Source organism: Heloderma suspectum, chromosome 6, assembly GCF_057233095.1.
Source record: "Heloderma suspectum isolate Gila_16-S chromosome 6, 16-S_ref, whole genome shotgun sequence".
Classification (NCBI taxonomy): Eukaryota; Metazoa; Chordata; class Lepidosauria; order Squamata; family Helodermatidae; genus Heloderma; species Heloderma suspectum.
In genome coordinates, this window is record NC_139463.1 from 125,036,694 (window position 1) to 125,159,850 (window position 123,157).

At 50.9% G+C, this 123,157-nt stretch overlaps 5 protein-coding genes across 38 annotated transcripts; 1 reads left to right on the forward strand and 4 right to left on the reverse strand.

Annotated features, from left to right (window-relative positions):
- Nucleotides 1-1,676: 1,676 nt before the first annotated feature.
- Nucleotides 1,677-8,252, reverse strand: NEDD8 (NEDD8 ubiquitin like modifier). Of its 5 annotated transcripts, none has more exons than XM_084806565.1 (5): nucleotides 8,196-8,252; nucleotides 7,742-7,808; nucleotides 3,309-3,356; nucleotides 2,454-2,536; nucleotides 1,678-2,200 (listed from the first exon to the last, which is right to left on the reverse strand). In XM_084806565.1, exons 2-5 carry the CDS (start codon nucleotides 7,745-7,747, stop codon nucleotides 2,110-2,112), a joined length of 228 nt encoding a protein of 75 aa, XP_084662691.1. In that variant the 5' UTR covers nucleotides 7,748-7,808; nucleotides 8,196-8,252; the 3' UTR covers nucleotides 1,678-2,109. The 5 variants fall into 5 exon arrangements, 4 of the variants coding, with proteins under 4 accessions (XP_084662690.1, XP_084662691.1, XP_084662689.1 ...); XM_084806563.1 differs by having other exon boundaries at nucleotides 1,684-2,200; nucleotides 2,454-2,551; XM_084806564.1 differs by lacking the exon at nucleotides 7,742-7,808 and having other exon boundaries at nucleotides 1,677-2,200.
- Nucleotides 8,253-9,052: 800 nt separating this feature from the next.
- On the forward strand, nucleotides 9,053-20,535 carry GMPR2 (guanosine monophosphate reductase 2). 20 transcript variants are annotated; one of them, XM_084806579.1, is made up of 11 exons: nucleotides 9,053-9,535; nucleotides 9,878-9,972; nucleotides 12,581-12,676; nucleotides 15,733-15,852; nucleotides 16,206-16,289; nucleotides 16,470-16,643; nucleotides 17,282-17,363; nucleotides 17,696-17,802; nucleotides 18,183-18,225; nucleotides 18,350-18,509; nucleotides 19,776-20,535. In XM_084806579.1, exons 3-11 carry the CDS (start codon nucleotides 12,590-12,592, stop codon nucleotides 19,969-19,971), a joined length of 1,053 nt encoding a protein of 350 aa, XP_084662705.1. In that variant the 5' UTR covers nucleotides 9,053-9,535; nucleotides 9,878-9,972; nucleotides 12,581-12,589; the 3' UTR covers nucleotides 19,972-20,535. The 20 variants fall into 20 exon arrangements, with proteins under 20 accessions (XP_084662705.1, XP_084662718.1, XP_084662703.1 ...); XM_084806592.1 differs by having other exon boundaries at nucleotides 20,225-20,535; XM_084806577.1 differs by having other exon boundaries at nucleotides 9,053-9,306.
- On the reverse strand, nucleotides 20,488-25,916 carry TINF2 (TERF1 interacting nuclear factor 2). Of its 8 annotated transcripts, none has more exons than XR_014783980.1 (11): nucleotides 25,754-25,916; nucleotides 25,083-25,313; nucleotides 24,684-24,785; nucleotides 24,448-24,549; nucleotides 23,943-24,053; nucleotides 23,069-23,168; nucleotides 22,840-22,993; nucleotides 22,713-22,750; nucleotides 21,940-22,001; nucleotides 21,374-21,518; nucleotides 20,488-20,611 (listed from the first exon to the last, which is right to left on the reverse strand). XR_014783980.1 is itself a non-coding variant. In XM_084806567.1 (11 exons), exons 2-11 carry the CDS (start codon nucleotides 25,308-25,310, stop codon nucleotides 20,503-20,505), a joined length of 1,080 nt encoding a protein of 359 aa, XP_084662693.1. In that variant the 5' UTR covers nucleotides 25,311-25,313; nucleotides 25,754-25,916; the 3' UTR covers nucleotides 20,488-20,502. The 8 variants fall into 8 exon arrangements, 4 of the variants coding, with proteins under 4 accessions (XP_084662693.1, XP_084662694.1, XP_084662695.1 ...); XR_014783981.1 differs by having other exon boundaries at nucleotides 21,361-21,518; XR_014783982.1 differs by lacking the exon at nucleotides 25,754-25,916 and adding an exon at nucleotides 25,403-25,441 and having other exon boundaries at nucleotides 21,361-21,518.
- A 2,973-nt stretch (nucleotides 25,917-28,889) lies between these two features.
- Nucleotides 28,890-73,184, reverse strand: TGM1 (transglutaminase 1). The gene is made up of 15 exons (XM_084806593.1): nucleotides 73,078-73,184; nucleotides 54,202-54,423; nucleotides 53,193-53,384; nucleotides 46,456-46,707; nucleotides 44,155-44,273; nucleotides 43,943-44,050; nucleotides 42,248-42,422; nucleotides 40,893-41,031; nucleotides 40,682-40,785; nucleotides 39,674-39,762; nucleotides 38,565-38,718; nucleotides 37,021-37,302; nucleotides 35,467-35,627; nucleotides 33,768-33,904; nucleotides 28,890-30,522 (listed from the first exon to the last, which is right to left on the reverse strand). The coding sequence occupies exons 2-15, from the start codon at nucleotides 54,416-54,418 to the stop codon at nucleotides 30,087-30,089; spliced, it is 2,565 nt and encodes an 854-aa protein (XP_084662719.1). The 5' UTR covers nucleotides 54,419-54,423; nucleotides 73,078-73,184; the 3' UTR covers nucleotides 28,890-30,086.
- A 9,180-nt stretch (nucleotides 73,185-82,364) lies between these two features.
- RABGGTA (Rab geranylgeranyltransferase subunit alpha) lies at nucleotides 82,365-117,201 on the reverse strand. 4 transcript variants are annotated; one of them, XM_084806598.1, is made up of 17 exons: nucleotides 117,029-117,201; nucleotides 115,390-115,450; nucleotides 114,825-114,935; nucleotides 113,333-113,454; nucleotides 113,041-113,228; nucleotides 111,315-111,512; nucleotides 95,256-95,339; nucleotides 94,535-94,617; nucleotides 94,350-94,451; nucleotides 92,189-92,294; nucleotides 92,031-92,082; nucleotides 87,807-87,895; nucleotides 85,619-85,707; nucleotides 84,834-84,950; nucleotides 83,921-84,034; nucleotides 83,505-83,592; nucleotides 82,365-83,371 (listed from the first exon to the last, which is right to left on the reverse strand). In XM_084806598.1, the coding sequence occupies exons 2-17, from the start codon at nucleotides 115,390-115,392 to the stop codon at nucleotides 83,223-83,225; spliced, it is 1,695 nt and encodes a 564-aa protein (XP_084662724.1). In that variant the 5' UTR covers nucleotides 115,393-115,450; nucleotides 117,029-117,201; the 3' UTR covers nucleotides 82,365-83,222. The 4 variants fall into 4 exon arrangements, with proteins under 4 accessions (XP_084662724.1, XP_084662721.1, XP_084662722.1 ...); XM_084806595.1 differs by having other exon boundaries at nucleotides 116,877-117,098; XM_084806596.1 differs by lacking the exon at nucleotides 117,029-117,201 and adding an exon at nucleotides 116,744-116,896.
- Between the last annotated feature and the right edge of the window lie 5,956 nt (nucleotides 117,202-123,157).

Genomic DNA, 123,157 nt, shown 5'->3' on the forward strand with positions numbered 1-123,157 from the left:
CAGCTGAAATCAAGAAGTCCTGGACTCATTGTCTAAGACAGCCTTCCCCAACTGGGCCACCTGCAGATGTGTTGGGCTATGGCTCCCATGATCCCCATTGCTGGCTGGGGGTGATGGGATCTGTAGCCCAACACATCCAGAGGACACTAGGCTGGTCTAAGACAGAAAGGGAGAACTTGGCCAACCTCCACCAGGCAGTTCAACAATTGCAGTGCGCCACGGAGAAGGCCCCGTCACTTGTGCCCACCTGCCACATCTCACGGGCAACAGTTTTAGCATTGTACCATCTTTCTGCGCATTTGTTATCGCTTTTATATTATAGTCTGCCTTTCCTCTGAAGAGGTCATGGCAGTGCTATGCCTGATTCGCCTCCTTTTTATCTTTGCACTGGCCCCATGAGTCAGGCAGAGTGAAAATGACAGGCCCAAAGTAATCCAGTGTGCTTCATAGTTGGATGTAATTTGATGCCAGCCCTAGTCTAATGCTCTATAACCCAGCCTTCCCTGCAGCATGGCCAGGGATGCTGGGAGTTGTAGCCCCAACACATCCGGAAGGCCCCAGATTGAGGCTCCCTGAGAATCCAAGGAAGACTTCATAAGCTTTGCCTAATAAATATTTCACCTCTCCAGCATCAGTACGTTTACCTCCGGCAGCTCTGAATGCAGCAATTCGAGCAGCTGAGAACAGGCTTAGATCAAAGGGCCAGCCAGACTTGTGAGTCAGAGACTTCTGAGAAGTGTGTTGGAAGCTTAAGCAGAGGAAGGTGTGCTGGTGAACACACTGCCCGCCTTCCCAGAAGGGGCCCCCCAAGTTAGCCCTGTACTGGGAAGGCTGCTTTCCACAAAAGCCGCATTCCATGCCTTGAGCCATACCACCATTAGCCACAAGGAGAGTGATGGCACAAACGCATCATAGCCTATCAGTCTGTGCAGGTAGCTTATCACAGTCCGTGCAGAGCACATCGCTTCAGATGGCTCAGGCAAGTGAGCCAAGCTAGACACTGCAAGGAAAAGGCCTTCAGGAAGTCCAGGATAAGCAGTGAAGCTTACCTGGGGGAATTCCGTCCGATACCAAAATATCGCAGCCAGCCCCTGCCCCTATCTCCCCAAAGCAGGGGTGGAGAACACCAGGTCTGCCTGAAGGCCACACCCATTTTCCCTGGCTTTTGTGTAGTCCCCCCCCTTCTAAAAGGTTGAAATGCCTCTCTGAAGGCTGAGTTACTGACTATAAGAGAATTCAGCTACTATAATGCTATTATTTGCATTTTTGCCGCACCCCCTTTGCCTTTGATCCCACCCACCACTGGACCATGCCCTGGGAAGGCATCTCTGAAGTTGAATTTGGCCCCCGGACGGAAAGAGGTCCAACACCCCCACCCTAAGGGAAACTAGATTGGAGGCACAGCTCCACTACAAATGTCTATCAGTCAGATACCAGTGTAACAGTCATGGCTTCTCCCAAAGGATCCTGGGATCTGCAGTTTAGTGAAGGGGCAAATTATGAGCCCTACCCACTCCTTCACAGAACTACAGGTTCCAGGTGAAAAGGAATGGGTACAGATCCAGTTCCAGGCTAACACATTCTAGGACTGAACTTTCTTGAAGGCTCTGGAGAAGATCTCCCTTCCCCAAAATTATAGCTGAGGGATCCCTCAAAAAAACAACAGACACACAAATCCAGAGTCAACACATCTCACAAGGACCCACAACGGTTGTGAAACACTTTTATTTAAACATTTAGCCATTCCAACGGAGGGGAAGAGACATCTGAACAACAGTGACAAAAAAAACACACAGCCGATGAGTAAGAAGCATTTAAGAAGCCGCCAGGGTGGAAATGCAGGAGGAGAACCAGGGCCAGTGAGGTACTGCAGAACCCCTATTAAGTTAACCTAGGACACCCACTCCTAAGAGCGCCTCTCCCAAATGACAGCTTGTGGAAGATCCCGGAAGGCAGCGGCCATTCTTCCCGGAACCAGGAGGAAGAAAGCCCCTGGGAGTGTAGTTACGTACAGCCCAATTGCTTCCTGCACGTCAAAGGTTTGATCTGTCCTTTGTGGGGGCTGGGGGAGGGTTGGGGGAGAGGGGCACACTGGGGGTGGATGCTCCATCATCGCAGGCCTCCCCCACGTAGTGCTAAGACCAAGTGAAGCACAGAGCCGCCCTGGATCTTGTAGTCAGCTGCAGTTTTCTCATCATTCCTGGGAAGAGACAAAGGCTGGGGTTAGGGTCTGCAGCCGCTCTAGCTGCGCCAGGCCTATTCAAGGAACCGGGCACATAATACACCAGGGCATAGTGTGACTGTCCATTTGAAGGGGGGGATTCTTGCAAAAGGAAAGCCTCTGTCCTGTAACGCACCGGAACAGGATATGCTTCTATCCTAGTCGCCCTACGAAGACGGCGTGAGTCTCCCACAATGCATCAGGAGAGAGCCACCCCTCCCCTCCAACTCACATCTGCTTGCCGCTGTAGATGAGCCGCTGCTGTTGGGGCGGGATGCCTTCTTTCTCTTCCACGCGCTCCTTTATTCTCTCCACCTCGAGGGGACGGGGCGGGGGAAAGAGACAGAGAAAAGTCACCGTCCACCCAGAGCAGTTTGCAGCTTCAATCGGTTGGATGCAGTCAAGGCACAGCGAATGGCGTAACGTTTACACCTTCCGACCATTCTTGCTGGGTCAGTCTGGCTGAGAAACAGCAACTTCCCCGTAAGCTCTCTAGCTGAGGAAAGAAGCAGGCCGCTTGCCTGCCTTTCACTCCCCTTTGCTGCCCCCAAGGGCAAAGGAAGCCTGCGGGGAGTCAGGCAGCTCAGCTGCTGTGATGGCAGAAACAAGATGGCCGTCCAGCAGATAAGAGGCCAAAGCAGGGGCAGGCCACCTAGTACCCACCAGAAATTTGGGATGACAACTCCCATAACCCCAACCACTGGCTATGCTGGCCAGGCATGATGGGGGTTGTAGTCCAACACATCGGGAGGGTGCCGGATTGGGGACGGCTGGCCCAGGCCAAACAGAGGACGGTGCTGATACTGGCTACACACCCACCACAGGAGGAGCTGATCCTAGCAAGGAGAAGCTAAACCGCCTTCCCCCCACAACTGAAGTTATCCAGGGGGTCGGGGAGAGGAGGGGGTCCACAACAGCACACATCAGCCCCTCATACCAAGGCAGGGAAACTGACCCCTTCTCTGCACTAGGACAGCCAGGCTCCTCATCGCCTCCTAGAAGCACAGGCCCTCCTAGGGAGCTGTGTGTTTTAGAGAAAGGCAGGAAACCGAACCAGCAGCAGCTACATGTTTGCCTGAGGATTTACCTTGTCCGTGGGCTCTATGTCGATCTCAATCTCTTTCCCAGTTAGCGTCTGAAACGAAAGAGAGAGGCCTCAGCACAGGCAGCCACAAGCCCCCCCAGTGCTCGAGGAGCCGTGACTTTGTGCACCCAAGACAGTTGAACATGGCCCTCGGCCAGCGCCCCAACTTGCCCCGAGCCCTCGGTCCAAGCGCCCCTTCGCGGCACAGTCCGCAACCCTCCCTCAAGGGATCGGTGGAAGTGCAGCAAGCAAGCAGGTCTACTGACTTCTCGCCACGACTCAGCTTCCTCCTCGGCATCCAGGCTGCAGCTCAGCAATTATCCCCCCGCTCCAACCATAAGAAAGGTGGGACTGAATACCATTTGAGAGCAGGCGATCCTTCCTCACAGCCTTTCACAAACTCACATCAAAGCCACCCCCGCTCCCCATTTCCCATTCTGCATTAAGATCTCAGCTCTTAAGCGCCCCCCTCCCCGTGCATGATTGATTATAACCCTCCTCTCTGAACCAGAACGTATTGTTTCCTTCTCCCAACATGCTTCAGCGTGAGGGCTGAAGATGGTATTCCAAAATGCCCCCTTGCCAGCATCCCTGGCTCCTTCCACTGGGCTTAGCTGTCCCTTAGATTTGAAACGGGAGCCAACTTCTCTCCACCATTCTCCATCCTCGCTACAGATCCGAGGGGGCGGGAGGCTGGCAGCTTCTCCATCACACACTGGGGCAGCAAAAGAACATGGGAAGAGACAAGGGCACCGCACACCATTGCTGACATCCTGGACACAGCTGCTTGCAAGCGAGTCCCTTCACATCAACAGAAAATGGCGGCATTAGCATTTCCCAGAGCACAGGGCTCTTGGAGCACGGCCCAAACATCAGCAAGCCTCAGGGTTCACACAGTGACTTGGCAGCAGCCCGGCAAGGGGAGGAAACGGCTGCAGGTGCTGCCTGCTGTGCAGCGGCCACGCCAAGGAGAAAGGGGGCAGCAGCCCTGGTTTCACCACACTTCACTTGGGGATACTCCTAGCATCTCAGGCCATATCTGTGGCTAGACTGTGTCTTTCCAGCTGTGCCCTCTCGTCAATGAACAGGGTCGTGTGTCCCTAATTCATCCCAGGATAACCTCTAGATTGGATTGGTGCAATGCTAGCTATGCAGGGCTGCTTCTGAAGACAGTCCAGAAGCGCCAACTGTTACAAGATACAGCTACAAGAATGTTAACGTGCGCAGGCTGCTAGGACCACAGGGGTTGAACTCGATGGTGTTGCAGGCCCCTTCCATCCCTACAATTCTGTGATAGGATGATCAAAGGCCTGGAGCCACCCCCCTATGAGGAAAGGTTACAACAGCTGGGAGTGTTTAGCCGGGAAAAAAGGCGGGTCAGGGGAGACAGGATAGAGGGACGTGGTGTGGAGAAAGTGGGCAGGGAGACATTTCTCTCTCTCACAATACTAGAATCTGGGGTCATCCTATGAAGCTGAATGGTGGGAGATTTAGGACAGAGAAAAGGAAGGGCTTCTTCACACGGCGCACAGTCAAATTAGGGAATTCGCTGCCACAGGATGTAGCGATGGCCACCCATTTGGATGGCTTTAACAGGAGGTCACACAAGAAGGCTATCCGTGGCTACTAGTCCCGATGGCTAAGTGCTACCTCCAGTATCAGAGGCTATATGCCCATGCACACCAGTTGCTGGGGAACTTGGGTGGGAGGGTGCTGTTGCGCTCGTGTCCTGTTTGTGGGTTCCCGGTCGACAGCTGGTTGGCCACTCTGTGAACAGAATGCTGGACTGGATGGCCCTTGGTCTGATCCAGCAAGGCTCTTCTTATGTTTTTAACACCAGTTCTAGAAGATCTACAATGATTATTGATTTGTTTCCAAACGCAATGGAAGGAGCCAGCACTTGGCCTAGTTCTCTCTATTTGGACCCCCGCCCCCATCTTCCCATGAGTTCTTCCCCAACACCATGCAGTGAGTGCTCCATCTGAAGTATAGTTGGGAGCTGCGAGACTTAAGAGTCTTCTTGGTGGGGGCACCCCAGCTCTGAAACTCCCTGTCCAAGTAGCTTTACTTGGCATTATCCCTTCCAGGCTTCAGGTGACAGGAGAAAACACTTCTTTATTATTTTGAAGTGCTTTTAATTAGATTTTTAGATGGAGCCTTCTTTTTTTATTCCTTGCCCACTCTGTTTTCATTGTATATATATTTTATTGTGTTTTACTGTAAACTGCTCAGAGGGCTTTGCTGTACAGCGGTACATAGCACTGAATAACATAAATGCACAAGGATTGAAGAAAAGCAGCATTAGCGACAGTACTAGTTATGCAATATTAGGGGTTGCCACCTTCTTTCTGAAGTCACAACTCCAGGTCCTCCTGTGCCTTAAGCAGGTGTAGAAGTCCATAAACATATTATGAATATGCATAATGTTTTATGATGCAGTATAGTGCATTACATTACAAAATATGCCAAAATACATACATTCTGTCATTCCATTAAATTTTGTCATTCCATGGAGGGAGCAGTCCTATGGCCCCTAAACAGCGTCGGGGTGGGTGGGTGGGTAGGAGGGCATAGGATTTTTTGGATTCGTGGATCTGAGGCTGGAGGCAGTGCTCTGAACTTGAACACAGGAGTCTGAGCTCCCTGCCCGCTCCCCTTTGCAAATGAGAGCATGGAGAGGAGGGAAAGGGGGAGGTCCTGTGTGTGTGGGGAGACTGGGGCAACTGGCTTATGAAGAATCTTCTGGCTGCCCCAGCTTCCTTCCGCCTGGCTCCACAGAGCCCCAGCTAGACAGGCAAAATCATCCATCTAGTGAAAATGCAGGGCAAGAAGAGCATGGAGCGACAATTGCCACCGCCCTCCTCCTGCCCTGCATAGGATGATTGTAAGCCTCTGAGTTTGGGGGCTTATGATAATTGAGGGCACAACCCATAGGACTGCACCCTAAATAATGTACAAATCCCCTAAAATGCTTAAAACAATTATCTTCAGCGATTAACTCCAGAATTCAATGTTGGATTTCCAGGTAAAATTGGTGGGGAGTTACAACTCAGTGTTTACTCCACAGTTTCACAGCTGGTTGTTCGACACCAACTTTTGAGTCTGTCATGCAACTGTGGGGTAAAAATGAAGTGGTGAACCGCATCAATTTCAACTGCAAGCCCAACACTGGGCTCTAGACTTTTCACTCAGAATACTATTTCTGATGAGAGTTTTGAAAATGCAGTTTTCATTTGGGAGTTTTGGAACTGCTTTACCACTGCCTTTTAAACTTTAATTTTATTGGGCTGGGCCCAGATTTGGTTATACTCAGACTAGACCCATTGAAATCAGCAGGACTTAAGTTAGCCATGACCAATTTAAATCCCACTGATTTCAATGACTCTAGTCCAAGCATAAACAAATCTGGACACAATCCATTGACTACTGCTATGTTCTATTGTGCTTTTATGCTATAGTTGCAAACCGCCCAGAGATTAATTTTCTAACTGAGAGGCAGTTTAGAATGCTAGCCTCATTAACACTTTAATCTACTGTATCAGCGTAGTCTACTTTTTTGTGAACTTCCCAGAGAGCTTGGGCTATTGGGTGGTATAGAAATAAACAAATTCAGTGTCTGCTACCTTCTCCCACTTCCCATCTTAAGGCCGCAACTAAAAGCAAACTCCAGGGCTTAAATCTGAGTCAGCTTTTTTTCCTCCTGTCTACTAGCTCTTGCTTTATTTACCATTTAGCCTGACTTCTGGAGGACTCAAAAGCTTCCACACTGTGACATTTGGGTCAGCCTAAATAAAAGTGCTGGACTATAAGGAAGGCTGAGCACCGAAGAATTGATGCTTTCGAACTGTGGTGCTGGAGAAGACTCTTACGAGTCCCCTGGACTGCAAGGAGGTCCAATCAGTCCATCCTAAAGGAAATCAACCCTGAGTGCTCATTGGAAGGACAGATACTGAAGCTGAAGCTCCAATATTTTGGCCACCTAATGCGAAGAGAAAACTCCCTGGAAAAGACCCTGATGCTGGGAAAGACTGAAGGCAAAAGGAGAAGGGGACGGCAGGGGATGAGATGGCTAGATAGCATCACCGATGCAATGAATATGAACTTGAGCACGCTCCGGGAGAGAGCGCAGGACAGGAAGGCCTGGCGTGCTGTGGTCCATGGGCTCACAAAGAGTCGGACACGACTTAATGACTGAACAACAAATAAAGCTGCTGCCCTAATTCAGGGGTAGGCCTGGCCCCCGATCCCTGGCCATTGGCCATGCTGGCTGGGGCTTATGGGAATTGTCATCCAAGACACCTACAGGGCACCAGGTTTCCTCCCCCTGCCTGCAGTGGTTAGTGTCGGGCTGGGACTCATGAGACCTGGGCTCCAGGCCCCACTTGGCCGTGACGCTCACTGGGTGCCTTCGGGCAGTCACCGACTCTCAGCCTGACCTGCATGTCGTTGTGAGGATGAAATGAACAGGTGCAGGAGGAGGAGCATCTAAGCTGCCTTGGGCTCCTTGGCGGGATGGCAGGATGTAAACACAAACAGACAGACAGAAAGTAGATTACCACATGCTATTGCTGGAGTTATTACGCGAGGGCAGGAATGATAGGGCTCGACAGAGGCCTGTGGCCCCCGAGCGAGCCGAGGAGCGCCGCTTTTCTCCCTGGCTCGCGTTGCGCGGGCGGAAGGCAGCCAAGGAGGGGGCGCCCCGGCACGGCGACGGGAAGAGCTCCGCCCGCCTGACTCCTGCCCGCCGGTGGCGCGGGGCCTCTCCCCACCCCGGGCGGGCCGGGCCGGAGGGGCGCCTGCAGCCGCCCACAATGCCCCGGGCCGGGCCGGGCCGGCGCTGTCCCGCCGTGCCTTGCGGCCGAGCGGGCCCCGCGAGGCCCCTTCCCTCACCTTCACTTTGATCAGCATCGTGACCAAGCTCCTCGCTCCCTCAGCCGCGCCGCGCCCGACCTCCGACCTCGGAAGCAGAACCGGGGGGCAGCTTGGGCGGGCGGGGCCTTTCACTCGCTCGCTCGCGCCTTGTGACGTCACTTCCGGCGCCCCCCACCCCCGAAATTAAAGGGGTAGCGCGGAAACGGCTCGGCAGCTCCCCGCGGAAGAAACGGCGAAGAGGTTCAGGGCTCCGAATACCGCCCTTGCCTCTCGTCGGCGATTCAATCCCTGCTCGAGGAACGGTCCCAGCGCCCACTTTTCCTCCCCCCCGCCCCCCTCCGCAGTGCACCATGGGAGATGCGGTCTTCCACACGGGTGGCCTTCTGTTACTGAGGGCGACGGGCGAAGCTTCCCGTGAGGCCCGCGACTCCTCCGCGGCCTTTCTTTCATACTGTGGAAATTAAACTCGGTACCGACGCGCATGTGGTTTCCCCCTATATTCCCATTCCTACGCAATCGCTCGTAAATACTTCTACCGGACATTGGGCCTTGTCAATCGGACTACGTTGCCCGGCAGGTATTGCGGCAGAACACGTCCGAACGCTGGGCAGTGTACGGCGCGCGGGCTGCTGGGAATAGTAGTCTTTCCGTTCTCGTGCGGGAAGCCTTCAGATTTGATTGGTTGGCGGGTTCGTCGGCACGCGCGTGACTCGCCATTCGATAACATCAGGCGCGCTGCTTTACGGGAGTTGTAGTCATATTAGTGCGCTTTGCCATTATAGGGAGGCAGGGCCAAGACTACGTCTTCCATAAGGCACTGCTCGGAGTAAAACGGGGGCGGGGCGGGGCGGGGCGGGGCGGGGGAGGAGCCGGGTAGAATCATTCGCTGTAGAAAGGAGGCTCGCGCCGGCCGCTCCCCTCTCTTCTGGCAGCGGGTAGCCACGCACAACCGGAAGTGTTGGCAAGGGGACGGGGGAGAAGCGGAAGTGTTGGCAAGGGGACGGGGGAGAAGCGGAAGTGGGGTGCAGCTAGGGCCCCTCCCATTAGCCCCCCATAAACCCAACATTTCTGATGCGAAGAGCACCTTCTCAGTGATGAGTGGGTTGGGGGCCCTGGACAGCGGCGCAAGGTTGGCATGACCTGTGCTGGCATCGTAGCGCAGCGTCGCAAAAGGGGGCGCGCGCTGGGGTTGCCGGGACCCAGGTAGGCTGAGATTCTATTTGCATCTCAGCCTATGTGGAACGGCATCCAGCTGGTGTTGGGAGAGGCGGCTTCCTCGTAAGCGTGGCCGAACCTCGAAGCCGGATGTGTGCTTGCGCAGAAGTATGAGAGTGTGGTGGCGGCCTTGGAGCCAGAAGGTAGCTGCAGGGATTTGGAGCAAAGGCGTAGCGAAGCAAGGCCTCCTCGCTAAAGTCTCCACTTGTGTTGGGGTGAGGGAGGAGCTGCTGGCAGATTGAGGTGGCACAGATATGCAGCAAACCTAGCGATGACAACGCAGGTCTTAATACGGGCAGAGGAAGTGGCAGGTCAGACGTTTGCGGTGGTGTGTCTTAAGCTGATGGGAACGGAGACAGGAGAGTGGGTGGCAGGTTTAGAGGTACTATTGGAGACTGGTTGTAGAGTCAGGAAGCGGTTGATTGGGAGCAGAGGTTCAGGTATGATGCGAAGATGGGAGGTATAACGTGGAGTGTTTTTCACAGTGGCCTGAGATGAAGCACTGGAAGAGAGCCAGAGGCTGAGCACAGGCCAGACCCTAGCAAGCCGTGCTCCCTGGAAGCAACTTAGTTCACCAACGGTAAGAGGGCTTACGCTTTAATAACAAAAGTACTACTTGTTACAAGGAAGGCTATCCTTCATCTTTTACGTTTTTAATTCCTTGCTGTACTAACGTAAGAGTCAAATAGTGTTCAAAGAATAAACAAGTGTGTCATTCATTACCTTTAATGAATGCCAGTGACAGGCAGGTAGTTGCCCCATAGAATTCCACCCCCAACTGGCAGGGTCTCAACCACTGCAAGCATTTCATTGTTCTTTTACTAGCCCAAGGATAAGGATTTATGTATTGCTTGCATTTATATCCTGCCTTTTTCTCTCTTGCAAAGAACCCAGGGCAGCTTACATCCTCCTCCTCTCCATTTTATCCTCACAACAACAACCCTGTGAGGTACGCTGGGCTGAGTGTCTGTAACTGGCCCAAAGTCACCCAGTGAGCTTCCATGGCCAAGTGGGGACTAGAACCCAGATCTCCTGGCTGCCACTCCAACACTCTCTTCACTACACCACACTGGCTCTCAGGAAGGATTGACTCAAAGGAACACAGACTCAAGATGCAGTTTAACTTTTTATTGGATGCACACAATTAAAACACTGTACAATTGAGCAGTTGTCCTGCTCTAAACTGACTCCTGGCTCTTTGCTAAGAAAATACAGGGATATGTACAATAGAGTAGTCAATTTAGCAGGTAAGTGTCAAGCACAGTTTTACCAGTCATGTTGGGGGTTTTCCACAGCAAGTTCTGATGTGCAGCCAAGATGAAAAGCTAGGAGCTCAATCAGGTAAAAACACAGTCCGAAAACAGAGTCAGGTCCAGGGGTCCATAGCACAGAGATCCAACCACACAGCACCAAGGAGAAAACAGGATACCAAAACCAGATGTTGCTTCCAGCAGCTCTCCAGTTACAAGTGGGCGCTGATATAGCTAGTGTTACCAGAGCTCCACCCAGGGCTCAGCTGCATCACGTTATAGGGGTTGCTCCAGAACAGTCCCTTTCTCCTGAGGAGCCCTCTTTGGTAGCCAAACACTTCTTAAAGGAGCCACCCTAGGCTGCCTCTTCAGGGACTAGGTGGCCACTTGGCAGCCCTCTCTGCCTCAGCAGTTGAGTTTTCTACCTCTCAAGGAGGAAGAGCTGAAGGCCTCAGCCCTGAAGGGCCAGGACCATCTTGGACAGGGCCAGGCTCTCTGAGGCAACCTGTTCTCTGGGGACACCTGGCTCTGAAGGGTCAAGCTCTTCCTCTGAGGAGGAATCCCCAAGGAGAGTCCTGACCATAATCACGTCCAACTGAGGGGGAGGTGAGATGTCTTAGGCACTGGAGAAGTGTAAGTGTGGTCTTCAGAAGGCTCTCAGCCCCTGGATGGATGGACCAGGCTGGACCAAGACCACAGGCTACCATTGGGCCTTTTATACCTTTTCTCGCCAAGCTGACCCCTTTGATGTACTCCAGTGACGCAAGTGATAAGAAGTTGTGTACCACTTAAGGTACAGCGTGGATCCAGGCTAGGCTAGGCTTCACCCACCCAAACCTCTCATCCTGGCAAGCTGCAACTGGATCATAACCAGGAGGGCAAGGGTACGGAATCTCTCTTAGCTCAAGGGCCGAATTTTGGAGAAGCTCTTGGGGGCCACGTTCCAGTGGTGGGTGGGGCCAAAGGTGAAGGGGCGGGGCTAAAATACCAAACATTCCTTCATATTTTAGCAGAAAGCTCTTTCTGCCAGTCATTAAGCCTTAGGAGAGGCATTTCAGCCTTGTAGAATAGGGGAAAAAAACGCACAAGATCTGGGAAATCACCAGTCGGTAGTTGGGGGAAGGAGTGGGGCCGGGGAGGGGCATTCTGCAGAACTCCAGGGGGCCAAGTAGGTAATAGTAGGTGATGCAAAGGGTAATGAGGGAATACTTACTTCTATGAAGAGTAACATACATTCAGGAATGGTGCTGCCTGTGCCAGAGGGCATGTGCTTATCTTAGGGGCTGTGATGTATTTACCCTGTCATCTGAAGCCAATCTGTGTTTTTCAGCCCTTGACATCTGATCGCCGGAGCCCATGGCTTCCTGATGCAATATTTGTCCTAAACTAACTCATCTTACAGAAGACCTCATTCACTCTGTTTTCCACAGCAAAAAAAAAAAAGTCCTGATGAATATGGATCAAAGCAAGCCTTGCAGGCTGGCGTTCCTAAGGAACTAAACCCCATAATCTTGGTCCTGATATCAGCACCATCCCTGGGGTTTCTTACACCGTTCTCTTCTCCTAGTCTGCAGGGCAGGAAGGATTGGCTGGTCTTGAGCGAGGTTTTCACAGCAAAGAGGTCAAGGAAGCCCACGCTACAGGGCCTTCCTAATGAGCACAGGATAGAGAGGACCCCAGTGTTTTAGGCCATTGGCCATCCTGGCTGAGAATGATGGGAGTTGAAATCCAACACCTCAAGAGGGCACCAGATTGGGGAAAGCTGTTCTAGGGGAGACCCTCAAAAGTGACCCTCAAAAATTCCATTGAGAGCAACTGGCCTCTTGGGTTATTTAAGTAAAATTGTTGTCTACTGATTGATATTCACAGCCCTGGGCAGAACTGGGTAGGATTTATGCCCCAGAGTTCCCGGGGTTGATCCCTTTGGTTTTCTTCCAGGGGTCCAAGATGCCGCACATCGATAATGACATTAAGTTAGACTTCAAGGATGTCCTCCTGAGGCCCAAACGGAGCACGCTCAAGTCCCGCAGCGAGGTGAGAACAGTCCTCGGGACTCCTCTGGCAGACCTACAGCCTGTCTCGTCCAGCGTCCTGTTTCCACAGGGGCCAGCCCAAAGCCCCAATGAGGAGCCCACAAGCAGAGTGTGAGAGCAATAGCACCCCCCCCTCATATTTCCCAGCAACTGGGATTGGGAGGGGTATGCGACAGCACCCCACTACCACCACACGTCTCTGCCTGGGCTTCCTGTCTCTGAGAGTTTTCCTCTCCCGTTGGATTGTAGCACTAAGAAACATTGTAGCACTAAGAAAAAGCAGCAACATCTATTTAGGGGCTTCACCTAGAGCAGGGGTGGTCAACTTGTGGCCCTTCAGATCTTGTTGGCCTACACCTCCCATCAGCCCTAGCCAGCATAGTCAATGGTGAGGGATCATGGGAGTTGTAGGCCAACAAACATCTGGAGGGCCACAATTTGCCCAGCTGTGAGTTACAGAGCGAGCATACAAAGGTGCCTTAAGCGAAGGCTTCATTGGGTAAAATGCAACATAAGTCCTACTTAGAGGAGACCCATTGAAATGAATGGGACTTAAGTTATTTATTATTAACTATAATAATAGCCCAATAGCCAAAGCTTCCTGCGGTTTACAAAGATCAAAAACACTAAAATACAGTATACAGAGATTAAAAGTCATTTACATTAAAAACACACGAACAGACAATATATACAAGAGAACATATATCTAAAACGACTTCAAACAAGCAATCTCAAGCAAACAACCACAAGACAATCCAGGATTGATTAAACTTATCATATGCTGCCAAATGCCTGGGAGAAGAGAGAGGTCTTAACCTGGCACTGAAAAGATAGAAATGTTGGCACTAGGTGGGCCTCAAGTAAGTTAGCCACAACTTACTTAAGTCTCATTCATTTCAATGGTTGGGAGTTGGAGGCACTGCACTGCAGTGGTTCCGCTCCTACTTGGATGGCCGATTCCAGATGGTGGTGCTGGGGGATTATTGCTCTGTGCCATGGCAATTGTGCCATGGGGTTCCACAGGGCTCTGTTTTATCCCCTATGCTCTTTAACATCTACATGAAACCGCTGGGGGAGCTTATCCGCAGGTGTGGGCTGAGGTGCCATCAATATGCGGATGACACCCAGCTCTACTTCTCTTTCTCATCAAACCCAGGTGAGGCAGTGGCTGTTCTGAATCAGGGCCTGGGCACAGTAATGGACTGGATGAGGGCCAATAAACTGAAACTCAATCCAGACAAGACGGAGGTACTGTTAGTGGGTGGTTCGTCTGCCCGGCTAGGTGATATTCAACCTGTTCTGGAGGGGGTTGCACTCCCCCTAAAGGATCAGGTTCATAGTTTGGGGGTGCTCTTGGATCCAGAACTGTCACTTGAGGCACAGGTGGACTCAGTGGCACGGAGCACTTTTTATCGGCTTAGGCTGGTATACCAACTACGCCCTTATCTGGACAGAGAGAGCCTAGCTACAGTTATCCATGCTCTGATAACTTCTCGTCTGGATTACTGCAATGCGTTATACGCGGGGCTGCCTTTGAAAACGGTCCGGAAACTTCAGCTGGTCCAAAATAGGGCAGCAAGATTGTTAACAGGGATTGGCCTGCGAGCTCATATTACGCCAGTACTTTTCCAGCTGCACTGGCTGCCAGTCCATTTCCGGGCCCGATTCAAAGTGCTGGTATTAACATTTAAAGCCCTTAACGGCTTGGGGCCAGGTGATCTGAAGGATCGCCTCCTCCCATATGTGCCTGCCTGGACCTTAAGATCATTGTCAGTGACCCTCCTCCGTGAGCCCCTGCCAAAGGAAGTGAGGCGGGTGGCTACTAGGAGGAGGGCTTTTTCTGCTGCGGCACCCCAGCTCTGGAATGAGCTTCCTAGCGAGGTTCGCCTGGCGCCTACATTGTATTTCTTTTGGCGCCAGGTGAAGACCTTTTTATTCTCCCAGGCATTTTAGCATTTTAGCTTTCTGAACTTTTAGCTTTGCTGTTTTAAATCGGTATTTTAAACTCCTGCTTTTTGCTAGGTTTTATTGCGGTTGCATTGTTCTATTGTGGCTTTAATGTTCTATATATTTTAAATTGTTTTACTGTGTGCTGTTTGGTTCTAATTTTTGTGAACCACCCAGAGAGCTTCGGCTATTGGGCGGTATAGAAATGAAATGAATGAATAAATGAATTAATAAATAAATAAATGGGTCTACTCGAAGTAGGACTTACATTTAATTGTATCCGTTGGTCCATCCAGCCCAGTATTTATTTAATTTATATCCTGCCTTTCTGCAAAAAAGAAAAGAAAAAAAAGAAGGTGCTCGAGGTGGCTGACGATAAAATCCAGATTAAAAACAAAGTCTTAGTTAAAAATGTAACATAAAAGCAAATAAATTTCAAACATAATTGAAAGGAAAGGTTCCTCCTGTGCAAGCACCGAGTCATTGCTGACCCCTAGAGGGACGCCGCTTTCGCTGGCGTTTTCATGGCAGACTGTAGCGGGGTGGTTTGCCATTGCCTTCCCCAGTTGTGACTACCTTTCCCCCAGCAAGCTGGGTGCTCATTTTACTGACCTCGGAAGGATGGAAGGCTGAGTCAACCTGAGCCGGCTACCTGGGACCCAGCTTCTGCTGGGATCGAACTCAGGTCATGGGGAGAGTTTCAGTTGCAATACTGACATAATTGAAAAGACAGCCATAAAAGAAATGAACAGCACCAGCCAGTTAAGGGCGCAATCCTATGCATGTTTAGACAGAAAAAGGTCCGACAAGTCCCAGCATTCCCCAGCCTGAAGAAAAACGTATTTGCCTGATGGTGCCAAACGACAGAGAGGGAGTGACCCTAGCCTCCCCCGGCAGAGAACTCCAGCGTCTGGGAACAGCCACCAAGAAGGCGGCATTAGCCGCTCTTGTCTAGTAGCAGCTTGTCAAGGCTCCCGCAGAGGCCTTTTTCGGAGAGTTTTGTGGGCACCATTGGTGGTCCCCGCGGGCACCGTGTTGGGGACCCCTGACCGATGCGGTCTTGGGGGGCCATGTCATTCCCAAGGCTCTCTGTTTTGCCCCTTTTTCTAGGTGGATCTCATGAGGTCCTTTATATTCCGCAACTCCAAGCAGACGTACACCGGCATCCCCATCATCGCGGCCAACATGGACACCGTGGGCACCTTTGAGATGGCCAAGGCCCTTTGCAAGGTGCGGCTGTGGTCAGGAGATCCTGGCCTGCTGCGCCACACCGAGGGCTCCCTGCTGCAGCTACCACAGCTTCCTTCATGGCCACGAGTTCTGGTTATTGGCCGCTCCTCAGCCTGGAGTTCTCTATCAGGATCGCCCTCTGCCCTTCTGCAGTAAAGGGACTACCAAGGGGTGGATGTGGGAAGCGTGGATGCCAAATATCAGACCTAATCTCCACTTCCCAGCTCCTGTGGTGCCGTTCTCTTTCCCCTCATTCTCTCAGCCTCCCTTTTTCATTCATGGCATTTATTTGTAGTATTTTCCTCCCTCCCTTCGGCCTAAAAGGCCCCAAACGTGTCCTCCTGTCCCCGCAGTTCTCGCTCTTCACTGCTGTCCACAAACACTATAGTCTGGACGAGTGGAAGGAGTTTGCAGCTCAGAACCCAGATTGTCTCCAGGTGAGGGGATGCTGCGAACTTCACCTTGGCTTCAGCGGAGCACGCGGCAGCTCCTGGGTCTCCCTTTGGCGGCTCTGGGGAATAGCACCCCTTCCTCACTCCCCCCCCCACACCACCGCCACCCCCCAATCTTTGCCATTTCATCTCTTGTTAACCCTCTGTCCCGGTGCCTCTCCCCAGAATGTGGCAGCCAGTTCAGGCACTGGGCCCTTGGACTTTGAACTGCTGGAGCGGATCCTGGAGGCGGTGCCCCGGGTGCGCTACATCTGCCTGGACGTGGCCAATGGCTACTCGGAACACTTTGTCCAGTTTGTAAAAGACGTCCACAAGCGCTTTCCTGATCACACCATCATGGTATTTATTTTATTTATTTAAAACATTTGTATGCCACCTTACATCATTAAGATCTCAGGGCAGCATACAGATAACATCAATGTAAACAGTATAAAACAATGAATAATTTAAACAGCTAAAAGGATATTAAAACAATGAATAATTTAAACAGCTAAAAGGATATTAAACCATTGAACAAATTAATACCAATTAGAAAATTTAAAACAAAAAAAAGACAGTTAAAACAGTGTGCAACTTTAGGGAATTCCATTCAATTTCGAAGGCTTTGGTGAAAAGCCATGTTTAACTTGGCGCTGAAGCAAAACTAACATCTGTGCCAATCGGGCCTCCAAGGGGAGGGCATTCCACAACCAGGTGCTACAGCAGAGAAGGCCCTCACACTGGTGGGGTGCAGAGGTATGCTCTGGTCTTCCCTGACCTGCCTGTTCCATCCTCCTCCTCCTAAGTCATCCTTAGGGGGACTGTTTTTCACTCCCCTCAGACACCATCATGGTGGCATTCCACAGTATCACCACCTCATGGCAATGCAAAGCCTCAGACTTTGCCTGCGTGCCCCGCCACGGTGCGTTTCACCCAAGTCAGGCTTCTTGGCCCCACCAGACTTCCGGCCACATTGGCGGTCTCTTTTGTCCCCACAGGCCGGGAACGTTGTGACAGGGGAGATGGTGGAAGAGCTCATCTTGTCTGGAGCCGACATCATCAAAGTGGGGATCGGACCGGGTGAGTAGCGGAGGGGTGCATTTCACAGATCGGGTCAAACCATTCCCTGGGTTATTGCGGGAGGAGGGGAGTTCAGCCATTTTGGGTTCAAGGTGGGGTTATCCCAATTTAAGGGACACACCCATCTTTATTACTTGGATGGGGAGAAGACCAGTCATGCCTGTGGGGTGCTAAAGAGGGCCACTTCTTTCTGGGGCCTGCAGGGGGCAGGGAGGGGGGTGTAAGTGGGGAGGTGGGGAGATGGGGCCCTGAACACTCCCACTCCCACTCCCACTCCAAACCACCTGCTGGCATCTGGCTAACTCAAACTGCTCCATCTTGGTTCGGTCCAGGCTCAGTTTGCACCACGCGGAAGAAGACGGGGGTGGGTTACCCCCAGCTCAGCGCCGTCATGGAGTGTGCTGATGCCGCTCATGGCCTCAACGGGCACATCATCTCGGTGAGAAGCCCAGCGCCAAGGGCGGGGGTCCACATTGGGTCCAGAGGGCTAGAGAAGGGGCTGGAAGGAGTCACAGGGCCTAATTCTGAACTCAGGCAGAGCCCCTGGTTACGCTGGAACCCTTCAGAACAACTTTCCCCAGCTGGAGGGGGAGGGGAGGAAACCCTGACGATGACAAGAGCTTTAGAACTGCGTTGGGGTTTCAGGACAGATACGGCCTCCAGTTGTGACGTCTCTCTAGCTTAGGTTTCCCAGCCTTGAGGACGAGGTGGTCGCCATTTCCTTGGCCGCTTTGTTTGTTTAGCGGTGCTTAGGGTTGCAGCCGTAACAGAACGTTAATGTGGGAAGTGGAGACTGTTCTTGCATCCTCTCTTCTACAGGACGGAGGCTGCAGCTGCCCAGGGGACGTGGCAAAGGCTTTTGGTAAAATTCCATCCTTCCCATTTCATTAGTTAAATTTGCTGGGGCAGTTCTGAGTTTTGCCTCTTGCAAGAAATGGCTGCTTCAGTGCTCTGCTCACACCACTCCGGTTCCATTCCTGTCACAGGTGCTGGTGCGGACTTTGTCATGCTGGGGGGGATGCTCTCTGGACACACCGAGTCTGGCGGAGATCTCATCGAGAAAGGGGGCAAGAAGTACAGGCTTTTTTATGGCATGAGCTCTGAGGTGTCCATGAAGAAGTACGCAGGGGGTGTTGCTGAATACAGGTATGATGGCAGGAAAGGGTTAATGCTTCCTCATTTCCTCCTCTTCTATCCACTTAATATTCATTCCTGCCCTGCTGATAATAAAGCAAGTTCAGCCTGCAACAAAATGTTGCAGCGTAGAACTCCTCTTCAGGGAACCAGCCATGCCCTCCTCCAGCATATGCCATTCCATTTCCCCTCTGGTTTTCCATCTTTCTCTCCTCCCCGCCCCCCTCAGTAGTCAGCTGTGTGTGACTACTGAGCATACTCAGTCCTCACTGTATGATTTTGGAGGTCCACCCCCCACCCCAGTTTTTTGCATCAATTTTTTCAAATCTCAGGGCTTTCTGATACCTCCCTTCTTGTGTGTGGGTGGTGCCATTTTGGCTACAAAACGGTAGGCACGAGCTCCTGAACATCAGTGGGAACAAGTGGAATAAAATCTTCTCATGTGGAGAGCTGTGCTATTTCCAGGATTCTCCCTTCCCTTCCCCCTTCCCAGCTCAACAGCCCACATTTTCAGCTACTGAGTGTGCTCGGTCTTCATCAAGCTGTTTTGGTTTTTACCCCCCTCCCTTTAGTAGTTTGTTTTCCAAACTTTTTTTGGTAGTTCTGTAAATCTTGGGGAGCCCCTGAGCCAGCGGTGGGTGGGTGGTGGTTTTTTGGCTACATAAGGACCAGCACTTGGAGAACTTGCATTGCTGTTATTATGTATGATGAGAGCGAACGAGCTGTCCCTTGGCTGGGAGCCATAAGTACAGCTTGTGAGATGTCACAGAATGCTCATAAAACTCCCGACTGCTGAAAGAAAGTCTGTCAGCAATGGAATGCTGAAGAACAGCTTTTGTGAGGGAAATGAAAAAGTTGGGAGAAAAACTCATAGGGCCTAGGGCGTAGTTAAGCACAGTTGGGTAGACCATGGAATGCAAAGGGACTATGAGCCAGGAAGCCAAGCAGCCTGCCAGGCCAAGGGAAGTACTACAGGAGAACATCTGAATTTACATCCCAGTTTCAAGGAACCAGCTCAGTCTTGGGCTCATAGTTCTAGTCACTGTGGCATTTTCAATCCAGCAATATCTTTGTTTTGATGGAAACTAAGCATGAAATGCAAGAGATGGTACAATAAGGCAAGGGGCCTCAATGACTCCCTGGATGTACAAACTCTGGTGCCAGGACTGGGTGGATCTAATGTTGATGTGACGCGGGGGAAATTGCTGGTCCCTCTAACATCTGCAAAATGCTCTGGATGGGGAGTCCTCCCCTCTAAGGTGTACCTCTGCCCTGCAGGGCATCCGAGGGGAAGGTGGTGGAAGTGCCATTCAAGGGCGACGTGGAACACACCTTGAGGGACATCCTGGGCGGGATCCGCTCCACCTGCACATACGTGGGGGCCGCCAAGCTGAAGGAGCTGAGCCGCAGGACCACTTTCATCCGGGTCACCCAGCAAGCCAACCCCATCTTCGGCGAAGCAAACAAACCCTGACCCCGACCCCCTCCTTTCCCCAAAGGCGACGTTTGCTTCTGGGTAGCCCCAGCCTCTCACTGTGGGATTTCAAGCAGGTGGACAAGTCATACAGGATGGCGTGGCCGTGTGGGGAGTAATCGGTTTACACCACCCATACTTGGTGCTGACCAAATGCAGATACGGCCACTGCCCCCTCCTGCTGTCCGCCAGCTGAACTGTCGCCCCTCCTGCCAGACTCCTTTCACTTCATGGCATTCCTTGCTCATTCCAGTGTAGGCTGATTTACCTCCCCCCCGCCCTCGATGCATGGAGGAGAATGGATGGGTCTACCAATTTATTTTACTATGACATTTGTATAATGCTTCTCAAACATCATGCTCTCAAAGTGGAGTCTGCGTTACCCGATTCCATCCTTGTTTCCTGAGACCAAGTCAAAGGGGAGCAGGGCCCCCCTCCCCTCTGGGAGACAGGGGACAGAGCATCCATTCTCCTGCCCCAGGAGAGACTGGAAAAGACAACAGAGAAATCTATTGGAAACTTTGACAGTGTTTACTGAATAAAGCTCTGAAGTGGCTTGCAGGAGCTGCGATTTGTGTGTCTGTGTGTGGTCAGAGGCGGCCGCCATGTTGCAGGAGATGTTCCTGAAGAGTTAGCACACCTGCAGAAAGGGAGGAAGAAAGGAATATGTTAGGGCAGGGGTGGGGAACTGTCAGCCAGCAAAGCCTCCCCATCTGGGCTGCTGAGGCCCTGCTCCTCCACTGAAGTGCCACCTCGCCTGGAAAGCCGGCTGCATTAGCATCCCCATCTCAAGGCTCTGGGCATACCTGAAGCGCTGGTTCCAAAAGGCTTCCCTCCCTGGCCCGAGGGGAGGGGAGAGAGGAGACAGCTTGGTGGAGAGCTGACTCCACCCCCCTGCCCCCATGCCCAGAGCCCAATGAAGCAGCAGGCCCCGAAGGACACAGCTGCGTAGCAGCAAAGCTGGCACAGCCTTCCCTCAGGGGCTGCCATTCCAAGCCGCCTCCTCAGCATGCTGGTCCCCATTCAGTTCTAGCAGCGCCCTGAAGATACGGGACTCCAGAAGAGAGCCCAGGTGATTTGAGGGAGACAGTGCTCAGGATTAGCCTGAGGGAGATGATTTAATCTTTGAGGTTTATTTGCACTTGTGCTTTGGTGCTAGGAACAATAGAAATCTGGCTCAGTGGCATTCCTCGAGCTGCCGCACGGTCCAAAAGGAGACGATAGGCATTTGCTATGAGGTATGTGTTTATCTGTGTAGCTGCGCTCAGGAGAGGACGGATGGAGTGTGTGTGAGGGAGGCAGGCAGGCAGGCGATGCATGTAAGCGTGTATATAGATGTAGCTTCAGTCCCATGTGCCGCAAGCATGCAGCCCCCAAAGATTTGCGTACAAGTGGGTAGGACCTCAGCGTGAAGAAGACTCCCAGGCCCGTGCTGAAGGGTGAGCCCCTTGCCGCGGAGGGGGGGTCACTCACGGACTCCTGCTGTCCTTGAGGTGCTCCCGGAATGTGGGGATGAGCGTGTTGTAGCGGGTGCACTGGTATTCTCCCTGTCAGGGGGAGGGGGGGATGGTCACGGCTGCTGGAACCCCTCCAAGCAGCACCGCACCCCTCCAGGCCCAGAGGAGCCCCAGGCAGAGCCCCGTGCAACCTGCCTTCCTGTGGCACTGAGAGGTGCTGCTCCCTGCATGGAGGAGATTGCAATCTAGCACAACACAGGGGAAACAGGAAGTGGATGCTGGGAGTTGTAGTCCAACACATCTGCAGGGCACCAAGTTGGGGAAGGCTGCAGGAGGACCTGGGAACCAGGGCTGAGCCAAAGGATTCACAGCAGCCCCACAGCCACTCCATCAGCCCTCTCATAAACCTGCCAGAGCCCCCATCAACCCCTCCCATCCTTGGCCTCCTCAGGCCCAGGCCCGCTCTCCTTTCTGCTATCTCGCTGAGCCCCTCTTTGGACCATCTCCTCACCTGCTTGCAAGGGGAGTTGCCCCCCTCACTGCTTGAATCCAGCACAATGTCCCCAGCGTCATCTGGAGAGAGAGGAGAGGGTTGGGGGCACTTGCCTCTCTCATGCATTTCCTCACCTCCCCCTACAGCCAAGCCTACGTAGCCTCCTGGGGAGGACGCCGGTAGAACAAGGATGGACTGGGCATCTCAGTGTTTTGCTTAAAACAGGTTTCTTGCCCTCTTTTGAAAAACATGAAGACAGAAGAAATAATGGTTCAGCAGTTGGCAGCGGATTAGAGGGGTGTGTGTGTCACTGCCTGGCCTAGTTCCTCATCCATTATTCTTATTCCTAAGGCAAGCAGCCACATCACTCTTAACTCCCCCTTCCCGCCCCCATCCAATTCCAGGGATTAACATCCTGATCTTCACCTCCAGCTGCACCCCCCTTATCTGGGGACATTTTAGGAACTTGGGGTGGGAGGAGAACCCAGAAGGGCAGACATGCGCTTGGAAAGAGCGGAGTGGGGAGAAGCAAGTGTCAATTGGGGAACAGGAAAAAGGAGTGGCACAGGGCAAGTAACCCCCCCCCCGAAAAAAACCCTGGTTGCCAACCTTGCTTTCCAAAAGTTCTTTGCAAACATGAATACTAGAAACAGCGCAAAGTAAGGAATCATGGGTCAAACCAGCTACTGGCCGTAATACATTCAGCTCTCAGAATCTCTCTCTCTCTCTCTCTCTCTCTCACACTCACACACACTTGAAGGAAAGAGATGCAGAGAAGCAGCACTGCCTACCTGTTTGCTGGTTGCCTGCGTGGTGCCCATGGGAATCCCTGGAGGTGGGAAAAGAGGACAGCGTGAGCTGTTCAGGAGCAGCAGGGTCAGGGGGTCAGGGAAGTGAGAGGTGGGGGGAGGCACTTACGCTTCCTGGGCACAGGGTGGGTGACTCCTCTCCCTTCTGGCCCTGCCTGGGCTGGACTGCAGCTTACAGGCCTCAGGGGTCCCCGGCCCCTGCTCCTCCTCTCTGTGGAATGGGGGGCTTGAGCGGCTAGGAGAGGGGAGATGTGCAGGAAGCCCTGGAAAAAAGAAAGCAGAGTGGGGAAAGCAATGCCAAGTGCCCCATGCTGTGCAGTGCCCTCTTCTTTACCTACCTGCGACCTGGTATCCCATGACTGTGAGGTATCGAGAGAGGATGTGGGAGTCCGGCTGGGGAGTCTGGCTGGGCCCTTGGATGCAGGCGGCCTCCAACAACTGGTGAGGGAAAGGAAGAATCAGGGCCCAGGGTTGCAGACTTATGTGGGAACGGTGCTCCAATCCAGCTTGGAGGACTGAAACTGGAGCTCTTCTCTGGCCTGCAAAAGCCTCACCATTTATTACTGTAGAAGAGGCAGCGCTGCATGTACAAAAAGAGGCATGTTCAGGGAGCTGCTCCCCTACCCCCCGAAACGGATGCAGAAAGCCTCCACACTTGGGGGGGTGGGGGTCGGGGGAGTTTACAACCCAGTGTAATGCCCACAGGGCTCCAGGTCAAGGTTTCACCTTCTAATTCTGGTCGTTGATGGAATAGCCAGCTGGCATGGTTGACCCAGCAGCTGACCTGCAAAAGACTGAACAGTTCCCATCACACATCTTCCCCACCCCGCCTTTGCTTCTAAAACCCTCCCATCTCCTCTTCATGCTTTCCATAGCTGATCAAACCCTGATCTTACAGGCTTTCCACATCCATTCGAGTTTCCCAAATTCTAGCAGCAGCAAGTAAGGGTAGCGAGTCAGAATACGGAGCTGCCTGATACTGCATCGTACCACTGACCCATCCACCCTCAAGGGGCAGCAGCTCTCTGACAGGGAGTCTTTGCCAGCCCTGCTAACTTGGACTGTTTTGACTGGAGGAGCAAGGACCGAGTGAAATGTGTGCTCCACCACTGAGCTATGGGGCCCATCCTAGGACTCTTGGAGGCAATGTGCAGATGTGCGGCAGATCGGCCAGCTCATAGACTGTGCCCTATTCCTCCTCCTGCATGGTACCTGCTGGAATCGGGGCTCGGGAAGGGTGCTCTCCAGTTGCCACAGGTAATCATAGAAGAGCTCTTCCACTACACTCAGGAAGGCTTCCCCATAATCATTTTCCAGGTGCTCCTGAAAGACAAGAGAAAATAAGAGTCTTTATTGTTTCAGACCAGGCCGTCTAGCAAATCCTGCACTGTTTCTGAACACCTAAATAAACGATGGGAAGTGGTTTTAAACAGGTACAGGATCTTGATCCACCTACTTCAGTCCTGCCTGTTCTCCAGGGTCTCAAGCTGAGAAGTATCTTTCCCCATCTCCTCCTACCTGAATATTTTAACTGGAGATGCTGGGATTGAACCTGGTCCCTTCTGCATGCAAAGCAGGCACTCTGCCACTGAACTATAGTCGCCTCCCTTAGATACTGCCCCCTGCCCAACACAGGTAAGCTACCCCCTCCCTGCATTGTTCAAGCATTCTCGCCCTTCCTCTCTCCCGGAACAGTTCCCCTGCTGCTCAGCCTCACCTGCACATACTTCTCCAGGTGACTAGGGTTGCTCAGCAACCCCAACACCAAGTCCCGGAAGTTCTCCTCTGCTGCCTGCACCAGCTTCAAGTCCTGAGCAGTCTATGGTGAAAGGAAGACATGGCATCCTAAGCAAGGAAAGCACCTCTCTCACAGAGATGAGCCCAGGAGGGCAGTGGAGAGGAAGCACGCAGGGTAGAAGTTTTGGCTGCATTCACAAGAACACAGGCACTCACAGCTTTGGGATGGGGTGGAGGCTCCTTCTCTGGAAAGTAGGTGTCAATGGCGTCGTAGATTTTCCAGTGTGGTTGTTTCTCCTGAAGCATTTTCATTATCATCTGAGGGGGAAAAAAATATATGGGATGATCCTGTATAAGGTGGGTCCATCTAAGGCAACTTGGGGAATGGGAAACCAACCTGGCGCCCTTCAGATGTGTTGGACGGCAACTCCCAGAATCCCCCAGCCAGCATAGCTGGCTAATTGGACAATGGATCAGTCATGCAGCTGAGATACAATCAGAGCTGTGACTAGTGTCAAAGCACGACACACGCAGACAGGCGCTTGCTTGCCCGCGAGGTACCCTGCTTCCCACCCCAGAAATGGGGCGCACGGCACTCATCAGCTGGCGGCTCACCTTGGCCTGCAGGCCCAGGCGCAGCTTCACGAGGTGCCGGAAGTGCACCAAGTTGGGCGCTGCCTCCCCCACAGCGTCCAGCAGCACCAGCACATGGGGGAAGTTGTGGATCTGGCGCTCTTGGACCACGTGCCAGGCCGCAGCGGCCACCAGCCGCAAAGCGATGCAGGGGTTGGGAGCCGCCATCGCTGCCCCGTCCTCCTCTTCCTCCGCAACCACGGCTGCCATCACCTGAGGAGAAAATGAGCAGAGGGTGACGGAGAAAGAAACCTGGGGGGGGGGGGTCGGCAACTGCACTCAAGCTGCTATTTCTGGCCAACCTCTCTCAAGCCTTCCCCCAATTCTAGGCTCCTCCCTCTGGCTGCACCACCTCCCACAGGTCACAACAGCAACCCCGCCTCCTCCTTTCTGGCCTCACCCCTTCCACAGGCCCCTCCCAACTCAAGCTGTGGCCTCGCCCCTCCACAGCCCCGCCCCTCAAACTGTAGCCCCGCCCCTCTGCTCCCTTCCCCAGCCCCTTCGACCCAGCTTCCCCCGCAGCCCCCGCCCCTCCCCCACCACCCCTCCATTCCCAGTACTCCCCAACCCGCCAATGAGCAACTCAAGTCAGGCCCCTGGCCACGCCCCCTCCTTCCAACGGCCTTCCGTTGCTATCAGCAGCCTCTCCTCACCCTTTTTTAAACGGCTTCACTTCCGGGTGGGCAGACACCCTTTCTCTCTTTCCCGCCTCCCCAAACCCTGGGCCGAGAGGAGGGAGCCCGATTCTTGCGCGGGTTTCCGGCTCCTCGACTCGCGCCCCGTTATAGCTGCCCGGGATTTATTTTATTTACAATCGCGCTTCCGGTGCGTTTCTATGGGGATGCGCCTAACGCCGTCGCGCTGATAACGTCACTTCCGCTCGGAGTCAACAGCGCCGGGTCGTCTCTGAAGCGCCGCAGCGGCACCTGGTGGCTGTCCCGGGAATCGCCCCGCCGGAGGTGGCGTGGGATTCCCCCGCTGGCCGGACGGCGGCGCTGTGGCGGGCACGGCGCGGCTGGCGACAGCCCTGCAGTGTAGCCCACGGCTAATGTTGCGGGTCGCGGGTCCCGCCGACGGTGAGAGCGTGGTTGCCCCTGCACCGGGCCAGCCTCTGGGCGACCACGCAGTGCAGTCCGGCGCTATTGTCCCGTTACTGCGGATGGGTCCGTATTTCGATCTCTGCCTTATCAGGCGCGTTGTGCCTGAGGCGAATAAACCCTCGCGCTTTTCTCAGCGAAGCATTGAGACCACCACCTGCTCAGTCATTCTGTTTGGTAGAGCTGAGAATTCACGTATTACAGGCTAATGCCCCCCCCCCCCCGCCCAGTTGCTTATAACAATAAATAATATCTCCTCAATGCAGCTCAGAGAGTGGCTTATGACAGCCCTGCAGTGTTGTCCGCTGCCGATACTGGGGCGCCAAGGCTGGTCTGGATTTTCAGCCGAAATGTTCCCCTACAAAACAACCCACAGGATGGAGCAATCTCCTTCAGTTGCCCCTTCAGATCCTCCTCCCAGCCCAAATCCAGAGTTCAGTTGCACGCAGAAGCTTCACGTTCCATCGGATAGGGGCCGGTTGCCCTTCTCGAAAAACGTCAAAAGCTAAAGGTATGCACAAAATAAAACCCAAGTGAGAGCAAGAGCGCCCCTTGCTACTCGCTGAGTAGTGTGTGATGCAATATGGCCCAGCTGCCAGAGTGGTGATAAAATCTTGGCCTTCTCTGGTCTCTCCTCCCATTCCCGGGAGTTCTCCGGAATGACTGAACCCAGCCACAACACCAGGGCTTCCCCTAGTTCAGCCTTCCCCAACCTGGAACTTCGCAGATGTTGTTAGACTACACTGCCTATCGTCCCTGACCACTGGTCATGTGGTCTGGGGCTGATGGGAGCTGGAGTCCAAGCATCATCTGGAGAGCACCAGCTTCCCCAATCCTGCTCTCAAGCATGGGGCGACCGTGCTGCACGATGCGTGCGAGAGAGGTCTCTGCGTTGTAAGCGAGTAGGTGTGCAGCAGACACCCAGTGTGGCCCGCGGGCCCAAAACGTTTGTAGATCCCTAAGCTAGAGGAAGCTTAGAAATGGAAGCAGTGACAGATTTTACTTTCTTGGGCTCCAAGATCACCGCAGACGGTGACTGTAGCCATGAAATTAAAAGACGCTTGCTCCTTGGGAGGAAAGCTATGGCAAACCTAGACAGCATAGTAAGAAGCAGAGACATCACCTTGCCGACAAAGGTCCGTCTAATCAAAGCTATGGTTTTCCCAGTAGTAACATATGGCTGTGAGAGCAGGACTATAAGGAAGGCTGAGCGCCGAAGAGTTGATGCTTTCAAACTGTGGTGCTGGAGAAGACTCTTACGAGTCCCCTGGACTGCAAGGAGGTCAAATCAGTCCATCCTAAAGGAAATCAACCCTGAGTGCTCATTGGAAGGACAGATAATGAAGCTGAAGCTCCAATATTTTGGCCACCTAATGCGAAGAGAAAACTCTCTGGAAAAGACCCTGATGCTGGGAAAGACTGAAGGCAAAAGGAGAAGGGGACGGCAGAGGATGAGATGGCTAGATAGCATCACGGATGCAATGAATATGAACTTGAGCACGCTCCGGGAGAGAGCGCAGGACAGGAAGGCCTGGCGTGCTATGGTCCATGGGGTCACGAAGAGTTGGACACGACTGAACGACTGAACAACAACAAAGCTAGAGGACTCAGAACAATAGTGGGGCATTCCCCCCAGCAGGACTTCACTGAGTCCGTATCTCCTCTTGGAAAGACAGTGCAGATGAAAGGTATGCTTGCCTAAAGAATCTCTACAGAACATATCTATGCTGTTTACGAAGAACGTAAGAAGAGCCCTGCTGGATCAGACCCAGGGTCCGTCTAGTCCAGCGTTCTGTTCACACAGCGGCCAGCCAGCTGCCCACAGGAAGCCCACACGCAGGACACAAGTGCAACAGCACCTCCCGCCCACACTCCCCAGGAAGTGGTGTACATAGGCAGACTGCCTCCGATACTGGAGGGCATCAGGTTGGGAACTTTATCGACACGGACACGGAGCGGCTCTCCTGGGTTTTGGACAGGAGTTTTTCCGGCCCCACGTGGAGATGCTGGGGTTGACCCCTAGGGTCTTCTGCATGCAAAACAGGAGCTCTTGCACTGAGCCACAGCGCCTCCCTTAATTCATTGATGATGGATTGTTACCCATTTATGTTGTAGTGATATAACTCGAACTCAAGGGGGGGCGGCAAGAATTTACTTGCCAAGTGGCCCTTGTGGGCTGCCCGGTAAGGTAAGGTGCATGTGGTAACCTCCAATGCAAACTGGCTCCCGAAGTCCAGCAAAAATAAATTGGACATGAAGCAAAATATCCCTAAAGCAAGGGTGAAGAACCTCTTTCAGCCCAAAGGCCAACTGCCATTTCAGAGTTCTCAGGGGCCACAAAACCAAAAATATCCGTATATTTTAACTTCAAGCGCTTCCTACCAGTCACTAAGCCTTAGGAGAGGCATTTCAACCTTTTAGAATGGGGGCGGGGGGAACTGCACAAAAGCAGGGAAACCAGCCCATGATCTGTGGCTGGGAGAAAGGGGCATTCTGGGGAATCCTGGAAGGATGGACAAGATCCTCGGAGGGAGGGTCGGATTTGCCTGAGGTTCTGCACCTTTGCTCTCAGTCTTGGCCCCGATTCAGCAGCTCCCACCCACCTCTTAACGCACAATTCACCAACTGCCCATCTGCATTGTAAAGTGGAACACGTTCAGTCTCGCAAGAAAACAAATCCACACAACTATTTAAAAAGCTTGCTTTGAGTTAAAAACCATTTATTTTCAAATAAATACCTATATTAGTGTGGAAAAAAAATCACAGGATTTGTTTGGCTTTGTTCATTTCCATAGTTTAAATGTAGCATGATTTATTTCATCTCACACACAAGCAGGGTTGTCACCTGGCTGGTCCCTAAACAGCGACTTAATGCCTCTTTTTGGCTCCTGTCCATAAGTTTGTTTCTTTAAAAGCAGCTCAGCTTCAGTGCTCGTCAAGGAAGTTTGTGGTCATTTTATAAGTGCATACATTTAAATGAATATAGGCAAACTGGCAAAGTCCAAATAGATACATTTTAGAGTGGGTTAGTCTCCCTCAAGCAGCCCCCCACCCCAAGTTACATTTCTCAGGGCAATTCCTTAAAAAAATACTCCCTCAAGCCTATACAAATTAACCTCTCCAAATGGGGGCTGGGGAGGGTGAGAAGCAAGTGGCGAAGTTTCTAGCGGGTGACGTGGCGGTAGTTGCAGCGGATAATTCCAGCCTCCGGCATTGGTTAGAGCAGGTTTGCTCGAGTGAGGGTCAGTGTAGATTTTAAAAACAAAAGAATGTCACAGTGAAAAAACAGAGAGAGCAATCTATTAAAAAAAATTAAGGGGCCCCAACAGTCGGGAGGGTGGGCGTGGGTGGCTGTGCAGGGTGGCAAAGTCAGGGGTCTAACCTTTGCTGTTGGGACTATGGAGGGAACAAAATTCTGACAAGGTGGGAACACAGTGTGGAGTGGGGGCAACAAAACTAAGCAAGTCAGTGGGGGAACAACTGCATGTGGACGGATAGAAAGTCAAAGAGAAAAGGACTGATGGTTCCAGACGGGGATGGGCAGAGAGCCTGAAGCTGTGTGAGAAGACCGGAGTGGATGCATATAGAAGGGATGGATCAGCGGAGGGAGGGCATAAAACAATGTTGCCTGGCAAAAGCAGAGATAATGGGAAGGATGAAAACAGAGGGGGTCAACAGATGGTAGGATGGTCTTTGTCGGATGGGTGGACGGATGGATGGACGGATTGCATGCCATAGTTCAGTATTAACTCCCCTCCGTAGTTTTCGCCAACACCTCCGCCTCCACTGATGTGGCTCTGTGGCTCACACAGAGCCCCCCCCATTTTGCCCTCCCAGTTCTGCTGGCATTGCACAATAATTACACAGTACATCATCATCAAGATCTGGCTCAGACAGGTCGCCCTGTTCGTCCTGCCCTGTTCGTTGCAGGCGACCCACGGGCATTGGGGGACCCTCGGGGATCTGGCTGGCGTGAAGGCGAGCCCCTGGCAAGGGAGCCCCGGGGATCCGGCTGGCGGGCTGGAGAGCCGTGGGCATTTGCTGGGCTGGTGCGGCCAGCAGGCTGCCTGCCAGGAGAGGCCCGGCTGAGGCCAGGGGAAGCTCGGGCAGGGGCAGGCGAACCCCGGCCCCGGGCAGGAGAACCGCGAACGGGGGCAGGTGAAGCTGACGGGCCTGCTGGGGGTCCCTGGGTCACGTTGAGCGTCAGCACCCCGTGGACCTGGGACAGCTGTGGGCTGTCCAAGCTGGCAACCAGCTGGCGTTGGCCTGCACGCAGCGGCGTGAAGGTCTGGCGGAGGGTCACGGTCTGGTGCGGGCCGATATCCCTGCGAAAGGAGAACAGAGAGTCAATATTCCCGGGTTGTGCTTTCAGAAAGAATCAGGCCAGAAGGAGGGAGAGCAAGCGGTGGAATTGGAGAGAAAATAACCAGGAGGTTAACATTTCTACCAGAGGTGCTAGAGCAAGTTACATCACACCCCAGAAGCCCTGCGCTCTAACCCCACAGGGGAGCCCTATTCTGGATTCTTGCTAGTGAGAGAGACCTGCATTCTGCACATGTACAGAGGAACTCATTACGCCTCTCCCCATTATTATTTAATGCAACATTTGCAAATGTTTTTATCATTTTATCATGAAGCCTCTGGCATTGTTCCTTTATCCTCCTCCCCTACAGAAATCCAGCAAGCACGCCCCCTTTAATGATGATGTTGATTACATTTATACCCGCCTTTTTTCCTCTTGCAAGGACCTGGAGGTAGCTTACATGGTCTTCTTCCACTACATTTTATCCTTGGGTAGGTTAGGGTGAGGGTCAGCGACTGGCCCAAAGTCACCCAGTGAGCTTCATGGCTGAGTGGGGACTAGAAGCTGGATCTCCAAAGTCCCAGGCCAACACTCTCACCACAACGCCACACTGGCTCTCACGGTGTGCTCTTAAGTGCATTTAAAAAAAAAAAATTCAGGAAGGCCTTTTACCTTTAGGATTTTAACCCGTATATGTTTTTGAGTTCCATTAGCTGCGCTGTTTTTATTATATGTATTGGATTGTCACCGATATTCTTTTTTATTGATTTTATATTTATTTATCAGCAAGCTACCTTCTAAGATGGCTTGTTAAAAGGTACGCTATAAATCCATAAGATTAGATTAAAATAGACATCCGGTTGGTTGGAGCCATGGCGTCTGGCAGTGATGTGCGGAGTTCCGCAGGTTGCTTATCTCAAACAGCTGGGAAAAGGTTGAGAAACCTTTTTATCTTCCCCTGGAATTAAAAGGGAAAGCTTACAGTACCATCTGGAAGAAATCTTGGAAGACCAGCGGCTTCTGTGAAGAAACAGAGGGGCTGGAATCTAAGAATAGATCCACTGAACGCTGTTTGAAACTCCTAACTAATTAGGAGAGACAAGGACAAATGGCTCCAAATAGTATTTCTGAATTTAAACTACCATTTAAACAATAAATTTAAACAATATCTGAGGACTTGTAATTAAATCTGTGTAAGTGTTTGCTTTTTTGTTTCTGCAATTATACTTGCTTGTTGTGATTTGGAAAGTGGAGGATAGCAGTACCAAAGGAAAAAAGGAGAGGCAGGGGAATGCCATCTACCCCTGCAACTGCTCCTTTGGCAAAGGTTTTTAGAAATGCTGGAGATGAAGAGGAGTTGCTTGCTTTGATAAAAACATTGTCTTCTCAGCTAACAGAGCAGACAAAGAAACTTGAAACAATTCAGGACTCAATTACTGCCCTTCAGGGGGCTGTGGATTTAATTAATATCTCTTTTCAAAAGATGGAAGTGAAGGTTAATGATCTTGAAGATCAGGTTGAAATGGCTATGACAGTCTCTCACAATGTTTTGTCTGCTCGAATCTCTAACCGGCCTTCACACACAGAGCGAATCTACATATCCTTGGTATTAAAGACACGGCTACTGATATAGGTTTGGCTGAATTTATGGATAAACTTTTACACGAGCTATTTGCTTTACCATCTGATTTTTTACTTGATATTGAGCATGCATATTGTGTTCCCGGTTCAAAACGTGGCACTAAAGGGACTTTTGGGACTGTTATTCAATTTTCACAAGTCTCCACAAAAAATTATCTTATGCATCTGGCAAGAGAAAGAGGTGAGCTACGGTGGGGACCAGCAAATGACAAGATTATGCTCTTTCATGATTATGCTAAAGAACTCTGACAGAAGAAGGCAATTTACCAAGGCAAGAAGTTTAGCAAAGCAAAGTAACCTGCAATATCACATTAAATATCCGGTTACATTTTGTATCCTTTCTGAAGGCCAGATGAAAAGATTTTTGGATCCTGATGCTGCAGAAGCATTTTTAATTAGCATTAAAACTAAATTAAGGGAACCAACTCTCTCAGACTCTGGAGTTGGAACTTAGCCATTTTTACTGTTCTTTTGAAGTATTTTTTGGGTTTTAGCTGATAAGATTTCTGGGCAATATGCCAAAATAAATGTGTGCATTTTTCCCCCTTTCTTCTCTTTTTTTATGTTGTATTGTAATAAAGTGCATATTGGTGTGTGTATGTGTGTATACACATATAAATATATCTTTAGATATGATATTACTTAAAATATACAAATGATTAGTTCCTGTTTTTATCCTTTTCTTAAACTTCTTTCCCCCTTTTTTATTATTATTATTATTATTATTATTAATACCATTATGGGATTATTATTATTACTATTCCTTGTTGGCTAAACCTTTAATGTTTATTAATACGCATTAATTGAATGTTAATTTATGGCCAATGGAAATGGATTGTTTGCTTCTATTTCTGTGCTGTAAGGCTATTTGGATTGTTCATATTGTAGTTTAATATAATTCTGTTTTTTCTTTCTTTTTCTTTCTTTCTTTCTTTCTCTTTCTTTCTTTCTTTCTTTCCTTCTTTCCTTCTCTTTTTTCTTTCTTTCTCTTCCTTCTGTTGCTATCCCTCCCCTTTTTTTTAGAATGCTGTATTGTTGGAAACTGAAGATACTATTGTTGGTAGTGTTTATTTCATTTATAAAAATAAAAAAATAGATTTTAAAAAAGATTAGATTAAAATAGAAGGTAAGTACATACAACTGGAACCCATGTTCTTTCCCCATTTATTGCTACCGTTGTCTCAAAGCTTAGACTGCACACTCCTTGGATGTACCCAAGGGCCCACCCTCTTTGTAACGCGCCATGCACATAGATGGCATAGTAATAAATAATAATATTTTATTACTACTACTTTAGTACCACTCCTATTTGCATTACTCCTATTCCTTCTACTGCTCCTTTTACAACAGTCTTACTAAGAATGCGCTGGAGCAGAAGAGGAAGAGAGAGATAACCGTCTCCCAAAACTTGAGGGAAGAACTGTGGAGTAGGCATTAGAACACCCAAGTGTGCATGTTTAGGTGTGGTGGGGATATTTAGATGTAAATGCTGCTTGTGAACCACAGCCTGAGGAGGGAGATGGCACTTTTAGGGGATTCCACCCAAAATTCTGTGTGGCCAGTGGGGTTCCAGGGGGGCTTAAGGAAGGGGACAGAGTGGCTGTGACTTTCCAAAGGACCACTCACCCCACGGTCATTGTATTGGGGGTGGACAGCCCCGATCCCTCCATGTGGAAGATGGAGTTGGTCAAGGTCACAGGAAGCGGGTTCTTGAAGACAATCTGGACTTGGGTCTCCTGTCCAACGATCGCTGGGCCCAGCAACTGAAGGGGCGGGGGGGCGGGGGGGTGGGAGAGAGAGAAAACATGAGGTGCAAGAAAACCCAGATAGGTTTGGAAGGGGGTGTCAAAGGGATTACAAAGGCAGTGGAGGCTGGTGGCTCCGATGTCCATGGGGTGGTGAATCCGCTCCGGGTTTCAGTCAGAACTCTAAAGGAGCTCTCCAAGGTGCTATTGTATTGGGGAAATGCAATACATCTCACCATGGGAGAGATGTATTGCATGCTATGCACCTTGGAGAGCTCCTTTAGAGTTCTGACTGAAACCCCAAGAGGATTCACTGCCCCACGGACATTGGAGCCACCAGCCTCCACTGCAAATGCATCCTTGAGCTGTGTCCCCATGGACAAAGATGTAATGGAGGCAGACTGGCCCTGTGTCCCCTTTTACAATGCACAGTCCTCTACTTGAAGGGTCGTCCTGTTCGATTCCAGTTTAAAGATAAACCGTATAAGGGCCGTTGCCCGCTGAACAGGCGGGCGCACAGGTTGTCTGCTCACAGACATCTACGGGATGGCACGGTCTTCCCTAAACTGGTGCCCTTCAGATGTTTTGGAGTATAACATTCCCAGCATTCCTGACTATTGGCCATTCTTGGCAGGGGCTGATGGGAGTTGAAGTCCAGACCATCTGGAGGGCACCAGGTTGGGGAAGACTCCGATGGTGAGATGTATTGCATTTCTATTTAAGGGCGCAATCCCATGCAAGTCTAGACAGAAAAGGGTCCTACGAGTCCCAGCATTCCCCAGGGAATGGCTGGGGAATGCTGGGAGTTGTAGGACTTTCTGTCTGAACATGCACTGGATTGCACCCTCAATTATAATAACCACGTCTAAATTTGCATCTTATAAGTCAGCATATGCAAATTATATGCATATCGCCACCCTCTTTTGGGGGGCAGATGCATTTCCTCTTTTTGGCCATTTATAAACGGCCACCGTCTGCGGAGGACTCCGAGAGGAGTTACTCAAGAGGGGGTGGCCAACATCCAAAACATTTGCACAGACAGAACGGGAACACACTCCCCGCTTCCGCCCACACAATAAGGGGTCACTTCCAGAGACGTCCGTGGGAAGATAACCAAGAGTTTCCCTCTCCTCCGCTTCCGAGATATAGGAAGCTCCCTTCCCTGCAAATTAAACAAAAAAGACGTTCTGGGAAGCGACAGCACGGGACCTGCTCTGGTAGCACCATCCAAAGTGGTCCAAAAGGAGAAGTCCACATACTCTTTATTGGCCCAAGCGCTCGACAGGAGTCAGCGTGGATCCGCTGAAATGACACCACTGGGTGTGAACAGGGGTGTTGAACCCAGAAGACCCGATCCACTGACCGCTTTGCAGTTTAGGCGTCCCGAGGGCCCCCTGCTCCCCTGAAAGACCGCCCCATCTCCTAGGTCCAGCCTCCCCCACCCTGCTCCCCACCAGGCGTTTTAGACTGCAACCCCCATCAACTCCAGCCGGCCCGGCCCATGATAGGCGTTGTGGTTCGACACGCCCAGTGGGCGCCGGCCTGGGCCCAGCCCTGAGACCCCGGCGTGCGTGTTGTACCGTGAGGGTGAGGTCCGGTGTGCGCAGACGGAAGGTATGCTCCTTTGCAATGACCTGCCCGCTCTCGGCTACTTTCCCAGAGACGCTGAGCTTCATGGCTCCCTGGTCCACCAGGTGGGGCTTGTACTCCGGATAGGAGATCACCATGGGGACGGCCTGGGCTGGAGGGAGGGAGGAAGGGAAGTTCGGGGTTAACACAGATCGGGACGACTCAGTCCAACCGTCATGACCTGCGGCATGGCGCCCTGGGTCTCTTTGAGCAGGGCCACGGCCAGTCCCATGCACTTCAGAGGAGATGGCGGAGTACACGGCTCCCCAACCTCTGTGTTATCCTCATAACAACCCTGTGAGGTAGGCTAGCCTCAGAGAGTGTTCCTCCAAGCAACTTTAATTTCACGGGGTTGGCTGACTCTCCCTTCAGGGCAGAGCCAGAACCTTCTCTATAAGGCCTCCATCGCAGGGCGAGCAGCCTTTGTGTCTCAGAGATCTAAGCTGAGAGGCCTTCTCCACTTGAAGGCCAGTAAAATCAGAGACACCCACGAGACTCTGGGATGCTTCACACAAAATGGATTTGCACACACAGAATGTGGTTTCCCTCAGGAGCTGCACAAACCCCGCATGCAGCCTGGGTGTTTCAACACAAGGTTTTTATCCCACACCTTTACCAAGGCTTCTGCTTCCAGATCCTTTGCAGGATTAAGATTATCTCCTTTACACATGCTTTTTTCCCAGGGGGTTCCCTTCTCTGCCTTTCTAAATGTTTCATTGCACAACCACTAGATGGCGAGTGATATAGCAGAATTGCACAATGACACGAGACTCTCATTCTGCCATTGCTACATAATACCAGACTTCTCTTGTTAGGAAAAAACTCGCGATAACGGTCGCAAAGCACGGGAGAGGCCCTGAAGGGTGCCAAAGTCATGTAAAGGACCAGCAAACTACTGTGAGTGAGCAATCACGAGCACACAATAAAAGCTTCATGCAAAACGGCTGTCTGTCACAGGACCATTAATGCATCTGTGTCTGTTCTGCTGCAAAGCCATGATCAGCAGCAGTTTTCTGCCCCATGCAGGCACGTCAAAGGTGTTAACGCAGTCATTCCCCAACCTTTTGGGGCTGGTGATCACATTTGGAATTTTGAAAGAGTGCTGTGTGCACTCTCAGAAAATGACTGCCACAGGAGGGGCTTGCCCATTCATGAAATGGCTGCCATGGTGGGCATGGCTCATCACAAAATATTCATTTCCCAGAAGGCAAACTGGTGAAACATAACTTATCCGAGAACTGGAATATAAGGCAGAGGTCTGAGCTTCAAAACAGAAAACCACTCTTTTGAACCCAAATAAAGAAAGTGCTGGAGGGAAGCCCCTCGCTTTGTAGCATGCCAGCATCTCGGTTAAAACAAAAATTAAAAGATCTCAATAATATAAAAATCAGGAGGGGCCGGGACCCTGGCAGGGGCCAAGAGAGGTGCTGGAAACCCCCAGGGTTAACATGTCATGGGGTTCATGCAGTCAAGACATGCCACCGTGGATCTCAAGACAGCCCTACCTCCGCCTGCCGGAACCTGGACTTGCCGCTGCTCCTTCTTGAAGTTGCTCCCGGTTACGCCCGTGTAGTACATGACGGCCACAAAGAGGTTGAGGGAGACGCTGCGGGGCATGGAGCTCCGGTTCTTCAGGTTGACCCGCAAGGAGATGTCTTGGCCCGTGTAGGCCTCTTGAGTGTCCACCGTCACCGAGATGTCCTCTCCCCACTCCTTGTTGGTGTAGATGTGGGCCTTGGTGCCATGCTTGGCAGCCGTTTCTACCGCTTTGCGCTCGGCCTCGCTGCCTGGGGGAAGACCAGAGGCAAAGCCAGAGGGTTAAAGAAGGAACGGGCTCACCGAGTGCTCCAGCACAGGCCCAGAACTTCTCTGTGGTCCACGTGGAAGAAAAGGGGAAAGGCCTTAGGGACCTCTTCCTCTTGGATTCCTCCCAGGCCTGAGGTTTACAGGGCTGGCCCTACTGGGAGGAAGAGTGAGGCGGCCACCTCAGGCAGCTGGGTTTGGGTCTCTGAAAAGGCAGCCAATGGCTAATTATTTAATTGATTATTATTGCCTTTTTACTGCCAAAGCGTAGGAGAGGTGGCTGTGGGATTTTCTGCCTCAGGTGCCAAAATAACTTGGTGGGACCTGGGTACAAACCACAGCAGAAGAAACAGATTTGCTCCTTCGCCTCAGGAAACAAAACGTCTTGGGCTGGCCCTTGGGTTCGGCTTTATCGGATAACCGATTCTGTTATTTTTCCAGAAATAGGCCTTCAGAACTTTGCAAGAAGTTTAAAAAATGTGTGAAAAAACAAACAATTTGCTAAAAGCACCCACAATTGATTAAAAAAAAAAAATTCTGTCTTTAAGCAGTCGCATTTTTAAAAAACACACACAAAATATAATTTTAAAACTGGACATGGTGCTTTTGAATTCTTCTACTGTGTTTAAAAGAAAAACAACATTTTCCTCCGCGGAGCACATATGGTGTGAGATTTTGCTTTTAATTACTATCATGAGGCCTTATGAGCTAAATCAGTCTTCCCCAACCAGGCACCTTCCAGATATGTTGGACTACAACTTCCATAACCCCCAGCCAGCTATGCTGTGCTGGCTGGGGGGTTATGGGACTTGTAGTCCAACACATCTAGAAAGCATCAGGTTGTGGAAAGCTGTGCTGAATCATTTACCAACATTACCCAAAATCCAGAAATCAAATGAAGTAGAACTGAAGCGGTATCAGAAGGCTGGAACAATAACAGAGTTGAACTGAGGGAATCCAATCCTCCCTTAAAAAAAAATGGAGCCCAAGAGACAAGGGTCCGGATTCAAAAAATGGAGCCCAAGAGACAAGGGTCCGGATTCAAAAAATGGAGCCCAAGAGACAAGGGTCCGGATTCAAAAAATGGAGCCCAAGAGACAAGGGTCTGGATTCAAAAAATGGAGCCCAAGAGACAAGGGTCTGGATTCAAAAAATGGAGCCCAAGAGACAAGGGTCCAGATTCTGCAGCCCACTCCCCAAGCATCCTGTGTAATCCACCCAGCCCCTCCTCCACCGACCACTGTACCTTCAGGATGTTTGTAAATTTCAGTGACGTCGTGGCGCTTGTTGGAGCCCACCGCCTTGGTGCTGATGAGGTGGCCGATGGCTTTCTCCTCCACATACACAATCTTGAAAGTCCCGTCGGACTGGCGCTGCCAGTACACCTTGTCGCTGTTCACCTGCGGAGAGAACCCATCAGCCTTGCTGCCCGTGACAGACTGTCATGGGATACTGCTCGGGAGGGCAATGGCTCCGTTGGGCTTTGGATGGTTGGAAGAGTCCATCTGTTGGTAAAAATGGAAGGCCACCTTTGGGCACAATTCATTATGGGAGCACAGTGGCAGCACTCTGTCCCTTGGCATCTCTATCACGCCTCTTCATCTCTGCTCACCACCTATTGTTTAGGGGCTTCCTGGCTTTTCCTCATTTTCTTCTCCATTTCTAAAGTCTGGAATGCTTCATCTCCTCAGGCTCAGTTGCTGGCAGTAGGAGCTTGAAGCTACAAGATGCGGGCATTTTGGGGGTCGGGGGCCCAGCTCCTTTGCCTTCAGCCCCACCCACCACTGGAATGGGGTCCCCAAGAACTTCTCCAAAACTGGATTCAGCCGTCGGGCTGAAAGAGGTTCAACACACCTGCCTTATATACCGTGCATTGGACGCTTGAGCGGGAAATCAGCTCAATTTGAGACCGGAAGTGGCAGCACGGGCTGCAACAGGGTGCGACCCTAGGCGTTTTCTATCTCGATGGCTGGAACAACCTCGGCTATCCCAGGGAGCTGTCCCAAGTCCTGAAAATTCCAAGCACAGGCAGCCAGCATGGTGTAGTGGCTGGAGTGTGACTGGGAGCCGAGAGATCCGGGTTCTAGTCCCCACTCGGCCATGAAAGCTCACTGGGTGACTTTGGGCCAGTCACGGACTCTCAGCCCAACCTGTCTCACAGGGCTGTTGTCATGAGGATAAAATGGAGAGGAGGAGGATTATGTATGCTGCCTTGGATTCCTTAAGGAGGAAAAAGGGTAGGGTATAAATGTAATAAATAAATAAATAAAATAAGAACAAATAAACCTAAGCAGTAGTGGAAAGGGCTCTATTCTGGTAACATTAACATGCGCAACACCATTTGGAAGTAAATACCTCAGCAAAGCAGAAGGAGGCATCGTATTTCATGTAGACCAGCCCGTTCTTGATGGCCTCTACGGAGCAGGGCCCACAGCAGAAGATGCCTGTTGGGGAAAGCAGGGAAGGGCTGAGATGGAAAGGACGAGGAAAAGGGAACCCTGCGTCACACTCCAATACACCAGCCTTCCCCAACCTGGTGCCTTCCAGATGGGTTTGAGTACAACTCCCATTGTCCCCAGACAGCATAGCCAATAGCTGGGAATGATGGGAGTTGCAATCCAACATTTCTGGAGGGCATCAGGGTGGGGAAGATTGCCATACACCATTTGGGGAATGGAGAATGGCATCCTGCATTAATCCATGGGACTCCTTGCAGCATGATATCAACCAGCAGTGTGGCACACCCCAGGGCAGCAGCCTGGACACAGCGTGCAGCTTTTGGTGGGACAAAAAGGGATTCTTAGCATCACTTTTGGGACAGCCTTCAGGCAGGGGTGGAAAACCTCTAACCTTCCAGATGCTGAACCACAACTCCCATCATCTGTGACCATAGGCCACAGTAGCTGGGGCCAATGGGAGTTGGAGTCCAACAACATCTGGAGGGCCTGGGGTTCCTCACCCCTGCCTTAAGGTGAGCATTACGGTGGGCAGTTATGTGGCTGGCAGGGGAGGTGTTGGCGGTATGCACCTCAACCGCAGGTAGCCGGCTGGGAAAAACTGTGCTTTTCACATATTTACTCTCTGAGGAGGTACTGCATTTAAACATTTCCTCACCAGCTTCCTTCTGATCTTTTTCCCATTCCAAAGAGGCTGAAGTGCCTCTCCTTGGTTACCGGCAGGAAGAGCTTCTAGCTAAAATAAGCTGGTGTTTCGAGGCCCACCCCTTCGGCCTTCAAGCCCTGCCCCTTTTGCATTTGGCCACTCCCACAACCGGAAGACAGCCCCCGAGAGGTTCCCAGAACTGGATTTGGCTCTGGGGCTGAAAGAGGTTCAACACCCTTGCTGCAGCTACCCCTGACTTACCACTGCTGGACTCTTGTGGGGTAGCATCCACCACCTGCCACCCATCAAACCCCGACGGCAGATCGGGCCGCTTCATCCAGCAGTCATTCCAGACATGGAAATTCCTGCATTGGGACGGGGAAGGAAGGACGCTTGGTTTGAGGGCAGCAATCCCAACCCCAGTTGTCCCACCTGGGACTCCCTGCTAGGAGGAGGAGGCATATTCCCTCACCAGACGGAGTCCGCGTTGAGGTTCTCCAGCGGCTTCATGTTCTCATCAAAGTAGATGTCCATAGTGAGGCTGACGTCTGTGTCGTGCGCCGAGTTGTAGTTGGTGACCGTCCGCGTGGCGATGCCCAGGCACCGCAGCACTGGGGAGGGGAGAAGGCAGGTGCGGGAGAGGCTCAGCAGAGAGACAACCCCTCATCGTCAGTACTGCACCCCACCACCCCAAACATCTGCAGTTCCTCCCAGTCTTGTGTGACGTGCAAGCTTGAGAAATATACGTTGGGCTTGCGCATCCGAGCCAAGAGCGGAGCTGCATGCTTGGCAGGTCGCTAGACTAGCCAATGAGCCAATGTGCCAACGCCGGAGAGAGGAGCTGGGAGCCAAGTAACACCTGTGGTTTTCTAGGAAGTGTTCCCCCAGCAGCTCACAATGGCCTGGTTCGCATATAACGAGAAGCCACCGTGGGCAAAATTTCCAGTGGGGTTTTTCGTTGTGGCAGCGGCCGCCATTTTGAATATCTGGGGCACGGCAGGGCACTTGTAGCTTCTCATTACGTGCGAACCCGGAGAGGGTGGGTTGTTGGGGTGCTTGAAAAGCCATCCATAACCCTAAAACAGCCTATGGGGTCTGGGTGGCCTGTGAACTATCCTAACAACCCACCCTCGCCGGAATCACACATTACAAGAAACTGTGGAGGTTGGGACTTGGGTCAGCAACCTGGCACCCATGGGTGCTGCAACCCACTGGGGCTAATATGCCACGTTGGGCTGCGGTGATCATGCGAACCAGGTCAGCGCATGTGAGTAGGTGGAATAGGATCTCTTCCCTCTATCTCTGATACATTTGAGCCCTTCCTTCCTATCTTACTAATCAATCTCTCTCTCTCTCTCTCTCTCTCAAATGCATATACTGCCAAACCAGCAAGTGCCCTTGGGGTCGTTTGGAATAATAAACAAACAAAAAACAATAAAATAACAATAAAAATGAAATAATACAATAGTAACAGTATCAAAACGTTAAAAATATTAAAGAGCCAGCAGTAAAGTTCACAGATTAAAGATTAAATGCTTGGTGGAAGACGAAGGGCTTAACCTGGCATTCAAATGTATATACTGAAGAAGGGCATTCTACAGACAGGGGGACCACCACAGAGAAGGCTCTTTCCCAGGTAGCCACCCTTTGCAACATTGTGGGCAGCAGCACCCAGAGAAAAGGCTCCGAAGGTGATCTTAGCACTCGGGCAGGAGCATTTCGGAGAAGGCACACCCTTCAGGTAGACCAATCCTAAGCAGTTTCTTCCTCCCGTCCCTTCCCTCCCCATGGCCCACTCCATTTTTCCTCCCCCCAAATGGCAGCTACCTGTGGTCACGACTCCAGCAAACACCCAGCACTGCCCGTAGAGGACAGGATAGCCTGACTTGTGATAATTCAGGAGGATCTCTCGGCTGCCCACCCATGCCGAAGGGTTGGTGCCACGGGAATAGTCGCCTGTCCAGTTCCCTACAAGCACCCCGTTGTCATCCAGAGAGTTCACCTGAGGGCGAGAAGGAATCAACACCATTAGCAATTGCCATCCTGGCCCAAGGTGGATACCGCTGAAAATGCCCATGATGATGAAAGCTTTTATTTCACCAGGAAGTGTTGTTAGCAGAGAAGACTATCAGGGAACACATAAAAGAGGACTATCAGGGACAAATACCCTCTTACTCAATACGGGAAGGAGGCTGCTGAATCAATAGGTGGCAGGCTGAAAGCAAACCATGCCAAGACAGGTTACCTCTTACTACATAGCTTAATGCCCTTTTGATCTGTGGAACTCCCTGCCACAGAAGTGTTGTAAATGGGCAAGAGCCTAGCTGGCTGAGCCAGTCCTACAAGGACAAGTCCTTCTTACAGTTCCACATCCATCAGATCACATTGGCAAATTCATACCTTTCCGTAGCAAGTGAGGGATTTAAGGCTGCCATCCTAGGCATATTTTCTTGGGGATAAGCCCCACTGAACTCAGTTGAACCTATTTCTGGACAAGCATAGTGGATGAGGAAGCTACTTGGCTTATCTATGCTGTTCCTAATTCTTGATCGGATCAGATTCATAGCAAGGTACCTACTTGTGCAAAAGGAAAGTGTGGGTAAAGTCAGGACTTGATCTGAGGCAGGGACCCACCCAAGCAATAGATTTGAAAATGTGTCTCTGAGCATGTGTCGAGTGCTCTCTCAGTTAGGGCATTAGGCAGAACGAGGCAGCTTCTAGGCAGTCCTGAGTCCAGGGACGTCAGGTTCAGAATGAACTGGAGGCCAAAGCATGTTAAAGGGCAGCAAGCGTGTGTTTACCTCTAATCAGGGGTGGGCCATTTGTGGCCCTCCAGATGTTGCTGGACTGCAACTCCCATCAGCCCTAGCTAGCATGGCCAATGGTGAGAGCTGATGGGACTTGCAGTCCAACAATGTCTGGAGGGGCACAAGTTGCCCACGCCACATTCTGATTTACAAAAGGAATGCACCTTTTGTAAATCAGAAAGAGAAGAGACAGAAAAGCATCAAAAGAAAAGAAAAACTAGACTACACTGAATGAAAAGAAAGCCCCTCAGAGAATGAATAAGAGGCAAGACAGAATGAATTAAAAGGCAAAGAGAATGACTGGAAACAGATGGCTGGTTTGGTGATCAAGGCAGAAGACCCTAACCACTACACATGTACCTTTCGTTGCTAACAGTATAAACTAAATTGAGTAATTCACCTTTTCTTCCCTCTCATGCTGCCCCAGGATCTGCCATCTGAGGTCCAGAATGACTTGGATGGCAACGTCAGTGCAGTGTCACACCTGAACTGGGAGTGACTTGGGTTCAAATCCTTCCTCAGCTCACTGAATGGCCTTAAGCGAGCCTGACGCTATCTCTCAGCTTAGAACTACCTCACAGGGTTGTTGGGAGGATAAGGGCAGGATACGAGTAGAAGATGAAAGAGAAGTAAGAGGATGCATTGCTTTAAAAGCAGAAAGGTATGCAGAACAAGACGAGAATGGGGCCAGGGTGCCACCCGTTCTATGGCTCACCATGGCAGAGACAACACGGGAGACCATGATTGGATCTCCACGACTCGCATGAGGCATCCCGCGCCGGTCCAGCATGTAGAGACAGGCATCCAGCACACCTTGGTCAAACTGTGAGGAGACGAGAAAGTTGGTTACTGGAGCGAGGAGAGAGGTCAGATCACACGCATGCGCACACCTGCACAGTTCCTCCCCAAAATCCACAGCTTCCCTACCTGGGCATAATTCCACGTTCGCTCCCCTATCTGGCTTTCAGTCCCATAGTAGATCCTCCCAGACTCATTCAGCACATATTCCACTAGGCACTCGGTTTGCGGCATGTAAACGGGATCCTCTGAGCATGAAAGAGCAAAAGGGGAGTTTAGGGTGAGTGTTGACAATTCTGAAGCGCCAAAATTAAAAAAGCATTTTAAGGAAGGATCAGAGATGGGGCCAAATTCACCAGCTAATCAGCAACTGGGTATCCTGCCCAGCTTTTTAAAAGTGGGGATTTTTTAAAGCTGTGCTATTTTATTTTACTGTTATTGAGTTGTAGTTTTCTTGATAAAATCACATGACATTAATAATTCCTTTTTATGGCTTTGTAACCCACCCAGTGAGGTGCTTTGTGAAAAGATAGGGTTAAAAGAACTATAAATATAAGACAGATATAAGACAGGCGCTCTGTACTTTTAACCTTATAAAACCTAAAAAATGTATAAAAATAAGACTTAAAAAAGGAGATTAAGATGCTCTGTATTTTTAATAGAAGGATAACAAGCAGAAATTCAACAGATTAACCTTCCTAACATGTATTCATCTACAGACTCAATTGTATTTTTATCTCATCTTCCGTCAAGGAACTCAGGGCAACTTCCATGGTGTCCTCGTCACCCATTTTATCCTCACAACAACCCTGTGAGGTGGATTAGTACAAGCACACATGACTGGTCCAGAATGACCCCGTGAGTTTCCAAGGCTGAGAGGTGACCTGAACCCAGATCTCCCCTGGCCTATGTCCGACACCCCTAACTACCATGCCACACCGGCTTGATGCATTTCCATGCCAGAAAAAGCTTCGCCTGTTGAATTTCTGTCAGTCAAGCCAGTTTTAAGACAGGGGAGCCCTCCCTGCCTGCACAGAAATAGGCAGCCTTTGACAAGGGGATTGCAAATAAAGTAACGGGAGGGGGAAGGGAGTCCTAAAACAAGTCACAGTCTCACACTCTGTCACCCAAGCTCACATTACGCCCAAACTCTCTGCCAAGGAAACCCAGGTCCTTGCTCAGCCATTAAGCCCACTGGTCTAGATCGAGGTGGGCCCAAGGTAGATCTCCAGGTGTTTTGAACTTCAACTCCCAGAAGCCCCTGCCAGTGTGGCCAAAGGTCAGGAATGCTGGGAGTTGAAGTCCAAAACATCTGGAGATCTACTTTCTGTCTACCCCTGGCCTAGATTGTGTCCGCAGGGCAGGCATAGAGTACGTTTTCTCTTTCTCTCCCATCCCTCATCCAGAGCACTCCCTAAACAGTCTGCTTGTTCGCCTTTCTGAACTCGCTTCTGCGTGCCGAGCCAAGAGACTTATTTTCTTTGGTGCTCTATTCCACATATTCCATGTGAGATAAAAGGTTTCCTTTCCCACCCAAGCATTTCCTCTCCTCTTTCCTACCCCTGCTGGAGGTCAGGAAGGGAAACAGGGGCGTGGGGCAACGGTATAAGATCCCCTAGGGGGGGCCAGTCTTGGCTGGTTGCGCCACATGTCCTCACCTCCTGCTACAGAGCTGGGAAAACACGACCCTCCCATCCAAAGAAGGCAGCTCTGGCATTCCCTGCCGAAAGGCTGGCAAGCTTGGTGCCCAGGGAGCTCACAGCCAACACCGCCAACCACTAGGGAGTGCCACCAAATCTGAAGCAAACCGAGTTAACCTCCAGTTCTGATAAGGGAAGGCCTCTTTGGCATTCGGTCTTATCTAGTCTCTGTCTTATGAGAGTTTTGTGGGATCCAAAACAGAACCAGGGATGGGGGGGGGGAATCATGCTCTCTGGCTGTTTCCCCCCACATTTTCTGCACCCACTGCCACTTTGAAAGCATTTAGGGCACAATCCAGCCAGAGTTGAGCACTTCTAAGTCCTGTTGGTTTCAAGTGCATGCTTACATCTTTTCCTTTGAAACCAACGGGCCTTGAATTGTGCCTGACTATTGTTGAAAACAAATAAAACAAATAAACCTGCATGCATATTAATCCAAATCCAATCATTTTGATAACAGTTCTCCGTCTTTCTTCTTAGAAGTATGCCCGCACCTTACAAAAAGAGGCATTCCCACCCTGCGCAAGGGAAAACAGGGATGCCTCTTCTAACACAGCACCCATCTTCTGAAGGCTAACGACTTGCATTAAAAATAAAATTTAAACATTAAACCTGCTGCTTTTTAGTTGAGCAATCCCTAATTTTTTTTTTTAATGGGTTAGATTATCGACTAAAATTTCAGCCCCCAAATCCATGTTCAGGCTGCCCTCCGTGGCATTGCTGTACTCACCAGAGCACCAGGGGTTGAAGAGGATGTAAATCTCGTAGCGGGGGTCAAAGGGGGCCTGATACTCGCCCGCCTTGCTTCGTGTCTTGACGCTGAACTGGTACTTCCCAATCACGGCTTTGGGGGAGGTGTAGACCCGGAGGGTCATGCTGTTTGTGCCCGTGTTGGTCACGTCCGCCGACCAGCCCACGCCAGGCAGGGAGCTGCCCACAGGAACCAGAATGTGTGTGCCCTTGGAGACTTGCGGCGAGGGGCCTGCCGGAGAGAGGAGACGCTAGGGGAGTGATAGAGGCAAGAGCAAACAGTTCTGCTGAGCAAACCTTCCCCATCTCCCTCTACAAAACACTTACACACAACCTATAAGGTGCTGGCTTCCCTAGAGACTAAATTCTGGGTCCAAGGCAGAAACCACAAACAAGTCGGCCTGACAAAGTGTTGAACCTTTCTTAGCAATCTCTTGAGCCCTGCTTGGCTACCTGCTTGGCTTTCCAATTGGTTGGGAGCCCCATATAAGCCCTTCTGGATCAGACCAATCCATCCATTTTTTCCAGCAATGGCGGCCCCTGTGTCGGTAAGCCAGAACATCCCACCACAATTGCCTGGAGCAATTCCTCCTGGCCCCGTCTCCTCTCCTTACCCACTCATAAGAATGTAAGAAGAGCCATGATGAGTCAGATCAAAGGCCTGTCTAGTCCAGGGTTTAGTTCACCCGGTAGCCAAGAAGATGCCTGTGGGAAGCCCACAAGCAGGACATCAGTGCAATAGCACCCTCCCACTCATGTTCCCCAGCAACTGGTGCACACAGGCATATTGCTTCTAAATCTGGAGATAATATGTAGCCGTCATGACTAGCAGCCACTGATAGAGTATCCTTGGTGAACTTGCCTAATCCCCTTTGAAAGCCATCCAGGTTCTACATCCTGTGGAAGTGAATTCCATAGTTTGACTCTGCGCTGTGTGAAGAAGCCCTGCCTTTTATCTGTCCAGAATCTCCCACCATTCAGTTTCATGGGATGACCCTGTTGGGTTCTAGTAGTATGAGAGAGGGAGGAAAATGTCTCCCTGACCACTTTCTCCACACCATGCATCATTTTGTAGACCTCTATCCTGCCTCCCCTCACTTACCCTTTTCCCAAGCTAAACACCCACAGCCCTTGTAACCTTCCCTCATAGGGGAGATGCTCCAGCCCCTGGATCATTTCAGTCGCCCTTTTCTGCACCTTTTCCAGCTCTGCAATATCCTTTTTGAGATGCGGCCACCACAACTGTACATAGTGTTCTGACTGTGGTCGCACAACAGATTTGTGGAAGGGCAGTAGGATGTCAGCAGCTTTGTCTTCGGTTCCTTCTCTAATGATGCCCGACATGGAACTGGCCTTTCCCCACAGCAGTCGCACCCAAGGCCGACATTTTCTTTTGCCCTACTCCTGAGCTGCCTTCTCCGATTTCAACCTCAGGTGCCACTTGTCTGACCTACAGAATGTGCCTCACCCTGGCTTTGGCATGCGCCCCACTGAACTGGGTAGGGTACCACCCCACAGACCACAGATGCAGACACGGCTGCCGGTCAGCTTGGCTCTCAACACCTCAGTCCTCAATTTCGCAATCCTTCCTATGTCCCTGTTCCATTCACGCACCTCCCTTTCTTCCTTCTCCTTCATTTCCATCCATTGCTTGCTCTGCTAATGACAACACACGCCCAGCCATTGCCCATATCTACAGCTCTACCATTTTATAGGTCCACACACCAGGGTTGTTGTTCTTCCTTGAGCTTACTGCAACCAACGTGCTTCAAGCTCCTCTAACGCTGTTCCCTTGTGCAGCGGGCCACCAAACCACTTAGGCCTTGCATTTCCAAAACGGACAGATAGCCAAAGGGTCAGCCCTGGTTAGTACTGGGATGGGAAACCACCCGGGAAGCAGGCTTCCTGCACTGAGCAGGGGGTTGGACTCGATGGTCTTGTAGACCCATCCAACCCTATGATTCTATGAAAGCACACCGAGGGAAGAAAACATAAGATAATTTCATTCTACATTAGCTGCATTTGATTAGTCATCCATGAGATTGCTATAGACTTTTCACGTACAGTCTTTCAACCCTTATTTTATTGTCTTTAACAACAACCCGGTGGGGTAGGCCACTACTGTTTCTCTCATACAGATAGCAAAAAATATAGGTGGGTACCAAGAGCTCAATGCATACTGGGACTGAACGGGGTTTGGATCCAGAATCTGGTTTAGGTACCCCAGCTCGGTCCCACTGTTCTACATGAGTAAAGTACAGTGCTTCTGAGCATACACAGACCATTATTCCCGTACCACTGAGTAACCACAGCTCCAGCCAGCCTTTAGGATTAAGAAACAGGATTTCCAGGTCATAGGGTTGCCACTTCCTCCCCCCTCCCCGCACCCCATGGGGAGGGCAGCTGAGCCGTGACTAACAGTTTCAGGCAGAAATTCAGCAGGTGCAGCTTCCTCTGGCATGGAAAAATAGGAGCAGGAGCCCTGCTTTTGAGTGGGGAGGAAAGGTGGGAATTTTAAAAAGCCAAGCTGTTTGCCTATTTGCTGAAATTTCTTTCACCTGGGAGGCACTCTGCTTGTGCTCAGAGGCATCCTCATAATGTTTTAGATGCTGAACATCCAGGGCAGCCTTCTCCAACATGGTATTAGACTACAAGTCTCAGCATAGCTGGCAGGGGAACGCTGGGATTTGTAGTCCAACACCCCTGGAGGGCACCAGGTTGGGGAAGGCCAAACCAGGGTAACAGAAAACAGAGACCTCAAAACTCTCAGGCTGACTCTCACGCCCAAACCTCACCTCCCAGTGATCCACAAAAGCGGCCCAGGGAAGCCAAGGGCTGGGCAGAGTTCTCTGGCCAAGCCTCACTTGTTTGTTGATGTTACAGCTTTAGGAACGGCATGCTTTATCAAACAAGGCCGCCTGAAGCAGCCAAGGAGGCGGCTGTTTTTACCTCAAGGCACCTGGGAGGGGTTAAGAGGAAAGGCCGGGAGCGGGAGGGTTGGTGGGCAGACCGCTGTGAGGAAGCTCGCAGCGTTGGGGGGGCACGTGTTTCTGTGCCATTGACCCGAAGCATTCCGCCAAAGGAAACCAAGGCCGAGGGAGGACATGTGCTCACACAGCGCTTAAAAATAAATAAAGGCAGGCAACATCGACAACTGCACTCAGGCCTGGAACGGCAATTTAATCTACAGAAAAAGACATATTGGCCGGTGAAGCTTTTTGCAGCACGGAGGCGACACATTTGCTGATGTCCATTGATCAGGCTGCTGCCAGACGGCAGGGGTGGCCAAGACATCTGGGGGGCCACAGTTCCCATGATCCCCCACCGTTAGCAATGCCGGCCAGGGCAGGTGAGGCATGGTGGTCCTCCAGAGGTGTTGGCCCGCAAGTTGCCCACCCCTGGGTGGGGCACAGGAGACGGCGAAAGGCTGGTTCCCCTGTCTAGGCCTGGCAAGAGTCCATGAACCGGCCCGCACCGTTTGGTGGTTGGGCCTGCCGCGAGGGGCCAACGGCAGCAAGAAAGCAGGGTTTCGTGCCGCTCCTGGCATCCCTCAGCACGTGACAGGCAGCTGCTTCCACCCTTTCACAAGAGAGTGCCGAAATCCGTCCTACCCACAGGCACAGCCACAACCATCAGCGAGGGAGAGGGAACTACAGGGAAACCAGCATCCTTAGGACGCACGAGAGTGTTTTGTTCTAAGCCTACATATGTTCTTTTCCATCCCAGCTGTTCCAAGCAACAGGTTAGGGCAGGAAAGAACAAAACCTGTTCACCGTGGGGTGCGGCCTGCACTTCCAGACCGACTCCTTTCGCTTCTTCCCTCCTACACCGGAGGCTGGCCTGGGATTTCACTGCCCCATCCCTCAGCTGGGAACTTGGCCATTGTGGTCTTTTTTCCTGGCAAGGAGTCCTGTGAGAACAGCTATGCCATAAGCAGAAATTCAACAGATGAAGTTCTCCCCAGCAGGGAAGAAGCTGCACAGGTTGTATTTCTGCCTGCCACATAGCTGTCAAAAGGAACAGTGGGTGCATTTCCCCTACAGGGAAAGGCTAAAGTGGAGTGGGGAAACCTTGGCCCAACTCCCATCCTCCTTGACCACTGGCCCTACTGTCTGGGGTTGATGGGAGTTGGAGTACAGTATCATTGGGACGATGTACAGCTTTTCCACCCCTAGTTTTTTTTTGCGGGGGGGCAGATGACTAAAGGGAAGGAGGCAGGTGACAGAGCAGCTTTCTCTAACCTGGTGCCCTCCAGATGTGTTGGACTACAACTCCAAGCATCCCCAGCCACATCTGGAGGGTACCAAGTTGGGGACAGCTGTGATGGAGGTTTATTAAAATTATGCATGGCAAGGAGAAAGACAGGTTTCTCTCTCCCCCAGACTAGAATTCGGGATTATCCTAGAAGACAATTTGATAGTACTTTTACAACAGACAAAATAGAAAGCACTTCTTCACAGAGCATATAATTACCTGGAGAACTCCGTACCACAAGATGTGGCACTTGTCACAAGCTTACATCCCTTTAAGAGAGGATTAGAGACATTTAAGGGCAATCAGAGATTGTCAGCTACCGTCACAGTGGCCGTATGGAACACCGCGGACAGATGCAGTGTACCTACAAACACCCAACTTTGTGACAGACAGTGGGAGAAGGCAGTTGCTTCTGTGTCCCATTTGTGGGCTTCCTCGTGGCACTGGGTTGGTCACTGTGACAAGCAGGATGTCAGACCTTTGATCTGAATCAGCAGGGCTCTTCATACAGTCTAATCCTGCCAGGAATAAAAAGGGGGGGGACCCTCTTTCCAGAAATACTGGGGGTGGGAGGGGAGAGATGTAAGCTGCTGAGGTCACACCTGTCTTTGGACAGGTCTGTGTTCCCTTCAGCATTTCATTCTTAACAGCAGGGTCTGCGTCAAGGGTCGGCACCTGCTGGGAACCCGCCCCGCAGCAGGGGCCACGGACGAGAGCTCCCGGGACCTTCAGTGCCGAAGGCAAAAGACTCCAAGGTCAACTCTGGGCAAGCTTGGTTGCCAACTTCTGTATTTAAAAAACAGGAATGTGCTCTTGTGTTTCTGAGGGCTGCTCAATTTGCAGACCTAGTAGGTGATGATTCCTTCGTGCCATGATTTCGAGCATTAAAACCGGCGGTTAAAAATCTGGGAGAAGGTCAGAACGGGTTTCTCCCCGGCAGGCGGCTCAAACCAAGCCCTGGGGCACATATACACGATCATTAGGAAATTAACTGCCCCTTAGCCCCCTTCCCAGGGCCTCCCACCCACCATACAATCAGAGCGATTAAAAAAAGAAGAGTGGATCCCGCCTCCCCCCCCAAAAAAATACAATTGGGAACGGAACGTAGTTCCACTGCTCGGCAGAAACAAGGTTCGATAGACAGTTTACACAGTGGATTACTTAATCTCCAGAGTGATTGATCTGGCAAAAAGCGTTCGTGCAGGAGCGTGTGAGCGCAGGGATTGCACCCTCCACCAGCAATCCGCTAAATATGATTAGCCAAGTATGGTGATCCAAGCAGGGTGGCACGGCGAAAGTCCGTGCCCAGCATCCGCTACTCAGCAGTTTCTCTTTGATGCCGTGGGGCCTTGGACTGATACACTCAATTACCCAATTAAGATGTCTCTTGCCCAGTGCTTAATTTCTAGGGGGAGGAAAGAGAGTGGTGGAGGAGCTTCAGTCCATCTGGAAATGCCGCCCTCTGATTTGCAACCCTTTCCCTCCTTCCCCAATTTCTGGTGTACAGGACTCTGCTTTTGGTAGTGAGATAAGAAGTTGCCATGTTGCAGCTTAGACCTTTGGCTGAGAATGATGGGAGCTGTAGTCCAACCCCTCTGGAGGGCCCCAGGTTGGAGGAAGGCTACTTAATGTTTGTGTCAAACCCAGGGGCCTCATCTAGGCCCCCCTCCCCCAGAGAGAGAGAGAGAGAGAGAGAGAGAGAGAAAGAAATAATAAAACAGGAAAGTGCCATATACCACAGCAGATTGTTTGTTCATGGGGGGGGGGGGGGCTTAACTTGCATCCTTCTGTACGCAAAGCACAAAGCACGTGCTGCTGCTGTCCTGCCGGGCTCCGCCCCTTCCCAACTCTACATTTCCTATCCTGCTGCCTCCTCCCGGGGTTCCAAAATGCCACATAAGCCCTTGCTGGGGGGTGGGGGGGATCCTGCATGGCTTTCTTGACCTGCCACCACAATAGAAGGCAGTCAGCCCTCTGGGTCACAAACCCAAGAAATTACAGAGCAGACCAATAATCAAAGGGTGGGATTGTGTCCTGGAGATCTTGGGGGCCAGCAGGAGGAGATAAATGTGTGCATAATTGCTGGACTGGCTGGGATGGAGGCCAAGAGAGTTGCCTGGCAGCACCCTGCCCTGTTTCCAAACTCTTCCCCTAAACAAATTTAGCAACATGTCCCGGGGACGCTGAGAGCCAAATTCCTCGCCCACTTCAGCAGAGAGAGGCTGATACGAACGAGTCCCAAGCACAGACCAGTTCCACCAGTGAGCCAAAAATGTTCGCTATCTCTCAGCTCAGCAGCTTCAGTAACCTCTTTGTATGTGACTGGGAGAACACTCAGTTTAAACAGATGGGCCTGCGGCCATTTCGCCTAGTTCGGCCCTTCCCCGTTTCCAAACCTAACCGCTTGGTCATGAGGACTAGCAGCTTAGTTTGAGAGCAACATAAAAGGCCGCGTCCACTCACCAATGAGGAACTCGAGGCAGACGCGGTGCTCATCAGGGTCGTACGGCTGCTGGAACTGAAGCTTCATATCAAAAGGCTGCCCGCGGCGGAGTATGAGGTGGTCATATTCGTACTCATCCGTGTGGTGAGCGCGACGATTGCTGCTGGAGCGGCTGCTCATCAGATCCATCCCGCTGATTACCAGCATGCCATCTGCACATGGGCGAGAAAAAGAGTCACCCACCTGAGAGACCATGCCATTCCCTGCCATGTTGCACATGGCGCCTGTAACTCCCCTTTGTGGCCACTGAGAGGGGCTAAAAAAATATAGGGGAGGATTAGAGCAGAAACGACTTGAGCACGCTCCAGGAGAGAGCGCAGGACAGGAAGGCCTGGCGTGCTACGGTCCATGGGGTCACGAAGAGTCGGGCACGACTGAACGACTGAACAACAACAAGGGCAGAAACCCGTCTGGCACCCAGAATTCTCTGGCAGATTAGAATTAAACACAAAATTCGCCTATTTCTGCGTTTCAGAAAAACATGGCGCAAGCGATAAAATGAGCCAGTTACATAAATACAACACTGTTGGATCCCTCAATTGCCAGCCATGGACAGGTCTATGCCTCAAGGAATTTGCAATCATCAGGCTGACGCAGGGGAGGCAGAGGAAGGAGGGCGTAGATAGCTGATGGCCCAGACTGCATCGAGTGCTAGTCTTGTTGCAAATTCAGGAAAGGAAGGGGGCAGGGGAAACTGGAAAGAGCATGCATGATTTTAGTTATATGTTCTTAAGAGTTAAGGTTTCTTTAACATGTTCCTCAAAACTGAATTTAAAAATGATAATGTTTAAAATGCCAATTTCAAACTCACAGAACTCCCAGATTTGGGCTCCCTGTACAGCTGCATTGGAGCACACGAGGTGCTGGGTTTTAATTCTGTGCCCAACACAGTTCACCCTGCAAAAGGCCTCCCATGTGGCTCTCTGTTCTGGCTGTGGCTGGCGCCCACCTCATTACCCCACAACTCACCGCGGATGACGGGTTCCGTCCGCCGAGCCCCAGGGACCTCCCCGGGCGCGGGGCCCCAGTCGCCATCATCCGCCTGACCCGAGCAACACCGGCAACATTTGTGGAACCAACTCCGTTTCTTCCTCCTGGGTGCGACCTCTGGCTGGCTGGGCTGCCGCACACGGTAGCTGACGTTGGTCCATCGGCCTGCATCCCCTCGGGGATCCGGCACTGGCATGGTGTCTGTGGGGGAGAAAGAGAAGAGGTGGTGAATGCAGTGTTGGAGTCGGCCACCAGGGCAGGGGTGCGGAACCTTTTAGCCTGAGAAGCTCTCGCGGGCTGCATTCCAGGGGTGAACGAGGCCAAAGGGACAGGGCCAATTGATCGATCTCTCTATCTATCTCATTTCTATACCACCCAATAGCCGAAGCTCTCTGGGCGGTTCACAAAAATCAAAACCAAAAAGTGCAGGATAAAACAGTACAAAATATAAAAGCATTAAAACCACAATATAACAATACAACCACAATAAAACCTAGCAGCAATGCAGGGATTTAAAACAGCAAAGCTAAAAGTCTAGAAATGCCTGGGAAAATAAAAAGGTCTTCACCTGGCGCTGAAAGGAATACAATGTAGGTGCCAGGCGAACCTCACTAGGGAGCTCATTCTACAGCAGGGGCGCTGCAGCAGAAAAGGCCCTCCTCCTAGTAGCCACCCGCCTCACTTCCTTTGGCAGGGGCTCACGGAGGAGGGCCGCTGACGATGATCTTAAGGTCCGGACAGGCACATATGGGAGGAGGCAGTCCTTCAGATAAAGCCCTTAGCGGCTTGGGGCCAGGTTAAATGTTAATACCAGCACTTTGAATCGGGCCTGGAAATGGACTGGCATAATATGAGCTCGCTGGCCAGTCCCTGTTAACAATCTTGCTGCCCTATTTTGGACCAGCTGAAGTTTCCGGACCGTTTTCGAAGGCAGCCCCACGTATAACGCATTGCAGTAATCCAGACAAGAAGTTACCAGAGCATGGATCACTGTAGCTAGGCTCTCTCTGTCCAGATAAGGGTGAAGTAGGTATACCAGCCTAAGCTGATAAAAAGTGCTCCGTGCCACTGAGTTCACTTGTGCCTCAAGTGACAGTTCTGGGTCCAAGAGCACCCCCAAACTACGAACCTGATCCTTTAGGGGAGTGCAACCCCCTCCAGAACAGGTTGAATATCACCTAGCTGACAAACCACCTGCTAACAGCACCTCTGTCTTGTCTGGATTGAGTTTCAGTTTATTGGCCCTCATCCAGTCCATTGCCATGCCCAGGCACTGGTTCAGAACAGCCACTGCCTCACCTGGGTTTGAAGAGAAAGAGAGGCAGAGCTGGGTGTGTGTGTGTGTGTGTGTGTGTCTGTCTGTCTGTCTAAGGGTATTTTAGCGTAAACCTCTTACTGTCAGTAACTAGCGTGGTGTAGTGGTCAGAGTGTTGGACTGGGAGCCGGGAGATCCGGGTTCGAGTCCCCACTTGGCCATGAAGCTCACTGAGTGACTTTGGGCCAGTCACAGACTCTCAGCCCAACTTACCTCACAGGGTTGTTGTTGTGAGGGTAAAATGGAGAGGAGAAGGACCACGTAAGCCCCCTTGGGTTCTTTGCAAGAGGGAAAAAGGTGGGATATAATAAAAATAAACTCGGCCTTCGGAAAGGCATTTCAATCTTTTAGAATGGGGGAAAACAGCAAAAAAGCCAGGAAACCATCCAACAATCAGTGGGGGGGGGGAAGGGGGGTGGCCAGGGAAAGTGCGGGTGGCCATTTGGGAACCCTGGAGGGATGGATTGGGACCACAATCAGGCTAGATTTAGCCTGTGTTTGTGAAGCTCTGCACCCTTCACAAGGGGCCCTGAAACGCAGGGGGCAGAGATTGCACCGTGCGCATTGCTCAGCTGGCTTGCTCCCTCCACCCCAGAGACAGCTGCATTTTGGCAGCTCAAGGCTTCCTCATTTTTAGCCCTCCTCTCTCCCCAGGAGGCTGGTAAACTGGTAAAGCACGCAAGGAGCACTCTGGAGGACCATCATGGCCGAAGACATATTTGGCCCTGGGGCCGAGAGCGGCTGGCTCCTGGGAGAGCGACCCACCGTCCTCTCGGGCAGGGCGGCTCCACACTGCTGCCTGATTGCTCCTTGGCGGAGGCAGGACCTGTTGTTCCGCAGAGCAGCTCCGAAAGCACAACAAGCCCACAGCCGGTTTCTGGATCGGCCCGTTTCTCCTCCCAAAGCCAGGAAGAGCATGTCAAGCCCTGGATCCGCACCTCCTTTGCTCCGAGCCGTGGGGCCTCCCTCCCCTCCCCAGCCCTGCCCTGCCCTGCCCAGGACAGCCAAGGTTCCATCTACAAAAACTGATCCATGCCTTTAAAGAGCAGTGCGACAGGCAGGCATTCCACAGGGGAAGCTTCCCCATCACCACACCACCTGTTGAATTCACACCGGTCAGGCCTCGGTGAACCCTGCGAGAAAACAAGGACAGCAACCCCGGGCCGGCAGCCTCTCCTGTTGCTGTAAGCCACAAGGCCTCGCCTTCCTCCAGGCCCGTGCCGGCTCCAGGTTTTCCAGGGCCCTGGGGCAAGACCCGCTCAATGGGCCCCCTCCCTCAGCAACTACCTTCTCAGCACCACTGCGGCCAGCTGCAATCACTCCTCCTCCTCTTTCCCATGGGTGCTCCCCCTTGCAACAGGCAGAGAGCCAGGCAGCAAGCAGGCCGCAGCATCTCCTGCTCCGGCTTCTCCTTCCCACCTCCGTCCTCTGGGCCAGAGCGAGAGGCAGGGGAGCATGCAGGTTGCAAGGGTGAAGAGGAGGAGTGAGCCCAGGGGCTCTCACCAGGGGGCCCCTGCTGGGGTGAGGGCCCTTGGCAGGTGCCCGGCCAGGCCTACCCTTGACCCTGCCCCTGGCAGCCACCAAGCCATAATCCACAACTCCTTCCACCAACCGCCTTCGGCCAGCTCAGCCCTGCGGGAGACTGGCCACGTGCATCTGATCTGCAAACGCCAACACTCCACACCAGCTGCAAGACTCCCTGCAGGGCCCCTCCCCAGCCGCAGAGAACCTGGGACTATATCTCCAGCCAGGCTGGGTCAGGTGAGCCACATGGGAAAGGACAACCCCATCTTTAAAGGGGTATTTCCCCCTCCACACTGCAGCACACGGAATCCGCGCCTCCTGCTTTCACTTCTATAGGACAGCTTGGGTGGTCCTTTAGGTCGCCTGCCACAGCTACGAGCCTCTCTTCAGGGCCACCCTCATTTTAATCTGCAAAAATTAGGAAATTGCCATCTCCTGGTAACGTCTGAACTGGCCCTCCCCAACCTGGTGCTCTCCAGGTATGTTGGAATGCAGCCCCCATCATTCCCAGCCATCATGGAAGGCATCAGGGTGGAGAAGGCTGGTTTAGATGGAACCAGCAGACTGGGAACTAGGGTTCCTGATTGGCCATGCTGGCTGGGGATGATGGGGATTCCTGATTGGCCATGCTGGTTGGGGATGGTGGGGATTCCTGATTGGCCATGCTGGCTGGAAATGATGGGGATTGCAGTCCGATACATCTGGATGGCACCAGGGTGGGGGGGGGAAGCTGATCTAAACCATAAGGCACAATACTCCCCTACTCCCAAGAGTCATCTGGGTTTATAGCACCCCTTCCCTGCCTCCCTTCTGAAAGATGTCTTGGGACATAACCCCCAAACAAAGGCAGCCTCCCCACCATCCTCCTCGACTACATCAGTGGGCTCCACTCCCAGTGGGAGATGGACTCCCACCAGTCCTGACTGCCAGTAATTCTGCTTTAACAGATGAGGTCCAGCTCATCTGGTCTAGGGGTGGGAAAACTCCAGGTGTTGCTGTACCACAGCTCCCATCATCTGCAACCATTGGCTATGCTGGCTGGGGCTGATGGGAGTTGGAGTGCAACAAGTTCCCCAACCTTGCCCTGGTCCCAACGCCACCCTTCCCCAACCTGGTGACCCTCTGGAAGGACAGGACCACAACTTCCATCATCCCCAGACAGCATGTCCAGGACCTTTTTCCAGGCTCCTGCTCCCTTCCCCCTTTTTGTGAGCAAAAGACTCCCTAACTCAGCAGTGGAGATGGAAGCACAAGGTTCAGGCAAGCGAGGGGGATGTCCCAGAACACGAAATCGTGGCTCATCTGCTGCCGTCTGCTCTAGCTGATACAGGTCCAGATGTTGACAGATGTTTGGAAATCAACGGGAAGGACAGAGGGAAGGTGGGAGGGACAGCAGGGGGTGAAAACAGATGGGAGAAGAATTGCATAAAGCAGGCACTGGGAAAGAAAGAAAGAAGAAAAGAAAAGAGTGGGGTGGGGTGGGGTGGGGTGGGGCGGGAGGAGAAAGAAGGAAAGAAAGAGAAAGAAAGAAAGAAAGAAAGAAAGAAACCTGTACTTTCACATGGCTGAAATTTGCTTATGCAGCCTCTTCAGATAAATTTCACAACTTGAATATTTCCGAACCCACCCAAATGGAGGAGGGGCCGTAGCTCTGTGGTGGAGCCTCTCCGTGGTGGAGCCTCTGCTTTTTGCATGCTGAGGGTCCCGGGTCCAACTCCTGTCCTGTCCCAGGAGGGCTGCGAAAGACCCCCTGTCTGAAACCCTGGAGAGCCGCTGCCAGACCGCGTCGGCAATCCTGAGCTAGGATCGGCAGTCAGACTTGGCATACAGCCGTTTCCTTTGCTTGGAGTCTGGGGGGGCTGCTTCCACTTAAGAGCCAAGAGCACAGAGCCAGGCAGACCAGTGGTCCAAGGTCTATCAGTGACCACTAGAGGTGACTGCTCTGTGGAAACTCCCTGTTCAGGAGCAGGATACCTGCCAGGAAACCACAGCAGCGTAGGACCGTTGTCTTCAAGTCATCGTTTCAAACTCCCTAGAGCAGGGATGTGGAACCTCTCTCCACCTGGGGCCACATGCTATCCCGGAGATGCCCTTGGAGGCCACATTCTCGGAGTGGACGGGGCCAAAGGCAAAGGGGCAGGGCCAAAACAGAGCAAATACCAAACGTGCCGGCATATTTGAGCTTCAACCTCTTCCTGACAGTTACTGAAACTAAGGAGAGGGATTTTAGCCTCTTAGAATGGCAAAAAACCTACACAAAAGCCGGGAAGCTACCAAATGAATTTTGGTAGTTGGGGAAAGGAGTTAGGGCTAGGGAAAGGGAGTGTGGCCATTTAGGGAACCCCGGCAGGCCAGACTGATGTCCCAGGTGGGCTGGATTTGGCCACTGTTTTCCCTACAGGCACCTGGCTGGCTGTTGCTGGAAGACGGAGGCAAGTCTGGTCTGATCCTGCTGGACTTGGAACCGGGTGGATCTGGGGAAAGCCGCCCCCCTGCTTTTGATCCTCACCCTGCCACCATCTTGGTCTGTTTTGATAAATACCCTCCCACCTTTGGGCCATCTTGCAAATAGTGTTACCCTGAAAGAGCCTCTCTTAGGGAGCAAATCCTGGAGGGGCAGGGATGTGCATATCTGCCATGTCCCTCCTCCAGTCTCCATTTCTGAGAGTACTGAAAGAAATTATCTCCATTCCGGAGCACAGGACATCCCACTGCGCGTTTGCTTCCAGTGCAGGCCAGAATGACTCCCAAGGCAACCTGGACATGTCGAGCTCTTGCCTCCATATTTTCTGGCTGCTTATGCTTGTCGTGCTGGCTACATTTTGAGTGCAAGCCTGGAGCTTCATCTGAAAATGATTTCGGATAGCCTTCCCCAGAGGTGTTGGAATACAACCCCCATCATCCCCAGCCATGCTGGTTGGGGATGATGGGGTTTGTGGCCCAACCCATCTGGAGGTCACCTGATTGGGGAAGGCTGATCTGGGCCTTTAAAAAAAAGAGAACTAACTGCCCAAATGCTGCACATGTTTACTCAGAAGTAAGTTCCACTGTGTTCAATGGAGCTTATTCCTAGGAAACATTCTCAGGATTGCAGCCTTTGTCACTGGCTAAGAGGGTCTCCACTGGCAGCAGAATGAGGTGGCAGAATGTACCAGTTCAGACTGTGGGGTTGGGGAAAGAATACCACTTTTGTATTCATCCTATGTACTGAAAACAACAAGTCCCTGTAAGCAGAAATCTAACAAAGCAGGGAGCAATCTGGGCTTGTGGAACCTTTCTCCCTGAAGGGCTACTTTGTGCTTGCAGGGGATTTGCTCTGTAGTTCAGTGCTGGCTCCAGGGTTTTGAGGGCCCTTGGGCAAGAAGACACCCTCAGTGCTTGCTTCTCCTCCTCTCCACCACCATTGTCTAGGCCAGGGCAAGAGGCGGCTGAACAAGCAAGTTGCAGCGCTGAAGAGGAGCAAGTCCAAGGGGGCTTGTCACGGGGCCCCTGCCCAACCATGCCCGCCTATGATGCAGCCCCTACTGTAGTTGAAAGAGCTTTCCTACTTCAAGAGAAGCTTCTGTGTTATCTTGGATGTCAAAACGTGAAAGGAAATGTGCATGTAATGGCTAGCTGACGGAAGGGATGGCTGATGAGAGAAATATGATTAAAAAAGCAGGTTGTTTTTGTGCCGAGAGCCATCGAGAAACATTAGAAGAGCTTGTCCAGAGCTGCTTCTGAGCTCGGGTATATGTGTGCGAGAGAGGGTGTTTGCATGTGACCATAATAACTGTTTTGTTTCGGCTAGATGCAGTGTTTTCAGTGCAAGGTTTGCATCAAAAAACAAATATAAGTCTGGATTACTAGTCAGAGCCCTGGTAGGGTTTCAGATTGACTCAGAGTTCATCAGAATTCACCCAACTTCTCCTGTATTGCTCCCACGGCCCAAAGCTGACACCGAAAAGCATGTTTCAGGGCTGCGTCTTGGTGGCAAAGGAAATACACTTTGCATATGTACAGAGAACCCCTATTTGTTATTGGTGTTGTTATTTCCATCCCCACTTCTCAGTCCTCTGGTGAGGGTACCTTTGAGTATATACAGAGTGCCTTTCACTCAGCACTAACTACAGCAGAGGGAGAATCCATCTCATTTGAAAAAATACGCTTTATCTGCTCCTAATTCAGACTTCCCTCGCCAGGGGCCGGCCACATGTGTTGGACTACAAACCACATCATCCTCAGCCAGCATTGGTCATGCTGGGTGAAGCTGGTGGCTGCTGGAGTCCAAGACTCCAGCAGCCAGTGTGGAGTAGTGGCTAGAGTGTTGGACTGGGAGCTGGGAGATCTGGGTTCTAGTCCCCACTCAGCCATGGAAGCTCACTGGGTGACTTCGGGCCAGTCACAGACTCCCAGCCCAACCCACCTCACAGGGTTGTTGTTGTGAGGATAAAATGGAGAGGTGGAGGATAATGTAAGCCTCCTTGGCTTCCTTGCAAGAGGGAAAAAGGTGGGATATAAATGCAATCAATCAATCAATCAATCAATCAGAAAGACATCTAGACAGAAGGCACCAGGTTGAGGAAGGATGCCTTAAAAATCCATTAAAAACCCCCACTAATGGGAAAATGAGAAATCTATCAACAAGTTATACTGCAATTGCCCGTTAAAATGTCCACATTAATTTATCAAAGAGACAGAATGAACTCAATCCCTGAACCCTAGCTATTCATCATGACTGAGCAAACAATCTTGCTAGCTGCCCAAAGCTTGAGCAAACAGAACAGGCTTTGCCCTGCTGCTAGACAAACATTCCCAAGGAGGGTGTTCTGGGATGTGGTGCAACCACAGAAAAGGCCCTCTTCCCATAGCTACCGGCCTAACTTCTGAAGGCACCCGGAGAAGGGTGGCGAGTAAGGACCCCGAAGTGAAGGGATACCTTGTCCCAGACTGTTCAAGGCAGCGGTGGGGAACCGGTGGCCATTCCAGATGCAGCTGGACTACACCTCCCAACATCCTTGACCTTTGGCTGGGAGCTGAAGGGAGCTGGAGTCCAACAGCATCTAGAGAGGCCACGGGTTCCCCACCCCCTGGTTTAAGGCCTTCTGGGTCAAGTCCAGCACTTTAAGCCTCGAAACAGACTGCAAGCTGATGATCAGAAGAGCTTGAAGTACAGCACAGGGACATTGCAGACAGGGAACTGCAACCAAATGTTGCAGCACAGAGTGCTGCTGCTTGGGATTCCAGCAACTCCACGCCACTCCCCCTCCTCCCAGTTTCCAGCCATCCTCCCCCAAATGGTCAGCATCCTGCGGCCACTGATATGCTCAGTTCTCATTGGGCCGTTTTGGAGGGGGGTGTCCCCATTCCTTAGCCCGCTTCCTGCTCCTTTTAACCGGAGCTGCCAGGGACTGAACCTGGAAGCTTCTCCATGCCAGATAGGAGCTCTAACATTGAACGGTGGCCCCTCCTGACTGTCGTGATTCATTAAACCAACAATAATAATTTACTTCTTTTAAAAATATGTGCATCTTTAAATAGGGATGTTTAATTTCGCAATGCATCTGGTTCCAGAATTGCTGCAGTTCTAGGTAGGGTTTGACCAGAAGAAAGGGGTGTGGCCATCTGGGGGTGTGGCCATTTGGCCCATGGGCAGGCCAGATTTGGCCCACAGCCCTGAGGTTCAACACGCCTGCTTTACGATCTGTCTAGGCAGCTATGAGGGAGAGCACGAACATAGGTACGGGCTGACAATTTGTGTGTCTGTGTGCATTACGTGCGTGTGCACTTGATGCATCTGGCTGCCTTTTAGAGCCAACTTCCAGACAGTCAACATTTCCCTGAAATGCCAAACAGGGGCCATGACACCCCAGACAGGGACCAGAACACAGGGATGGCTTTTACACCTTTTGTGGATACCTTCTTAAAATTGTGTTAGTGTGAGTTGTTAGCACATTCATTCTCCAGGGTTCAGCAGCCTCACCGGAGTCTCTCGAAGTTAAGGCTTGCAGTCCTACTCCACACTTAACCCGGGAGTGAGTCCCATGGAGGGTAGTGCCACGCACACCCGAGCAAAGGTGCTTAGCTTTGGAATGTGCATCTCAGCGTGGCTGGCTGGATGTGTCTCACCTTAAACAACCCCAAACAGAAGAGAAGATATTCTCAGGTGCCTGAATTTTTTAAATTATTCTTATGCCCAACACATTTTGGAAAGGGCTTTCCTTCCTCAGCGGCCTCTTTAAAAATGGAGCATTTTAAAACACAGGAAGTGCTGCAAGATTTTCCGCAACATATTTGGAGAAAGATAAGCCGCTCCTGAGGAAAGAAAGTCGTTGGGCATAATACAAAGGTTTTTTCCCCTGTATGAGGGTCAAGAAGCAACAGTAAGAACCAGACATGGAACAACCGATTGGTTCAAAATTGGGAAAGGAGTACGACAAGGCTGCATATTGTCACCCTGCTTATTTAACTTATATGCAGAGTACATCATGAGAAACGCCGGGTTGGATGAATCACAGGTCAGAATTAAGATTGCTGGGAGAATTATCAACAACCTCCGATATGCAGATGATACCACCCTAATGGCAGAAAGCGAAGAGGATCTCAAGAGCCTCTTGTTGAGGGTGAAAGAGGAGAGTGCAAAAGCTGGTTTGAAACTCAACATTAAAAAAACTAAGATCATGGCATCTGGCCCTATCACTTCCTGGCATATAGAAGGGGAAGAAATGGAAGCAGTGACAGATTTTACTTTCTTGGGCTCCAAGATCACCGCAGACAGTGACTGTAGCCATGAAATTAAAAGACGCTTGCTCCTTGGGAGGAAAGCTATGGCAAACCTAGACAGCATAGTCAGAAGCAGAGACATCACCTTGCCGACAAAGGTCTGTCTAATCAAAGCTATGGTTTTCCCAGAAGTAACGTATGGCTGTGAGAGCTGGACTATAAGGAAGGCTGAGTGCCGAAGAATTGATGCTTTCGAACTGTGGTGCTGGAGAAGACTCTTACGAGTCCCCTGGACTGCAAGGAGGTCAAATCAGTCCATCCTAAAGGAAATCAACCCTGAGTGCTCATTGGAAGGACAGATACTGAAGCTGAAGCTGAAATATATTGGCCACCTAATGCGAAGAGAAAACTCCCTGGAAAAGACCCTGATGCTGGGAAAGACTGAAGGCAAAAAGGAGAAGGGGATGGCAGAGGATGAGATGGCTAGATAGCATCACCGATGCAATGAATGTGAACTTGAGCACGCTCCGGGAGACAGCGGAGGACAGGAAGGCCTGCTGTGCTATGGTCCATGGGGTCACGAAGAGTCGGACACGACTGAACAACAACAACAACCTGGGAATATCTCTTCTTCTGTTTTGGGACACTTCTCCTCTTGCTGTTTTCTTGTCTTCAGTGCACATCCTGGTCCGTGCGTACCCTGAACACTAAGGGCTGTTTTGCACACCCTGCACTCGAGGTGGTATATTTTGAATGCTTGATAATATATTGTGAGACATTTGTGTTCCCACATTCTCCTCTCTCTTGTATATCTTTAACCCAAAGAACCATCACCCCCTTGGGTTACTGGAGGAAAGATTACATCATCATCAATCATCATCATCTTAATAATAATAATGATAAGGACAATAATAATAATAATAATACAGTAATAATACAATAATACTGATATCAGGGGACTCTATGAGGGTGTGGAGTAACCTTTGGTGTGATAGGATTGTTACAAGCGTCTCCCTGTTTCCATCGGTGAAATGGGGGAAGGTATGGCATTTAAGGCTTTACTACAGGTCGAAACAAGCACTTTGAACTGGACCCCGAAACAAACTGAAAGGCAATGAAAGTGCGGCCCGCCTGGGGGCAAAATGCGGCCCACTGGTGGTGCGCTAGAAGGCCACGCCCCTTTCCTTGGCCACACCCCTGGCCACCAATTGATTGTGGTTTCCTGGCTTTTGTGCAGTCCCCCCGCCCTTCTAAAAGGTCAAAATGCCTCTCCTAAGACTTAGTCACTACAATCTGCTGGCATTTTTGCTCCGCCCTGTTTGCCTTTGTCCCCGCCCACCACGGGCCTGATTCTGGAGACTCAGCATGAAATCTCTGCCGGGGTGGCTGGGAAGGCTTGGGCAGGTCGCTATCTTTACGAGCGCGTTCACGGGACTGCTGGTGGGTGTGTATTGGCTGCGGGGGATGGCCCTGAAGTGCCTCTGCCCGTCGTCTCCTTCCTGACGGAGAGCCGGTGGCGTGGATCCTGCTGTTTCAGCTTTTTGGCACCGGTGTCTCAGCAGACTTAGAACAACACCGAAGAGTCCCTTGGCAACCAAGAGGCTAATAAGCCTGTTGCGCCACCGCCTTGAGCGCTCCTGGGCAAGACCTGACTTCAGAGAGCTCTTATCTGCAGAGGTGTAGGCCACAATACGCCCAGCAATGGAGGCTGGAGGCTCCGGTGTCAGCGGGGCGGTGAATCCGCTCCGGGTTTCAGTCAGACCTCTAAAGGAGCTCTCCAAGGTGCATAGCACCTTGGAGAGCTCCTTTAGAGGTCTGACTGAAACCCGGAGCGGATTCCCCGCCCCGCTGACACCGGAGCTGCCGTCTCCACGGCACCCATGTGGCAAATCCAGAAACAAAATCCGATTCCATTGATGGGCGGACGACAGAAACACAGACAGAACGGATTTTACACAATCTGTACATCCCCATATTCTGAGCCGGCACCCTTCTCGGAGGGGGGAAGCGTTTCAGGGCAGGGGCTTTGGGCAGGGCCTCTCTGGAGGCCTCTGCAAGCCAGATAGGAAAGCTTGGCAGCCGAATCTGGCCCATGAGCTGGAGGTTCCCCGATCCATGTACGAAACAGAGAGATGGTGAGATACTCTGGGCGGTCCTGCCCGCAATATTTTTTACCTAGAGGGATAGGGCAAGTGAGATTTAGATCCGGAGTAGCAGAAATGCAATTTGTTTGTTTGTTTACTTGCATGGCGAGCTCTATGTAAGCCTCAGTTGTCTCTTCCTACTCCGGAGTAGCCAATTCACTCTTTGCAACCTTGGAGAAACCACGTCTGATGACTGGAATGCCCCCATGTTGAAATAAGGATATCCACTCTGTTACAACATTCCCCCCCCTTTTTTTTAGCCATTTCAGTCTCATTATACACTTATAATGTTTGATTATACGCTTATATGAGACAGTTTGATTATACGCTCATATGAGACAGTGCTGTTTGATTATTTGCTTATATGAGACAGTGAAGTTAAGTAAAGCACTTAGTACTATGTTGTGATTTGTGGCTTCTACATTTTTCCTGCTTCCTCTGATTGTCACAGAGGGAATAAGGACAGCGCCAGACTTCCGGTGCTGAGCTGAAGGGCGCACAGCTCTGACTCCGTGTTTGCCGAATGTACTGTGTGCGGTGAGTGAGGCTGCAAAAAGGCAGTAAGGGTGCGATCCATCCCGTGCATATTTAAAGAGAAAAAAGTCCTACAACTCCCAACATTCCCCAACCAGCCACACTGACTGGGGAATGCTGGGCGTTGTAGGACTAAATATGCACAGGATCCCACCCTTAGTGGATTTAACTTTTTTTCAAAGTTCTACAGGTTGTTTGGGTACTAACTCCCAAAACGAACTTCCCTCAATGAGTATTAAAGTATGTTTGCTTTTCAATTTCCAGTTTGATGTCATTCATTCTAGAATGGGGCGTCCACCCTCTTTTCACCAGCAGACCAAATTCTGTTTTGGAGAAGTTCTGGAGGACCACATTCCAGTGTGGGGCAAGGCCCAAGAGAAATAGGGAGGGGTCAAAAACATAAAAAGTAAAACGTAAAACATAAAACATAAAACATAAAAAGTAAAACGTAAAAAGTACACCACCATACTGTTGCTTCAAGCCCCTACTGCCCCCCACCCCGTCACTACGCATTTGGAGCAGCATTTCAACCCTTCAGAATGGGGAAAAAAACTTCTGGAAAAGCTGGGAATCCACCAAACAATCCACTGTCAGGGGAAAGGAGAAGGCAGGGTGGGTTTGAGGGTCAACGTCTGTGTCCTAGATTTTTCAAAAAACAGCCCACATGGCTTTGCTTTGAGGCAGCATTACCAAGCACTACAAATACAATAAACACTGGAAGCCAGGGATCTCCAACATGGTGACCGTGGCACCGCCTGCGGGGACCTCCAGTGCCACCTCCAGTGGCACCCACAAAGCTTTCCACTCTCTGCCCCCCTCAAAGAAAATAAAAATAAAAACTTAAGAAAATGTTAGGGTAGTCTTTCCTTTTCTAGCCCCTAGCCTTGCTCTTCCTCTCCCTTCTCCCCTCTCCCCTTTTGCCTTGGTGTTTCTCCCGTCTGTCCCAGCCTCTAGCCTTGCTACTTCTCTCCCCACGCCCACCTTTTTAGCTCACTTTTGACTAGCCAGGGCCCCCCGGTAGCCATTATGTGACTAGCCACACTCTCAGTGGGAGCCATTTTGTGGTGGTGCCCACAGCAGTTGCTCAAACTCCCAAATGTGCCCACAGGTCCAGAAAGGCTGGGGACCCCTGCTATAAGCAGTATAAATAATTAAAAAGAGAGAGAAAGTGAGAAGTTGGGTGGGGTGGTGGCGATGAAAGTGCTCCTCACCCAGGGTGCTTTTTATCCTGGGGCCAGCCCTGAAAAAAGGCTGGGTATTATTGAAACGTGGGTACAGAGATGGGTGCATAGAGGTTTCCTTATTTCCAGAAAGAAAGCTGTTGGGGCTTAAGGTGTTGGGGCCTGTATATCACCCCCTCTGGCTTGGACATCTCTGTGCCAACTGCAGAAGTGTCAGGGAAACTGCTGCTGCTTGCGTTTCCTCAGTGGTGAAAGAAATGCACTCTGCACATACTCAGAGGCTGTGGCTTCTTTAGTAGACTGGAGTTGGTTCCAGGGGCCTTTCTCAGCTTCAGCCTCGCACGGTCGGATGAAGGGATGGAGGCCTTCGGGGCCTGGAATGTGGCAATGAGCTTGTTGTGTGTGGGGAGTGCAGCGCCTACCTGGGAATATCCCTGCCCAGGAAAAAGTGACTCATCTTCCATGGTGCCCCACCCAGGCACATGTCAGGTAGCTGGTGTGGCCCAGCTCCGTGGAAGCAGTGCCCAGGTGTGTGTCCGTGGCAGGGGCAGAGCAGTGAGGCTTGCCGGTTAGGCTGGCTGGTGCAGATTTCTGGCTGAGGCATTCGGCTTAATGAGGCAAGAGCAAAGTGAACCTCAGAGCCAAAAACACGGGGAGTCTCGGATCCCCAGTACATGACACCATTTCTTAGGGTTGCCATCTTTTTTGCCCCTCCACCTTTTCAGGCCCTGTGCCTTTTAATGGAGGCATGAAAGGCAGAAATCTAACAGGCGAAGCTTGCCCCATGCCAGGGGGAAAAACAACACCTGTTGAACTGCGGTCCATCACACAGTTCTTAAAAGGCACAAATGTCCTGCTAGAAAACACACATGCACAGCAGGAGCACGGCTGCCCCCAGCCCTGAATCTATTTCCCGGCACCCTGAGGCTCCATCCGGACCAATGGAGTTTTGTTGTCATGACTTAGTTTAATTGCTGTGCGGGGAGAGATTGTCAAGGGGGGTTGCAGCTGGGTAGGGAAGGGTTAACCCCCTCCCCACGTGCTGTAACCCCCCCCCCCATCTCTCCCTGCATGGCAGTTAAGTTTAGGAAAACCTTTCTGCTGATTTGGGATGATCTGGGAGAGGTGCAAATTCACTGAAGAATGTACTTCATTTGAGATGTTTTGGATGAGAAATTAATTGGCTGGCCTGAAATTTAAATAAATCCTAATCACACTTTCTTCATTTGCATATATAGATAAAAAAACAAGCAAACTTCATGCAAATTGGTGTCCTACAGGCCTGAGACCCAAATCTTTTAAGAGCCTAGCAACAGCCCCGGATATACAAATAAGGAACTGTGGATCCTTAGCCAAGGAGGCCCCATCCATGTAGCAGAGGGAGGGATCAGCACAGATTTGTAGAAGAACAAAACATCTTCTGGGAAAACTAAACTGAGTGGGGGGAGAGAATGGAAAACCAGGAGCAGCAGCAGAGTCTCCGGAAAGAGGGTACGGCTGCACGGAACCCTGAACAAGAGCACTGCATGCTGCAAAATTTTGTTGCTGCTCTTGCTCGTATATAAAATAATCTTCTTCTTCCCCACAAGACCAAGGAGTCAGAAGAGGAACAGCATCAAGGAAATGCTACACTCTGGCTGCCAGATGCTTTTCTTGTTTTATTTGAGGGTTGCCTTCATATTTTTAATTACATTTTTACCGCAAGCCGTTCATTTGCGGTCGAAGATGCAGGGTCTAAATGTACTGAAGAAATAAACAAATAAACCCTGGTAACCACAGAGAATGGCACCGGGACTTTGTCTGAACTCTGTCTGCCCCCAGCCTTGTCTCTGCAGAGTCTGTTTTGCTTTCAGGGCTCTGTCCTAGAGCACAGGGGCTTGTTAGAAAGGAGAGAGTATTTCTGAGCATGTGCAAACCACGTTTCCTTTGGTGCTGGGTAACCCTGACAGTATCCGGCCCCTGAGGGCTTCTGGGCCGGATACACTGATTTGCCAAGCGGCCTGACCGAGATGCATCTGTTCAGAGATTAGCCACTAGAAAAATGGCAAAAGACACCCCAGAACACAGGGCTACCTGCCCCTTCCTCCGAAACGGGTCAACCTTCCCCTAAACCCCTGAAAACCAGCGCCATTCCCTGCTCTTGCTCTGCAGCACCTCTCCTGTAAATCTCAGGAATTGTGGGTTTTCTTCAAATCTCTCACGTCTCCCCCTCCTGTGGCTAGCTCTCCCTTGCCTCCGCCCGCCGTGCACCTGGCCCTAATTTCCAGCGTCCTGCATTGCCCCGGAGGCAGGGCCATAGCTCAGTGTGATAGAGCACGTGCTTGGCATGCAGAAGGCCGCAGGTTCAATCCCTGGCTTCTCCAGGTGAGGAAATATTCCTGCCTGAAACCCTTGAGAGCCGCTGCTGGTCGGCGTCGCAATACAGGGCTAGACGGACCCATGGTCTGACTCAGTATAAGGCAGCTTTCTATGTTCCTCCCAAATAACCTGACTTCCCCATCGGGTTCCTTCACTCCCAGAACTATTCACATGCAGCAGGGGTGTAGAACCTCTGGCACGCGGCTCACAACTGGCCCTCCTGGGCTCTCAACTGGCCCTCCGGGGTTCTCCAGAAGGTCACACCCCTTTTCTTGGCTCCACCCAGTTTCTACTCACCCCCTATCGTTTGGTGGTTTCGTGGCTTTTGCTCATCCCCCTCCCCCCCTTCTAAAAGGCTGGAATGCGTCTTCCCCTACGGCTTAGTTAGTGGCAATAGGAGCTTTAAGCTAAAATACGCCGGCATTTTTGGTATTTTGGTGCTGTTCCTTTGCCTTTGGCTCCACCCCACTTTGCCTTTGGCTCCACCCACCACTAGAATGCACCCCTGAGACCTTCTCCAAAATCAGATTCAGCCTTCCGACTGAAAGAAGTTCAACACCCCTGATATGCAGCAATCCACTTTTTTTAATGTCCAAAATTACCCCACCCCCATTGCCCTATTCTCATGCCACACCCCAGAGAAGAACAGAGTTTGAAAGCCCTTGCTCAGCCATGGAGCATCCCCAAATGGCCCTGGGCAAGTCACTCTCTTTTTTAGCCAAACCTGCCTCGCAGGGTCATTGTGAAATTACAGGCGACAAGGACTGGGATCATTGGGCCGGGAAGAATTCCTTTTAAAAGAGACTCTGTCGGTTTCCCTCAAGGCCCACACGGCCTCCTAATACCCCGCTCCCCGCACCTCTGACTTAGATCCCCCCCTCCATTTCACTAGCGACACCCACAGCTCACACCCACGCCCATCCATCATGCTGTGTCTCTCGGCGGCCAGGCCCTGCTGCTCCCATTCTCAGCACACCTCGGGAGGGAGGTGTCTTCCTGCCAGATCACCCATATTTGGCACCTTATAAAGCATCTGGGCATTGCTCCCCTTGCCAACCGAACCAGAGCTGGCATCGCCCAAGTGGCATCGCTCCGGGAAGCAGCCAGCCCTTTAAATCAGGCACTCCTTCTCGAGTTGCCGTCTCTGAGCTGTTAGTCGGGTCGTTCTAGCCCAGTCATGCTCAGGGCTGGCTCAAAAGATCTGGCTGCTTGAGGTGAAGGGCAACAGGGCATCTGCCTACCTCGGTTTCAAGTGGAGAAGCCCACCAGACTTTGATGCTGGCCTGGGTGCGCTCACGACACGTCCGCTGCCGCAATGATGGCAGCAGGCTAGTTGAGGGGGCGACCAGCAGGACACCTCCTCCTTTGTCCTTCAAGACTTTGCTACCCTCCTCCCCAGATCCACCGCCTCACTCTGCCTAATGCAGGGGGCTGAACCTCAAGTCTGTGGGCCAAATCCTGCCCTCTGGGTTTCCCCAGTTGCCCACACCCCTTCCCCTGCCCTTGCCCCAGCCATGGATTGCTTGGTGGGTCCATGGATTTTGCGCCGCTCCCTCTCCTAAAAGGCTGAAATGCTTCTCCTAAGGCTTCGTTATGGTGGCAAGAGATCAAAGCTGAAATATGCAGGTATTTTTGGCCCCACCCCTTTTGCCTTCGGCCCTGCCCACCAGTGGAATGCGGCCCCTGAAAGCTTCTCAGCCCTCAGTCCTGGCCTCATGGGAGGTTCCGGTCCTGGTGGGGCTGACCCCTTGATCTCCCCATAGTGCTGCCAGCCTCTTGTCTAGTCCCCCCTCCCCGAATGTTCTGGCACCCCGCCCTGATTGCTCCAGGCCTCAAGGTGGAGCCTTAGGATGGCCTCTCCAAAAGGGATCTACCCAGGGAAGACAGCCATTTCGGGGTTCCTGGATCAGCATGGAAGCCTCCTTAGCTAGCCACCTCAGAAATTTGAACCCCAATTCACACCCCCAGTACCGGACCACAAGCACCTCCTTCCCGGTCCCCTTCAGCCCCAACATCAGCACCCCAAATGTCTCCTGGGTTCACCTCCACTCTGTTCCCCAGCACCCAGGCCTCTGGGATGGAAATATCTCCGCCCCCAACCTTGACCTCAAACACCCCTGAACTTGCTTCCCGCCCCCCACTCCTTGTCTCCATCTTCTTAAGGCCTCAAATACCTCCCTGGATCTTCACTTTTCCTCCAACAAGCCCCAGCTCCGAAATCTCTTTGCAAGTCGGGGTTTCCACCCGCAACTGTGCCTGTGCCTTGTCTCCCAAAAACACCCTCGCATTAATTCACTGTGCCCCGTTCCCTCTTGCCTGCCCTACTGATCTTCCAGCACTCCCAGTGTCTCCCTGACCCCCGCCACTGCATTCTCCTTCTTCCCTGAAAAGCGTCCACGGCTCGCTTTGGGTAGAAATGTTCCAGGACATCTCCTGAGTTTTGAAACTTCTGGACAGTGCAGCTCAACGCTCTTTTCTTCTCTTGGGCCCCACTGATCTTTGGCCCTCTCGTGAGCCCAGCCCTCCCACGCTCCGTCTGTGCCTCCTGCCACTGAGGTCCACACAGCCGCCCATCCCCCTGGCGCCCCCCGCCCTCTAAAAGCCAGTGCAGGCTGGTTGCTCCGATGTCGGGGGGGGGGGAAATCCGCTCTGGGTTTCAGTCAGAACTGTCAAGGAGCTCTCCACGGTGCTGAACCCTATTGCCAAAATGAGGTCAGCACCTTGGAGAGCTCCTTTAGAGTTCTGACTGGTTCTGACTGAAACCTGGAGCGGATTCACAGCCCCACTGACATCGGAGCCCCCAGACTCCACTGCTAGACCCCCCAAGTCCTGTGCCATGAACCTCCCTTCTCCTTTTGACCCACCGCTCCCTGGATCTCTGCATTCCCATGCTCCGCCTGTGCCCCCTGGCACAGCCGCCCTGTACCCACGCCTCCGGGACCCCTGCCTCCTTGAAACTCTCCGGCACCTTGCCACAAACTGCTGTGCTTTCCTCCCCACTGATCCCTGGACCCCTGCTGGATCCACAATTTCCGTGATGCCCCTTGGCACCAATGCCCCTGTGATTCACCCCCCCCACCGTGCCCCTGGCACTCACCTGGCACTCAGCAGCAGATCCGCTCCTGTCTCGCCCGCCTTGATCTGCCCGCCTGCTCTCTCTGGAGCGGAGAGCTGTGCGCGCCTCTCTTCTGTCAAGTCTGGGGTGGAGCTGGCCTGAGTTGTGTCACAAGTATGAGAAGCATCCGGGGAGGGAAGGAGGCGGGGTGGGGGGCGTGGAGGGGGGATGAGAGAGGACCTCTTGCACCACTTCGGCACCACTTTCTTTTTCTCCTCTGGCTGCTGTTCTTCTTGACAGGTGGCTGACACGGCGCGCACGAGGCATGATGCGGTGCGTCAACTGGTTTTGGGGGAACCCTCAGACTGAGTCACGGGGATAGCAGGGGCATGAACTCCCTGACCTGTAAGGAGCAGTGATGCAGCCCAGGGACACCCCCCCCAGCCCAAATGACCACCCAGAGAGTGGCAAGGGACGAGGGCAGCTGAAGCCCACCCCGCTTTATGCCTGTAGTTGTGATGGTGCTAAGGTTTCAGGGAGTTCAGAATGCAAAACTGCACATGCTCAGAGGTCTGTTTGGTTTGCTTAAAAAAGAAACAGGGTTGGCAAACAGTTGTTTTGCTGTCGTTCTAACATGCGAAGAAAGTAGACGCAGTTTTAATGCATGGAATGGCGGTCGGAAACAGAAAGGCGACCTGTGATTCACAACTGAAAAATGCACATGGCTGTCGAAAGGGGGTCCCCGAAAGACCATTTAATCCAAGGTCTAAAATGCCCTATCTGCACCACAGATGAGGGGGTGGGAGGTGTGGAGAAGCAGCTGGGGTGATACGGGCCCGGCCGGATCGGCACAAGACCGGATTTCTGACACAGCTGTGTCCCTCCCACACAGGAAGGTGCGCGTCTTTTACATGTCCAAAGATGCATCCAAATAAATAAACAAACAAACAAATAAACAACAACAGCAATAATAAATCAGCAGTGATTAATAACAATAATGCTGATTCTTGATAGTACCAAAGCACGCACATTTTGCGGAGTAACGTAATGCCACGTGGCACATTGGAAGAGCCCTGCTGGATCAGACCAAAGGTCCATCTAATCCAGTGGCTGGCTCCACATGCTGGCTGACCAGATGCCCCCAGGAAGCCCACAAGCGGGGTGTGAAGACCACCACCCTCTCCTGCTGTTGCTCTCTGAATGACCGGTATCCAGAGATAGACTGTCTCTGATCTCGGAGGATCCACTTAGCCATCATGGCCAATAGCCATTGATATTGCTCTTGATCTTCCTCTATAAATCTTTCTAATCCCTTTTTTAAAGCTGCCACAGTGGCTATTGCCACCTTGCAGCGGCCAGTTCCATACATTAATTATGTGTTGCAAGGTCTCTGCCCTGAGGAGCTGGCAAACTAAACTCAGCAACAGGACGAGGGGAGGGTGAAGTGAGTGTCAGAAGGGTTTTCTCTGATTTGCCACTCTTGTGGAAGGGAGCCATTGGATGGTATCCAAAGTTAGTCCCATTTAGAGTAGAGCCATGGAAATGAATGGGACTTCAAGTTGGACTGTCACTGGATACAACCAATATTTGGCAGAGGGTCCTCTCCTAAGTCATAGAATAGTAGGGTTGGAAGGGGCCTACAAGGCTATCGAGTCCAACCCCCTAAAGTGTGCGCACACATGGCATAATGGATATGCAATGGTTTCGTCGCATATGCTGTGCAGAACATGGGTGGTTTCCTAGAAGGAACATTTGCACTGGATACTTCTGCTTGGGTCAAGATCCCGAGATTTAGAACTGGGCCCAGTTTATAGCCCCGTTGGAGGACTGAGGGGAGTGGGTCTAACTCAGGGGCAGACCGATTGCTCGGCATGCAGAAGGCCCCAGGTTTGATTCCCGGCATCTCCAGGCAGGGCTGGAAAAACACCTGCCTGAATCCCTGGAGAGTCTTTGCTGCCAGTCAGTGTCGACAAGACTGGGCTAGATGGACCCATGGTCTGACTCAGCATAAGGCCGCTTCCTGTGTTGACTCCTCTCTGGATCAGGGGGGCCAGTCCTTTTGGCAAACGTGCCATTGGCCGCGCGAGACGGTGTTCCTCCAGCGTGCGTCTGCAATCACCCCGTGTCGTGGGGTGTTTTCGCACCCCAAATCTACCAGGTTGGGGAGAAGGCAGGAGTGCAGACATCTGGGCCCCTGAGCCCTTCTGCCACAGATTCGACAAGCCACCAGCCCAAACCTTCACGGCACATGCCAAATGTGGCCTCAGTGCCACAGGTTTGCCAGCCCTGGTATATAAACACTCGACAGCCTCTGCTAGAGCGCCCAGAGGACTGAACTCCGAACAGGGCTGCAGGACGTCCTGGCAAGAATCCTGCTCCCTTAACAGCTGCAGGACAGGTGCCGTGACAGGGCGGGAGGGGAAGCGTGGAAGGCTTTCTGGAACATGCAAAGTCGTCTTTGTGCATTTTCCTCTTTTGGGGGAAAAAACCCAAAATTGGCCTGGAAAACCCTCAGGAACATACAGAGACCTGGACATGTTGGGCGGGGCGATCATTCAAGTGCCAACGGAGCAGGGCAGTATGTTGTGTTTAGCTTCACAACAGCGCGGGAAGGCAGGACGCACTTTTCCTGCATGGCTCCATCACGCCCAGTTCTTTCCAGGGACTCCTCTTGAGGAGGCAGCGACTGAGTCTCTGCCCCAGCAGTAAGGTATTGCTGCAAATCCTGCACGGGGATGCTGATAAATGAGGAGCCTCAGCCTGGGGCATGGGGCCCAGGAGTCCTGAGCGCCCAATTTCCCCTGCTCCCTCCCACGGAACTCCCCTGCCTTTCCCATTCCCATTCCCATTCCAGGGGCCCATCCTGCCTTGCCCCAGGCACCCCATCTGCTTGAAAGCCCAGGAGAGGCCCAGCTCATCTCCTGGAGCCGGTGCGGGGACCCAGGAGTCCTGGCCAATTCCCAAGCTGAGTTGCGTCTGGGGAAGGAGTGTTGTTAGAGGTGTGGGCACCACAGACAGGTGCATGTCAGGACAGGTTGAAGGAGGTAGGAAGGAGCACCGCAACGGGGGAAAAGGACGGAGAAAGGTGTGGCAGCCTGCACTGTGTTCAGGAGACAATACCTGTGTTGAAAGATCCACTGAGGATCGCCACCTTTGTTTTCCCTGTAAGGCACGCTGCTCCTTTAAAGTAGCACAACAGACAGACATTCAACCGGTGCAGCTTTCCTTAAGCGAAAGACTGACAACAGATATATATATATATATATATATATATATACACACACACACACATATATGTATCTGTATGTATGTATTTATAAAATATATTTTAAGCAGAACATTTCAGCTTCCGCCCTCATCAGTAGCTGTGCTGTGTTATACAGCACAGCTACTGATGAGGGCAGAAGCCAAAAGGTTTCGCTTAAAATATATTTTATGAATACTCTGTGGTTAGTCTCTCCACCTTCCTTATACATTTTGCCTTAAGCCTGACAACATCCACAGTGGATCCAGGCCTCTTTGTTACTTGGCTGTTGTGCTGCTTTACGCCAACCTCTCTCTCTCTCAATCTCTCTAATATTTTTAATTGATTACATTTTTATCCTGCATTTTGTCCAGGGAGCTTGGATGGTCCTTCCCCTTCACCCTCACAACCACCGTGTGAAGGAGGTTAGTCTGAGAGACAAATGGACGTTTATTTTGTTCGTTAAACGGAGTAGAGGTTTCACTTGTTTCCCGACCACCTGAATTCGGCCACATTTGTCTTCCAGATCAGTCTTCTGCAACCTGGTGCGCTCCAAACGTTTTGGGGCTACAACTCCCATCATCCCAGCCATGTTGGCTGGAGATGATGGGACTTGTGCTCCACCATGTCTGGAGGGCGCCGGGTTGTGGATGGCTATTCTAAATCTTTCTACTTTCTCTCCCAGTGCTTAATTTTTGCTCTCCAGAGTGAAGACATGCCAGGGCTTAGACCCGGGCTTAGCCTCTGCTCTGGAGACTAGCCCCTGTCCCCCTCCTGCACCGATGACCAATGCTTGCCATTGCTCCATGGAGGAGGAAGCGCTCTCTGCACCTGTTCAGAGGCCTCCTGCCATTACTAGTGCTTGGTGTGTTCCAGGAGGTCAGTGCTGGCGCTGAGACAGCCTCCAGGATTAAGCCTTGGCCGAAACCATGCCGCTGAGATGCAAAGGAGAGGATTTGACCTTTCCTGGCAGCTTCAGTTGGCACAGGCTGGTTCGGGGAGAAATGAAACCACTGGGTCGTTCTCCGAATACTGCCGCAAGCGCTTATCATGCAGGGCTTCCTGCCCTGCTCCTGTCCCTGGGGCAGGTTCATGCCAGACAAAAAGTCAAGCAAAGCAGCTTTTGCCCAAATGTGTCAGCTTCGGTATCCATGTCTACATACCTCTCCGCTCTTAGCCACAGTTCTGCCCAGCTGCCCGGCCTTTTGGGGAAATCTGAAAGTTGCAACATGAGAAAGACCAGGGCCCTGTAATCTTGCCCAGGGTGGGGGGGTGACAGGATGATTTCCTTGGCACAACTGGGATCTGGCCAGATTCCTGCCCATGCCAATCATTCCGAGTCATGCGGAAGCAAGGTGGAGAATTCCCAGTAAGAGACAGTATCGCCCCGAACAGGTCCTGCAGCCTTGCTTGCGAGAGCGAGCAAGCAGGGTTTGACTCCGGAGACTGGGGGAAGGAATGGGTGGGTGGGGGGGGAGAAAAAAAAAACCTCCTGGATCTCTGGCAAAATACACCCAAGGGTGCCCCACCCAAGCTGTGCTAGCTGGGGAATTAATCAGCCGGCAGAACCGGAATAGTGGCAGCGGGCGGGAGAGCAGGTTGGAGGGATGGAGGGGCGTCAGTGGCAAAGACCAGAGAGCCTGAATGTGGGAATGCAACCTGGGCCAGGGGGCTGGGTTCAGAGGAAGGCTGGTGTATCCGTTTGGGCTTTGCATCCTAACGTGCCACTTTCCTGGCTGTGTTCTTGTGTTCTGTAACCTTTTTGACTTGCTGCTTGCATTCCCTCCGCCCCCTCCACCATCCCATCTGAGCCTCGGGGCATATATCACTTTGTGTGAGAGACAGTGCGGTGTAAGGGTTAGAGTGTAAGGGTTACTTAGAGCGGGGCTGTGGAATGCATGGCCCTCTAGGTGCTGTTAGATTGCAGCTCCCCTAATCCCCAGCTATCACGGCCAATGGTGAAGGATGATGGGAGCTGCAGTCCAACAAGATCTGGAGGCCTCCCCCGCCCCAGCTGTGGGTTAGTGTCAAAGTAGGTTCATGGAGACCCAGTTTCAGCCACGAAGCTCATGGGGTGATCACGGGCAGCCCAAATGGGAGAAGGGAGTGCTCTTTATGCTGCCTTGGGCACAACCCAGGGGCCGCGATGGCAGAGGGTCCGGGGGCCAACTTCCAAGCCCTCCCCCTGCCCTAAGGTGCTGCTGCCAAATTTCACCGGAAGTTCGGCAGCAGCAGAAAAGCTGCATTCACTGTAAAGCCAGGTGTGCGCCTCTTGGCCGCTCCTTGGCTTGACAGGTTGGCTGCCGCTCCGGCATTCCCCAGGTGCAGGGACCCTTGTCGCCCCATGGGCGGCACCCGTGCAAAATCAAAAGCACTCCCTTTATTTGTGGCTTCACTCTCCTCTCGTGGGCGCTTGCGAACCAGACACACGCTTGCGAACCAGCACGGGTTTCGGGGCTGCGGTGACCCAGTTGGGGTGGGGCGCAAGAAGGGTCGAGGGCCTTTATGCATCCAACCAAGCCAGCTCTGGACCACAGAAGCTAATGCCACCTCAGGTGTGATCCTTTTTTAGGCTCTGCAAGACTTGGCATCATTGACCATGCTGGCAGCCGATGATGGAGGCTGAAATCCAAAACATCTGGAGGGCACCGTTGGGGGATGCTGCATTACACAGACAGGCTGGAGCCCAACAATAATTTTAAAGAGCTCGTAGGGTGCAATCATATGTGTGTTTAGACAAAGGAAAGTCCTACAACTCCCAGCATTCCACAGGGAATGCTGGGAGTTGTAGGACTTCTTTCTGTCTGAACACGCATAGGATCGCACCTTTAAAGTGGCTCGAGAGAAGTCTCTACTTCCTTGGTGCAGCATCTTGGGCCATGGCTTAGTGGGGGGAACATATGCTTTGCATGTAGGACGTCCCAGCTTCAGTTCCCCAAAGTTCCACTTAAAAAACCCCAAATGGATATTAGGTATTGGGGTTTGAAAAAGCTCCAAATATTTGGAGAACAGCTGCTGGTTAAAAGTAGGCAATTGCAGGCTAGATGGGCCGATGATCTGACATAGTATGAAGCGGCTTCACAGAGTCAAGAGTCTTTTGTTTCACTGTCGCTTCTGATCAAGCAGGTTCTGCAGGTTTTTTGGAACGCCACAAGGAAACCTGCAAAAACTGTATGACCAAGAGTCAAAAGTGGGAGAAACATAGACAGCACCAATCCCTCTTTCAAACAAGTCGCTGTATGCTTCCAACCACAGATAGAAATAAAGATGAACGGCCTTAGAATCCGTGATGGATAGATGCAATCTGACCTATTTCGTCAGCCTTGCAATTAAGTCTCCGAAGTTATTGCTCTGGAAGAATTTTTACTACGCTGCCCGCACACGCTGCATGGCTGTGTTAATCACTTGTGGTCTGCCAAAAACAAGCACACAAACCGCCCCCCCGGCCCCCCTGCATTTTGTTATGCTTCCTGGCCTGGCTACTTGGAGATCTTTAAGCACCATAAATGACCAGGAACTGGCTATTTACAAGCCTGCACTGGGTCTGTTGCAAAGCAGGGTGGAGCGCAACCAGGGATGCCTGAAGAGACATGGAAGCTGGTTGCGATCTTTCGATTGGTAGATTAATCAACTGAGCTGTGACTTGATTAACTTGGAGGATTAATTTTGAGCAGTGGAGCTGGAAGATGATCTTGCTGACAATTGCATCCTCTCAGTTGTCACACACACACACACACACACACACACACACACACACACAGAGGGGTAGCTTCAGTATGCAACTAACGATGAAGGAAGTGAGACTCTGATAAAAGTTCGTGGAGGGAGGGTGTATAGTTGGCATAGGAGGAGCAGCCCGTGAAACATTGCTGATGCTGCAACGACCTCTGAGCCAACACTCTGGCGCAGGAGATGAGGCCAACGCTGTGCCCCAGCACTGTTGCCCCTGTGGATCACAGGTTCCTATGAGACAAGAGTGACGCAACAGCCGCACAAACCAGGAGAACAATTTTGTATGGGTGCCGCCAATGGGGCAACGCGAGTCCCTGCAAGCTGGGGAACGCAGGAACGGCAGCCAAAACGTCAAGGCTGCGGACATGCAGATGGCGCCCTCCCTGGTGCTGACAAGCCCAAGCAGATCCCTTCGGCTCAGGGCGTAGTGGGGCAGGCGAACTACCGGGCGCATCGGGTGAATCGAGGCAGAAGAAGCAGGGGGAATTGTGGCAGCACTGAGATGCTTTGCTTGCCCAAGAAACGTTTTGGAAGAAATAAGAATGAAACAAGGAGGATGAGAACCTTCAGTATCAGACACCAAGCAACCAAATCAATGGGCCCACAGATACATATTACAAAAAGAAGAATATATATCTGTGGGTCCATTGATTTGGTTGGTAAGAAGTAAGAACCAGCGACTAAGAACCACTGGCAAAACATGGAAAGAAGAACCAGCCACTAAAACAGCCCTCCCTAACCTGGTGCCCTGCAGATATTTTGGATGACAACTCCCATGAGCCCTGGCCAACATGACCAATGGCTAAGGATGAGGGAGTTGTAGTCCAAAATATCTGGAGGTCACCATATTGGGGACGGCTGCACTGCCTCCATTCTCTCTTGCCTGTGAAATCTGTGCCCGGGTCAGATGGCTCTTGCATTGTTTCCAGCTCTGGCTGCAACATTTCAGTACAAGCCTATGCATGTTTACTTGGAAGTAAGTCCTGTTGTGTCTAATGGGGTTTGCTAGCTAGTGAGTGTGGTTTGCATTGCAGCCTTAATTGACTGTGAAAAAAAGAATGGGTAGACTAAACGCGTGCCTAGATTAAACTGAGCAGTAGTGTCAAAAATTTTATTTTTCATGCAAGTGAAGCACCCATCCACGCTTTGGGAGGCGAGGGGCGTCCTAGAAGAGAGAATCTGTCTTCAAAGCTCACACACACACACACACCACTCCTCTAAAAACCCAGAAACATATGCATTTTGCTTCCCAACTATTGCTTGAACTCATCTGGCTGGGGATGATGGATGCTGCAGTTGAAAAAAAACTGGAGGGCACTGGGTTGGGGAAAGCTGCTCGGTTTGGGAGGAGGAAGGCAAGCCGCACGGGAAGGAAAGGAGTCCCCCGTGATCAGGATGGGTCAGGCAAGGAGGGAGGCCATCCTAGAGATGTTTTCCTGACAGTTCCGGAGCCTCTCCCAACGCTACCAGGTTCTGGTATCGCTACTCCCAATTCTGATTTCTGGTCTCTTTCTCTGGCTTGCAGGCTGGACGTGGCCCGCCACCCGTCCCGCTAGCCATTCTCCCTCTCGGCCAAACCCAGCCCCCTCCTCCCAGCACCCCCTCGTCTGCCACCGCTTGAAGTGCGCCCAGCAGGGGCCACGTGGGGCTCTGGAGGCTGGACCGCAGCAGCGCCAGCCTCTCCGCGCCACGAGGCCACATGCGGGGGACCTCGAGAAGCGCTGGCGGCGCCTGGCGAGGACTGCCAGCACTTCAGGAAGCACCAGGAGCTTCAGGGAACCACGGAGGAGAGAAGGAGAAAGTTGTCAGGGACACTTGAGGGGGGTTGACTGGGGGAGGGTGGAGGGGGGTTGACTGGGGGAGGGTGGAGGGGGGTTGACTGGGGGAGGGTGCAGGGGGAAGATGCTGCTGCGCGCGGGGGCAGGTTGTTTCAGCTCTAAGAGTGTGTGGTGTGGCATGTGTATATTTACATGTATCTGAGGGACAGTGTGGATGGCTGGCTGGACGGTGGGCAGCATGGATGGCTGGATGTGGGGGGGCAGTGCGGATGGATTCTTGTGTGCCTGTGTGCACAAACAGTGTCTGTTGCATGTGCGTACGTGGCTTTGGCCCAGCCCACTTTGGCTCCGCCCACCATTGGCAAGTAGTCCCTGGAAGGCTACCTGTGAGAGAATTTAGCCCCTGAGGTGAAAAGAGCCCCCCACCCCTAGCTTAGAGCATCAGACTAAGACTGGGGAGATGTGTGTTCAAGTCCCCACCAAGTCTCCATCGGCAGTCGCCGTCTCCCAGCCTAACTTGATATTTCTAACTCTGGTTGTGCTGCATTTTAATAATGTGGCTGTTTAAACTCTTTGGATGTTGTAGGATTGTTTTATTTGCTGCTGGGAGATTTTTTTTGACAGATTTTTTGTTTTTTAGCTTTTCTTTTATTATAACTGTTTTAAAGTGCTGCTTTTTCAATGGCATTTTTTGTTGATCTTATTATTTTAAACCAAATGCCTTGCACAGCGCCCAGAGAATGACAGTTGTTGGGCGTCTCCTACATAGAGCGAGAAAATAAATAAACAAATAACCAGCCTACCTCACAGGAGGGTTGTGAGGATAACACGAAGGGACCATGTACACCGTCTTATGCTCTATGGAGGAAGGGTGGAGTAAAAATGTAATAAAGAAAGAAAAAAAGAAAAAAAGAGGTTCTGCATGGGAAAGGAACCCAGAAAACGTTCTAGGGGGGGAAATGTTATCCTGCTCCTGACAGTAATGGAAAAAACGGAAGGGGGGAAATTGGCTACATAAGTAGCCTCGAGTCCTTGTTTTTGAGAACGGTGTCTAAGGGCGCACTCCTGTGCATGTTTAGACAGAAAAAGGCCTACAAATCCCAGCATTCAGGGAACATATTTTGGATGTGGATGATAAGGTCAGGCCAAGCTGGTTCCAGGTATTATTTGGAGGCTCATGAAATTTCACCGCTCGTGTCTGTGTGAGCAGGGGGCCCAGGGACTGTGGTTTGAGTATTTGGGGCTGGGGGAGTAGCACGAATGGGAAATCACGGCTTGTGCTCCACAGATCAGGCGGCAGCAGCAACAAAATGACTCAAAACGCCAGCCCGTGTTTCGTTTAATGTCCTCGTGCCAATAAATTAAAGACAGCAGCGTGCTGGGGGAGAGGTGGGCTTGACGGGGTGGGGGGGAGGGAATCCCCTGCACGCCAATCAGGTGAGGATGGCGGGCACATTTGGCAGCAGGGTGGTGAGCTCCGACTGGACGCCGGGGGTCTGGCAGAGGGGGTTGCCTTGCAGGTTGAGATGGGCGAGTTTGGGGAAGGAGGCCAGAGGTCGGAGGTCTGCGGGCCGCTTGAGGCCTGCGGGAGGGCAGCTGTGTTAAGGGAAAACTCTGAGCAGAGGCTCCTGGTTCCAAACAGAATAGCCGTCCCACCCCAAATGCACCTCCCCCGGGGTCGGCGAGGGACTGCTTTTGCCGAGTCCCAAGGATACAGTTGTTGCAGAGGGAGAGCTCCTCCAGGCGAGGGAGAGCAGGCAGCCCTTCGAGGGTCTCGATCCGGTTGTCATCAGCTTCCAGCACCTAGAGGTGGAGACAGGAGGAGAGCTGGGGACGCTGGCTGGCCCTGCTGGCTAAGCTGAGTGAGCCCTGCTCTGTGGCACGGGAGGGGTGGGTGGGGAGAAAGGCCGGCCTCCTGTGTGGCTGGCGTCTCCACTGTGGTTGGCAGCTTTGCCCAAAAAGCCGAGTCAGACTGTCCAACTCGTCCAGAGGGCGCCAGCTTGGGGACCTTTCGAATTGTCTTTGGATTGGAAGTTTCTAGCCATCATGGAGGCAAAGCTAGGCTTGGAAGGCTGAGCTAAGCAAGCGGAGTGGGGCAGGGGGCCAGGTGTGGGGAGGAAGGCGGCCTTACCTCCAGGCAGCGCATCATGGCCAGCGTGGGGGGCAAGGCCCGGAGGAGGTTGTCCGAGAGGTTCATGTGCGTGACCAGCAGCAGGTGTTCCAGGTGGCAGAGGACGGTGAGGCCCTGAGGGAAAAGCGGGGGGGGGGGGATCGTTCATGGGGAGGGGGTCCCTTAACATCCTAGCTAGTACGTCCCCCCGCTCTTCTTCCCCAGCCTTGGAGCACCACCTGTTACATCAGAGAAGCCCCGCGGGATTGGACAAAAGGTCCATCAAGCCCACCATCTGGCTTCCCACAATTATCGACCAGGCTCCTCCAAGAAGCCCCCAAGCAGGATACGAGGGCAAGAGCCCCCCTCCACTCGCATTCCCAAGCAGCTGGTGCCCAGCACCTCCCCTGCCCAAGCCTGGACGTCCCGGTGGCCATCACGTCCAAGCGCCATCAGGTTCCTCCTGTCATTAACACATTCAAGGATTTCCACCTCAGGCTTCCCTATTCCAGGGGTACACAACTGACGGCCCCCAAGGCCTTTACTGTGGCCCCTCCAAAGGTGCTGTGACTGCCCCGTGTGCTGCTGAATCCCCCCCCCCGGCCAATTCCCCTCCCCGAAGATCTTCATACAGATTGCTGATCCTAGTGGCAAGGAAACAGCAGCCTGTATCCGGATCGCTGGGGCGTGTGGGCATTTATGTGCCCTTGCTGACCTGCTGCAAATAACCCAGAGATCTACCAGTAGATGTAGGTCCACCTTCTGCTCAGTCCTGGTCTAGTATTGGCCATCAGACTGGCTTAACTGGCTGCACCTGAAACTTACTGGACCACTCTCCTCTACCCTGCTGTGTGGCGCGCTGGCTCTGCCGATGGAGCCCCCCCTGCGCCTTCCGGGCCCTTCCCGCCTTCCGTCGGTCCCCTCCATCCCCTACCCGCTGTGACAGGTCCACGACCCGGGACTCCGCGTACTCCATCTTGAGGATGCTGTTCTCGATCAGAAACTTGCTGCGCAGGTCGTCCAGGTAGGCTGAGCGCATGGGGTCAGCAGCCTGCGGGAGTGAGGGAGGTGGGGAAGAGCGTGGGAAGCGGAGACCAGCGGGCACTTGGTTGCTAAAAGAGTGGGTGTGGGGGCTTGCTCTATTCATTTATTGGGACAGATACTGAAGCTGAAGCTCAAATATTTTGGCCACCTAATGTGGAGAGAAAACTCCCTGGAAAAGACCCTGATGCTGGGAAAGATCAAAGGCAAAAGGAGAAGGGGACGGCAGAAGATGAGATGGCTAGATAGCATCCCCGATTCAATGAACATGGACTTCAGCACGCTCCGGGAGAGAGCGGAGGACAGGAAGGCCTGGCGTGCTATGGTCCATGGGGTCACGAAGAGTCGGACACGACTGAACAACAACAACAAAATATACCCCTTAATATAGTAACATCTCTCAGCGGTTTACATACAAACCTGGAATGTACATGGAAGTATTTTAGCCTCCCAAGCCAGGCACTTTGACTTTCTTAATGTGTGTGTGTGTGTGTGTGTGTGTGTGTGTATCTGTACGGACACTCCTGCACATGCTCAGAGGCACTACTGCCAACAGATAGATTTCAGAGAGGGGACCACCCAAGTGAATATGTACTGCATAAGCGATTCAGGATCTGGGCCCCCTAAAATCAGCAAGCAAGATAGGGCTGACGTCACTTGGCCTCCTCCCTGGCTCACCTTCAGGGTGGTGAAGTAGCTGAGGGTCTCGTGTTCGTAAACCAGGGGGTCTAAGGCTCTCATGAGGAGGATGATCGTCAAGAGGCACCCTGGGGAGAGAGAAAGTGACAAAGGGAGACTCTTCTGGGTTGTTAGGAAAAGGCTGGTTTTGCTTTCTTGGAGTTGCTGGGAAGACTACTGAAAAAATGCACTACCTCTCTCAAAAATATATACACTGTGTTATTATGAAATGCAAATGATAAACAATTAAGAACCTGAGAATGTAAATAAGTAAAAAGTAGTAATTGTCTTAAAGGGAAGATGCAGGTTCATGATGAATTCTGAGTAACTGGCATAAAAAAATAATGGTCAAGTTGACCTGGATGATATCCAAAGGGAAAATGCTGAGTTAAAGCCCTGCCACTTGGGCCAAAGAGTTATTTGAGTAATGAGCAGGTGTGAGACTGTATTATTTAAAAATGAAAGTAATTTTAATTGACAAATTTTGAGTAAGGAGTTATCTTCTCAAAGGCATAATTCAAAATGGATCATTTCTAGCCCGAAAGGTGCACGTGTAAGACTTTTTTATATGTTCTAATTGTTTAGGAATGTTTAATAACAATGAGATAATTAAGACGGTGAGCTCTATTTTATGGGGCAGTAATTAATATTAGCTGTGAGGTAATTTCTACACAAAAAGGTATAAATATGTGCTGATTTTAGAATGCGGGAGCTTCTTCTTAGACGCTACCAGGCCTGTGTACCTGTTAGCTGAACAGCCTATTCAGTGTTGAATGGAGAACTTAGTACTTAGAGATCTCTCCTTTTTAAGCTACTAGAACTAGAAGTCTAAGAACAAGAAATGCATAAGAAATTCTATTCCCTGTTAAGTTGTTAACATCTAAGAATCTTTAGCAAAGCCCTGTTTAACAACAAAAATGTTTTATGTCACTTCATGCAAGTTATATTTTAATGTGATGTTACAAGTATATTTCTCATTAAAAATGGATTAAAAATAGATTTCTCCTTTACGAATTTTTGTTCTGATATTGAATCCACCTAAAACAATTTTTGGTGTATGCTTGGTTTGAAGTATACTGATCAGCTACGGGTAGTTAACTGGAAGCCAAAGGGTTCCTAAATACCGGAACTATAGTTTGAAAACATTCAGCAAAGGCCAAATCTGTAACAAGACTCAACGCCCAGCCTTCACAAGGACTAGAATATCGGTGCCACAGAAAAGCTGAGTTTAGTGACCTGTATATATGCTGCAAATTAATTTGCATGTTTGCTTAATGGGCATGATTTATCATGCTTCTGCTAGGAGGGGCAAAGGATTTTAGACTCCTCCTTCTCCTCTACTGGTTTCAGCTACTGGGGCTTCACTAGATGTTGCTCTGAAGCCAATTGCCACAAGGAGGATTCGTTTAAATATATAAAGTTGCTTGTCCTTAAGGTTGTGGTGATAAGCTTGAGAGAGTGTGCACATGATATCTGGTGAAACCCCTGTAGCTGAATTTCACTAGATGTTGCACTCTCAAACCTGTCATCACAGCCTTAAGGACTAGCAGCTTGATTTTTTAAAAAAGTTTATTTCAACTGAGATTCTTAGGATGCTGAATTCTGTACCCAGCATTCATGTATGCAGCGTGACTGTGCAACACGCTCGTAGCTCCGAGGGTAATCTCTGAGAACATCAGCCTCAAAGTCCTGGTTCTTATGCCATTCCTGGAGCAGAGGATACAACCCCCAGGGGAAGTCTGCCTTGGCAGAGTGCGATTGTGGACACACAGAATAAGCGCCTGCCGGTGGCACAGCGGTAAATGCTGAGGTGCAGGGGCTCACCATGCCATAGCCACGCCTCCAAGGAGAGGCCCCAAATGCAGGCCGCTGTATTAGTCCATCTCTCTGTGTGTGTACATATCATGTATGCCTCTTGTCAGTCTTTCGTCCAGCGAATGACCCTTCATGACCCATTTGAGACCAAGCCACCGCAAACGACTTTGCGTTAGCCGGGATAGCTCGCGCCAATACATTGTTGCTGGGAAAACCTATTTTCTCCGCAGCTACCATGAGGATCGCAGATGTCGGCAACCCTGCTCATCAAAGTGTCCCGGTGCTTCGACCCTGTGAGCCCTGACTCCACTACCCCACTGCCGCCTGCACCCTGCCCGCTCCCCCATTTCAGTTGTGCAGCCTGGGGACTTACACTTGTTGTCAGGTTCCAGGGCCTGCAGTTCCTTGCAGGATTCCAGTTCAGACTGGAGCACAGTCGACTTCTCGATGGAGAGCTCACACCTGGGGCAGGAGAATGGAGAGGGGAAGAGCCAGGCAATCAGGTGGACGGCAAACTCTTGGAAAAGTGTGCGTGTATGCGTGTGTGTGAGAGAGAGAGAGACAGAGAGAGAGACCAAATGAACAGCCTCCACTTAGCTGCCAATCCTCGAACAAAGGCCCGGGAGAGGGAGAGAAGTTTGTGGCAGTTATGTGCTACTGGGAAACAAATTTTACCATTAGCATTCCCAGCTCCTGGCTTGGTTAAAGCCTGTGTCTGAACTAGGGATGTTATGGGTTTGGTAAAACCTGTCCCGTCTGCATTTCGTGCATTCTCAGGTGCCTTTCGTTCCGTCATCTGCTCATTGGCAGAACTGGATTTTTTCCCATTTCCTGAATTTGCACCAATTTGTACTGGCAAAACTGCACAAATCCCCCCAAATGAGCATTGTCATGCTTTAGCCTACGAGGAAAATGAGCATTTGGGGCTGTTTTTTACAAAAATTTTACGTATTTTTCTACAGCTGAAGTTGCATAGGATTCTGTAAACTAAAAAAAGCAGTCTGCAAGTCCGCAGAATCCATGCAACTTGGGAAAAGCTGATCCGCTGTGGAATCTTTGGGTCAGATTCACAGAAATCTGAACTAATTTGATTCCGTTGCGGATTTCTCCAACATCCCTAGTCTGAACAGCATCATGAAGCTCACACACATACACACACCCTATGCATGGAAAGCTAGCGTGCCAGACTGAGGAAGCTAGGCTAGAACCTTTCTCCCTGACATGCTAGCTTTCTATGTGCAGGTAATGTGTGAGAGTATGGAGGAGCATTCATGGATGGGTGCCTTCACCTGCAGTCTGAAATGGTACAGCACGGATGTGGGTTGAGCCCCTCAAACCAGACACTGGCTGACCCCCTCCAATTAGAGCGCATCCAGAGGAGGACGACCAGGCTGGTGAAGGGCCTGGAAAATGGCCCGAAGAGCTGAGTATGTTTAGCCTGGAGAAGCTTAAGGGGAGACGTGATAGTGCTCTTCAAATGTCTGAAAGGCTGTCTTGCAGAGGATGGAGCAGACTCATTCTCTTTTGCTCCCGAGGGCAGGACTAGTTTAGAACCAACAGGTGGAAATTGCAAGGAAGCAGATTTTGGCTAACCATCCGCATGAACTTCCTAATGCTGCAAGGTGATCAACAGTGGAACAGGCCAACTCCAGAGGTGGTTGGCTCTCGTTCACCAGAGGCATTTAAGCAGAGGCATCAGGGATGCTGCAATTGCACCAAGAAGAGGGCTGGAGTAGATGACCTCCCAGACCCTTCCAAGTGTAACATTCTATGTTTTTATGATTAAGAACGAGACTATGGCATTGGAGACTGGTGACTCTGATGTCAGTGGGCTGTACATCTGCTCCGGGTTTCAGTCGGAACCAGCCAGAGCTCTAAAGGAGCTATCCAAGGTGCTTCCGCACCATGGATAGCTCCTTTAGAGCTCTGGCTGGTTCCGACTGAAACCTGGAGCAGATTCACTGCCCCACTGACATCGGAGCCACCAGCCTCCGCTGCCCTATGGTGTCCCATGCAATGAGGTCCTCCACAGTCTGGATCACACCCAGGAGGGCGCGAGGAAATAGAGGGGCCAAGGACGAAGGGGCCAACCGGCCTGATCAACTCTGGGTGAATTCTGGATATGCGTAAGAGATAGGGATGGGGAGGGATGGCAGAGAACTCCCTGCCCTAGACACTTAAAAAAAAGCCTATTCTATCTCTAGCCCTGCTATTACACAGGGCTCCCTTGAGATCACCCATCCAGGCTCTGCAGCCACTCAGCTTCAATTATGCCGCAGCATCAGTTGCTGAAATCCCCCCCTCGACCCCTTTTCTGAACCCTCGGGTGACGGGGCACTAGGCCTGTGATGGTACAGGGCACCCCGACCGTGGTGAACCCACAGTTCGTGGAAGAGATCACACGGAGGTTCGCTTGCCATGACCCAGCTGAGCCTCGGCTGGGCCCTTTTCACTTAGATGATTCAGCTAAAACGCGGCACTTCCTGGGCTCACTCTTAGGAAACATCCTTCCCTCCCACCACCCGGGAAAGGGTGCGCACAGCATTCGTGCTTTGTGGCTCCAGCCGGCCCTCACTTCCCCATCTCTGACAGCCACGCCACGTTTCAGAGGAAAATGTATTGCTAACCGTCACGGCTCTTGGTCAACCCTGATGGCGCAAGATGACTCAGGGCCCCGGGGAAGAGTGGCTGGGAACCGAATCCTGGATGGCGTTTTACTCAAAAGTAAGTCCCCCCGAGTTCACAAGGGCTGCTTCCTGGTTAAAAGCACGTGCAGGAATGCGGCCTTTAGACAGCTGACATCTTCCTGCAGGGGATCTGGTCCCAAGACAGACCTTGCCACAGCCAAGAATTGTGCAACGCCCCTTTCCCTAAATAACCAGAACAGAGGCCAGCTAGCAGGGAACAATGCCAGGAGGGTGTTGAGCAGGATCCACACCCTGGAGTCATAATCTAGGGGGCATAGCAGAATTAGAGCCACGCTATTATTATTAGAGAAGTTTTACGCGGAGCCCTTCCAGTTTGCGAAGTGCTTTGTGGTCTCCATGTTGCTTATCCTCGGAGCTCTGTGATGTAGGCCACTGTTATTCCCGTTTTACAGATGGGAAACTGAGGGCGACAGAGAGCATGACATGACCCACAAGCCACCTGGGGAATTCAGGCCTGGACTTGAACCCATGCCTCCCAAACCCAAGCGGAGCTTTCTAGCCAGCAGCACCCACCATCCACACACTGCCTCTTGCCGTCGCCACATATGTCTGAAGGCCTTGACCACAAACCATGAAGTGGTGGTAGACAACTGGTGGCCCACCAGTCCAAATCTGGCCCATGGGTCAGTTGGCTCACAGGTCCTTTCTTGCAGGTAAGAAGCCGTTTAGGTCTAGCCTCACATCGTTCCACGCCTGGCCTCGGGAAGGAGAGGAAATGGGGAATTTCGGTGTTAACCAACTTAAGGCTGAACGATGAGCGCGCTGGCGGTAGCCAGCGGGTAAGGAGGAGGAGGACAGATGGTTTTGGTCCTCCCTGCCAGCCTCTGCCTTAGATTCTGCCCCCCTCTCCACGCCCATTGCTGACCACAGTCAACAATAAGAATACAAGAATGGAGAGAAGAGCTTTATTGAGCCAGACCAAAGACTGGTGATGCCCACTGTTCTGTCTCCAATGCCAGTTACCCAGGTGTCCCCAGAAGCTGCCAAGCTGGTAACGAGGAAGTGTAGTCTAATGGTTAGAGGGTTGAGTGGAAGCTTTTTATTTTTTTTTTAAATCTAGTTTTATTCTGTTTAAAACTTTTTAATGTTTTGATATTAGGGTTTGTTACCTTATTGCATTTTACAGTTTTAAGTCCTGGTTTCTGAACCGCCCAGAGAGCTTTGGCTATTGGGCAGCAAATGTAATAAACAAACTAACAAACACACCTTGGGCCAGCCACTGTCTCTCCGCCTAACCTACCTTGCAAGGTTGTTGGGAGGATAAAATGAGGGAAAAGAGCCTGGTGCGCTACCTTGAACACCTTGGAGGAAGGGTGGGTGGAGGGGGAGAAATATAAATGTAATCAATAAACAGCCATTCCCAGGTGTTTGCTCACAGGAACCTGGTATTCAGAGCACGATTAGAACAGAGACTTTGTTCCAAGCAATCATGGCTAGCAGCCATTCACAGGTTTGTCCTCTGTGGATTTGTTTAATCCAGCTTTCCCAGATGTGTTGGACACATAACATAAGTCCCATAATTCTCAGCCCAAATTCATTCCATGCCTGGGAATGATGGGAATTGCAGTCCAACACAACTGGAGAGCACATCTGGAAGTTGGGGAAAGCTGGTTTAGGGCACAATCCTATGCATGTTTAGACAGAAAAAAGTCCTAAAACTCCCAGAGTTTTAGGAAATTGTAGGACTTTTTTGTGCCTAAACATGCATAAGATTGTGCCTTAATCCCTTATTTCTAGAAGTTGCCTAAGCTAGTAGCCATCGTCATGCCCCACAGCAAAGAACATGCCACAGGGGAGCGTTCTTCCAAGATTCTTCTCTGTGTCAGCAAGCCCTTCCCACATAGGCCTTGTCCAGATGGGGCCTCCAACCATCTCTTCCCCTTTCTCACCTGAACACTTGTTCCTCGGTGACCGAATCTTGGCTCCAACAATCCTTGTGTCCTGTGAGGGCACAGAAGGGAGAGGAGTTGAGCTGAGGGGGTGAGGAAGCAGAGGACGGCAAGAAGGAAGCGGGGAAGGGGTAGGCAGGGGGAGAGGCTGGCGTTACCTTTGAACAGGACGCACTCCTTCTGGGCTGGCCCCTTGGCCCAGAGGACCCGGAAAGTGTGCTGGGGCCAGTGGTCGTTAAGGGCCGAAGCCGGCAAGTCGCACAGCTGGGAGAGTCCAAGATTTAAGGGAAATTGAAACTGCTGGAAGAGGACGGCGCGCCTGCCGGTTTCCTCACAAAAGACCACGGGCTCCTGACTCCCATAGCCCCTTCCTCAAATTTAAGCCAACCATTTCCCTGCTTACCAGAGCTGGCGCTAAAAGACAAAATGCTTAGGCTCTCATCCGTCTTTCCCCTCAGCGCTGGTCCTGAGCCACCTCAAAACCTGTTTTCATTGCTACAGTTCAGGGAAATAACAGAGGACCTCTAAGCGTGTACTCAGAGTACTAAGCATGTACTTTGAGTAGTTCCTGAGTACACATTCACATCTGTGTCTACAGAAAGTGGTGGATTCCCCTTCGCTGCTGGTTTTTAAACGGAGGCTGACTGGCTCTCCTATCAGGGATGCTACAGCAGTGGGGCTGGACTATATTCTGAATTTTTCAATATAGGGATCCTTATCCCACCCTTCTAAGACCTATGCACCACACAGAGCAGCTTACAAAAATTTTAGAATGTTAGTCCAATATGGAATTGTATATTCTATACAAACGCATACGAAATATAAAAACAGAGTAAAAGACCACAGATTTCAAAAAACAGCTTTAAACAAAGCATCAGCACTTAGCAGGCAAAAGCCCGCTGGAATAAAAAGTCTCCAGCAGCTGGTGGAAGAGAGTCAGAGAGGGAGCTGCCGGCATGTCACAGAACATGGTGCTCCATGATAATGGTGCAACCACTAAAAAGGTCCTATCTCTCATCACATGGATTGTGCCTCCACCCTAGGTGGGACCAGGAGGCAGCCCCCCCCTTGATGTTAGGGAGCAGGCAGGTTGGTATGGGAGGTGGTGATCCCTCAGCCATCCTGGAGTCCAGCCAGTTAGGGCCTTACGAGGCCACTGCCAACACTCTGACTTGTGCCCAGAGCAACGGGGCAGCCAGCGCAGATGCTGCAGGACAGCTGCGCCTGTCATCCTGGCTGTGGCATTCTGGGCCAAGCGCAGCTTGCGAAGACTCTTCAAAGGCAGGGTGTGTTGTAGCAGATGACTTTTGCCGGGCCAGCAGGACTCTCTGATGGGTTGTTGGGAAAGGCTTCCGGGCCAGCAGACATGCCTTCCAATGATGGCTGTGCCCAACACAACACACTGGAGGAATTGCTCACTGCCTCCCACTCACGTGACTCTGAGCACTCAAAACTCAATGTCCTCGACGTTGCTGCTTGCCCGATCATTTTCTGCTCGTCGTTTTGATCATATTGCTCCTTGGCACCATTGTCTTCACTGGCTTCCCCTCCTCTTCACTCTTCTTCTTGTATTGACGTTTCAGTCCCTCCATGGCCTCACTCCTCTCTCGTCTTCTCTCTCTGCTCCTCCTTAGATCCCTCACTTGACTGCTGGCCATCTTTCTGTTCAAACCAAGCTCAGCCCCTCCGTTCCCTGCCTGCATCCCTCCCTTTCCCCACGGCACTCTCCGTTGCTGGAGCCCCCTTCCCCCTGACCTCCGACTCTCTGCCTTTGCCTTCTCATTGAAGCGCCTCTCTAACACCTCTCCGCCCTGGCTTTGCCCACATGGCCCTTTTAATTTCCTTTCCCATCCAGCCCAACGTCCTTTGCCTGAGATCAGCCTCCCGCAGGCTGGTGCCCTCCAGATGTGCTGGACTACAGCTCCCATCATTCCCAGCCAGCATGGCTGTTGGGAGTTGTGGTCCAACACATCTGGAAGACACCAACTTTGGGGAGGCCTTGGAGTGTAAGCCTGCAGGCAGGGCCCGTCTTGTTTTTACTTTCTGTATGCAGCGTAGACATTTTACACACATATATGTAGCAAACAAGTCCCTCTTCCCTCCCCAAAAAGCCACTTGTCCCCACATCCCTTTCCATGCACTAAATTCTCCTTCCAAAACCTGGGAACTAGTACCAAGCATCCTGTGCCACAATAACTCCAATTCCCATCCACTGAATTTGCCCTCCCCAAAATAAGAATCCGGGATGTTCCTGGAATCTGGGATGTTTCCAGTCCCCTCTGCACGGCACCTTCTTGGTGCACAGGGTCTGTAGGATACCCACATAAATCCAGGCCTGTTCCTTCCATCCGGCGTGCGCCAACGGGCCACCAGCGGGGACTCGTCTCCAAACACGATCAGATCGTGAGAGGCCGGAGCCACCTGAAAACAAGAGAAGGAAGGTGCTTGGAGCGGGCGCCAGGTTCCAGAACGGCCCCCCGCCCTCCTGTCCTTCCAGGACTCACCGCCACAGGGTGAGAGAAGGCGACCGCTAACGAGTGGTCCTCTCTGCTGACGTAGACGCAGCGAATCGTTGGTTCTGGGTCAGCTGAGGAGGCAGCGGCCGAGAAAAGAGGCCCAAATAGTGGAAAATGATTTCAGGCAGGGGCCCAGACTCAGGCCAAATCTGGCCCGCCTGTGGTCCCAATCTGGCCCAGATGGCCGCGCCCCCTTCCTCTGACCCCCACCCCCTTCTCCTGACTGCCAATTGTGCGGTTTCCTGGCTGTCGTGCACCCCCGCCCTTTTTAAAAGGTTGAAATTCCTCTCCTACGGCTTAGTTACTGACAGCAAGAGCTTGAAGCTAATATACGCTGGTATTCTTGGTGTTCTGGCCACACCCCTTTTGCCACTGGCCCCGCCCACCCCTGGAATGCGGCCCCCGGGAGCGTCTCTGAAGTGGAATTCGGCCCTCAGGCAAAAGAGGTTCAACACCCTGGTTTCAGTCAGGCTCTGCTGATTCAGACCCATCAAGTCCAGCACCCTACTTCCCACCATCCACACCCAGATGCTTCCAGGAAGCTCAAACGCAGGACTGGGAGTCAAAACCCTGCCCCCCCTCCAGGTTTGGTCCTTAAAGGCACTCCCAGGCGTCAAAGAGAAGACCTGGAGAGCCTCCTGGGAATATGGTCCACAGAGGGCCTTCTCCCCTGGCCCTCTCCCCTAAAGGTTGCTTCTTCAGCCCGTACCTCTGCCCAGGAGCCAGCGATGATAGAACCAGGCACTCTGGTCATTCGGGTCAGTGAAGAAGGCGCTCTGCACCAGCTCCAGCTCTGGGAAGGAGAAGGCAGGGTCAAGAGCAGGGCCGGCACTCGGCCACCTTACAGCAGGGGAGGGGAACGTTTTTGCCCCAAGGGCCGCACTGGCACCCGGGAAGCATGTCGGCGGGCCTATGTGCCAGCAACCCTCCACTCTCTCTACACAGATGGCCCCGCCTGTGTGTGCAAAGATGGAACCACAGAATATGGCATTAGGCACAGACCCCAGAAGTCGAAGAATCCCCGTTTGCATGTGGAAGAGGGGAAAAAGCATCAAATTTCTAGCCGGTCAGGATTCCCTTTTGCCCTGCCAAGAACTCCAACAGCCAAATCAACACTCGGACAAGAGGTGGCATTTCCAAGGCTTTAATTCCATTACCCTAATGAGGCGCACAGATGTAAATTGCTAGAGACTCACAGACTACAAAGGAAAAGGCTTCAAGGAGTTCAAAGGGGAGCTACGAAAGTTGGTCTCCGTTTGGGAAAAAGGCGGCAAATGCTCTTAACTTAAGGGGTGGGAGGGGAAGCTCTCCCCCTCTCCCGTGACACCTCTAGGCGCAGCTGTTGACGCCAAGCCAATCGGGCAGAGCGCCTAAGCTCAGCCCTTGCAATTTCCCGCTTCTGCCTGTGCCTGCGCCTTGTGTCTAAGAGTTGAGGTTGTCCCTCCCTTGCCTCCCCCTGTTCGCTGTCACTCACAGGGAAGTGTGAAGGGAGGGCCTCTCCATCCGACTGTGCCTCTGAAGCCTGGGAAAGTTCCTCCCCACGTGTTGCAGCTCTTCCTCAGAATCTGAACTGCTCTGACACTCTATATGCTCAGAGGCAACCCTGACATAGCCCTTATGAAGGTTAACACACATGGACCGGCCTGGTCCATTAATTAATAATGTTTTGATACTGATGTTTTATTATGTGCTTGTTATGAAATTGTTCTGACTTTTCTTTCATGTGTTTCTTTTATGCTGCATTGTGAACCGCTCTAAGCATAATGTGTGGAAAAGTGGCATACTGGCTGAGGATGATGGAAATTGCAGTCGAAAACATCTGGAGAACACCAGAGTGAAGAAGGCTGCTCTACACATTATGGCGTGTGGTTTAGGTACATTGGGGCCTAGATTTGTCCTGGGATTAAACCTCCCTCTAAGAAAGAAATGGAAGTGAGCCACAAAAGCTACTTCACAAACAACAACACCCTATTTACCAGGGCAGTCTAGAAAGTTTGTTGTGCACTTCAAGGATAATGCAAACTATTCCTGCAGGAGATGTGCAAAGTTCACCACTTGGGGTCAAGAGTCTGGTTTTGCTTTACTGGACTTGCTGGGAAGACTACTGAAAAAATGCGAATCCACCTCTCTTAAAACAATATGTCTTATTATGAAATGCAAATGCCAAATGTTCAATGATAAACAATTAAGAATTTGAAAATGTAAATAAGGAAAAAGTAGTAATTGTATTGAAGGGAAGATGACAATGAATTCTGAGTAACTGGCATAAAAAAATAATGGTCAAGTTGACCTGGATGGTATCCAAAGGGAAAATGCTGAGTTAAAGCCCTGCCACTTGGGCCGAAGAGTTATTTGAGTAATGAGCAGGTGTGAGACCGTATTATTCCAGGTCAAAAGCGTACTGAAAGTTTTCGCTGACCAATTAATGAGCAAAAGATATTGTGTATGGTATACACATCAAAAAGCTTGATATATAGATGTCTAGAAAAATGTATGTACTTGCATTTAATTGGTAAACTTTGAATAAAGAGTTATCATCCCAAAGGTACAATTCAAAATTGATTTTATCCAGTCAGAAAGGTGTACATGTAAGCCTTTTTAGTATGTTCTAAATTTTAGGAATGTTAAGAATAATGAGATAATTAAGACTGTGACCCCCTAATTTATGGGACAGTAGATGATATTAGCTAAGAGGTGATTTCTACAGAAAAAGGTAAAAATATGTGTTAATTTTAGAATGCGAGAGCTTCTTCTTAGAAGCTGACCAGGCCTATGTACCTGTCAGCTGAATAGCCTATTCAGTGCTGAATGGGGGAACTTGGTATTTAGAATGAGATCTCACCTTTTTAAGCTATTAAGACTAGAAGTCTAAGAACAAGAAACGTTTAGGAAAGCTATTAAGATCTAAGAATGTTTAGCAAAGCTCTTTAATAATGGTTTTATGTCATTTTATGCAAGTTATATTTTGATGTGATGCTACAAGTACATTTCTAATAAAAATGAAAAATGGATCAAACAGGTTTTTCTTTTCCTAATTCTTGTTAGTACAAAACTGAACCCACCTAAAACAATTTTGGTGTATGCTTTGTTTGAAGTGCATTGATCAACTACGGGTAAGTTACCTGGCAGCCAAAAGCTTTCTAAATACTGGAACCATAGATTGAAAACACTCAGCAAACACCAAATCCGTAACAAGTTACGCTGGATGCTTTTTTATAACGTAACTTTCTGGATTGTTTCACAGCACCTTTTCTGGGAAGTTCACCGCGTCTGCATTAGAAGTGAGGGAACAGCTTCCCTTACCTTATAAACAGGGCTGCAACAATACCGAAACTTCAAATAACAGAAACCACCCAAAGACTCAGCATTTTGTTGGCTCATGACAAAGCCAAAACCACTCGGCGCACGGTGGCTTGGCTTTTGTCCATCTCTTACTCCTTCGCTGAAGACAATGTGAAAGGCCAGCCAAAAGGTAAGGAGTGGAGAAGCAGGTTCAGAATTCAACCTGAATGGTCTGGGGAATTTAGACAATCTCTCTGCACAAGATGAAGATTAATTCCATGCCTCTGAGAAGCTGAGGGCAGGATACATAGTTCTTAAACCCCCTGCCCTTTATCCTCATAACAACTCTGTGAGGAAGTTAGAATGAGAGAGAGAGAGAGAGTGTTTTAATCTCATCCAGCAAGCTTCGTGGTTGAGCAAGAAGAGAAACCGGGGTCTTTTCCGTCCTTCTCCAACCAGTACACCCCACTGTCTCTCAGTGGATCCTTCCCATCCTCTTCCCCTGAACACATCAGAGGTGGACATGACTGGAGACATGTAAACAAACAAACCCAAATAAACCCAGATCCAGTGTTAAAAACAAAGAGATGGTCGTCTCCCCACCCACCATGTTTGAGAGTCTCAACTTTTAAAAAATATACATTATTTATATACGGTGCCATCGATGCACATGGGGCTTTAGGGAGTTTCAGAAGCAAAATAAGTCAGTTCCTGTCTGCAAGGAATGTACAGTCTAAATTTCAACAGCAGAGAAGACAAAAGAGGACAGGAGAGACCAGGGAAACGGGGATGAATGGAGGAAATGCAGTTGTGTGTGCTTCGGTCAGGTTGCAGCTAGTCCCTGTCCTTTCCCCTGGTTCCACCCCCTTTCCCTTGACCACAGACCGTTCCCAGCTTATGAACTGTTTTTTTCCCCATTCTAAAAGGTTGCAATGCCTCTCCTAAGGCTTAATGACTGGCAGGAAGAGCATTGAGTCAAAAGTTGGCATTGAGTTGGCATTTTTGCCCTCCCCCCTTTGCCTCTGGCCACAACTGGAATGTGTCCCTCTCCCTCGAGAGAGAAACGGAACTTGACGCTCGGGCTGAAAGAGGCTCGACACCGCTGGATTAGGAGGAACGGTCAAGCCGAAGGCCTCTTGGAAAAGAAGGCCTTTCAGGAGAGATCTCAAGGGAGAGGGGAGGAGGCAGCATGCTCCAGCGGATGCCGCTTGAGGCACCAGAGGCAGCAGGAGTAGCTGGGTGGGTTTAGGCCACGGAGGAGCATAGGGCTGTAGAAGTGAAGCCCAAGCGTGGTGATATGTCAGCCATAAGGAGAGAAAGCCATTTTTCGCATGACCGAGGTCCACCGATTCCTATGCTGGCATTGGGAAGGACGTTATCCATCAGGTCAGGCTGTCCGAGGACACCAAAGGGGGTTTCATGACCCCCAGCCCTTAGGCCGCCCAATGCACAGCTGAGGATGCTAATGAGGGGGAGAGACAGGTGACTTCCCCAGGGGCAGGACGGTGCCTCATTCAGAGCCCTCCCGGCCAGAAGACACAACCCTGCCATGGTCCTCCAGCTGAGAGAATGGGCCCCCAGCAGAACCTCCACAATCCCCACCCTTCAACAATCCACTGAGCTTCTCCGGCTTCAGTTGGCTTTAGTTCCCTGCTGAGACAACATCCTCCTATTGTCCCAGTAAGAAAGAGCTCCAGCCAGCAAGACCCACTTGGAGCTATCCAAGGTCCTACTTTCTTCCTGCCTTGTTCTTACTAACAGCTTCCCCTGAGAGCCTCAAGGGACCACAGGACAGGACAGGGGTTTTCAGGGCCCTGCATGCAGCGGGCCTCAACTCTGAGTCGCTCAACTTAAAAAAAAAAGGTCACCATTCTTCTAAAGAGCCCTCTGGCTTGGACTTTCCCACAGGTGAGCTCCCTTAGCAAGTGGAAAACATGGAGAAACCTGTTCTTGGGAGGTGCGCAGGATCACGAGGTTCAATATGGGAGCTTGAAAAGTTGTCATGGAAGGAACCCTTTGTCCATCCAGGCTGTGCTTCAGTCCCAAGTGCCTAGCAGTATATTGCACATCACAAGCAAAGCATATGATGAAAGGAAGTGCACCAGGAGGCACAAAGCCGAATGGAGGCAGCTGGCTTATACCAGCTATTCATCCATCTAGCCTAGTATCGTTTACCCTGATTGGCTGTAGCTCTCCATGGTTTCAAGGAGAGAAGGGTCTTTTCTAGTTCTACTATTACAGCATTTCTTTAAAGTCAGCCTCCCCCAACCTGGGGCCCTTCAGATGTGTTGGACAACAACTCCCAGCATCATGGCTGGGGATGCTGGGAGTTGTAGTCCAACACTTCAGGAGGGCCCCAGGTTGCGGGAGGCTGACTTTAAGTGGAGGTGCTGCGGACTGAACCTGCGACCTCCTGCATGCAAAACAGGCTCTCTGCCTCTGAACGACAGCCCCTCCCAAAGCTTCACCCGAGGTGTGGCTATGCCACCGAGTTGCCCTCCGTTGCCCTGGGATGTGCGTGAAGATCGTTAACGGACAAAAATGGACAATATTGTCAGAATTGTTTGCCCTCCGTTTAAAATAAAAACAATTTATTTATTACATTTCTAATCCACCCAATAACTAATGCTCTAGGAACAACAACACAGAGATACAGACACACCCAATACGAAACTTTGGGCTGAGGGTAGCCAAAGTCTGTACAAAGCAAACTGGATAAATCCACCTATCTAAAACAAGCTGATTTTAGGACCTGTATCCATTAAGCTGGTTAAGCAAATAGCCGCCTCCCGCCCCCTGGGGCCCAAAAAGGATATCCTGTGGGATTTCTGTTTCTGCTGGGCGCCAGGGTGGGGGGCGGGAGGGAGAGAAGGAACTAAGCAGGACGCTTAAATCCTGCCCAGCTGACGCTCCACCCACGCCAGCTTCTGGAGATTTCACCAAAAATGGCTCCCATATTTTCAAGCCCACCTCTGCAATCTTAAAGACTAGAGATTTGCTTTCAGGGGGGAAAGGTTGTGCAAAAAGGAGCAAAATATTCCTTGCACTGCAGATGAGGTTCGGAGAGATGATTTGGGTGCAAAAAGAGCAAAATGCTCCCCGTGCTGCAGATGCGGTTCAGGGGTTTGTTTTGGGATGGGACAGAGTGGCACCAGGGACGACCGTGCCAAGCAGAGGGATTTGTCTGCCTGCTGTCTCTGAACTGTGAATGAGGAGAGGAGTGAGCCTGGCAAATGGGCTGAGGACAGAAGAAAATGATTGAATGCAGGGAGCTGTCTCTTTCCCGTCGGCCCTGTTCATGACATCTCTCTTCCCAAATCCTTCCTTGTCAGCCGCAGGGTGCTGCCTTTCAGGCAGGGCTTGCCCCAGGGCAGGTTCCCATGCCCCAGCCCCAGTCCTCTCGTATGAAGCCAGATAACCGGCAGTGGTGCAGGGACTCGCGCTGAACAAAGCAGCCAGCAGACAAAGGCGGCAAGGAGAAGCGAGGACACCGCTCCTTCCAGTGGCTGATTTCTTCCGAAATTCACCTGCCCAGGAGCAGGCCTGGGCCCACGGGGAAGAATCCCTGCTTAAGCCTTTACTCACTACAGAACTATTTCCCTCCCACCGCCTGGGCTTATGCACCTAGGATCCGAGAGAGAACAGCCGCTCTGAGTCATGGACCCCATGCACCCATACATGTGGGGTCTGGAGAGAGATTTCCAGAGACCTGGCTACCAACCCCACCTCCTTTAACCCTCTTCTTCTGGAGCTGGGTGCAGAACCACAGACTTGGGGCCCCAAGCCAGCCTGCCTGCAGTTTCAAACTGGCCCTCCAGGCCTCCCCAGATGCCCACCCCCTCTTCCCCTGGCCCCACCTCCTTTCCTCCAGCCACCAATCGTTTGGTAGTCTCCTGGCTTATGGGCAGTTTCCCCTTCCCCTTCTAAAAGGTTGAAACATCTCTCCTAAGGCTTAGCGACTAGCAGTAGGAACTTTGCTAAGACATGCTGAATTTTTTGGCCACGCCCCTTTGCCTTTGGCCCCACCCACCACTGGAATGTGGCCCCGGAGAGCCGCATTCCAAAATGGAATTTGGCCCCCGGGCTGAAAGAGATTCCACACGCTTGCTCTAAAGGGAGGGGCCTGGGTTTGGTGGTGGAGTCCTGGCTGTGCCCGCAGATGGTCCCAGGATCAATACCTGGCTTCTCCGGTTAAAACCATCTCAGAGAGGTGAGCTGGAAAGGGCATCTGTCAGAGTACTGGACTAGGCACGCCAACGGAGACTGGGCTGAAGTGGGCACATCTCAGTGTCCGAGCAGCTGCTTTGCCAGCGGAGGGTTCCAGATTCAGTCCCCGGTTAAAAGCATCTAAAGGAGCAGGTGAGGGGAGAGAGCATTGCACGGCCACTCCCAGCCAGCATTTACAATTCTGGGCTGGATGGACCCATGGCATAAGGCAGCTCTCGCATTCGCTGTTGAGCAGGGAAGAGAAGCCAGGAAATGGTCTCGCCGCTTGCCTTGAAACCCACCAGGACCACCAAGGGAGCTCAAAACACGAGGCACGTTTCCTTGGGGAAGGCATTGTGAGAATTCTCCCCCGTTGGTCCAAAGAACACCAGCCAGGAGGAGACTCTGAAGATTTGCTCCTGCCGAGAGGAAAAGACAGTGGAGGAGCCCCTGACCCTGAGCATGTTTATCTGGAAGGGAGTCCCACCTTCTTCCATGTCACTTAGGTAAAAAGGTAAAGGTGTCCCCAGCCAGTCGTGTCCGACTCCAGGGGGTGGCGCTCATCTCCATTTCTAAGCCAAAGAGCCAGCTCTGTCCGAAGACGCTTCCGTGGCCATGTGGCCGACACGACTGAACACCGAGGTGCACGGAACGCTGTTACCTTTCCCGCCGAAGCGGTAGCTATTTATCTACTTGCAATTTCTTGCTTTCGAACGGCTAGGTTGGCAGGAGCTGGGCCTGAAGATGGGAGCTCACTCCGTCACATGGCAGGGTCTCGAACTGCTGTCCTGCCGACCTTCCAGTCTGCAGTTCAGTGTCTTAACCACTAAGCCACCGCGGCCCCTCCATGTCACTTGTTGTTGTTCAGTCGTTCAGTCGTGTCCGACTCTTCGTGACCCCATGGACCATAGCACACCAGGCCTTCCTGTCCGGCGCTCTCTCCCGGAGCGTGCTCAAGTTCATATTCATTGCATCCGTGATGCTATCTAGCCATCTCATCCTCTGCCGTCCCCTTCTCCTTTTGCCTTCAGTCTTTCCCAGCATCAGGGTCTTTTCCAGAGAGTTTTCTCTTCGCATTAGGTGGCCAAAATATTGGAGCTTCAGCTTCATTATCTGTCCTTCCAATGAGCACTCAGGGTTGATTTCCTTTAGGATGGACTGATTTGACCTCCTTGTCACTTACTCCCTAGTAAATTCATTTAGGATTGTAGCCTAGGTGGGATACTGCCTTTCTCTTCCTTGCTGAATGGATTATTCTGTTCCTTCATTACTGAAGTTTCCTTAAAATTTAGGAAGTTGTATGCAGACCCTTCTTAGCGTACATGATCCTCTGCCTCTCTTGGCTGGATTCGCCCATCTCCTTCTGTCTCCACCCATTCTAGCCTCTCCTGAAGTCCCCCTCCCCAACCTTCCCACGTCAGCATCTCTAGCTTGAGCTAGTTGGGTTCGAGCAGGCCACGCCTTACACCTGCAGGACCTCCTAGAATGCCTCCTAAGAAGAGCTGTGGTGGATCAGACCAAGGGTCCATCTAGTCCAGCATTCTGTTCCCACAGTGGCCAACCAGATGCCCCAAGGGGAAGCTCAAGAGGAGGACATAAGCAGAGCAGCAGCCTCACACTCGTGTTTCTCAGCAACTGGCCTTGAGAGGCATCCTGCCTCCCACGTTGGAGGTCATCTCCTGCATAGGCCTCCCCAGTCTCTACGTTCTGAAAAGGAGGCCTTGCTTACCATATCCCGGCCTACACTTGGGCTATGCTGCGGGGGAGGGCCTTCTCAGTTGTGGCACCCACCATGTGGAATAATCTCCCCGTTGAGCTTAGGCAGGCTCTGAGTGTGGAGTATTTCTGCCACCAACACATCTGTTTGCCCAGAAATGTCCCTGTCCACTAGATACCTCAGATAGCTCTGGTTATTTTAATGAGAGGGTTATTGTTTTAATTATTATTTTTATTGCATTTTATGATTTTATCTTTGGAGGATTTATTTTTTTTAAATGAAAAGTGGTACAGAAATCCCTTGAATAAAAAATAAAAACATCTGTAGCCATCAGGACTAGTAGCCATTGATAGCCTTCCCCTCCATGAACTGGTCTGTTGTTGTTCAGTCGTTAAGTCGTGTCCGACTCTTCGTGACCCCATGGACCATAGCACGCCAGGCCTTCCTGTCCGGCGCTCTCTCCCGGAGCGTGCTCAAGTTCATATTCATTGCATCGGTGATGCTATCTAGCCATCTCATCGTCTGCCATCCCCTTCTCCTTTTGCCTTCAATCCTTCCCAGCATCAGGGTCTTTTCCAGAGAGTTTTCTCTTCGCATTAGGTGGCCAAAATATTTCAGCTTCAGTTTCAGTATCTGTCCTTCCAATGAGCACTCAGGGTTGATTTCCTTTAGGATGGACTGATTTGACCTCCTTGCAGTCCAGGGGACTCGTAAGAGTCTTCTCCAGCACCACAGTTCGAAAGCATCAATTCTTCGGCGCTCAGCCTTCCTTATAGTTCAGCTCTCACAGCCATACGTTGCTACTGGGAAAACCATAACTTTGATTATGCGGACCTTTGTCGGCAAGGTGACGTCTCTGCTTCTTACTATGCTGTCTAGGTTTGCCATAGCTTTCCTCCCAAGGAGCAAGCGTCTTTTAATTTCATGGCTACAGTCACCGTCTGCGGTGATCTTGGAGCCCAAGAAAGTAAAATCTGTCACTGCTGCCATTTCTTCCCCTTCTATATGCCAGGAAGTGATGGGGCCAGATGCCATGATCTTCGTTTTTTTAATGTTGAGTTTCAAACCAGCTTTTGCACTCTCCTCTTTCACCCTCAACAAGAGGCTCTTGAGATCCTCTTCGCTTTCTGCCATTAGGGTGGTATCGTCTGCGTATCTGAGGTTGTTGATAATTCTCCCAGCAATCTGAATTCCAACCTGTGATTCATCCAACCCGGCATTTCTCATGATGTACTCTGCATATAAGTTAAATAAGCAGGGCGATAATATGCAGCCTTGTCGTACACATTTCCCAATTTGGAACCAATCGGTTGTTCCATGTCTGGTTCTTACTGTTGCTTCTTGACCCTCGTACAGTTTTCTCAGGAGACAGGTAAGGTGGTCTGGTACTTCCATCTCTTTACGAATTTGCCACAGTTTGTTGTGATCCACACAATCAAAGGCTTTAGCGTAGTCAATGAAGCAGAAATAGACGTTTTTCTGGAATTCTCTTGCTTTCTCCATGATCCAGCGGATGTTGGCGATTTGATCTCTATTTCCTTTGCCTCTTCAGAACCCAGCTTGTACTTCCGGTAGTTCTCGGTTCGCATACTGCTGAAGCCTAGCTTGTAGGATTTTGAGCATAACCTTGCTGGCATGTGAAATGAGCGCAATTGTACGGTAGTTTGAGCACTCTTTGGCGTTGACCTTCTTTGGAATTGGAATGTAAACTGACCTTTTCCAGTCTTGTGGCCACCGCTGAGTGTTCCAAATTTGTTGGCATATTGAGTGCAGCACTTTAACAGCATCATCTTTTAGGATTTTAAATAGCTCAGCTGGAAGACTGTCATCTCCACTAGCTTTGTTGTTAGTAATGCTTCCTAAGGCCCACCTGACTTCACTCTCTAGGATGTCTGGCTCATGTTCAGTGACCGCACTATCATGGCTATCAGGGACATTCAGATCTTTCCTGTATAGTTCTTCTGTGTATTCTTTCCACCTCTTCTGAATCTCATCTGCTTCTGTTAGGTCCCTGCCTTCTTTGTCCTTTATCATGCCCATCTTTGCACAAAACGTTCCCTTGAAATCTCAGATTCTCTTGAAAAGATCTCTAGTCTTTCCCATTCTGTTGTTTTCCTTGATTTCTTTGCATTGTTCATTTAAGAAGGCCTCCTTGTCTCTCCTTGCTATTCTCTGGAACTCTGCATTCAGTTGGATGTATCTTCCCCTTTCTCCCTTGCTTTTCGCTTCCTTTCTTTCCTCAGCTACTTGTAAAGCCTCATCAGACAGCCACTTGGCTTTCTTGCATTTCTTTTTCTTTGGGATGGATTGAGTTGCTGCCTCCTGAACAATGTTACGGACCTCCGTCCATAGTTCCTCAGGCACTCTGTCTATCAGGTCTAATCCCTTAAAACTATTCCTCACCTCCACTGTATATTCATAAGGGATATGATTTAGGTCATACCTGAATGGTTTAGTGGTTTTCCCTACGTTCTTCAATTTAAGCTGAAATTTTGCAACAAGGAGCTCGTGATCTGAGCCACAGTCAGCTCCAGGTCTTGTTTTTACTGACTGTATAGAGCTTCTCCGTCTTTGGCTGCAAAGGACATAATCAATCTGATTTCGATATTGACCATCTGGTGATGTCCATGTGTAGAGTCGCCTTTTGTGCTGTTGGAAAAGAGTGTTTGCTATGATCAGCGTGTTCTCTTGGCAAAACTCTATTAGCCTTTGTCCTGCTTCATTTTGTACACCAAGGCCATGCTTGCCTGTTATCCCGGTGATTTCTTGACTTCCTACTTGAGCATTCCAATCCCCTATGACGAAAAGGACCTCTTTTTTTGGTGTTAGTTCTAGAAGGTGTTGTAGGTCTTCACAGAACCGATCAACCTCAGCTTCTTCGGCCTCGGTGGTTGGGGCATAGACTTGAATTACTGTGATGTTGAATTGTTAGCCTTAGATTCGTACTGAGATCGTTTTTGAGATTGTACCCCAGTACTGCTTTTCCCACCCTTTTATTGACTATGAGTGCTACTCCATTTCTTCTAAGTGATTCTTGCCCACAGTAGTAGATATAATCTAGTAGTAGATATAATGGTCACCTGAATTAAATTCGCCCATGCTTGTCCATTTTAGTTCGCTGATTCCCAAGGTGTCAATGTTCAATCTTGCCATCTCACGTTTGACAACCTCCAGCTTACCTTGATTCATTGATCTTACATTCCAGGTTCCTAAACAATATTGTTCTTTACAGCATCAGATTTTCTTTTCACCAGACACATCCACAGCTGAGTGTCCTTTCAGCTTTGGCCCAGCCGCTTCACTCTTTCTGGTGCTACTTGGAAATTCCCTCTGCTCTTCCCCAGTAGTATATTGGACACCTTCCGACCTGAGGGGCTCATCTTCCGGTGTCATATCTTTTAGCCTTGTGATACGTTCCATGGGGTTTTCTTGGCAAGAATACTGGAGTGGGTTGCCATTTCCTTCTCCAGTGGCCCACATTTTGTCCGAACTCTCCGCCATGACCTGTCCGTCTTGGGTGGCCCTGCATGGCATAGCTTATGGCTTCACTGAGTTAAACAAGCCCCTTCGCCACAACAAGGCAGTGATCCATGAATTGGTCTAATTTCCCTTTAAAGCCGGCCAAGCCGTCAGCCCTCACTACACCTTGTGGGAGTTAATTCCACAGCTTAACTGAAAGAACTCAGCAATACACCTCTCTTCGGTCCTTCAAATTCCCCTTGAAAACACACCTTTTACTGGGAAAGCTCTAGCCCAGCCCCTCAGTTCCCTTCCTCTATTGCAGCCTTCCCGCATCTGGTTCCCTCCAGATATACTGGATTACAACTCCCAGCATCCACCCAGGTTGAGGAAGTCTGCTTTGTGCAGACTTTGGACAACATTAGCATAGAATTTTACATTCCTGTTTATTTTTCCTTTTCGCACAGGGCAAACAGTTCTGAGGATATCGTCGGTTTTCATCTGTTAACAATCTTCATGCACACCCCAGGATAATGGAAGCTGACTTGGCGGCGAAGCCACGCCTTGGGTGAAGCTTTGGGAGGGACTGTCACTCTGAGGCAGAGTGCATGTTTTGCACGCAGAAGGTTGCTGGTTCTATCCCCAGCATCTCCACTTAAACCAGCCTCTCCCAACCTGTGCCCTGAATGTGTGTTGGACTACAATTCCCATCATCTGTCCTGCTGCAACGAAGCCCGAGTAAGTGTAACTGAGATGAGCGCATATTTTTCCTGTTTACCCTGGCCTCCGTTTCCCTCCCTCCTCTGTTGCCTCCCCTGTAGGCTCCTTGTGGCAGGGATCTGTCCTCTTATGTGGCTCCGGAACCGCTGGAGCATTCTAAGGCCTCCTGTGAGGTCTTGGCAAGGCACTTTGCGGATAAAATTGATCGGATTAGGAGTGTTATTCCATGCGCTGTGGATACAGTTAGTGAGCAAGAGGCGGCCTGTGGCAAACCGGTTTTGTGGGATCGGTTCCAGCTTCTTCCTCCTGATGAGGTGGACAAGGTGCTTTCATCTGTAAGGCCGACCACCTGCTTACTTGATCCTTGCCCATCTTGGCTCATTATGGGCTGCAGAGAGAGACTGGGTGAGGGGATCAGGGCGGTGTTGAACGCCTCCCCTGAGGAGGGAGTGATACCATCAGCCCTCAAGGAGGCAGTGATAAGACCGCTTTTAAAGAAGCCCTCCTTGGATCCCCAAGTTCTGAACAACTTTCGCCCAGCCTCGAATCTGCCATTTTTGGGCAAGGTGACTGAGCGGGTGGTGGCGATGCAGTTGAGGGCACACCCTCACACTTGAGGGCCGATTATCTAAATCCATTTCAGTCGGGCTTCAGGCCTGGGCATGGGACAGAAACGGCCTTGGTGGATGATATGAGGAGTGCTCTGGATAGGGGCGAATGCGCCTTCCTTGTTCTCCTCAACCTCTCAGCGGCTTTTCATACCGTTGACCACGGTATCCTCCTGGACCGCCTGGAGGGGTTGGGCATTGGAGACATTGTATTGCGGTGGTTCCGGTCCTTCCTCTCCGGCAAGTACCAGAGGGTTCTGGTCCTTCCTCTCCGGCAGGTACCAGAGCACTGGGAGAGGAGGTTTCGGACCCATGGCCGCTCACTTGTGGGGTGCCACAGGGTTCCATCCTCTCCCTGATGCTGTTTAACATCTATGTGAAGCCGCTGGGGGCTATCATCAGGAGATTTGGGATGCAGTGTCATCAATATGCGGATGACACACAGCTCTACCTCTCGTTCAAATCTTCACCAAGGTTGGCCGTAGAATCCCTGTCCAAATGTCTGGAGATGGTGAGTGGCTGGATGGGGAGGAATAAGCTGAAGCTGAACCCTGACAAGACCGAGGTACTTTTGGTGGGAGACAAGAGGGGGCTGGGGGATGTTGACCTGGTGCTGAATGGGGTACGGCTACCCTTGAAAAACCAGGTCCGCAGCCTGGGGGTCATTTTGGACTCCCAGCTGTCCATGGAGGCTCAGGTGTCAGCTGTGAGCCGGACAGCGCTGTACCAACTCCATCTGATACGGCGGCTGCGCCCCTTCCTTCCCGACCATCTGCTCCCATCGGTAGTACATGCCCTGGTCTCCTCTCGTTTAGACTACTGTAATGCGCTCTACGTGGGGTTACCCTTGAAGACGGTTCGGAAGCTGCAGCTGCTACAGAATGCGGCGGCTCGCCTGATTAAAGGCAGCCGCCGGCGAGATCACATCACTCCAGTGCTGAAGGAGTTGCACTGGTTACCAGTTGTTTTCCGGGCCAAATTCAAGGTGTTGGTTTTGACCTTTAAAACCCTATATGGTTCCGGCCCAGCCTATCTCAAGGAGTGTCTCTGGCAACACCAGACAGGCTGCTTAACAAGATCAGCCTCGGATGGCCTTCTCTCTGTCCCATCGGCCAGGACAGCTACGCTGGTGAGGAAGAGGGAGAGGGCCTTCTCTGTGGAGGCCCCCACTCTGTGGCACTCCCTTCCTAGGGAACTCCGCCATGCCACCTCTTTAATGAGCTTCCGCCGTGCATTAAAAACGTGGCTGTTCAGGCAGGCATTTGGGGTGGGCTAGGGTAATTTTAGAAGTGTGATGTTTTTAATGTTGAATTTTATTGTTTTAACTGTTTTGCTGTACATCGCCCAGAGTGGCTGGGTGACCAGCCAGATGGGCGATTAATTAATTAATTAAAACTTTGTAAACTGCCACGCACATGGATTGTGCCAAGAAGCGACACCACTCAATGCCTCTCTCCCCCTAAGAAGAGCCATGCTGGATCAGACCAAGGGTCCCACTAAACTGGACGTAAAATGAACATGACTTGCTTTTTAAACTTTTGTGAACTGCCCAGAGAGCTTCAGCTATTGGGCGGTATAGAAATAAAATAAATAAATAAACGTTGTTTCCTAAATTTAGCTCAAATAAACTTATGAAATTAGTTCTCCAGGGCAGGACAAAGTTTTCTGATCCATATTTTTTGGCAAACACACATCACTGGCCACTCTTATTTTTGTATATCAACATAAACATAGGAATGTGAGAAGAGCCCTAAAGCTGGATCAGACCAAGGGTCTGTCTAGTCCAGCATTCTGTTCTTGGCCAACCAGCTGCCTGTGGGAAACTCACAAGCAGGACATGAGTGCAGCAGCACCCTCCCACCCATGTTCCCCAGCAACTGGTGGAAGTGTGGGTCCCCTTTCAGACAGTGACCCACTCTATAGATCATTTAAAGTGACATCATCATTCATAAGGTTATGTATCTGAACCGCCCAGAGAGCTTTGGCTATGGGGTGGTATAGAAACGTAATAAATGAATAAATAAATCATAAATAAAATAATATCAACAGAACAACACTTAGCATCCCAAGTGGGGGTGTCTCCTGCCATCCCCCCTCCCCCAAATTGAGAAACACGGTGTCAGGGTTGGAACTGAGCCCACAGAGCCCCAAAGCAGCTCTGATTCTGAGGAGGAGCTACAACCCGTGGGAGAGGAGCCCGCTCGTCTCTCAGAGGCGCAGCTGCAGGGAGAGGCCCCCCTGCTCGCATTCCTGAGAGAGATAGTGACCCTGGCAGCGAAAAAGCGGTTGTTGCTAGATGCCAGGCACCAGAGCAGAGAGAGGCGCGAGGTGGAGGGCGCCGAGAGGAAGCACTCAGCCCGCTTGGTGCTATGGGAATGGCTGCGTCCCAATGCCCCACGGGTGAGGGCAGGAGCCTCCCCTCCTAGCCCAGAAGTTTCAGAGCTTTACCCGCCCTTCTCCAAACGGGGACCAACCACATACATGGAGCTTAGGTTACTCTGCTATGATACACTATGCAGTTCCTTGCTTAGTCGCTGGCAATTAGCATCTGAAAGAGGCATTAGGTTGTAAAGGAATAAAGCCTTGGAAAGAATCCCTTTTGTCTGCGTCTAGTTTTGGCAACTGGAGGGGACTTTAAGAGGCAGCTAGGGCGCTCCTGACACACGGAATCCTTCCAGATCAACAGCGGGAAACGCAGCTTGGTTAACCAACCAGGGATTCCCACCCAGCCTACAGCATCCATCCCCCCGCACCCATCCTTCCCCGGAGTGACAACCTTTCAGCAGGATTTCCTCTGTGATCCGGCCATGCTGCTGGGAATCGGGGTAGAGCTGTGGAAGGAGGAGGCTGCGATAGTGCCAGGAGGAGTAGTTGGAGAAGTTCCGGGTGATGAGGCTGTCGCTGAAGGCCAGCTCATCCTGGGGAGGGACCTGCGACCGCTGCACCACGAAACGCCGGTAGTCCCAGCAGTGAACTGCAGGGGGCAGCACGGAAAAAGAAGAGTGTGGGGGGTCAAAGGTCAGCCGGCCCAGTCATCTTTGTCCCCAAGGACCACTGAGCTTGGACAATTGCCTCATCCCACAGGCTCTGGGAACTCTGCCTGCTTTTGGGTCCCCCGCAGACTTTCACTAACTATTAGCATTAGGCAACTTTTTGGCATGGACAGGGTATCCGAGTTGCTCTTTAGCATGGATGGGGATCTTTCTTCCACAGGCCCCACCCCTTCTCCCCCAGCTCTGTGCAGGAAACTCTCGCTCTTATCTCCAGCCTCTGATCGGAGATAAGAGCTGGGATTTTCCCCAAGAAAGACAGCCTTCCTTCAGCACTGTGCATGGAAAGCGATCAGAGATAACAGCCAGTTCAAAGCATTCAGACTTTAAATACCCTGCTGGTTCTTTGAACGTTAAGTATCTTTGCATTGTAGAATTGAGCTCAGCTTTGCATGCTTGAAAGCTGTTGCGCTGGGGCTCACTTCTGAGCAGACAGGCATGGAGCTGGTTCCACGAATACACAGGTGGTACAAACCCTGCTCAAACAGTAAGGGCTAGAAGCTTGAGGCTGATGTGGTACCTTGCACAACTAAAATATGGAATTTAATGCCATGAGGTGGGGTGACGGCCATGAACTTAGATGGCTTTAAAAAGGGATTAGGCAAATTCAAAGAGGAGAGCTTCGTCAATGAGCATCAGTCATGGTAGCGAAATAGACCCTCCATGTTCATGGGTGAGTCCACTTCTGAACGTCAGGTGCTAGAGAGCAAGAGCAGGGGAGGGCGATGCCCTGCTTCCAGGCTTCCCAGGTGCAGCTGGTGGGCCAGGGGGTGGACTGGGGGTAAGGAAGCAGATGGACCTTTGGTTTGATCCAGCAGGCCTCTTATGTTGTACATTATCAGCATGTGACTCAACCTCGTGCCCTCTGCCAGGACTGCACGACGGGAGTCGGATTGCTAGTCCCATCATTTCCAGCCAGCATGGCCATGGGAATGATGGGAGTTGCAGTCCGGCGCATCTGGAGGCACCCAGTTGAGGAAGGCTGGTGTAAACAAAAGGGGCTGACATCGCCTCTCTCTGCCTTGGCCAGGACAACTGCTGGGGGAAAGAATGCAGGGTAGAAGGAGGCGTCGTGTCAAAAGTGGCTCAGTTTGGGGGACAAAAGCACTTGGAGCCAGAGATGACTTTAAGATGATTTTTTTAGGCCACAGGAGATCAGGGGCAGGGCTGAGTGAGGCATTACTGGGGTCACTAGTAGCAGAGTTCAGATCTGAGGTTAGGAACACCGGAAGCTGCCTTGTACGGAGTCAGGCCCTTGGTCCCTCTAGCCCAGTACTGTCGACACTGACCGGCAGCAGCGGCTCTCCAGGGTTTCAGGCAGGAATATTTCCAGCCTGGAGATGCCGGGGATTGAACCTGGGACCTTCGGCATGCAAAGCAGGGGCTCGACCACCAAGCCACGGCCCTAGGAGTGGATGAGGTGGGGACGGGGAGAGGAAGGGAAATACCTACAGTTGCGTTCGTCGATCTCCAAGAACTTGCCACAGAGCTCCAGTTCGCGGGCCCAATCCGGCTCCGGGATGTGCTCCATCACCCAGCAGCGATGGTGCCATGTCCCGTAGGACTTGGGGTTCACGCGCAGGCAGGATTCCAGGAAGGAGAGCTCTGCCTTGCATAGGGCTTGCATCTCTTCCGGGGCCCTGGCACAGAGAAGAGGGGAAGCCAAGGTGATGGCGGGGCCACCACGTCTTGCGTCCGTAGCACCCTCACCCCCTTCCAACCTGCTCCCTCCTGCCCCACTCACTCCTCCTCCAGGTGAAGGAAGATCTCCCGCCGGAAGTTCCAGAGGGTGGCGAAGTCTGGATTGGCACCCAAGACCTGGCTGGTCAGCTCCAAGGCCTCCTTGTCCAGTTGCCCCATTTTCCTCTGAAGGAGAAAGGTGAACATACATGTGTATATGTCAAAGTTCAATTCCACACCTATCCACCACATTCCTCCCCATTTCCCCAACAGAGGAAGTACTTGCTCCCTTTCCACAGGTGCTGCTTAAGAGAGAGGAAGGTCGGTATCATCTGGTCTCTCCGCCCAATGCAAACGTCAAAGGTCAGGGATCAAAGTCGCCATACACCCCAATCACGCAATGCTCGCTCTGACTTTGGCCAAGGCCATGGGCATCCAGTCAGCTGGATCTTGTGCTCAATGTAATCAGCTTTCCCCAACCTGGTGCCCTCCAGATGTGTTGGGGCTACAATTCCTAGCACTGTTGACAATTGACCAGGCTGGCTGGAGCTGATGGGAATTGAAGTCCAAAACATCTGGAGGGTATCAGGTTGGGAAGGCTGATGGAAGTCAAGCTTCAGAGTGGTAAAAGTTTGCTCAAAAGTTTCCTCTCACTAAAGAAAGGTTCCATTCTTCTCCCCGCTTAAAGAAGGGGACCGAAAACACAGAGTCCATTCCGAACAACGTTTTGCTAAGGGTTAAAAGCCTTTATCATCATATTCACACACTCAGTTCAAGGAATAACAAACGGTAAAAGGTCAAAATCCCTTATGCAATAGTTGTATGAAATGTGTTTTGCCTTCAGCCTAGAATGAAGAGAATTCAGGAACTAAACTTTTGGCCTATTTCTTGACTAATTCATACACCAAACATCACGGGTCTAAGATTATTAATAGATCAAGAGTCAAATGTCATCTCAGGACAAAATGAAATGTACAAAGTTCCAAGCTGAATGGCAGGAGAGCAAAAGTCATTGTTTTATTTATTTCTTTACTTACAACATTTATAAACCACTCCATATCTTCTAAAAAAAGAACTCCATGCAGTTAACAAGGAAAAAAATCAAAATCAAAACAAAATACAACAGAATAAAAAAGTGTGAAAGTCAAGTTACGCCAATAAAACCGTGGCTGGGTATTCAGGAAAATCTTATTTAAATAAAAATGTCTTTAGCTGGTGCCAAAAACAGCAATGTTGGCACCTGCCTGACATTGACCAGCAGAGAGTTCCGCCGAGAAAGCGTCAGTCCACGACAAGCTCCGAATGGACTCAGAATGGACCTCAAGTCCATGCCAGACCACTTGGAGCGCCTCATCCGATGACCTCAATGACCAATGCCCTTATGAACTCCAACCCCGCATAAGGGCAAAGGTCAGGGTTCAAAGATCTACCTGGCCTTATGGTGGATGGCAGGGACACATCGTGACTCAAAGCGAGCCACTTCCAATATCCCTTCATTTTGGGAGGCAGAAGGAAGGTCCTGGTCCCCCCTTCCCTGTCCCCCACAACCTTTTTACCTTCTCAAAGATGGCTCTGGTGGCAGTCACATATTGGCGTAGCTTCTTCTCTCGCTCAATGCGCTTGGCTTCCGCCTGTTCTTCTGTTGTCTTCACCTTCAGCCTGCCGTGCTGTTGGGAGATGGGAAACAGGACAGAAGAAAGAAAGATGATCGAGGATGGAAGAACTGCTGTGTCACCTTTTCGGCACCAGTTTAAGACTGTCCACTGCTACCAGGCATTTGATGGCATATGATGGGGCATTCATGTCCGTTGTTTCTCTCAGGTACAGTCTCTTATTGTAAATGTTTTAGCCGTTTAAATTGTTTTAAATTTTGTATGTTAGAGATTTTATATTATGTTTTTATTATCTTGTATTGTGATGTGTATTTTTCGTGAACCACCTATTGGGCGGTATAGAAATGAAATTATTATTAATAACAACTTTGGGGAGCTGTATGGATGTAAAAAGGAGGGGAAGGGAGGAACAGCAACTATGACAATATAAAACCTACACAACAGAGAACACCTGGCAGGGATTGCCACTGAAGGGGGACACAGGCAGAGAGAACCACCCCTCACTCACCATGTTGACTGCACAGCAAAAATGGCTCCAAGGGGGGGAGATGAGGAGTTAACTATGTATCCTAGGAAATTTTAAAAAAAGAAGTTAGGCAGGGATCATGGTGATAATATACAATGTGGAGCTCGCCTTTAGAAGCAATTAATTTTTATTATTGTTACTCCATTTTCCTAAGAGCGTAAGGTGGCATTCATGGTTCTCTGCCCCATCCTTTTTATCCTCATAGCAACCCTGAGAGGTAGCCTAGGCTGAGAATGCCTGATCCAAGGTTGCCCTGTTTCATGGCCGAGTGGGCATCTGGATCTCCCTGCTCTGCATCCACCACACTCCCACCTGCTGCCCTCCAGAGGTGTTGGGACTACAACTCCCATCATCCCAGCCAGCAAACTGGTTGGGATGATGGGAGTTGTAGTCCCAACAACTCAGAAGGGCATTCGGTTGGAGAAGGCTGCGGTATCAGCACACCACCATTTCTCCTCTCAGGCCTTATTCCTCTTCTGTGTCAAGGGCCCAGCATGGGCAACAACACAACCGTATTTCGTGTTCTTGCATCCCTGTGAGGTAAGCTGGGCTGAGGTGACTCGCCCAAGCCCTCTCATGGGCTGGCCTCCTTTGGCAACTTCCAGGGCCCCAGAGACCCTGGCAGGGCCTGCTGCTACTGCCTGCTCTTTCCTCCCCTTCATGTTTTTTCTTTCTTTCTGGCCCAACACTCCAAGCAGCACCAGGCTGCTGAATCTAGCCCCTGTTTTAACTTCCCATAATGCCCCTGGCCTGGCATCACTCTGCAGTATTGTGGGAAATTAAAATGGCGGCTAGATCCAGCGACACAGCACTGCTTGGGGCGCCACTATCACGGCCGGGTAAGCTGGCCGGGGCCCACTGACAGCCAAGGGGGCCCACCACTGGTGACTTTGCTCAGGGGCCACTCAAATCTGGAGCAGGCCCTGTCGGGCAAGATACGTCATGCCATGCCTCCGGGGGATCCACCCAACCAGCCAATGTTTTCATGCCAACCCAAGCCAGAAGCGCTGCACGAAATGAAACCATTTCAGAAGCACTGCGTCCCTTTCCAGGGTCCAAAACGGCCCAGCGCCCACGCCAACCTGGAGCCCTCCAGACTTTGTGGGCTTCAACTCCCATCAGCCTCAGCCAGCACGGCCAATGGCCTGGAGCGCTGGGAGTTGTAGTCCAAGACGCCTCTCTTCCACCCTACCAATACCCCATTGCATCTCTCGGCCACGTGCCTCCCAGGGGTGTTGGCCATGCTGGCTGAGAATGATGGGAGCTGCAGGCCAACACCTCTGGAAGGCGCCCGGTTGGTGAAGGATGCATTATGGGATTGAGCAAGAGCAGTCACCTAGGAAAGGCTGCTGTGTGCCCCCTCCCAGCAAATCCTCGCATTCTCCCCTTCTCTCCTGCACGCACCAGGGCTTTCCTGAATAACGCACCGCCACCCAGCTCCCAGCATCAACCCGCACCCACTCCCTTACTCTTCCCCCTTTGCAGTGGTGAAATGGTCTCTTCCGCAAAAATTTGGCCGGGCTCCCAAAGGGCGAGACCATCCCAAAGGGGCCCGTGGGGGTGGGATCGGGGAACGACGCCGCTGGTCTACCCCACGAAGCCTCCAGGGGGCGATACCAACCAGCCCGGAGAGGAGGGGGGATGCGCGCAGGGTATGGAACCGTCCCGAGCCGAGTGGTCTCGTCCGCAGCGGATGTGGAAGCGAAGGTGAGCGCCTGTGGGCGACTCCAACTGGGGCGGGGCGAGGGGGGAGGAGATTCTGCGGGATGGAAATGGTGCCTGCCAAGGCCGCGCGAGGATCGTCGAGCTGAAACCTCCAAATGGGACAGAGCGCCCCCATTCTTAAAGGGGCAGCTTTTTCTCTCTTAAAGGGGCAGGTTCTCCCTTTCCCTCTCTTAAAGGGTAGGCGGAGGCCAAAAGACAGAAAGAGCATAAAGCAGAATAGTTTATTTATTTATTTGAATTGTTACATGTGTTTCATAGGAACTATTTAAAGAAAACTTTTAGTCTAAGCTATTTGCAGCTGGGGTAGGGTTATGGGTGGGAGAATATGGACCAGGACTCCTGGGTTCTTTTCAGAGAAGTGACAGCTAGTGGTTACAGCAGTGTACTGTGATCCAGGACTCCTGGGTCCAGAAGAGACTAATTAGCTGAGAATGATCAAAAGCAGGCGCCCTCTCTCTCTTTGTAACAGCCTTCCCCTCCCTGGTAGGCAACTCCCATCATCCCTAACAATGGGGCAAAGTGTTTGGAGCTGATGGGGTTTGTTTTCCGAAACATCTGAAAGGCGCCAGGTTGCAAAAGGCACATTAAATTATTGTTGCAGGTCGAGGGCTGGAACTTCAAATAGCTTCTGTCTTGAAGACTGGGAAGAGGAGAGGGGGAATAGGGCCCAGGGCTCAGTTTGGTAAAAGAGAGATGCTGGGTGTAAGCCTGCTTGACCGCCATCTCTCAGCACAGCCCTACGTGTGTTTATTCACACATAATCCCCACTGTGTTCAATGGGTTTACTCCCAGAAAAGTTGCATGGGAGGCTGGGTGGAAGTTATGCAGATGGAAATATCCCACTTTTGAAACCAGTTGTTGCATGCTCTCTCGTTCCCCCAGCAATTGGGGAGCTTTGGAGACAACGCTACTGAACTGAGCTTCCTTGCTTTGGATGAGAAGAGCACTGGAGATGGCTATGGGGTCTTTGTAATATTCCCTTTAGGGTGCAATCCTATGCATGTTTAGAGAGAAAAAAGCCCTACAGCTCCCAACATTAGGAATGCTGGGAGTTGTAGGACTTCTGCCAGTCTAAACATGCGTAAGATTGTGCCCTTATTTACACATAGACAAGCAGAGCATTGTGGGGAGTAAACAAGCATTCCTTACAGGAGATCGATAACCCAACTGCCAGCCTTGCATCAGATTCCCAGGATAATACTTGTATCCCACTTTTCTTTAAAACATCCAAGATGGCTGACAATAACAAGAGGGAAATACAACAGGGCACAAAAATAAAAGCAAGGGTAAATAATAGCAAGTTCAAACTACCGCACAATTGCGCTCATTTCACATGCCAGCAAGGTGATGCTCAAAATCCTACAAGCTAGGCTTCAGCAGTTTGTGAACCGAGAACTACTGGAAGTACAAGCTGGGTTTCGAAGAGGCAGAGGGACTAGAGATCAAATCGCCAACATTCGCTGGATCATGGAGAAAGCAAGAGAATTCCAGAAAAACATCTATTTCTGCTTCATTGACTATGCTAAAGCCTTTGATGGTGTGGATCACAACAAACTGTGGCAAATTCGTAAAGAGATGGGAGTACCAGACCACCTTACCTGTCTCCTGAGAAACCTGTACGAGGGTCAAGAAGCAACAGTATGAACCAGACATGGAACAACCGACTGGTTCAAAATTGGGAAAGGAGTACGACAAGGCTGTATATTGTCGCCCTGCTTATTTAACTTATATGCAGAGTACATCATGAGAAACGCCGGGTTGGATGAATCACAGGTCGGAATTCAGATTGCCGGGAGAATTATCAACAACCTCAGATACGCAGACCACCCTAATGGCAGAAAGCGAAGAGGATCTCAAGAGCCTCTTGTTGAGGGTGAAAGAGGAGAGTGCAAAAGCTGGTTTGAAACTCAACATTAAAAAAACTAAGATCATAGCATCTGGCCCCATCACTTCCTGGCATATAGAAGGGGAAGAAATGGAAGCTGTGACAGATTTTACTTTCTTGGGCTCCAAGATTTTATTTTCTTGGGCAGACGATGACTAGAGCCATGAAATTAAAAGACGCTTGCTCCTTGGGAGGAAAGCTATGGCAAACCTAGACAGCATAGTAAGAAGCAGAGACATCACCTTGCCAACAAAGGTCCGCATAATCAAAGCTATGGTTTTCCCAGTAGCAATGTATGGCTGTGACAGCTGGACTATATGGAAGGCTGAGCGCCGAAGAATTGATGCTTTTGAACTGTGGTGCTGGAGAAGACTCTTACGAGTCCCCTGGACTGTAAGGAGGTCCAATCAGTCCATCCTCAAGGAAATCAACCCTGAGTGCTCATTGGAAGGACAGATACTGAAGCTGAAGCTCAAATATTTTGGCCACCTAATGCGAAGAGAAAACTCTCTGGAAAAGACCCTGATGCTGGGAAAGACTGAAGGCAAAAGGAGAAGGGGACGGCAGAGGATGAGATGGCTAGATAGCATCACCAATGCAATGAATATGGACTTGAGCACGCTCCGGGAGAGAGCGCAGGACAGGAAGGCCTGGCGTGCTATGGTCCATGGGGTCACGAAGAGTCGGACACGACTGAACGACTGAACAACAAAAATAATAGCAAAGCAAATGTCAGATTCTCTCTGTAAATAAACTCTGCACATGCTCAGAGGCATTATCTCTTCCAGGACATTCTGCATTCCAGAACCAAGCCCAATCACGGAAAGAACGCTCTGTGACTAATAATGCTGTAAATTAAGAAAGGTAGGAGAAGAAGTAGGGGAGAGGTAGGTACTCTCTTCTCTGAAATCCAAGTGCTCTCCAATGGTCTGAGTTTCTGTTGTCCCAGTTTTCACCCAAACTTGCTTCCATCTCTGGTGTGACACATGAATGTGACATTGTAATTATTCATAATTGTTGGTTTCAGTGGGTGGGTGCTGGTGTTGCACTTGCCATAAAAATGTTGAGTCAGCCTGAAAACTTTAGGCATTAAAAATAAATCCTGTTTCCCTTTTTTCAGTCTCTCCCCCTGACCTCTTCAGAGAAGGAACTGTGAGCTATACCAGCATTCAAGAGAACCATGAGTGTTCATACTTCACATTGCTCAATTTTAGGAGAGATCAAGAGTACCATCTTTCCAAGTTACACAGCATTCTTCCTCAGAGGCTCTTCTTCCTGGAAGATGTGTTCTCTGACATATGGAAACTTGCCAGCATTGTCCCTTTAACATTTATCATCTGAGGCTCCAGTCCTGTACCCACTTACTTGGGAGTAAATTCCATGGAACTCAATGGGACTTAATTCTGAGTAGAAGACATTATGCTGTATCACCTTGATCTAATATTATTTGCAATCATCGAAGGACTACTGTTAAAAAGAAGGAAGACTCCAGCTATGTGGATGGAAGCCCTGGCTTCGTTAACTCTGCTTCTACTTGGTTATAAAACAATGTAAAAGAGGTGGTGTGGCATCAAACACACCTCTAGGTATCCAAGATTTCCCATCCCAGGGAAATTTGGTTCAGGTCTAGGCCAGAAGGAGCGGGAAACAAAGGAGGTGACATGTGGACATGAATTATATTCCTTTGGTTGGGAACGCCTGGCAGTTGGATCTGTCAGAGCCCTTTTACTGAAGAACTTGACAGCCTGCAATTATAATTAATATTTTTTTTTATTCTGCTCCTCAGCCAAAAAAGGCTCCTAGAGTGGCTTACTATCAATCAGCAAAAAAGACATCCCTTGCTTGCAGGCTTACAATCTAAGGAGACATGCCACACAAGGAAATAGGGATGAGGAGGGCTGAGGAAAAAAATCAAGGGCACAATCCTATGCAGGTTTAGACAGGAAAAAGTCCTACAACTCCCAGCATTTCGCAGCCAGCTACGGGAGCAGGCTCTCATGTTCCCTCTGAATGTTGGGTGGGACCTCTACTTCAGATCCATGAACTGTTTCTTCATCCGCAAATAAGGGTAGCCAGTGATGTGAGTTTTCCAGAAAATTTTGAAACAGAAAATGTTGTCCTGCCCTGGGGATCTAATTTCATATGTTTATTTGAGTTACATTTAGTAAACAATGTTTAAAAAGCAAGTCATGTTCATTTTATGTGCTGTGTAAATCTGAAGCCCCCCCGCTCCCCCAAACAGCCTAAAGTACTTGAACTGAAATATTTGATGAGGGAAAAATCCAATAACATGTTTTTTTATGTTCAAACAAATTCAAAACTTTTCTTGAGCATTATTTTTATTGGAAATTTGTAAATATTTTAAGAAACAACTCAGCAATGTACCTTTATTATTTAGATTTTCATGGGGGGAAACTGAAGGTGCTGAAAACTGTTAATATACTAATTTCATATACTAATTTTAGCATGCCTGAAGACCAGTTTTGGGCATAACTATATTGGTTTCCTAGGGAAAGTGACATGAAAAGTTAATTACAATGATTTCAGATTTGACTAGTGCAGTGTCCATTCCAGTCACTCGGTTTGACTTGTAATGTGTTCATTTGTTCTGTTACTAATTCATTTTATGAGAGTGTTTCTAAAAGTAGAAAAAAATCCATTTAAAAAACTGTGCCTTAGAAGCATTCTACAGGTGGAGCCTTTCTTGGCACGCAGATGCACAAACAAGAAAGCTTCTCCTGTTGAATTTAATTTAAAAGACACAGCGCCTTCATCATACTCAGTTATAGCAGTCAGGGAGATCCTGATGGTTATAGTTTTATTGGGTTAATTTAGACTCTGTAAAAAGGTTGTGAGGTGCAAAACCTCAGAGGCTTTGTGTAGTTTTCAGAGCTAAACAGCAGGGAGAATTTAGTGATGTACTCTGCGTATAAGTTAAATAAGCAGGGCGACAATATGCAGCCTTGTCGTACTCCTTTCCCAATTTGGAACCAATCGGTTGTTCCATGTCCAGTTCTTACTGTTGCTTCTTGACCCTCGTACAGGTTTCTCAGGAGACAGGTAAGGTGGTCTGGTACTCCCATCTCTTTCAGAATTTGCCACAGTGTGTTGTGATCCATACCATCAAAAGCTTTAGCGTAGTCAATGAAGCAGAAATAGACGTTTTTCCGGAATTCTCTTGCTTTCTCCATGATCCAGCGAATGTTGGTGATTTGATCTCTAGTCCCTCTGCCTCTTCGAAACCCAGCTTGTACTTCCGGTAGTTCTCGGTTCGCATACTGCTGAAGCCTAGCTTGTAGGATTTTGAGCATCACCTTGCTGGCATGTGAAATGAGCGCAATTGTATGGTAGTTTGAGCACTCTTTGGCATTGCCCTTCTTTGGAATTGGAATGTAAACTGACCTTTTCCAGTCTTGTGGCCATTGTTGAGTGTTCCACATTTGTTGGCATATTGAGTGCAGCACTTTAACAGCATCACCTTTTAGGATCTTAAATAGCTCAGCTGGAATACTGTCATCTCCGCTAGCTTTGTTGTTAGTAATGCTTCCTAAGGCCCACTTGACTTCACTCTCTAGGATGTCCGGCTCCAGCTCAGTGACCGCACTATCATGGCTATCAGGGACATCAAGATCTTTCCTGTATAAGTCTTCTGTGTATTCTTTCCACTGCTCCTTAATCTTATTTGCTTCTGTTAGGTCCCTGCCTTCTTTGTCCTTGATCATGCCCGTCTTTGCACAAAACGTTCCCTTGAGATCTCCGATTTTCTTGAAGAGATCTCTAGTCTTTCCCATTCTGTTGTTTTCCTCGATTTCTTTGCATTGTTCATTTAAGAAGGCCTTCTTGTCTCTCCTTGCTATTCTCTGGAACTCTGCATTCAGTTGGATATATCTTCCCCTTTCTCCCTTGCTTTTCACTTCCCTTCTTTCGTGAGCTACTTGTAAAGCCTCATCAGACAGCCACTTGGCTTTCTTGCATTTCTTTTTCTTTGGGATGGATTTCGTTGCTGCCTCCTGAACAATGTTACGGACCTCCCTCCCTAGTTCCTCAGGCACTCTGTCTATCAGGTCTAATCCCTGAAATCTATTCCTCACCTCCGCTGTATATTCATAAGGGATATGATTTAGGTCATACCTGAATGGT

Excerpts from the sequence above, each read along its gene's own strand:
- TGM1 (XM_084806593.1), bottom strand. The coding sequence starts at position 54,418 with ATGCCAGTGCCGGATCCCCGAGGGGATGCAGGCCGATGGACCAACGTC. Across the intron at positions 46,708-53,192 it reads CTGCCTCGAGTTCCTCATTG|GCCCCTCGCCGCAAGTCTCC; the intron begins GTGAGTGGACGC and ends TCTCTCCGGCAG. Across the intron at positions 44,274-46,455 it reads CTTCAACCCCTGGTGCTCTG|AGGATCCCGTTTACATGCCG; the intron begins GTGAGTACAGCA and ends TTTCATGCTCAG.
- NEDD8 (XM_084806562.1), bottom strand. Across the intron at positions 2,552-3,308 it reads ACATAGAGCCCACGGACAAG|CCCCGTCCCCTCGAGGTGGA; the intron begins GTAAATCCTCAG and ends CTCTTTCCCCCG. Across the intron at positions 2,201-2,453 it reads ATCTACAGCGGCAAGCAGAT|GAATGATGAGAAAACTGCAG; the intron begins GTGAGTTGGAGG and ends GTCTCTTCCCAG.
- GMPR2 (XM_084806573.1), top strand. The coding sequence starts at position 12,590 with ATGCCGCACATCGATAATGACATTAAGTTAGACTTCAAGGATGTCCTC. Across the intron at positions 16,290-16,469 it reads AGAACCCAGATTGTCTCCAG|AATGTGGCAGCCAGTTCAGG; the intron begins GTGAGGGGATGC and ends GCCTCTCCCCAG. Across the intron at positions 17,803-18,182 it reads TCAACGGGCACATCATCTCG|GACGGAGGCTGCAGCTGCCC; the intron begins GTGAGAAGCCCA and ends TCTCTTCTACAG.
- TINF2 (XM_084806567.1), bottom strand. The coding sequence starts at position 25,310 with ATGGCAGCCGTGGTTGCGGAGGAAGAGGAGGACGGGGCAGCGATGGCG. Across the intron at positions 24,054-24,447 it reads ACCTGGAGAAGTATGTGCAG|GAGCACCTGGAAAATGATTA; the intron begins GTGAGGCTGAGC and ends CTTGTCTTTCAG. Across the intron at positions 20,612-21,444 it reads CTCAAGGACAGCAGGAGTCC|GTGTGCTAACTCTTCAGGAA; the intron begins GTGAGTGACCCC and ends CCCTTTCTGCAG.
- RABGGTA (XM_084806598.1), bottom strand. Across the intron at positions 113,229-113,332 it reads TTCCTTCACCTGGAGGAGGA|GGCCCCGGAAGAGATGCAAG; the intron begins GTGAGTGGGGCA and ends TCTCTGTGCCAG. Across the intron at positions 94,618-95,255 it reads TCGCTGGCTCCTGGGCAGAG|CTGACCCAGAACCAACGATT; the intron begins GTACGGGCTGAA and ends CTGCCTCCTCAG.